Source organism: Melanerpes formicivorus, unplaced genomic scaffold (genome assembly GCF_026170545.1).
Source record: "Melanerpes formicivorus ecotype bairdi unplaced genomic scaffold, bMelFor1.0.p_v2 SCAF_93, whole genome shotgun sequence".
NCBI lineage: Eukaryota > Metazoa > Chordata > Aves > Piciformes > Picidae > Melanerpes > Melanerpes formicivorus.
In genome coordinates this window covers 2,425,777-2,552,598 of record NW_027142445.1, presented here as the reverse complement: position 1 = coordinate 2,552,598, position 126,822 = coordinate 2,425,777, and the positions used below count along the sequence as shown (strand labels likewise).

The following is a 126,822-nucleotide window of genomic DNA, read 5'->3' as shown; positions in this document are numbered from 1 at the left end:
AAACAACTCTGACCACACAACATCCCTGCTGCTGCTGAGCAGAATCAAATCTGTTCCTGGCACTTCCTCTTCTCCTCACCTCTCTAAAGGTTCTCTGAAATTCTTGGCTTGTGTTTCTGCTGTTTTTCTCTCAGTTGTTCTCCTTGATGAATCCCCAAAGAGTTACTGATTGCAAGTGAGGAACAAGCTGCTGATGAGGAAGGCTCAGCTCCTGTCAGGGCTCAGGCCACCACCTCCCAGGGTGACTGCTCATGGTCCCACTAAATAAACAGGGGGGGTCCATTGCCTCCAGAAACATTCCCTGGTTTTCCCAAGGTTATTGACAGGCACTAGGAGAGTGTAAGAAAACTATTCCCATTTCCCTCTGCATTAAGCAAGGAGGATGGAGAAGTCAGCTGAGCGGAGGTTGCACGGGTACAAATGAAGTAGCAACTGCATCGTCCAAGCTTGCCCACGAAGAAATGACCCCCAGGCAGATTGCTTTTGACCCGGGGAGCACTGAAGAGTGTGCTTTTGATAGAGGGTTATTGATGGAGAAGATGTAAGAGCGTCCCAGACCACCCTGAACAGGGTAGGAGGGACCTCTTGTGGTGGTTGCCACAGCCAAACTTCCACAACTGCCAGCAGCAGAGGTAGTTGGTACCCAGCTTTCTCTCCCTTGCCAGAGGAACTCGGCTGATGCAGGAGACATCAGTGCCTAACCCAATCCTGCAACCTGCTTTGTTCATCCTGGGCTCCAGCTCTGCACCCAAGGTGGCTAAAAATATACCCCTCTGTTCTCAGACATCTTGCATTGAAATGCTGGCAGGTGCCACACAGCTGCCCCACCGTGGTGGCACAGAAAGAGCAGCTGGGAACAGCTCACTTGGCTCCAGGCTGAGCCTGCTCCAGTAGGAGTCAAGTCACGGAGTCCCAGCATGCTGCAGGTTGGAAGGGACCTCTGGGCATCATCAGTCCAAGCCCCTGCTCCAGCAGGGCACCCACAGCAGCTTGCCCAGCAGCACAGTGCCCAGGGGGGGGTTGCAAGCTCTCCACACAAGGAGACTCCACAACCTCTCTGGGCAGCCTGCTCCAGGCCTCCAGCACCCTCACACCAAACAACTTTCTCCTCCTCTTCACATGGAACCTCCTGGGCTCCACTTTGTGCCCACTGCCCCTTGTTCAGTCCCTGGGCACCACTGAGCAGAGCCTGGCCCCAGCCTCTTGCTCCCCACAGCTCCTTTGTCTCTTGCTGAGCATTGCTCAGCTGCCCTCTGGGGCTGCTCTTCTGCAGGCTCTCAGCCCCAGGGCTCTCAGCCTTTGCTCCTCACAGAGCTGCTCCAGGCCCCTCAGCAGCTTTGCAGCCTCCCCTGGACTCTCTCCAGCAGTTCCCTGTCTCTCTTGGACTGGGGAGCCCAGACCTGGACACAATAACTTTGTGTCATCAGCAGAGCCCCCTCAGCCCCTGCTGATAGCACCCCTGGGTGCTCTTCCAGAGGTGGTTCTTTCCCACACTAATAGAGTTAGGACAAGCCACGATTCCCACTAATTCTCAACCAGGTCTTTTGAACTGAGGAGCTCCGAAATGGACACAATACTCCAGCTGTGGCCTCACCAGGGCCCCATAATTGCCCCCATCAGTCCAAGACTGGAGTTCTTATGCCAGAAAAGCTCTGTTGAACTTGTGAGCCTGCCTGGTGCTTTGTCTTGTGCTTTGCTCCCACTTTGCAGCCAAAATCAAACTAACAAACATCTCTCCCTTGCACAGGGTCTCCAACTACTTTAAGGTCACCCCCCCTCCCCAGCAATAACCTCTAGACTTTCTGTAGTGAACTCAGCAGCCTGATCTCCTTCTATGCCCAGGTGACTGCCTGGTGGATGTGGGGCAGGCTGTGGATGTGGTCTGCCTGGACTGCAGCAAGGCCTTTGACACCATCCCCCACAGCAAATTGCTGGCCAAGCTGTCAGCCCCTGGCTTGGACAGCAGCTCTCTGAGCTGGGTTAGGAACTGGCTGGAGGCTGAGCCCAGAGAGTGGTGGTGAATGGTGCCACAGCCAGCTGGCAGCCAGGCACCAGTGGTGTGCCCCAGGGATCAGTGCTGGGCCCCATCCTGTTCAATATGTGTATTGATGATCTGGAGGAGGGGATTGAGTCCATCCTCAGTAAGTTTGCAGATGACACCAAGCTGGGGGCAGGAGTTGATGGGTTAGAGGGTTAGGGAGCTCTGCAGAGGGATCTTGCCAGGCTGGGCAGATGGGCAGAGTCCAAGGGCAGGAGATTGAACACATCCAAGTGCCAGGTGCTGCACAGTGGCCACAGCAACCCCAGGCAGTGCTACAGGCTGGGGTCAGAGTGGCTGAGAGCAGCCAGGCAGAGAGGGACCTGGGGGTTGTGGTTGATAGTAAGCTGAACATGAGCCAGCAGTGTGCCCAGGGGGTCAAGAAGGCCAAGGGCATCCTGGCCTGCATCAGGAAGAGTGTGGCCAGCAGGAGCAGAGAGGTCATTGTGCCCTGTGCTCAGCACTGCTGAGGCCACACCTTGAGTCCTGTGTCCAGTTCTGGGCTCCTCAGGTTAGGAAAGATGTTGAGCTGCTGGAAGGTGTCCAGAGAAGGGCAAGAAAGCTGGGGAGGGGTCTGGAGCACAGCCCTGTGAGGAGAGGCTGAGGGAGCTGGGGTTGCTTAGCCTGGAGAAGAGGAGGCTCAGGGGAGACCTTCTTGCTCTCTCCAACTCCCTGAAGGGAGGTTGTAGCCAGGTGGGGGTTGGTCTCTTCTCCCAGGCAGCCAGCAGCAGAACAAGAGGACACAATCTCAAGCTGTGCCAGGGGAGGTTCAGACTGGGTGTTAGGAAGAAATTCTCCACAGAGAGTGATTGCCCATTGGAATGTGCTGCCCAGGGAGGTGGTGGAGTCACCATCACTGGAGGTGTTCAGGAGGAGACTGGATAGGGTGCTTGGTGCCATGGGTTAGTTGATTAGGTGGTTTTGGGTAATAGGTTGGACTTGATGATCTTGAAGGTCTCTTCCAACCTGGTCTATTCCATTCCATTCCATTCCATTCCATTCCATTCCATTCCATTCCATTCCATTCCATTCCATTCCATTCCATTCCATTCCATTCCATTCCAAACACAAAGTGCCAAACACCACGAGAAACACCACAATTGGTTTCTTGGAGACCACAAACTGCTAAACACTCTTAGGAACACCATAGCTTGCAGCTTTGGAGAGCACACAGTGCTAAGCACTAGGAGAAGCACCACAGGTTGGGTCTTTGGAGAGCACAAAGTGCCAAACAGTAGGAGAAATACCACAGGCTGGTTTCTGGGAGACCACAAAGTGCCAAACACAATAAGGAAAACCATAGTTTGGTTACTTGGAGAACACAAAGTGCCAAGCAGTAGGAGAAACACCAGGGTTTGGTTGCTTGGAGAGCACAAGGTGCTAAACACCTGGAGAAGCATCACAGGTTGGGTCTTTGAAGACCACAAGTGCCAAGCATTGGGAGTAACACCACAGTTTGGTTTCCTGGAGAACACAAAGTGCCAAGCACTATGAGAAACACCATAGTTTGGTTGCTTGGAGAGCACAAAGTGCTAACTAAACACTATGAGAAACACTACAGCTTGGGGCTTTGGAGAATACAAAGTGCCAAGCTCCAGGAGAAACACCATGGTTTGGTTTCCTGGAGAGCACAAAGTGCTAAGCACCAGGAGAAACACCACAGGTTGGGTGCTTGGAGAGCACAAAGTGCCAAGCACTGGGAGTATCACCACAACTGTTTTCCTGGAGAACACAAAGTGTTATACACCACGAGGAACACCACAGGTTGGTCTTTGGAGAGCACAAAGTGCTAAACAAACACCTGTGAAGATCTCTGCTTGCCCCAGAAGAACACAACTCTATTTGGAACTCCCTTTTTAACATGAAGAGGGCTTCTAATATCTGCTGAGATCTAGGTCCAACAAACAGAGCCACAGATTCAACTGTCCCTACAAGAGGCACATCTACTTGAACGTTCATTTGAGACTCTACCACTCCCCTCAAAGACCCTCTTCCACCAGGAGCCTGCAACTTAGCTTTCACTTATCCTTAGAGTAAACCCAACACAAATCACCAAAGTGGAAACCCAAGAGCTGTACTCAAAGAGCCTTAGAGGGAACCCAACACAAAGCACCAGAGAGGAAAACCAACCCAAGTGCTGCACTCAAAGAGCCTTAGAAGGAACCCAACAAAAAGCACCAGAGAGGAAAACCAACCCAAGTGCTGCACTCAGCAAAGAGCCTTAGAGGGAACCCAACCCAAAGCACCAGAGAGAAAAACCAACCCAAGTGCTGCACTCAGCAAAGAGCCTTAGAGGGAACCCAACACAAAGCACCAGAGAGGAAAACCAACCCAAGTGCTGCACTCAGCAAAGAGCCTTAGAGGGAACCCAACCCAAAGCATCAGAGAGAAAAACCAACCCAAGTGCTGCACTCAGCAAAGAGCCTTAGAGGGAACCCAACCCAAAGCACCAGAGAGAAAAACCATCCCAAGTGCTGCACTCAGCAAAGAGCCTTAGAGGGAACCCAACCCAAAGCACCAGAGAGAAAAACCAACCCAAGTGCTGCACTCAGCAAAGAGCCTTAGAGGGAACCCAACCCAAAGCATCAGAGAGAAAAACCAACCCAAGTGCTGCACTCAGCAAAGAGCCTTAGAGGGAACCCAACCCAAAGCACCAGAGAGAAAAACCATCCCAAGTGCTGCACTCAGCAAAGAGCCTTAGAGGGAACCCAACCCAAAGCACCAGAGAGAAAAACCAACCCAAGTGCTGCACTCAGCAAAGAGCCTTAGAGGGAACCCAACCCAAAGCATCAGAGAGAAAAACCAACCCAAGTGCTGCACTCAGCAAAGAGCCTTAGAGGGAACCCAACCCAAAGCACCAGAGAGAAAAACCATCACAAGTGCTGCACTCAGCAAAGAGCCTTAGAGGGAACCCAACCCAAAGCACCAGAGAGAAAAACCATCACAAGTGCTGCACTCAGCAAAGAGCCTTAGAGGGAACCCAACCCAAAGCGCCAGAGAGGAAAATCAACCCAAGAGCTGCACTCAGCAAAGAGCCTTAGAGGGAACCCAACCCAAAGCGCCAGAGAGGAAAATGAAGCCAAGTGCTGTACTCACAGGTGTGCTGCTGTCAGAGAAGGTGTTCATGCTGATGGATCTGCTCATCTTGTCTGAGGAGAGGGATGGAGGGGAGGGGCTGCGCTTGTCCAGCTGCTCGGGGGGCGGCAGGTCCTGGCGCTGCAGGTACTCACGCCATGCTCGCTGGATGCTGCACAAACACCAAGGCACACAAAGGCTCTGCACTGGCAGCCCACAAACCAACCACATCCTGGGTTGCAGCAAGAGAAACACAGCCAGCAGGTCGAGGGAAGTGATTCTCCCCCTTTACTCTGCTCTGCTGAGACCACAGCTGCAGCTCTGGGGCCACTTCTGGAGCCTCTGTGCCAGGAAGGCTCTGGAGGGGCTGGAAGGTGTCCAGAGAAGAAGGGCCACGAGGAGGAGCAGAGGGCTGGAGCTGCTCTGCTCTGGAGACAGCCTGAGAGAGTTGGGGATGTGCAGGCTGGAGAAGAGAAGGCTCCCAGGAGACCTTCTGGTGGCCTTCCAGGATCTGCAGGGGGCTCCAAGAAAGCTGGGGAGGGACTTGTGAGGGGTGTCAGGGAGGGATAGGACTGGGGGGGATGGAGCAAAACTAGAAGTGGGGAGATTCAGCCTGGCTGTGAGGAAGAAGCTGTTGGCCATGAGGGTGGTGAGAGCCTGGCACAGGTTGCCCAGGGAGGTGGTGGAAGCCTCCTGCCTGGAGGTGTTTGCAGCCAGGCTGGCTGTGGCTGTGAGCAACCTGCTGTAGTGTGAGGTGTCCCTGCCCATGGCAGGGGGCTTGGAACTGGCTGAACCTTGAGGTCCCTTCCAGCCCTGACAGTTCTGTGATTCTAGCACTCTATGATTTAAAGCTCCCATTCCAGCCTGAGGAGTTGGGGCTTGGGGGCTGTGGCAGTTTGAGGCTGATGCCTAGGAAAATATTCCACAGAGTAAGTGGAAAGTGGGTGGAATAAAAATGAATTCCCATTGGATGGGAAAGGGAAAATAATGACAAGGCCTAACTGCTCCTATTGGTCTGATAACTAACAAAGTTAGTTGGATAAACTGATAAGGTCTAATTAATCCATTGGCCTGATAACTAACATAAATTGAGTTGTATAAACTTATTCTTGTTCTTTTTGCTTTCCTCACTCAAGCTGCTACCAGCTGGTGGCTATTGCTTGGCTCTTCCTGACCTAGGCTGCATTCTTGTGGTGGCTAAGTACTAATAAAAATGATAGGATAGGATAGGATAGGATAGGATAGGATAGGATAGGATAGGATAGGATAGGATAGGATAGGATAGGATAGGATAGGATAGGATAGGATTAACCAGGTTGGAAAGACACCTTTGAGATCACCATGTCCAACCTATCACCCAGCTCCATCTGATCAACTAAACCATGGCACCAAGGGCTCATCCAGGCTCTTCTTAAACACCTCCAGGGATGGTGACTCCACCACCTCCCTGGGCAGCACATCCCAGTGGCCAATTACTCTTTCTGGGAAGAACTTTCTCCTCACCTCCAGCCTAAACCTCCCCTGGCACACCTTGAGACTGTGTCCTCTTGTTCTGCTGCTGGCTGCCTGGGAGAAGAGACCAACCCCCACCTGGCTACAACCTCCCTTCAGGGAGTTGCAGAGAGCAATGAGGTCTCCCCTGAGCCTCCTCTTCTCCAGGCTAAGCAACCCCAGCTCCCTCAGCCTCTCCTCACAGGGCTGTGCTCCAGACCCCTCCCCAGCTTTGTTGCCCTTCTCTGCAATCTACTCTTTGCTCTTCTCTCTCTTTTACCTTGACAGGTGGAAGGGAGCAGGGAGGGGGAAGCTGGTGGTAACCCCCTGGTTTTGTCCAGGGGAGGTTCTTGTGTGGTTTCTGAATGGTAAATACCTGCAAATATTGTATCTTTTGTACACATGCATTCAATTTCAGGCTTCTAGATTGTAGTTTGCTTGTAAATAGAGCTTCATTTGCTTTCCAACTGAGCTGCTCTGGCAATTTTTGGGTTTTGGGCGAGGGGGGGGTAATTTCAATCCACCCCAGTGGCAAGCAGGTTGAGGGAGGTCCTCCTTGACCCCTATGGCACTCTGCTGAAGTCACAAGTCACATCTGGAGTATTGCCTCCAGTTCTGGGCTCTCCAGTCCAAGAGGGACAGGGAACTGCTAGGGAGAGTCCAGGGGAGGCTGCAGAGATGCTGAGGGGCCTGGAGCAGCTCTGGGAGGAGCAAAGGCTGAGAGCCCTGGGGCTGAGAGCCTGCAGAAGAGCAGCCCCAGAGGGGAGCTGAGCAATGCTCAGCAAGAGACAAAGGAGCTGTGGGGAGCAAGAGGCTGGGGCCAGGCTCTGCTCAGTGGTGCCCAGGGACAGGACAAGGGGCAGTGGGCACAAAGTGGAGCCCAGGAGGTTCCATGTGAAGAGGAGGAGAAAGTTGTTTGGTGTGAGGGTGCTGGAGGCCTGGAGCAGGCTGCCCAGAGAGGTTGTGGAGTCTCCTTGTGTGGAGAGCTTCCAACCCCCACCTGGGCACTGTGCTGCTGGGCAAGCTGCTGTGGGTGCCCTGCTGGAGCAGATCATTGTGGACTGCCTGATCTCCAGAGGTACCTTCCAACCTGCATCACGCTGGGGTTCTGGGATATAAATTTGAGGCTGTATACAGCCCATCAAATCTCTCACATCCTGCAGACAAACCCTAACCATGGCACTGTCTGCCTCAAGGCATGAAGAACCTTCAACATCAGGAGCAGCTTTCAGATCAAAAAGCAGACATGCTTGGAAGTTCAGAGCCACCCTTCACGCCCCCTCTCTGTTGGGCAGCTGGGGATTCAAACCTCTTCCAAGGCAACACATGGGGACTGGAGTGGGAACTATGCTTCCCCACTCTGAGCTTTGAGCAGGTGTCCAAAGCCTGAGGTGAACTTCCACACGGGAAACCTCTCTCCTCGGGTGGTTGGCATCCAGCTCTCACCAGGTGGCAGTGCTGGGCCGCTTGTGCCTGCCTGAAGGTTCGCGGAGAGCACCGAGAGATGCTGGGGATGAATTCTGGGTTTCCAGAGGAAGGTAGGTAGCTGTTTGACAGGCTGGGCTGTGCCCTCTGCAGAGCTGTGCAGCTCAGTTCTGCCCCCAAGCTCTGCAGCATTACTCTCTTAGTTTAACCCTTCACCCCTTGTCCTCTCACAAGAGACCCTGCTCAAAAGTCTGTCCCTAGAACAGAATAGAATTAACCAGGTTGGAAAAGATCTTTGAGATCACCAAGTCCAACCTATCACCCAACACCATCCAATCAACTAAACCCTGGCACCAAGGGCCCCATCCAGGCTCTTCCTAAACACCTCCAGGGATGGGGACTCCACCACCTCCCTGGGCAGCACATCCCAATGCCCAATCTCTCTTGCTGGGAAGAACTTTCTCCTCACCTCCAGCCTAAACCTCCCCTGGTACAGCTTGAGACTGTGTCCTCTTGTTATGATGCTGGCTGCCTGGGAGAAGAGACCAACCCCCACCTGGCTACAACCTCCCTTCAGGGAGTTGCAGAGAGCAAGAAGGTCTCCCCTGAGCCTCCTCCTCTCCAGGCTAAGCAACCCCAGCTCCCTCAGCCTCTCCTCACAGGGCTGTGCTCCAGACCCCTCCCCAGCTTTCTTGCCCTTCTCTGGACACCTTCCAGCAGCTCAACATCTTTCCTAACCTGGGGAGCCCAGAACTGGACACAGGACTCAAGGTGTGGCCTAACCAGTGATGGGCACAGGGCACAATGACTTCCCTGCTCCTGCTGGCCACACTCTTCCTGATGCAGGCCAGGATGCCATTGACCTTCTTGGCCCCCTGGGCACACTGCTGGCTCATGTTCAGCTGCTGTCCACCACTACCCCTAGGTCCCTCTCTGCCTGGCTGCTCTCAGCCACTCTGACCCCAGCCTGTAGCTCTGCATGGGGTTGCTGTGGCTGGCCAATTTGCAGCACCTGGCACTTGGATGTGTTCAATCTCCTGCCCTTGGGCTCTGCCCATCTGTCCAGCCTGGCAAGATCCCTCTGCAGAGCTCTCCTATCCTCTAACAGATCAACTCCTGCCCCCAGCTTGGTGTCATCTGCATACTGCTCAGCTCCTTTCAGCACTGAAAAGCCACCAGAAGGTCTCTCTAGAGCCTTCCCTTCTCCAGGCTGAACCAGCCCAACTCTCTCTTCCTGCCCTGATTCTCTGATTTCCCTGGGGTCTCCTTAGAGCTACATCTCCATCCTGATGTAACCCCCAGGTTGCTCCTTGCAGAAGAGTGCCATGGGCTGGGCTGCACTGCTCCAGCTGGGCTTCATGTGAGATGTGAGGAACAGCAGTGAGGAGGCTTCTGCTCACTCTGTGCCTTGCTTCCCAACAAAGCTGAGACTAAATCATCCTTAAGGTCCCTTCTAACCTGGCATTCCATCCTTCTCCACCCTTCAGATCTTGTCAATGCCAATCAGTAGCTAAAGGATGAGGGTTAGAAGGCTGGGACCAAACCCTTTTTGCTGCCCAGTGACAGGATCAGGGATGCAATGGGCCCAGACTGGACCCCAGGAGGTTGCATGTGAAGAGGAGGAGAAAGTTGTTTGGTGTGAGGGTGCTGGAGGCCTGGAGCAGGCTGCCCAGAGAGGTTGTGGAGTCTCCTGGTGTGGAGAGCTTCCAACCCCCCCTGGGCACTGTGCTGCTGGGCAAGCTGCTGTGGGTGCCCTGCTGGAGCAGGGGGGTTGGACTTGGTGACCTCCAGAGGTTCCATCCAAGCCTCACCATGCTGGGGCTCTGTGAGATGTTTTCTGTGTATATGAAAAAAAAAATCTATCAGAGCCTCAATTATTCTTCAGTTGCACAGAGGAAATGACAACATTGGAGCAATCTTGAAGCTGAACATTTGAGGCTTTGTTCAGAGAAGCTGTTCACAGGCTTAGAGGTAGGGAAGAGCTCAGACAGCTTGCTGAATGGAGGCCCTTGTCTACTTAGGGTTACATCAAAACACATGGTGGCTGCAGCCTGTGGTCTGTAGCTCAGGAACTGGGCACTCAGCTGCATTTAAAGGGCCCAAATGACTCCGTGCTGGGTACTTACATCTTCACTTTTGACTCCAAGGGCTGTGAGTTGAGCTGATATTTGTCAATGTTGTTTTCTTCATCCATGGCAAGCTGATGGCTACAAGAAAGAGAAGAAAGTGGAGTTAATAACAGACTCACAGACACATGCAGGTTGGAACAGAGCCTCAGCATCACCAAGTCCAACCCAGAGCCCTACTCTGCAAGGCTCACCCCTAAACCAGAGCCCCAAGCACCACAGCCAAACCACCTTCAAACACAGCCAGGCTTGGGGACTCCACCACCTCCCTGGGCAGCACATTCCAATCCCTCACCACTCTGGATGGGAAAAGATTCTTCCTACTGTCCTGTCTAAAGCTCCCCAGTGGCAGCTTGAGGCCATTGCCTCTTGTTCTGTCACTAATGACCTGTGAGCAGAGACCAGCAGCAGCCTCTCCACAACCTCCTTTCAGGGAGCTGTGGACAGCCAGGAGGTCTCCCCTCAGCCTCCTCTCTTTCACACTAACCATCCCCAGCTCCTTCAATTGCTCTCCATCAGATTTCTTCTCCAGGCCCTTCCCAGCTTCCTTGCCCTGCTCTGCCCTGGCTCCAGCACCTCCACATCTCTCTGCTATTGAGGTGCCCAACACTGGAGCCAGCACTCGAGGTGTGGCCTCCCCAGAGCTGAGTGCCAGGGGACAATCCCCTCCCTGCTGCTGCTGGCCACAGCATTGCTGATCCCAGCCAGGAGGCCTTTGGCTTTCTTGGCCCCCTGGGCACACTGCTGGCCAGCCCCCAACCTGTGGAGTTCTTTTGGAGACCTTTCTGGGCACTTAATTGCACAGCTCCATCATCAGCTCTTTCAAAATCTATCCTCTTTTAACTCAACATCAGAACTCTCTATGGGAGAGATCCATGAGGTTGACTATTTACAGAACCATGGAATCATTTGGATTGGAAGAGCCTTTCAAGATCAAGGCCAACCAGTAACCCAGCACTGCCAGCTCACCACTAAACCACATCCTTAACCCATTTGGCACACTGCTAAGTGAAATCCACAGCCTAGAGCAAAGAGCCTGACCCTCAGAAAGGGCTTCTTGGCTTAAACCCACCCTGGTTTACCCTTCCTCAGGTGTGAGATGCTGCAGCAGTCCCACATTTACCTTTGAAGCAAATCTTTGCCACCGTTGACCTGTTCCAAGGTGTGCTGCAGCCTTCTGAGTTCTTCCTGCAAAGAGAGGAAAATAAACATTTCAGTGTGCTCTGGGTGAACCTGCTCAGGCAGGGGAGGTTGGACTGGATGATCTCCAGAGGTACCTTCAACCCCATGGACTGGATGATCTCCAGAGGTCCCTTCAACCCCAGGTACTGGATGATCTCCAGAGGTCCCTTCCAACCCCAAAGAGACATTTCAGTGTGCTCTAGGTGAACCTGCTCAGTCAGGGGAGGTTGGACTGGATGATCTCCAGAGGTCCCTTCAACCCCAGGTACTGGATGATCTCCAGAGGTCCCTTCCAACCCCAGGTACTGGATGATCTCCAGAGGTCCCTTCCAACCCCAAAGAGACATTTCAATGTGCTCTGGGTGAACCTGCTCTGGCAGGGGGGTTGGACTGGATGATATCTCCAGAGGTCCCTTCCAACCCCCAAACAGACAACCACTCAACAAAACGGTTCCTCAGGGAGCACCTTGGAGATTCTTCCTCAACCTCCAAGTGCTGTGAGCCAACCACTCAACAAAACAGTTCCTCAGATCATGTCTAAGGCACTGATTTCAAGTCCAGATGTCCCAAACACCTGCAGAGAAGCCTAAGATATTTATCAGCATGTTCAGCACAAGCTTGCAAGTAATTATCAGACCTACAAAAGATAGGTAGAGCAGAAAGGAGGAAGGGAAGGGAAGGGAAGGGAAGGGAAGGGAAGGGAAGGGAAGGGAAGGGAAGGGAAGGGAAGGGAAGGGAAGGGAAGGGAAGGGAAGGGAAGGGAAGGGAAGGGAAGGGAAGGGAAGGGAAGGGAAGGGAAGGGAAGGGAAGGGAAGGGAAGGGAAGGGAAGGGAAGGGAAGGGAAGGGAAGGGAAGGGAAGGGAAGGGAAGGGAAGGGAAGGGAAGGGAAGGGAAGGGAAGGGAAGGGAAGGGAAGGGAAGGGAAGGGAAGGGAAGGGAAGGGAAGGGAAGGGAAGGGAAGGGAAGGGAAGGGAAGGGAAGGGAAGGGAAGGGAAGGGAAGGGAAGGGAAGGGAAGGGAAGGGAAGTAACCAGTTTGGAAAAGACCTTCAAGATCATTGAGTCCAACCTATCACCCAACACCATCTTATCAACTAAACCATGGCACCAAGTGTCTCATGCAGGCTCTTCTCAAACACCTCCAGTGATGGTGACTTGTGATGGTTTAAGCCTTAACTGGGATTTAAGAGCTCAGATGGGCTCAGATGGGGGCAAGTCTGACAATCTCTCCCCCACTCCCCCCCTCCTCCCTCCCAACAGAGAGGGAACAAAAAGAAAGGGACGGAGCAAATCCACCAAGCAATAATTTGGAGTCAGCCTGGAAGTAGAGAGGTGAAGGGTTGTCTTTAAACAATATATATATAACAATAACAGGTAAGGTTCACAAGGGCAAGGAGCAAGGATGGATGGGAGGAAGAAGAATACCAAACCAGTCTCTCTCTGAAGAGGCACAGAGGCAGCAGGGAGAAGTATCAGGCCCCACCACATGGCAGAGGAGCAGGAGGGCAGCTGCAGTAGCTCTCATCCAGGAGAGGCAGGAGCCAAAAAGGAGAGCTAATAGCTGCAATGCCCTGCTTTTTATACCCTAGCTGGGCATGGAGGGGGGAGTGGGACAGCCTCAGCTTCTCAGGGGGAAAATGCCCCTGCAGGGAGGGCAAAGCACTCACAAGCCCTCCCCCCCTGCTTTGTTTTTTGTTTTCAGAATGGGCATTAACCCACCACATGACTCCACCACCTCCCCGGGGCCAGTTCTGGGCTCCTCAGGTTAGGAAAGATGTTGAGCTGCTGGAAGGTGTCCAGAGAAGGGCAAGAAAGCTGGGGAGGGGTCTGGAGCACAGCCCTGTGAGGAGAGGCTGAGGGAGCTGGGGGTTGCTTAGCCTGGAGAAGAGGAGGCTCAGGGGAGACCTTCTTGCTCTCTGCAACTCCCTGAAGGGAGGTTGTAGCCAGGGTGGGGGGTTGGTCTCTTCTCCCAGGCAGGCAGCAGCAGAACAAGAGGACACAGTCTCAAGCTGTGCCAGGGGAGGTTTAGGCTGGAGGGTGAGGAGAAAGTTCTTCCCAGAAAGAGTAATTGGCCATTGGAATGTGCTGCCCAGGAGGTGGTGGAGTCCCCATCCCTGGAGGTGTTCAAGAGGGGATTGGATGTGGCACTTGGAGCCATGGTTTAGTTGTCAGGAGGTGTTGGGTGACAGGCTGGACTTGATGATCTCTGAGGTCACTTCCAACCTTATTGATTCTATGATTCTATGCCTTGGTCTTGAGAAGAGCCAAGTGAGGGTCAGGTGTCCCCTTTCAGGGTTTAGTTGTCAGGAGGTCTTGGGTGACAGGTTGCACTTGATGATCATTGAGGTCTTTTCCAACCTTACTGATTGCATGATTCTCTTCTTCTGAAATCAAGCCCCATTCAGTCCTGTAATTGAGAGAGCTGCCAGCTGAGCTTTCCAGCCCAATGATTTACCAGGCTGTTTGCAACAGCTCCTGCTCTGATGGCAGAGATGTCATCAGCTGAAGTGCAGACAAGCTGCTGGGCTTCCCTGCATCCATGCTAATGTCCTGGGGAAAAGGCACAGCACAGACATTTGGCTGAAGAAAAGAAAACCAACTAAACTGCAGCTGACTGCCAGGGATCTACTGCTGAGAAGAGCTGGGGAGCTGGAAGGTGGAGGAGAAGTTGAGAAGTGTGCTCCAGGAGATGCAACTGATGGGCACAGTTCCCATGTCCTCGCAGGGGACAGTCCCACAGAGTGTCATGGCATGCTGGGCTGTGCACATGTGGGGCACACATGTCCCTGTGTCACAGAGTCACAGAATGGTAGGGGCTGGAAGGGACCTCCAAAGCTCAGCCAGTCCAAGCTCCCTGCCAGAGCAGCATCACCCAGAGCAGGGCACACAGGAACACATCCAGGCTGGTCTTGAATATCTCCACAGGGGGGAGACTCCACAACCACCCTGGGCAGCCTGCTCCGGGCCTCTGTCACCCTCACAGGGAAATAATTCTTCCTCCTGTTTCCATGGAACTTCCTCTGCCTCAGCTTCCACCACTGCCCCAGCTTCCACCACTGCCCCTTGTGCTGGCATTGGGCATCCCCCAGCAGAGCCTGGCTCCAGCCCTCTGGGCATCACCCTGCACAGCTTTAGCAGCAGCAAGGAGCTCACCCTCAGGCTCCTCCTCTCCAAGCTCCAGAGCCCTCAGCTCCCTCAGGCTCTCCTCATGAGGAAGATCTTCCACTGCCTGCAGCATCTTTGTGGCTCTGTGCTGGACTCTCTCAAGCAGCTCTCTGTCTTTCTTGACCTGAGGGACCCAGAACTGGAGACAATATTCCAGCTGTGGCCTCAGCAGGGCAGAGTAGAGGGGTAGGGAGAACCTCTCTCAACATACTGACCACAGCCCTTCTGATTCACCCCAGGATGCCCTTGGCCTTCCTGGCCACCAGAGCACTTTGCTGGCTCATGGTCAACCTCCCATCCACCAGGACCCCCAGGTCCTTTTCCCCTTCTCTGCTCTCCAGCAACTCAGTTCCCAACCTGCACTGCTCCATGAGGTTGTTCTTTCCCAGGTGCAGGACTCTCCCCTTGCCCTTGTTGAATTTCATTCCATTTCTCCCTGCCCAGCTCTCAGCCTGTCCAGGTCTGGCTGGATGGCAGCACAGCCCTCCTGTGGCAGCCACTCCTCCCAGCTTGGTGCCATCAGCAAACTTGCTGGCAGTGCCCTCTGGGCCCTGAGAGTGCAGAGTGTCCTTAAAAGCTGGTTTGAGAAGCAAGCACTGACCCCCACCCCAAGTGCATCCCTGTGATGCACAGCAAAGGACATCACCATCCTGAGATGCCTTCAGGTTTGTGCTTGTCCAGCAGCACTGGAGGAGGAGAGAGCTGAGCAAACCACAAAGATGTGAACTCAGGACTTGGTGCCCAGGGACAGGACAAGGGGCAGTGGGCAAAAAGTGGAAGCCAGAGTCAGGACAACCTGGACAGGCTGCAGAGCTGGGGGAGATGAACCTCATGAAGTCCAACAAGGGCAGGTGTTGGGTCCTGCAGCTGAGGAGAACAACCTCCTGCACCAGGACAGGTGAGGGGGGAACTGCTGGAGAGAAGCTCCACAGAGAAGGACCTGGGAGGTCACCATGAGTCAGAAATCTGTCCCTGGGGCCAAGAAGGCCAGTGGTGTCCTGTGGTGCATGGAGTGTGGCCAGCAGGTCGAGAGAGGCATCTCCTCCCACTCTGTGCTGCCCTACTGAAGTTACAGCTGGAGTATTGTATCCAGGTCTGGGCTCCCCAGTCCAGGAGAGACTGGGAACTACTGGGGAGAGTCCAGCAGAGGCTACAGAGCTGCTGAGGGGCCTGGAGCAGCTCTGTGAGGAGCAAAGGCTGAGAGCCCTGGGGCTGAGAGCCTGCAGAAGAGCAGCCCCAGAGGGCATCTGAGCAATGCTCAGCAAGAGACAAAGGAGCTGTGGGGAGCAAGAGGCTGGGGCCAGGCTCTGCTCAGTGGTGCCCCCAGGCACAGGACAAGGGGCAGTGGGCACAAAGTGGACCCCAGGAGGTTCCATGTGAAGAGGAGGAGAAAGTTGTTTGGTGTGAGGGTGCTGGAGGCCTGGAGCAGGCTGCCCAGAGAGGTTGTGGAGTCTGCTGGTGTGGAGAGCTTCCAACCCCCCCTGGGCATTGTGCTGCTGGGCAAGCTGCTGTGGGTGCCCTGCTGGAGCAGGGGGGTTGGACTGGGTGAGCTCCAGAGGTCCCTTCCAGCACCAACCATGCTGGGATTCTGGGATGTCTTTCAGCTCATTAAGTTGGGAAATAGAGAAGCAAAAGCCTCTCAGAGTGAGGTGGGAGCAGAATTGGCTTCACACCTTCCTTGTGTACAGATGCAGGGCTCCCAGGGAACCTGAGAGCATCACAAAGGCCAAGCAGGGATATTTTTGTCTTTGTAATCCTTTGTAAACCTGGGGAGGAGGCAAAGGTTTTTGTTTCCAGAAAGGCTGCTGCAGTCTCAAGGAGCACAGCAGAGCAGCCAGCTCTACCTTCTGCCTTCCCAACATCAAGCTGATTTTGTCAGGCAGGGAATTCTTGCTTGGTGCTGTTTAATCCTCTACAAGATTCTCCTCTGTTGGATGTGAATTGAGGTCACAGTGGGAAGCTGATTTACTCCTAACACAGCTCTCATTTCCTCCCAGCTTTGGAAGGAAAATTTGCATGTGAGGAACAAGTTCTGCACCAGGAGGGTGCTGGAACTCTGCAACTGGTTGCCCAGGGAGGTGGTGGTGGCCCCATGCCTGGAGATATTCCAGGTGAGGCTCAAGAAGAGGAGAGGTTTGGAGGGGAGGGGAGGGGAGGGGGATGAGAGAAGAGAGAGGAGAGGGAGAGGAGAGGAGAGGAGAGGAGAGGAGAGGAGAGGAGAGGAGAGGAGAGGAGAGGAGAGGAGAGGAGGAGGAGAGGAGAGGAGAGGAGAGGAGAGGAGAGGAGAGGAGAGGAGAGGAGAGGAGAGGGAGAGGAGAGGAGAGGAGAGGAGAGGAGAGGAGAGGAGAGGAGAGGAGAGGAGAGGAGAGGAGAGGAAGAGAGAGAGGAGAGGAGAGGAGAGGAGAGGAGAGGAGAGGAGAGGAGAGGAGAGGAGAGGAGAGGAGAGGAGAGGAGAGGAGAGGAGAGGGAGAGGAGAGGAGAGGAGAGGAGAGGAGAGGAGAGGAGGAGAGAGAGGAGAGGAGAGGAGAGGAGGAGAGAGAGAGGAGAGGAGAGGAGAGGAGAGGAGAGGAGAGGAGGAGGAGAGAGAGAGGAGAGGAGAGGAGAGGAGAGGAGAGGAGAGGAGAGGAGAGGAGAGGAGAGGAGGAGAGGAGAGGAGAGGAGAGGAGGAGAGGAGAGGAGGAGAGGAGAGAGGAGAGGAGAGAATTAACCAGGCTGGAAGAAACCTTTGAGGATCACCAAGTCCAACCTATCACCCCACACCATCTAATCAACTCAACCATGGCACCAAGGGCCTCATCCAGGCTCTTCTTAAACACCTCCAGGGATGGGGGACTCCACCACCTCCCTGGGCAGCACATCCCAGTGGCAAATAACTCTTTCTATGGAGAACTTCCTAACATCCAGCCTGGTTCTGGCCTTGGCAGTGTTTGGTTGATGATTGGACTTGATGGCCTGGGAAAGGTCTTTTGCAGCCTAAACACTTCTGTGATTCTATTCTGGATGTGTCTGGCTCTCTGCATGTGTGTAGGTAGCCAGCAGCTGGTGGTGTCTGAGTCCAAGGGAAGGAGGAGAAGGGAAAGGCAGCAGATTTTACAGCATGTTTACACCATAACCACTTTGCTGGAGCAGCATAAATCCATCCTCTGCCCCCAACAGAAGCATGGATCTCTTCCAACTTAATTTCCTGGCCTTCCACTTTGCAGCTTGGGGGTCCCTCCCTGCTGGGAGCTGGGAGCTGCAGCTCCTAAGGCTTTGGGTTGGATGGAGAGGAGCATCCCAGCTCTTCCTGCTGGGGAGCAACCCAATCCCTTACCCTGGGGCTCAGCAGCAGCAGCAGCAGGGCTGGCTTCATCAATTCTGCTGCAAGGAGCACTGATCAATACTCCATGGTTAATGATGCCAAACTGGAATTAGTATGGATTTTATGTCTCCTCCTCTCCCCAATTATGCAAACATGCCTCTGTCCCTTCTGCCTTGCCTCCTGTGCCAGCTTTTCCCAGGCCTGCCCAGTGATCTTTAATTGAAAGAGGGACCAGCCAGCAATGTCACAACCAATTTGGGTTGTTCACTCCTTTTCTCCTTTCTTTTTCATATAGATATGTTCAGGCTTCACCCTGAGGTTAATAGAAAATGATGTCAAACACCAGAGATGATTTATGTAAGTCAGGCAGGGTTGGTCACCCCCCCCTTTCCCTTCCCCCAGCTATATATAAAGTCAATTGCAAGTTGTTTTCCCATTCTAAATGACCAGCCCCTGCCTCTGGGGGATGCTGGAAAAATGGCCACTGCAGCAGTGTGGGAGAGGCAAAGGTGATTGCTGTGCTCAGCTCTGCTTCAGGGCAAACCAGTTTGAGGGTTCCTAGGGTTTAACATGCCAGGATCACACAGCACCACAGCGTGGTGAGGGCTGGATAGGACCTCTGGGTATCCTGGCCTGCATCAGGAAAGAGTGTGGCCAGCAGAGCAGGGAGGTCATTGTGCCCTGTGCTCAGCACTGCTGAGGCCACACCTGGAGTCCTGTGTCCAGTTCTGGGGCTCCCCAGGTTAGGAAAGATGTTGAGCTGCTGGAAGGTGTCCAGAGAAGGGCAAGAAAGCTGGGGAGGGGTCTGGAGCACAGCCCTGTGAGGAGAGGCTGAGGGAGCTGGGGTTGCTTAGCCTGGAGCAGAGGAGGCTCAGGGGAGACCTTCTTGCTCTCTGCAAACTGCCTGAAGGGAGGTTGTAGCCAGGTGGGGGTTGGTCTCTTCTCCCAGGCAGGCAGCAGCAGAACAAGAGGACACAGTCTCAAGCTGTGCCAGGGGAGGTTTAGGCTGGAGGTGAGGAGAAAAGTTCTCCATAGAGAGAGTTGTTAGCCACTAGAATGTGCTGCCCAGGGAGGTGGTGGAGTCCCCATCCCTGGAGGTGTTTTAAGAAGAGCCTGGATGAGTCTCTCGGTGCCATGGTTTAGATGATGGTGCTGGGTGCTAGGTTGGACTGCCAGTGCAGTGGTGGGAGGTGGAAGGGACCTTTGGAGATCATCTAGTACGTGATGATCTGCTAAAGCAGGGCACTCATAGCAGCTTGCCTAGCAGCACAATGGCCAGAGAGGGGCTCTCCAGATGAGGAGACTGTGGAGTTGAAGGTACAGATACCTTTAAGAAGATCACAAAGTCAAAGTCCTCCAAAAAGAGGACAACCTCTCTGGGCAGCCTGCTCCTGACCTCCAGCACCCTCACACCAAACAACTTTCTCCTCCTCTTCACATGCAACCTCCTGGGCTCCACTTTGTGCCCACTGCCCCTTGTGCTGTCCCTGGGCACCACTGAGCAGAGCCTGGCCCCAGCCTCTTGCCCCCTACAGCTCCTTTGTCTCTTGCTGAGCATTGCTCATCTCCCCTCTGGGGCTGCTCTTCTGCAGGCTCTCAGCCCCAGGGCTCTCAGCCTTTGCTCCTCACAGAGCTGCTCCTGTCCAGTTTCCCATTGAACTCTTTCTGTGTCCCTGAAGCATCTTGGGCTTTATTCAGTGTTTCAGTTCTCATTGCCATCTTCACAGAATCCCAGAACCATTCAGTTTGGAACTGAGCCTCAGCATCACCAAGTCCAACCCAGAACCCTACTCGACTTTACTCTGGAGGTCACCCAGCCCAAGCCCCTGCTCCAGCAGGGCAGCCACAGCAGCTTGCCCAGCAGCACAATGCCCAGGGGGGGTTGGAAGCTCTTCAGAGAAGGACATTCCACAAACTCTCTGGGCAGCCTGCTCCAGGCTCAAGACAGTCTTAAGCTGCACCAGGGGAGGTTTAGGCTGGAGGTGTGGAGAAAGTTCATCCCAGAAAGCATCATTGGTCACTGGGATGTGCTGCCCAGGGAGGTGGTGGAGTCCCCATCCCTGAAGGTGTTCAGAAAAGGCTTGGATGTGGCACTTGGAGCCATGGTTTAGTTGTCAGGAGGTGTTGGGTGACAGGTTGGACTTGATGCTCTCTGAGGTCTTTTGCAACCTCATTGATTCTATGACATTCTGGCAAGTCCCCATCCCTGGAGGGGTTTCAAAGCTGTGCAGATGTGGTGCTGAGGGCTGTGGTTTAGTGGTGAGCTGGCAGGGCTGGGTTGGTGGCTGGGCTCAATGCTCCTTTTCCAAGCCAATCTTCATTTCTGTGATTCCATTCTGTGATGCTGTGGCAGAAAAAGGAAGGCAGGGGGAAAATGTGACACGACAGATCCATCTTCTGAACTCCCAGGGGAGTGTTCTTAGCTTTCTTTCCCCCCAGAAGAAGCAAGCAGCTCTTTTGATAGCTCATGGGCCTATTCCTTCTAATGACAACAACAGAGGACTCTCTTAAAACTGAGCAGAAATCTATCCATCCAATTTTCAGCCTGTCAGCACGGGGCACCATCTACTAATTTTCACAGCTGAGTGATGAAGTAGTTTAGGAATCAGAAGGTTGCTCTACCAAACCAGTACATCATCAGACAGCTCTTACATCACCCTGCAGCAGCACATCCCAAATGGTCTCCCCAAGCCATCAACCTCACAGGGATCATCTTTGCCTGGGCAATATAGCCACAGGGTTTAAAGCCAGGATGCTCTGCCATCCAAAACAGCATGCATGGGAATCAGGGATGGGTTGGGATGGAAGGGACCTTCAAGAGCATCCAGTTCCAAGCCTCCTGCCATGGGCAGGGACACCTCACACTACAGCAGGTTGCTCACAGCCACAGCCAGCCTGGCCATCAAAACCTCCAGGCCAGGAGGTTCCTGATGCAGGCCAGGATGCCCTTGGCCTTCTTGGCCCCCTGGGCACACTGCTGGCTTATATTCAGCTGCTGTCCACCACTACCCCTAGGTCCCTTTCTTCCTGGCTGCTCTCAGCCACTCTGACCCCAGCCTGTAGCACTGCCTGGGGTTGCTGTGGCCAATGTGCAGCACCTGGCACTTGGATGTGTTCAATCTCCTGCCCTTGGCCTCTGCCCATCTGCCCAGCCTGTCCAGGTCCCTCTGCAGAGCTCTCCTAACCTCTAACAGATCAACTCCTGCCCCCAGCTTGGTGTCATCTGCAAATCTACTGATGATGGACTCCATCCCCTCCTCCAGATCATCAGTGTATATATTAAGGAGCATGGGGCCCAGCACTGATCCCTGGGGCACACCACTGGTGCCTGGCTGCCAGCTGGCTGTGGCACCATTCACCACCACTCTCTGAGCTCAGCCTCCAGCCAGTTCCTAACCCAGCCCAGAGTGCTGCTGTCCAAGCCAGGGGAAGTGATGCCAGTCACCCTCCCTGCATGACCTTCCTTGCCACCCCCACCATCCCCTGGGCACACAACAGGGTACTTTTTCTAATGCAAGTGGAAAATGTTTTATATTTAGCAGCCAGCAACTGCTCAGCCATGAAGATCATTGCAGCTGTAAACACAGAAATAGTCCTCTCCAAGGGCCAAATCCCAACAGCAGCACAGCACCCTGCATTCAACCAGGATTCCAGGTCAGGTTGTCTGGGGGCTCTGAGCAACCTGTTCTAGTTACAGATGTCCCTGCTGACTGCTGGGAGGGGGCTGGACTAGAAGAGCTTGCAAGAAGCCTTCCAAGCCAAAATATTCTCTGGTTCTATCCTGTGATGTCCCTCATCATCTGCTCCAGATGTTAAACCCAAGAAGCTCAGCAGTGAAAAAATCACTTGCATCTTTCTCTGCAGATCTCAAGTCCATAAAGCTTCCTCAGCACTCTCAAGAAGGAAATCTGCACCAGATTCCACTTCTAGGATGGGCATTAAATATACTGAGGGATACCCACAGGCCAATGAAATCAGTGGGGAGATGGGCAAAAGGGCTCCTTAGGGTACAGCCATGGGCCTCACCTGGATGCCAGCACGGAAAGCATGTTAGGATTGAGATTAGGGCACCCTACCTCCTTACACTGCTGCAAGAAAGTTGGGGAGGGACTTTTTGCCAGGGTTTTGTAGTGCTAGGACAAGAGGGAACGGATTGAAACTGGAAGAGAACAGATTGAGACTGGAAATCAGGAATAAATTCTTTCCAGTAAGGGTGAAGAGACACTGGCACAGGTTGCCCAGGGAGGCTGTGGCTGTCTCCTCCCTGGAGGTGTTCAAGGCCAGGCTGGATGAGGCCTTGAGCAGCCTGGGCTGGTAGGAGGTGTCCCTGCCCATGGCAGGTTGGAACTGGATGATCTCTAAGGTCCCTTCCAACCCAACCCATTAGATGATTCTGTGATTCTCACCATGCCAGTGCTGAGCTGTAACCCTGGGAGCAAAATTCTCCAACTAATAACCTCTCCAAAACCCCCTTCAGTTCAATTTAGCTGGGGTTTTGCTTCCCCTCTCTTCAGCCTCCACCTTTGCTGCATGGGAACTGCATCACAGAATTGTTTGGGTTAGAAAAGCCCTCTGAGCTCATCCAATCCAGCCATCAAGCCAACACCACCATGGCCACCAAACCATGGCCCCAAGGGCCATGGCCACACATTTCTTGAACACCTCCAGAGATGGGGACTCCACCACCTCTCTGGGCAGCCTGTGCCAATCCCTGACCATAATGGCCAAATTCCTCAAGGCCAGGAGCCTGTGTTGGCCACTATGTGCATGAGACTTCGTGCAGACAGAGCATGAAGTGATTTCTAAGTTCATTTTTTTAAGCTCCTCCAAAAAGAGATTGTTTATGCCCTGGAATTCCACCCCAAAGCAACTGTGAGCAACCACAAAGCAATCTGAAGAGTAGGATGGCAGGAGAAATTCCTCCAACTTTTCTAACACTGCTGGGGACTACTCTAAACTGGATGCAGTACTCCAGGTGGGGTCTCACCAGAGTGGAGTAGAGGGGGAGAATCACCTCCCTCTGTACTTCACTCTGCTGAGACCACAGCTGCAGCTCTGGGGCCAGTGCTGGAGCCTCTGTGCCAGGAAGGATCTGGAGGGGCTGGAAGGTGTCCAGAGAAGGGCCCCGAGGAGGAGCAGAGGGCTGGAGCTGCTCTGCTCTGGAGACAGCCTGAGAGAGTTGGGGTTGTGCAGGCTGGAGAGGAGAAGGCTCCCAGGAGACCTTCAGGTGGCCTTCCAGGATCTGCAGGGGGCTGCAAGAAAGCTGGGGAGGGACTTGTGAGGGTGTCAGGGAGGGATAGGACTGGGGGGGATGGAGCAAAACTAGAAGTGGGGAGATTGAGTTTGGCTGTGAGGAAGAAGTTGTTGGCCATGAGGGTGGTGAGAGCCTGGCACAGGTTGCCCAGGGAGGTGGTGGAAGCCTCCTGCCTGGAGGTGTTTGCAGCCAGGCTGGCTGTGGCTGTGAGCAACCTGCTGTGGTGTGAGGTGTCCCTGCCCATGGCAGGGGGCTTGGAACTGGCTGAGCCTTGAGGTCCCTTCCAACCCTGACAGTTCTATGATTCTAAACTGGTACTCAGCCAATTAAAGCCATTGTAAAGATGCTCCCTGGCAATCCCACCAGTGAAATATCCAACCTTCTACACCCAGCCTTCCTACTTAATCTCTTGCTAAGAGTCATTAACACCATTGTGCAATCTACTGTGGTCCCTTAGAAAAGTGCATGTAAATTACAATCCCATTAAAAGGATGGCCACAGATTAGTCTCATAGGTAAAGCAGTAAACTATTCAGTTGTGGGGCTGGTACATTAAGTATATGAATCCTCGAGGAAAACAAAATATGATTCATAGGGGGGAGGGAAAAAAAACCAAAAAACAAACAAAAACAAAACAAAAATCAGAGAGAAAGAAACAAAAAAGAACCAGAGAGCAATAAAGAAACAAGAATCAGAGAGCAAGAAACAATAGAGAGAGAAATAACAAAAGAGAGAGAAAGAAACAAAGAGAAACAATGAGAGAAACAAAAGAGAAAAAGAAATAAAAGGGAGAGGGAGAAACAAAAGAGAGGGGGAAAGAAACAAAAGAGAGGGAGAGAGAAATAAAAGAGAGGGAGAAAGAAACAAAAGAGAGGGAGAAAGAAACAAAAGAGAGGGAGAGAGAAATAAAAGAGAGGGAGAAAGAAACAAAAGAGAGGGAGAAAGAAACAAAAGAGAGGGAGAGAGAAACAAAAGAGAGGGAGAAAGAAACAAAAGAGAGGGAGAGAGAAACAAAAGAGAGGGAGAGAGAAACAAAAGAGAGAGAGAAAGAAACAAAAGAGAGGGAGAGAGAAATAAAAGAGAGGGAGAAAGAAACAAAAGAGAGGGAGAAAGAAACAAAAGAGAGGGAGAGAGAAACAAAAGAGAGGGAGAAAGAAACAAAAGAGGGAGAAACAAAAGATAGAGGGAGAAACAAAAGAGAGAGGAAGAAACAGAAGAGAGAGGAAGAAACAAAAGAAAGGGAAAGAAACAAAAGAGAAAGAGAGAGAGAGAGAGAAACAAAAGAGAGAGAGAAACAAAAGAGAGAGAAACAAAAGAGAGAGAGAAACAAAAGAGAGAGAGAAAAAAGAGAGAAACAAAAGAGAGAGAAACAAAAGAGAGAAAGAAGCCAGAGAAAGAAGCCAAAGAGAGAGAAAAAGCCAAAGAGAGAGAAAGAAGTCAGAGAGAAAGAAGCCAGAGAGAAAGAAGCCAAAGAGAGAGAAAGAAGCCAGAGAGAAAGAAGCCAAAGAGAGAGAAAGAAGCCAAAGAAAGAAGCCAAAGAGAGAAAAAGAAGCCAAAGAGAGAGAAAGAAGCCAAAGAGAGAGAAAGAAACCAAAGAGAAAGAAATAAAAGAGAAAGAAGGAAGAGAGAGAAAGAAGCAAAAGAGAGAAAGAAACAAAGAGAGAGAGAAAACAAAAGAGAGAAAAAGACAAACAAAAAAGAATCAGAAATAACAACAAAAGAATCAGAGAGGAATAAACAAAAAAAGAATTGGAGAAACAAAAAAAAAGACTCAGAGAGAAACAAGCAAAAATAATCAGAGAGAAACAGCAGCAACGAAAAAGAATCAGAGGAACAAAGAAAAAAGAATCAGAGAGAGAAAACCAAAAAAGAATCAGAGAGAGAAACAAAAAAGAATCAGAGATGGAGAAACAAAAAAGAATCAGAGATGGAGAAACAAAAAAGAATCAGGGAGGAAAAAAGAAGAGTCACAGAAGAAATAAATAAATCACATAAAAAATTGAATCACAGAGAAAGTAAATCACAAGGGGGGAAAAATCACAGAAAAAAAGCAAATGGCAGGAAAAAAGGATATCACAGAAAAAAATAAAGCAAGGGGGGCAGGGGCAGAACAAACAGAGGAAAAAAGAAAGTGCAGAAGAAGAAAAGAATAGGGGGAAAACAGAATTGTTTTGGATGGAAGAAATCTTGAAGCTCATTCAGGCCAACCCTTAAGCCAGCACTGCCAACTCACCACTACACCATGGCCCTCAGCACCACATACGCACAGCTTTGAAACCCCTCCAGGGATGGGGACTCCATCACGGTCCTGGGCAGCCAGGGCCAGGCCTTCACAGCCCTTTTAGGGAAGAATTTGCTCCTCATGTCCAACCACAACCTCCCCTGGTGCAATTTGATTATGTTTCCTCAGGTTAGGAAAGATGTTGAGCTGCTGGAAGGTGTCCAGAGAAGGGCAATGAGGCTGGGGAGGGGTCTGGAGCACAGCCCTGTGGAGAGGCTGAGGGAGCTGGGGTTGCTTAGCCTGGAGAAGAGGAGGCTCAGGGGAGACCTTCTTGCTCTCTCCAGCTCCCTGAAGGGAGGTTGTAGCCAGGTGGGGGTTGGTCTCTTCTCCCAGGCAGCCAGCAGCAGAACAAGAGCACACAGTCTCAAGCTGTGCCAGGGATGGTTCAGGCTGGAGGTGAGGAGAAAGTTCTTCCCAGAAAGAGGATTACCCATTGGAATGTGCTGCCCAGGGTGGTGGTGGAGTCACCATCCCTGGAGGTGTTTAAGAAGAGACTGGATGTGGTACTTGGTGCCATGGTTTAATTGATTAGATGGTGTTGGGTGATAGGTTGGACTTGATGATCTCTAAGGTCTTTTCCAACCTGGGTTATTCCCTTCCCTTCCCTGAGGATGGTTTGAATCCCTCTCCCTCCTCAGGGTTGTCTGACATGAACCAGGCATCTTCAACTCCAAAGATTTCTAATGGCAAACACGTGCAGGTGTCACCTCAGCAACCTGGAGAGGAAGAAACTACCTCTGCCAAGCTTCATCTTCCAGCTGAAATGACTGCAAGCACTGATGTGAAGGAGAAGAGATCTATGGCAGCACCTGCTGGGTTCAGAGGTTGCCCTTGGTGGAGCTCCTGAGGAGTTAAATCTAATTTCTCCCAGGCTGCAGATATCTAAGAAGATGTTTTAATTGCAGGCAGTTGCTTAGCAACTGCATCCCCTGTGCTGCAGGGATGCTTTTCACCTGGAGCAGATAAACATCAGGATGGCACTTTACAGATCTGATTAGGGGCAATGAAACAGCCAACTGCAGGGAGCTGCGAGTGCTTCACCACAAGTTGTGCTTCTAACCTGGAGGAAAACCCAAGGAAACTCATCTGAAGGTTAGGAGAGCTGCCTTCTCCTCCTCCTGCCAACAAATGTCTCTTTCTCCTTCTTGCCACATGATCTTATCAGTAGGGAGGCAGCACTGCAAGGATCTTGCTTAAAATCTTTAAGATCCCTTCCACCCAAACCATTCTATGAACCTTTAAGGTCCCTTCCCACCCAAACCATTCTATGAACCTTTAAGGTCCCTTCCCACCCAAACCATTCTATGAACCTTTAAGGTCCATTCCAACCCAAACCATTCTATGAACCTTTAAGGTCCCTTCCAACCCAAACCATTCCATGAATCTGTGAATCTTTAAGGCCCCTTCCCACCCAACCCATTACACCAGTGGAGTCCCCCAGGGATCAGTGCTGGGCCCTGTCCTCTTCAACATCTTCATCGATGATCTGGATGAAGGGGTGGAGTCAGTCATCAGCAAGTTTGCAGATGACACAAAGTTAGGGGCAGATGTTAGTCAGTTAGAGGGTAGAAAGGCTCTGCAGAGGGACCTCGACCGACTGGACAGATGGGCAGAGTCCAATGGGATGGCATTCAACAAGTCCAAGTGCCAAGGGCTGCACTTTGGCTACGGCAATCCCATGCAGAGCTACAGGCTGGGGTCAGAGTGGCTGAGAGCTGCCAAACAGAGAGGGACCTGGGGGTGCTGATCGACAGCCACCTGAATATGAGCCAGCAGTGTGCCCAGGTGGCCAGGAGGGCCAAGGGCATCCTGGCGTGCATTAGGAATAGTGTGGCCAGCAGGAGCAGGGAGGTCATTGTGCCCTGTGCTCAGCACTGCTGAGGCCACACCTTGAGTCCTGTGTCCAGTTCTGGGCTCCTCAGTTTAAGAAGGACATCGAAACACTTGAACGTGTCCAGAGAAGGGCAACAAGGCTGGGGAGAGGCCTTGAACACAAGCCCTATGAGGAGAGGCTGAGGGAGCTGGGATTGTTTAGCCTGGAGAAGAGGAGGCTCAGGGGTGACCTCATTGCCCTCTACAACTACCTGAAGGGAGGTTGTAGCCAGGTGGGGGTTGGCCTCTTCTCCCAGGCAACCAGCACCAGAGCAAGGGGACACAGTCTCAAGCTGCGCCAGGGGAGGTTCAGACTCGAGGTGAGGAGGAAGTTCTTCACCGAGCGAGTCATTCGGCATTGGGATGTGCTGCCCAGGGAGGTGGTGGAGTCCCCATCCCTGGAGGCGTTCAAGAGGGGATTGGACGTGGCACTTGGTGCCATGGTCTAGTCATGGGGTCTGTGTTGATAGGTTGGACTCGATGATCCTCGAGGTCCTTTCCAACCTGAGTTATACTGTGATACTCTGATACTGTGATGATTCCCTTGTTTCCTTGGCTCACTCTCCCCCCAGCTGCCTTCCTGGGTGCCTGAAGCCCTCAGCATTAGCCACAAGCCAGGGTCTGAATGTTCAGCGTTGGGTTGATGGAATCCTGCAGCCCCCAGCAGAGCCTTTTGAATAAAGGGCACCCCATGGAAGAAAAAGGAAATAAACCCCCAACCCAACCCCTGGAATGCAAACAAAACAAACCAACCAACAAACAAAAAGCAAGCAGCATGGGAAGCTGGTGCCCTTCAATCCCTGCAAGCAAGGAGCTGGAGTTCATATGAATAATTCAAACCCAGACAAACGTTCTCAGGTCTGGAAGGAAATGGGGAAAACCTCTGGAGTCTGCAGCTCTTTTTTATTCCAGCCTGGTTTGTGCTGGCTGCTCTTTTCTCTGGGGTTATTGCTGATTCTTTTCTTGCCTTTTCTCTCTCTGTCTGTCTCTCCAAAGGAGCAGTCAGCTCAGATGTTCAGATAACACACACACAGAGCACACCCCAGAGGAGTATTTTCAAACCTCTGAGGCTTTTCTCCTCCTTTCCCCCCCCACCCCCCCCCCCCTTGTAAATTATTCATCCCTACAGATCATGCAACAGGGCTGAGAAAAAAACATACATGGGAAAATTAAAACCTGGCAAAGCAGTGTTCATTTGTTGAGGTTAATTATTTAATGTTCTTCCTTTTGATTAAAACAAAACAAACCAAGTAACCCACACACAGAGGGAGATTAGCCTTGTCCTGATGATCTGTGTTTGCTCCCCTGACAACACACAAAGCAGCATTGCTATGGCCACCCTTGTGCCACATCTATAGAAACAGGTCTCCACTGCCCAGATCTGTTGTTGAGATATCCCAGCCTGGTGGGAGCTGGAAGGGACCTCTGGAGCTCACCCAGTCCAACCCCCTGCTCCAGCAGGGCACCCACAGCAGCTTGCCCAGCAGCACAGTGCCCAGGGGGGGTTGGAAGCTCTCCACACCCGGAGACTCCACAACCTCTCTGGGCAGCCTGCTCCAGGCCTCCAGCACCCTCACACCAAACAACTTTCTCCTCTAGTTCAGAAGGAACCTCATGAGTTGCAGTTTGTGCCCACTGCCCCTTCTCCTGTCCCTGGAGCAGAACCTGGCCCCAGCCTCTTGCCCCCCACAGCTCCTTTGTCTCTTGCTGAGCATTGCTCAGCTGCCCTCTGGGGCTGCTCTTCTGCAGGCTCTCAGCCCCAGGGCTCTCAGCCCCAGGGCTCCTCACAGAGCTGCTCCAGGCCCCTCAGCAGCTTTGCAGCCTCCCCTGGACTCTCTCCAGCAGTTCCCTGTCTCTCTTGAACTGGGCAGCCCAGACCTGGCACCAGTGCTCCAGCTGTGGCCACACTAGGGCAGAGAAGTGTGGGAAGAGAACCTCCCTTGACCTGCTGGTCCCATTCTTCTTAGTGCACTGGATGTCTAAATTGCAGAGATGCCTTTGGATAGTTTTCAACCACACTTCCAAAAACTAGGCTGCAGGGTCTTTATTTACAGATTAAGTCAACCATTGTTCCCCTGACCCTCCCATTAACCTAGCTACAGCTGCTGAGCACCCACAGCCTTCTCCATTGTCACAAGGAAACTCCAGCCAGGGGGAGTTTCCCCTCTTAAACACAGGCACAATCATTCCACTTTGGTGCTTGGTTCCGAAGATGAGGGCCAGCTCCATGTTGACATCCATTGATGGATGTAACTACAGAGGGAAAGGCCTAGGCACCAAGTGCCACCACAGCACACGCTGCAAGAACCTGCTGGATGACCTCCTGTGCTTGTCCTAGGCAATGACCACCAGTGGTCTTGTGCACTCAGAGTCACTTGTCTGTTGTGGCTTGGATCTGTGTGTCCTGAAGTGAAGGCTGTGTCTGCTTTCCACCCAAGAGCAGTGGGACTGATAGCTACAGGTCTGGCTCTGCCTGGGTTCAAGTTCAGGTATCACTGTGACAAGGGGCTTGGGTCACTCTGTCCTCCATCCTCATCCTCACACCACCATGGCTTGGAGATCACTGTGACAAGGGGCTTGGGTCACTCTGTCCTCCATCCTCATCCTCACACCACCATGGCTTGGAGATCACTGTGACAAGGGGCTTGGGTCACTCTGTCCTCCATCCTCATCCTCACACCACCATGGCTTGGAGATCACTGTGACAAGGGGCTTGGGGTCACTCTGTCCTCCATCCTCATCCTCACACCACCATGGTTTGGAGATCACTGTGACAAGGGGCTTGGGTCACTCTGTCCTCCATCCTCATCCTCACACCACCATGGCTTGGAGATCACTGTGACAAGGGGCTTGGGTCACTCTGTCCTCCATCCTCATCCTCACACCACCATGGCTTGGAGATCACTGTGACAAGGGGTTTGGGTCACTCTGTCCTCCATCCTCATCCTCACACCACCATGGTTTGGAGATCACTGTGACAAGGGGCTTGGGGTCACTCTGTCCTCCATCCTCATCCTCACACCACCATGGTTTGGGTATCACTGTGACAAGGGGCTTGGGTCACTCTGTCCTCCATCCTCATCCTCACACCACCATGGCTTGGAGGTCACTGTGACAAGGGGCCTGGGCTGCTTCCTCTCTTCCATCCACATCCCCACTCCACCATGGCTTGGGTTACCCACCATGTCTCCTCAACCCATGGAGCTGCACTTGCCACCAAGCCCAGAACCTGGAGCAAGGAACCCAACATCCTCCCCCCAGTAAATTCCTCCACAAGAAGTCATCTGCTCACGATATTTTCACCCTGTCCTAGGTTGATTGGCTAGACATGAATTAGAGACAGCCCATTCAGTGGGAGCTGAGGTTCATCATGTTCCATCACCACCTCCTCTATTGCTCAGACACTTCCCACCCAGCCCACAGAGCTCTCTTCCCTTGAACCCAGCGGCGGTTGCCAACCCGACCGGCTCTGCTCAGCGCAGGGAGGGAACACGACCAGACAAGGCATCTGCTCCAGAACCCTTTGGGGTCCTCAGGAACTCATCCTTTGTGGTCAGCCTGCAGCTTGGCTACTTCCTACCTGCTGAGTCTTTAACAGTCAAACAGCAAATGCTCCCCTGATCCCATAGAGGCTGACAAGAAGAGAGCTGAAGGGTTAGAGAAGGAATCCAAACCATTCCCACACACATTCCTGGGTAATTTGGATGTGAGAAGTCAGGGCTGCAGTCTCAAGCTGTGTAGGGGGAAGTTTAGGCTGGATCTTAGAAGGAAGTTCTTCAGACAGATTGGCCACTGGAATGTGCTGCCCAGGGAGGTGGTGGACTCCCCATCACTGGAGGTGTTCAAGAAGGGCCTGGATGAGACACCTAGTGCCCTGCTCTAGTTGATTAGATAGGGTTAGGTGATCACTTGGAGTTGATGATCTTGGAGGTCCCTTCCAACCTGGTTGATCCTGTGATTCTGTATGGGATGTGGTTGTGATTCTGTATGGGATATGGTTGAGATCCTGCCCTTGGAGACATCGGAGATCAGATTCCATGAGGCCCTGTGCAGCCTGATGTAGCTGGAGATGTCCCTGCTGACTGCAGGGTGGTTGGACAAGATGCCCTTGGAGGGTCCTTTCCAGCCTGATGCAATCTGTGACCCTGTGTAACTGCTACAGAGGGCTGCAGATCAAGTAATGGGAAAGGGAAAACAGCAGAGACAAGCCCTTAGGTGCTTAGGAAGGCAGTTTCTCTGCTCAGAGATTCCCAGCTCTTTGAAGACAACTTCTTCCAAGGAACTAAGATGAGGACAAAGAGGAGAAAACCCCAAAGCCCAAAAGACAACAGGAAAAGTGATGTCAAAAAGCATTTCTAGCATTTAGTTTGGAGATAACACAGAAGGATGTTGATTAAAAGCATTTCTCTAATCCTTTAGTCCATTATGCCTAGGAACTGCCCCTGGCTCTGTACCAACCTCCCTGGCATCTGCCCCATCTTAACCCAGTTGGATCCTCAAAGTGAACAAGATTGTTCTTGCTTCTCAAAATGGGAGATACAACATCTGCCTTCCTCAGGGATGCATTTGGAGAGATGAAGAGGAGTGAAAACTACCTAAGCCATTGCAAGAGCTTCTGAGAGCTGAAGGTACCTAGGAGCACATAGCTTGCAGCACAGGAGGGAGGGAGAAAAAGAGAGAGAGGGAGGGAAAGGGAAGGAGGGAGGGAAAGGGAAGGAGGGAGGGAAAGGGAAAGAGGGAGGGAAAGGGAAAGAGGGAGGGAAAGGGAAGGAGGGAGGGAAAGGGAAGGAGGGAGGGAAAGGGAAGGAGGGAGGGAAAGGGAAAGAGGGAGGGAAAGGGAAAGAGGGAGGGAAAGGGAAGGAGGGAGGGAAAGGGAAGGAGAGAGGGAAAGAGAGAGGGAAAGAGAGAGGGAAAGAGAGAGGGAAAGAGAGAGAAAGGAAAGGAGGAAAAGAGGGAGAGAGGGAAGGAGAGAGGGAGGGAGGGAAAGCGAATGAGAAAGCAAGAAAGTGAAAGAAAGAGGAAAGGGGAAAAATAATGCAATCCAAGAACATTTATGAGCAGGCCCCTGCCACTGTCTTCAGAGTGGAGCTGAAGATAATTTTTCTTTCCTCTCTCTTTTTTTTTTCCTTCTTCTTTCTTTGTGTTGTTGGTTTTTGTTTGCATCCTAATGAGGAAGGTGAACTTCCCTCTAACTCGAAATATCTTTGCTACAAATTAAGTTTGGGGTTCTAATTTAGCTTTCTCCACCAGGAAGCAGATGCCTTCAGAAGGCAAATGTAATTTATCAACTCCAGCAGCCACCCTTGCAAAGTGCAACAGGAAAATGTATTAAACACCACCCCAGACCCCCCCACCCCCGGATTTAAATAGCTCCAAGCTTCATTTGGGTTGCACATAGCTTGCTTCCAGTCTGGACCTGTGTGAGAAGACTCCAGACCTTAGACCCCAACTCTGATCCTGCCTCCAGTTCTGGTGTCCCCAGCAGAAGGGCATAGAGCTGCTGGAGAGAGGCCAGAGGAGGCTACAAAGATGCTGCAAGGGCTGGAGCAGCTCTGCTGTGAGCACAGGCTGTGGGAGCTGGGGGTGTTCAGCCTGCAGAGGAGAAGGCTCCAGGGGCACCTCAGAGCTGCCTGCCAGGACCTGAAGGCATCCTGCAGGAAGGCTGCAGAGAGACTTTTGCTGAGGGGGTCTGGAGCCAGGCCAAGGGGGAATGGTTTGAAGCTGAGGCAGAGCAGGGTCAGAGTGGAGCTGAGGCAGAAGTTGTTGCTTGTGAGGGTGGTGAGAGTGTGGCCCAGGCTGGCCAGGGAGGCTGTGGCTGCCTCCTTGCTGGGGGTGTTTGCGGCCAGGCTGGCTGAGGCCTTGAGCAGCTGAGTGTAGCTGAGAGGTGTCCCTGGGCATGGTGGGGAGCTTGGAGCAGATGAGCTCTGAGCTCCCTTCCAGCCTGAGCCCTTCTGTGATTCTGTGAATGCAGCAGCTTAACAAAACCTCGTGAGGAAAGGCTGGTTCATGGGGGAGAGTCCCAAATGCACTTCTGACCAGCACTTCACCTGGAGAAGAATGAGTTATCAAGCTCTGTTCTCTTTAGATGCTGTGGCAAAAGTCCTCAGCTTCATTGCTTCGTGGTTCTTGGAGCAGATCTCTGCTAGTATCATTCCTCTCGATTCCAACACCAAGTGGCCTTGTTGATAAGGACATTTGGGCAATGGCAGAAACCCTTCCCATAGGTGGCATAAGTTGCACCCTAGGAGAACAAGCAGCCAAGAGCTTTAGCACCATAATCCTGCAGAAATGGTTCAAATATTTGGGTCCCAAACTCCAATTATTGTATTCAAAGCTTGGAATGAAGCCAGACTTCCTCATCAGTCTAGAATCTGGGTTGCCATGGTGAGTCCTTATGAGGTTGATAAAACAACCCTATGGGATGTCTTCTCCTTCAGACAAGAGTGGTGCACAGGAGGAGTTTATGGGGTTTCATAGGAACTCATCTGTAAAAGGGTGCTGGTTGCCTGGGAAAAGAGACCAACCCCCACCTGGCTACAACCTCCTTTCAGGGAGTTGCAGAGAGCAAGAAGGTCTCCCCTGAGCCTCCTCTTCTCCAGGCTAAGCAACCCCAGCTCCCTCAGCCTCTCCTCACAGGGCTGTGCTCCAGACCCCTCCCCAGCTTTCTTGCTCTTCTCTGGACACCTTCCAGCAGCTCAACATCTTTCCTAACCTGAGGAGCCCAGAACTGGACACAGGACTCAAGGTGTGGCCTCAGCAATGCTGAGCACAGGGCACAATGACTTCCCTGCTCCTGCTGGCCACACTCTTCCTGATGCAGGCCAGGATGCCCTTGGCCTTCTTGGTCCCCTGGGCACACTGCTGGCTCATGTTCAGCTGCTGTCCACCACTGACCCCAGGTCTCTTTCTGCCTGGCTGCACTCAGCCACTCTGTCCCCAGCCTGTAGTGCTGCAACAGTTAAGTTCTGTGGCTGGGGCAGGCACCATCTGAGGTGAGACTGCTTGTCCCATGGCTTGTGACGCTGAAGGACCTCAGCTGGGAGAGTTTGGTTGCCTTTCCTTGCTTTACCTTAAGGCTGCAGTGAAAGTTGTGTCACTGGTGGGAGTTTCCCCAGCACACTGGTGGGAGTTTCCCCAGCACACTGGTGGCAACTCCTATGGTTTGCTCTCTGTCTTTAATGGGAATTTTAATAATTGATCATTTGGATTACCAGCTCTGCCTCCTCTCCACTTCCCTCTTCACAAGTCTTAATGCTGAGCAAACTGACACTGACCAAGTCACCTAAACAATTTCCTTCTTTATATTTACACTCCTAATTGCCAGCAGGGAAAGCTCTTTCTTCTTCTTAGAATGCTCTAGTGAGAGGCTTCTGTTACAGTGCTAACATCACATCCCTTTGGGGCAACAGTCAGCTCCAAGCCCTTCAGTTTGCATATGGAGCAAAAGCTTTCCCCTGCATTGAATCCCAGCACAGAGAGGTTGGAAGAGACTTCTGGAGATACAATAGAATAGAATTAATCAGGTTGGAAGAGACCTTCAAGATCATCAAGTCCAACCTATCACCCAGCACCATCTAATCAACTAATCCATGGCACCAAGCACCCCATCCAGTCTCCTCCTGAACACCTCCAGTGATGGTGACTCCACCACCTCCCTGGGCAGCACATCCCAATGGGCAATCTCTCTTTCTGGGAAGAACTTTCTCCTCACCTCCAGCCTAAACCTCCCCTGGCACAGCTTGAGACTGTGTGCTCTTGTTCTGGTGCTGGGTGCCTGGGAGAAGAGACCAACCCCCACCTGGCTCCAACCTCCCTTCAGGGAGTTGCAGAGAGCAAGAAGGTCTCCCCTGAGCCTCCTCTTCTCCAGGCTAAGCAACCCCAGCTCCCTCAGCCTCTCCTCACAGGGCTGTGCTCCAGACCCCTCCCCAGCTTTCTTGCCCTTCTCTGGACACCTTCCAGCAGCTCAGCATCTTTCCTAACCTGAGGAGCCCAGAACTGGACACAGGACTCCAGGTGTGGCCTCAGCAGTGCTGAGCACAGGGCACAATGACCTCCCTGCTCCTGCTGGCCACACTCTTCCTGATGCAGGCCAGGATGCCTTTGGCCTTCTTGGCCACCTGGGCACACTGCAGGCTCATGTTCAGCCTACCATCAACCACTACCCCCATGTCCCTCTCTGCCTGGCTGCTCTCAGCCACTCTGACCCCAGCCTGTAGCACTGCCTGGGGTTGTTGTGGCCAAAGTGTAGAACCTGACACTTGGATGTGTTCAATCTCCTGCCCTTGGCCTCTGCCCATCTGTCCAGCCTGTCCAGGTCCCTCTGCAGAGCTCTCCTAACCTCTAACAGATCAACTCCTGCCCCCAGCTGGGTGTCATCTGCAAACTTACTGATGATGGACTCCATCCTCTCCTCCAGATCATCAGTGTAGATATTAAGGAGCATGGGGCACACCACTGGTGCCTGGCTGCCAGCTGGCTGTGGCACCATTCACCACCACTCTCTGAGCTCAGCGTCCAGCCAGTTCCTAGCCCAGCACAGAGTGTTGTGGTCCAAGCCAGGGGCTGACAGCTTGGCCAGCAGTTTCCTGTGGGAGCATGGTCATCCCCATGGTGGGAGACAGAAGGACCTCTGGGCATCATCAGTCCAACCCCCTGCTCCAGCAGGGCACCCACAGCAGCTTGCCCAGCAGCACAAACCCCAGGGGGGGTTGGAAGCTCTCCACACAAGGAGACTCCACAACCTGATCTCCTTCTATGCTCAGGTGACTGCCTGGTGGATGTGGGGAGGCCTGTTGACGTAGTCTACCTGGACCTCAGCAAGGCCTTTGACACCGTCCCCCACAGCAAACTGCTGGCCAAGCTGTCAGCCCCTGGCTTGGACAGCAACACTCTGAGCTGGGTTAGGAACTGGCTGGAGGCTGAGCCCAGAGAGTGGTGGTGAATGGTGCCACAGCCAGCTGGCAGCCAGGCACCAGTGGTGTGCCCCAGGGATCAGTGCTGGGCCCTGTGCTCTTTAACATCTTTATTGATGATCTGGATGAGGGGATTGAGTCCATCAGCAGTAAATTTGCTGATGACACCAAGCTGGGGGCAGGAGTTGATCTGCTGGAGGGTGGAGAGGCTCTGCAGAGGGACCTGGACAGATGGGCAGAGTCCAAGGGCAGGAGATTGAACACATCCAAGTGCCAGGTGCTGCACAGTGGCCACAGCAACCCCATGCAGTGCTACAGGCTGGGGGCAGAGTGGCTGAGAGCAGCCAGGCAGAGAGAGACCTGGTGGTGCTGGTTGATGGTAGGCTGAACGTGAGCCTGCAGTGTGCCCAGGGGGCCAAGAGGGCCAAGGGCATCCTGCCCTGCATCAGGAACAGTGTGGCCAGCAGGAGCAGGGAGGTCATTCTGCTGCTGTACACTGCACTGGTTAGGCCACACCTTGAGTCCTGTGTCCAGTTCTGGGCCCCTCAGTTTAGGAAGGAGGTTGACTTGCTGGAAGGTGTCCAGAGAAGGGCAACAAAGTTGGTGAGGGGCTTGGAACACAAGCCCTATGAGGAGAGGCTGAGGGAGCTGGGGCTGCTCAGCCTGGAGAAGAGGAGACTCAGGGGTGACATTATCACTCTCTACAACTACCTGAAGTTGAACTACCTGAAGGGAGGTTGTAGCTAGGTGGGGGTTGGTCTCTTCTCCCAGGCAGCCAGTACCAGAACAAAAGGACACAGTCTCAGGCTGCGCCAGGGGAGGTTCAGGTTGGATGTTAGGAAGAAGTTCTATACAGGAAGAGTGATTGCCCATTGGAATGGGCTGCCCGGGGAGGTGGTGGAGTTGCCGTCATTGAAGGTGTTCAGGAGGAGACTTGATGGGGTGCTTGGTGCCATGGGTTAGCTGTTTGGGTGGGTTGGATTGGTTGATGGGTTGGACATGATGATCTTGAAGGTCTCTTCCAACCTGGTTTGGTTTATTCTAATAAAGGTTTATTCTAACCTCTCTGGGCAGCCTGCTCCAGGCCTCCAGCACCCTCACACCAAACAACTTTCTCCTTCTCTTCACATGGAACCTCCTGGGATTCCACTTTGTGCCCACTGCCCCTTGTCCTGTCCCTAAACACCACTGACAGGCATCAGTCTCCAGCCTCTAGACACCTGCCCTTCATTTATAAAGTGTTCTCAAAGGAGAATTTCATCTACAGAATTAACCAGGTTGGAAAAGACCTTAGAGATCATCCAACCTATCACCCAGCACCATCCAATCAACTAAACCATGGCACCAGGGGCCTCACCCAGGCTCTTTTTAAACACCTCCAGGGATGGGGACTCCACCACCTCCTGGGCAGCACATCCCAGTGGCCAATCTCTCTGTCTGGGAAGAGTTTCTTCCTAACTGGAAAGGTAATTCCTGGTGTCTGGTTCCTTGAGCCACTTGTCACAGCCAAGCACCTTCACTGAGCCCAGTGATGAAGGAGCCTCAGGAAACATCACTGCTCTAAAGTCACCCCTGTTTTCAGCAAGTCCTGGAAGGACCTAAGAATGGCAGATCAAAACAGGTAGCACACCGAGAGGTGATTTGGCAGTAAAGGAATCCTCAAGCAACAGCAACTCAGCGTTCAAAGCCTCTGCCACTGTTTCATCCACAGATGAAACTTCAAAGGGGTAATTAGATGTACTTATTGACCTGCTCTGGGATTAAAAGTCCCTTTCTCAGGACAGGCTTGCAGAGAAATCAGATCCCAGGGAGGCAGCTACATTTGCAATGCCCTGCTTCAAAGGGAAGAGCAACACTCAGTGTGTCACCTGCTGCTGTTTCATCCGCCACCGCTTCTGAAAGGCAGGGTTACAAGGAGCTCATCCTGCTCAAGCTCATCCAGGACTCCAAAGGGAGAAGGGAGCTCTTGCCTTGTGGCTGGAGAGCTGCTAAACACAGAGGTCCTGCATCTGGGTCGAGGCAATCCCAGGCACAAATACAGGCTGGGCAGGGACTGGCTGAAAAGCAGCCCTGAGGAGAGAGACTTGGGGGTGCTGGGGGAGGAGAAGCTCAACAGGAGCTCTCAGTGTGCACTTGCAGCCTGCAAAGCCAATCAGATCCTGGGCTGCATCAGGAGAAGTGTGGCTAGCAGGTCGAGGGAGGTGATCCTCCCCCTCTGCTCAGCTCTGGTGAGACCCCACCTGGAGTACTGTGTCCAGTTCTGGAGCCCCTATTACAAGAGGGATCTGGAGGTGCTGGAAGGTGTCCAGAGCAGGGCCAGGAGGATGAGCAGAGGGCTGGAGCACCTCTCCTGTGAGGACAGACTGAAGGAGTTGGGGCTGTGCAGTCTGCAGAAGAGAAGGCTCCCAGGTGACCTCATTGTGGCCTTCCAGTATCTGAAGGGGGCTCCAGGAAGGCTGGGGAGGGACTGCTCAGGATCTCAGGGAGTGATAGGACTAGGGGGAATGGGATGAAGCTGGAGGTGGGGAGATTCAGGCTGGATGTGAGGAGGAAGTTCTTCCCCATGTGAGTGGTGAAGCCCTGGAATGGGTTGTCCAGGGAGGTGGTTGGGGCCCTGTCCCAGGAGGTGTTTAAGCCCAGGCTGGATGAGGCTCTGGGCAGCCTGATCTAGTGTGGGGTGTCCCTGCCCATGGCAGGGGGGTTGGAACTAGATCACAGTATCACAGTATAACTTAGGTTGGAAAGGACCTCGAGGATTATTGAGACCAACCTATCAACACAGATCCCATGACTAGACCATGGCACCAAGTGCCACGTCCAATCTCCCCTTGAACGCCTCCAGGGTCGATGACTCAACCACCTCCCTGGGCAACCCGTTCCAATGACGAATGACTCGCTCGGTGAAGAACTTCCTCCTCACCTTGAGTCTAAACCTCCCCTGGCACAGCTTGAGACTGTGTCCTCTTGTTCTGCTGCTGGCTGCCTGGGAGAAGAGACCAACCCCTTCCTGGCTACAACCTCCCTTCAGGTAGTTGTAGAGGGCAATGAGGTCACCCCTGAGCCTCCTCTTCTCCAGGCTAAGCAACCCCAGCTCCCTCAGCCTCTCCTCACAGGGCTGTGCTCAAGGCCTCTCCCCAGCCTTGTTGCCCTTCTCTGGACACCTTCAAGTGTTTCGATGTCCTTCTTAAACTGAGGGGCCCAGAACTGGATGATGATCCTTGTGGTCCCTTCCAACCCTGACTTATACTATGATGCTGTGATACAAAGGAACCTGGGGGGTGCTGATGGACAGCTGGCTGAACATGAGCCTGCAGCGTGCCCAGGGGGCCAAGAAGGCCAAGGGCATCCTGGCCTGCATCAGGAAGAGTGTGGCCAGCAGGAGCAGGGAGGTCATTGTGCCCTGTGCTCAGCACTGCTGAGGCCACACCTTGAGTCCTGTGTCCAGTTCTGGGCTCCTCAGGTTAGGAAAGATGTTGAGCTGCTGGAAGGTGTCCAGAGAAGGGCAAGAAAGCTGGGGAGGGGTCTGGAGCACAGCCCTGTGAGGAGAGGCTGAGGGAGCTGGGGTTGCTTAGCCTGGAGAAGAGGAGGCTCAGGGGAGACCTTCTTGCTCTCTCCAACTCCCTGAAGGGAGGTTGCAGCCAGGTGGGGGTTGGTCTCTTCTCCCAGGCAGGCTCTTCTCCCTCATCTCTCTGAGTCCTTCTAGCCCTGCTCCTCAGCCTCTCCTCATCTCTCTGAGTCCTTCTAGCCCTGCTCCCCAGCCTCTCCTCATCTCTCTGAGAAGTCCTTCTAGCCCTGCTCCCCAGCCTCTCCTCATCTCTCTGAGAAGTCCTTCTAGCCCTGCTCCTCAGCCTCTCCTCATCTCTCTGAGTCCTTCTAGCCCTGCTCCCCAGCCTCTCCTCATCTCTCTGAGAAGTCCTTCTAGCCCTGCTCCCCAGCCTCTCCTCATCTCTCTGAGAAGTCCTTCTAGCCCTGCTCCTCAGCTTGCAGCAGCTTTCTCCAGCTGCACCTCACTGCCCCTGAGCTGGCAGAAAATCTTGTTCAACCTCTCAGACAGTTTGGTGTCCCTCCTAATTCCTGTGGCTGCTCCATCCTGAGAAGCTTGCCAAGCTCTTTCTCCTCAGAGCTTTGCTACTCAGCAGACACACAGCTCCCAGCCTCACCACTTATCCTCCTACAATTCTCTATCATGAAACTTGCCTTGGGGTCACCAAGATTTTATATATCTACATATATATATATATATATATATATATATATATATACACACTCATTAAAAATGACAGCAGGAGCAAAAAAAACCCCTCTGATTCCTGGGAGTCCTCATTCTGATGATATTGCACAGAATCCCTGCCTGGTGGAGGTTGGAAGAGATAGGATAGGATAGGATAGGATAGGATAGGATAGGATAGGATAGGATAGGATAGGATAGGATAGGATAGGATAGGATAGAACAGAATAGAACAGTCCTACTCCCTGCTCCAGCAAGGCACCCACAGCAGCTTGCCCAGCAGCACAATGCACAGGGTGGGATTTGGAAGCTCTCCACAGCAGGAGATTCCACAACCTCTCTGGGTAGCCTGCTCCAGGCCTCCAACACCCTCACACCAAACAACTTTCTCCTCCTCTTCACATGGAACCTGCTGGCTTCCAGTTTCTCCCTGTTGCCCCTTGTCCACAACTAAAATCATAGCATCACAGAACTGTCAGGGTTGGAAGGGACCTCAAAGCTCAGCCAGTTCCAAACCCCTGCCATGGGCAGGGACACCTCACACTGCAGCAGGTTGCTCACAGCCACAGCCAGCCTGGCTGCAAACACCTCCAGGCAGGAGGCTTCCACCACCTCCCTGGGCAACCTGTGCCAGGCTCTCACCACCCTCATGGCCAACAACTTCTTCCTCACAGCCAATCTCAATCTCCCCACTTCTAGTTTTGCTCCATCCCCCCCAGTCCTATCACTCCCTGACACCCTCACAAGTCCCTCCCCAGCTTTCTTGGAGCCCCCTGCAGATCCTGGAAGGCCACCAGAAGGTCTCCTGGGAGCCTTCTCCTCTCCAGCCTGCACAAGCCCAACTCTCTCAGGCTGTCTCCAGAGCAGAGCAGCTCCAGCCTTATTTTGCCACATGCTGGGGATGAGCAGGAAGCTACCTAAGGATCATTAGGGAATCAGGCAGGCAGAACACGTAGTCTCTGCTTCCAATAATGAGCCTGTTAATTGGTGCTCCAGGAGAAGAAGTCTGCCTGGTCAATGAGGAGAATGAAGCCTTTGATACACTGTGCAAAGCCAGACAGGCTGGAGGACATCTGTGGGGGCTTGCTTTGAGGCAACCTGTGCAGCTGGGACCATTTGCTGTGCTGGATGCATTGTGGTTGCAGCTTGCACACTGTGCTAAGGGCAATCAGGAGTTTTTGGATGGCTTCAGGAAAAGCCCAAGACAACAAACAAAGCCAAACCAAACCCACACCACTCTTCACTCCCCAAAACACCCCAGGAGCAGCATCACCACCAGTGGGGGCTCTTAGCTGTATTAGAAACCTCTGGCACCATCTTCACCTTGAGCTCCATCTCCACCCTTCCTCCACACCAAACAAAAATGCTGCGAATTATTCTGAGAATCACAGAATGGGCTGGGCTGGAAGGGAGCTCCAAAGCTCATCCAGTCCAACCAGTTCAAGTTGCTCTCTGCAACTCCCTGAAGGGAGGCTGTAGCCAGGTGGGGATTGGTCTCTTCTCCCAGGCAGCCAGCAGCAGAACAAGAGGACACAGTCTCAAGCTGTGCCAGGGGAGGTTTAGACAGGTGGTGAGGAGAAAGTTCTTCATAGAAAGAGAGATTGGCCATGGGAATGTGCTGCCCAGGGAGGTGGTGGAGTCCCCATCCCTGGAGGTGTTCATAAAAGGCTTGGATGTGACATTTGGAGCCATGGTTTAGTTGTCAGGAGGGTGATAGGTAATAGGTTGGACTTGATGATCCCTGAGGTCTTTTCCAACCTGGTTGATTCTGTCATTCTGTGATTCTATATAGGGCCACATGTGAATGTTTTTATTTAATGACCCCTGAAGGGCTGGACTCAATGAGCTTAGAGGTCTGTTCAAACCCAAACATTTCTATCACTCTGTGATGCTCCTCTGGCAAAAGCCTCAAGGAAAGGCTTGGCCTAGCTTCTGGGAGAGGTAATGATGTGCAGAGAAGAAAAGCTAAAACTATGGTGAATTGCTGCTGTGGTCACAGAGGGGATGGGATGGGATGGGATCAACAAGGGTGGAAAAGACCTTTGAGATCACCAAGTCCAACCTATCACCCAGCACCATCCAATCAACTAAACCATGGCACCAAGGGCCTCACCCAGGCTCTTCCTAAACACCTCCAGGGATGGTGACTCCACCACCTCCCCGGGCAGCACATCCCAGTGGCCAATCTCTCTTTCTGTGAAGAACTTTCTCCTCACCACCTGTCTAAACCTCCCCTGGCACAGCTTGAGACTGTGTCCTCTTGTTCTGCTGCTGGCTGCCTGGGAGAAGAGACCAACCCCCAGCTGGCTACAACCTCCCTTCAGGGAGTTGCAGAGAGCAAGAAGGTCTCCCCTGAGCCTCCTCTTCTCCAGGCTAAGCAACCCCAGCTCCAGCTCAGAGAAGGACTTGGATTTGGCCTTTGGGATCTCTCCTTCCCCTCCTGAAGGGGAGGACAGCACAGACACTGAGGATGACCTCTCCTCCACACCAAAGCTGCAGCAGCCTTCCTCCACAGACCCAAACCCTCCTGGGGGGTGGTGGTAAGATAAATCCTTCCCTCTTCTCTCTCCCTCTTCTCCCTATTTCTATTTTATGTGTGTGTCTCTCTCTCTCCCTTCATCTGATCCATCCACTTTATTCTGTTAATCAATAGCCTGGAGGGCTGTTGATATTTTGGCCTCCTTTGTGCCTCTCATTCCATACCACAGCAATGTTCAAAGGAACTGAGGCCCTTTCCCTCTCTGGACTGAGACACTACCCTTGGCAGAACAGGGCAGAAAATGACCCCAAACCACCTCAATTCCTTCAGAAGTTTGAAATCTTGTCATCAAAAAAGAAAAAGGCAATGCAGAGCCCTTGGGTTCACACATGAAAGAACCTGATTACATCTCCCCTTTTCAAGGTGCTTTTATAGCACCTTCAATTTTTAACAGCAGCCCATTACACCCAGGAGCTTTCAACAGCTGAGCCTGGGAGGGAAGCATCACATTCTCTGCCACTTTTAATGCTAGGGAAAAGGTAAGAGAATTCCACTGTCACAACACAGCAGCACTGCTGGGCTCCAGCAAGGCCATGGGGGTGAAGTTTGTTGACTGAGAATCACAGAACTGCCAGGGCTGGAAGGGACCTCAAGGCTCAGCCAGTCCCAAGCCCCTGCCATGGGCAGGGACACCTCACACTGCAGCAGGTTGCTCACAGCCACAGCCAGCCTGGCTGCAAACACCTCCAGGCAGGAGGCTTCCACCACCTCCCTGGGCAACCTGTGCCAGGCTCTCACCATCCTCATGGCCAACAACTTCTTCCTCACAGCCAATCTCAATCTCCCCACTTCTAGTTTTGTTCCATCCCCCCCAGTCCTATCCCTCCCTGACACCCTCAAAAGTCCCTCCCCAGATTTCTTGGAGCCCCCTGCAGATCCTGGAAGGCCACCAGAAGGTCTCCTGGGAGCCTTCTCCTCTCCAGCCTGCACAACCCCAACTCTCTCAGGCTGTCTCCAGAGCAGAGCAGCTCCAGCCCTCTGCTCCTCCTCGGGGCCCTTCTCAGGACACCTTCCAGCCCCTCCAGATCCTTCCTGGCACAGAGGCTCCAGAACTGGCCCCAGAGCTGCAGCTGTGGTCTCAGCAGAGTGGAGCAGAGGGGCAGAATCCCCTCCCTGGCCCTGCTGGCCACACTTCTCTTGCTGCAGCCCAGGCTCTGCTTGGCTCTCTGGGCTGCAAGTGCTCCCTGCTGGCTCCTCTTGAGCTTCTCATCCATCAGCACCCCTAAGTCCCTGTGTTCAGGGCTGCTCTCAGAGCTGAAGGAAAGGTCAAACAGTCAGCAAGAGGCAGAGAGCTGCAGATGCAGGTTGTGTGAGTGCCTGGAGGCTGGGGGGTGAGGGTGGAAGCTGCAGTGAAACGTTATTTAAATGGGAAGTTGAGGATGGTTGACTTCACCCTCGGGGTAGGTCTCTGGGAGGTGCAGCATGAACTGCAGCTCTCTCCCTGGCCAAATCTGTAGATTCAGGGTGAAAAATAGAAATAAACTAAAGGGGGGAAAATAAAATCAAGAAAACTAAAGGCAATGCTGGCAGGGGGAGGTCACCTGCTCCATCCCTCATGGCTTGCTGAAAGCTGTAAAGGTCACCTGGCTGCTTCTACAGAAGACTCTGTACAAGTGGATAAATGTTGGTAGCAGCAGCAGGAAAGGTCAGCTCAATAATGCAAGGGAATCTCTTCAGGGCCAGCCAGAGCTTGCTGGTGGAAAGCTTGCAAGGATCATGCCGTGGCTGGAGCAGTTTGGGGGAGAGAAGCAGCAAGCAGTCAGGAAAAGAAGACCATTCCTTTCCATCTCCTGGACTGGCACATCTGGGATTGTCCTCCCCCCTCTACTCTGACCTGCTGAGACCTCACCTGCAATATTGCATCCAGCTCTGAGCTCCCCAGCTCAGGAGGGACAGGGATCTGCTGGAGAGAGTCCAAGGGAGGGCTCCAAGGATGCTGCAGGGACTGCAGCACTGCCTGGGGAGGAGAGGCTGAGAGCCCTGGGGCTGTTCAGTCTGGAGAGGAGAAGACTGAGAGGGGATTGATCAAGGTCTATCAATAGCTGAGGGCTGGGGGTCAAGGGGGACAGGGACAGGCTCTGCTCAATTGCACCCTGGGACAGGACACGGAGCAATGGATGGCAATGGCAGCACAGGAGGTTCCACCTCACCATGAGGAGGAACTTCTTCCCTGTGAGGGTCCCAGAGGCCTGGAGCAGGCTGCCCAGAGAGGTTGTGGAGTCTCCTTCTCTGGAGCCTTCCCAGCCCTGTCTGGATGTGTTCCTGTGAGACCTGTGCTGGGTTCTCTGCTCCTGCTCTGGCAGGGGGGGTGGAACTGGATGATCTCTGGAGGTCCTTTCCAACCTTTGACATCCTGTGTGTGTGAGACCTTAGAGCAGCATTTCAATATCTGAAGAGGACCTGAAGTGGTAGTGTAAAACCTGGTGCAGGCCTGCAATCCCAGCATGGTGGAGGTTGGGAGGGACCTCTGGAGCTCACCCAGTCCAAGCCCCTGCTCCAGCAGGGCACCCACAGCAGCTTGCCCAGCAGCACAGTGCCCAGGGGAGTTTGGAAGCTCTCCACACAAGGAGACTCCACAACCTCTCTGGGCAGCCTGCTCCAGGCCTCCAGCACCCTCACACCAAACAACTTTCTCCTCCTGCTCACATGGAGCCTCCTGGGGTCCACTTTGTGCCCACTGCTCCTTGTGCTGTCCCTGGGCACCACTGAGCAGAGCTTGGCCCCAGCCTCTTGCCCCCCACAGCTCCTTTGTCTCTTGCTGAGCATTGCTCAGCTGCCCTCTGGGGCTGCTCTTCTGCAGGCTCTCAGCCCCAGGGCTCTCAGCCTTTGCTCCTCCCAGAGCTGCTCCAGGCCCCTCAGCAGCTTTGCAGCCTCCCCTGGACTCTCTCCAGCAGTTCCCTGTCTCATTTCAGCTGGGGAGCCCCGGACTGGACCCAGTACCCCAGCTGTGGCCACCCTAGGGCAGGGTAGAGGGAGAAGAGAACCTCCTGCTGGCCAAACTCTTCATGCACCACAGGACACCATTGGCTTTCTCAGCCCTGAGGGCACCTTGCTGGCTGATGGTGAACTTCTTGCTCCCCCAGCACTCCCAGGTCCTTCCCTGTGGAGCTGCTTCCCAGCAGCTCTCCCCTCACCTATCCTGCTGCAGGAGGCTGTTCCTGCCCTACACCTGCCCTTGCTGAGCTTCAGCTGGCTCCCCTACACTCACCAACTGTTTCAGTCCCAGTGAATTAAAGGGGCTGTTCCAGAAGAGCAGCTTCACCACTGGCCTGTAGCAGGTGAATCAATATCCCTCCAGCAGCTTGGGTTTATCCCATCCCCTCTCCCTGTTCCCAGTGCCGTGCTGGCCCCTGCCCTGCCCTGCCAGCTTCCTGGCTGCAGAACTTCCCCCAGATGGCAGACTCGGTGCAGATGCTCATTTGCATCATTCCAATCTGCTTCCCAGCAGAAATTCTCCCCCAGCACGCAGTGAGCTCTTCTCTGCTGCTCCCACCCAGGTGCCAGCAGAGTCCCTGGTGGATCAGCGGAGCCAGGGAGAGCTCAGCACTGGGCAGCTCACAGCCAGCAGAGCTGAATCAGAAGGAGGTTTCTCCAGGGCCATAATTCACACCTGAAGCAGCAGGGTTACTGGAGGGAAGTAAACTCCATCAGCAGGCTCAGCTGGACATCTACTCTGGAGTCAGAAGGTCAAGGGAAGCTTCTGGTCATATGTTTGGGGTATCTAAGAGCCACAGAATCACAGAGCAGTAGGGGCTGGAAGGGACCTCCAAAGCTCAGCCAGTCCTTCCCCCCTGCCAGAGCAGGAGCACCTGCACCAGATCACACAGGAACTCACCCAGGCTGGTCTTGAATCTCTCCAGAGAAGGAGACTCCACAACCCCCTGGGCAGCCTGCTCCAGGCCTCTGTCACCCTCACAGGGAAATAATTCCTCCTCCTGTTTCCATGGCACTTCCTCTGCCTCAGCTTCCACCACTGCCCCTGGTGCTGGCATTGGGCATCCCCCAGCAGAGCCTGGCTCCAGCCTCTGGGCATCACCCTGCACAGCTTTAGCAGCAGCAAGGAGCTCACCCTCAGGCTCCTCCTCTCCAAGCTCCAGAGCCCTCAGCTCCCTCAGGCTCTCCTCATGAGGAAGATCTTCCACTGCCTTCAGCAGCTTGGTGGCTCTGTGCTGGACTCTCTCAAGCAGTTCCCTGAGGTCCTTCTTGACCTGAGGGACCCAGAACTGGACACAATATTCCAGATGTGGCCTCAGCATGGCAGAATAGAGGGGGAGGAGAACCTCTCTCAACCTACTTACCACAGCCCCTCTAATCCATCCCAGGATGCCCTTGGCCTCCTTGGCCACCAGAGCACTTTGCTGGCCCGTGGCCAACCTCCCATCCACCAGAACCCCCAGGTCCTTTCCCCCTTCCCTGCTCTCCAGCAGCTCAGTCCCCAACCTCTGCTGCTCCATGGAGTTGCTCTTTCCCAGGTGCAAGACTCTCCCCTTGCCCTTGTTGAGCTTCATTCAGTTTCTCCTATTTTCTTGCATGAGGACATGCAAAAGAGGTTGTAGAGAGAGCACAAGGCTGAAATGTGCTGCCCATGATCTTCTTCCTAGAGTTCCTGGCTGTGGGGGAGTTCCTGGCTGTGGGGGAGATCCTGGCTGTGGTAGAACACTGCAACAGGTTGCCCATGCAGGCAGCAGAGGCCCCAACCTTGGAGACATTCCAGGTCAGGCTTGGTGGGGCTCTGAGCAACCTGATCTAGCTGGGGATCATGGAATCAGCTGGTGGGACAAGACCTTAAGATCACTGAGTCCACCCATGGCCCAGCATCTCCCTGTACACAACTGTTAGAGCAGGTGTCCCTGTTGACAGCAGCATGGTTGGACCAGATGAGCTCTAAAGGTCCTTCCCAGGCCAAGCCATTCTCTGATTCCATAGCTCTTCTTCCTTACCACACTCAAAGTACACAAATCATAGAGCTGGTGAGCTTGGAAAGGGTCTCTAAGATCATCCAGTCCAACTGTCAAGCTAAAACCACCATGGCCACTAAACCATGTCCCAAGTTGCCACGGCCACGTAGTCCTTGAAGACCTCCAGGCATGGGGACTCCACCACCTCCCTGGGCAGCCTGTGCCAGTGCCTGACCACTCTTGCAGCCTGGCACCTGCCACTGGATCTGCATCAGTGGGATTGGCACTGTCACCATAAAATCCCTGCCGGTGTCATCACACAGGGCTGCAGGGTTATTTCTCTTCCCCCCCAAAGGAGGAAGGGTCTGATAAGAAACAGCCTGGGACTATCTGATGCTTGGATTTGATGTCCTACCCCAACACTCACCTCATCTGAGCTCTACCCTGCCTGTAGCCATACTGCACACACACTGACTGATAGCAGCTGGGAAAAACCTCTGAGATCATCCACTGCAACCAGCAACCCAACCCCACCATGGCCACTGAGCCATGGCCCACACTGCCATGGCCACAGGTTTCTTGGACACCTCCAGGGATGGGGACTCCACCACCTCCCTGGGCAGCCTCTGCCAATCTCTGACCACTCTTGCAGTGAAGGCATTGCTCCTGATGTCCAACCTAAAGCTCTCCTGGGGCAATTCCAGGCTGCTTCCTCTCATTCTGTCACCTGATGCTGTGAAAAAGAGACCAACCTCCCCCTGGATCCAACCTCCCTTCAGGGAGCTGTAGACAGCAGTGAGGTCTGCCCTCAGCCTCCTCTTCTCCAGGCTGAACACCCCCAGCTCCCTCAGCTTTTCCTCCACAGCCCTGTTCTCCAGACCCTTCCCCAGCTTTGTTGCCCTTCCCTGGACCTGCTCCAGCTCCTCAATGTCCTTGGCCCCAAAACCCCAACACTGGAGATGTGTTGCCTCACCAGTGCTGCCTTATAGGGACATAATCACTTCCCTGGTCCTGCTGGCCACCAACCCACCTCCCTCCAAACATTTTGTCTTTGAAACCTCTTGGTGTCACGTTTTGGTTAGTGGATTGGTCTCTGCTGGGCAAGTTATGGAATCATGGAATCTTCCCAGTTGGAAAAGACCTCCAGGATCATGGAGTCCAAATGTTATGGGTGCAGCTCAGAACAAACACTAAGAGGTATCTCAGGGTCTTCAGATGGAGTTGGAAGGAGGGGATGGGGGGGATCTCTACCAAGACCGTAGATGTGGATATGAAATGAGCAGCAGATAACTGCAGAGAAGGGCAAGAAAGCTGGGGAGGGGTCTGGAGCACAGCCCTGTGAGGAGAGGCTGAGGGAGATGGGGTTGCTTAGCCTGGAGAAGAGGAGGCTCAGGGGAGACCTTCTTGCTCTCTCCAGCTCCCTGAAGGGAGGTTGTAGCCAGGTGGGGGTTGGTCTCTTCTCTCAGGCACCCAGCAGCAGAACAAGAGGACACAGTCTCAAGCTGTGCCAGGGGAGGTTCAGGCTGGAGATGAGGAAGAAATTCTTCCCAGTAAGAGAGATTGGCCATTGGGATGTGCTGCCCAGGGAGGTGGTGGAGTCCCCATCCCTGGAGGTGTTCAAGAAGGGCTTGCATGTGGCACTTGGAGCCATGGTTTAGTTGTCAGGAGGTGTTGGGTGACAGCTTGGACTTGATGATCTCTGAGGTCTGTTCCATTCTAAATCAAGCTGAGGGGAAAAACCCAGGAGGCTTCCTTTGCTTTGCAGAATAAATAAGCCCAGGGCTGTGGGGGTTATTTTGCTGACCAAGAAAGAGGAGCAGCTCCAGAAAGCTCAGCTGCTGACTCCTGAACAATCAAAACTGTGGACAAAGGCAAAGGAACGATTCCCACCGAGCCCCAGACGAGCGGAAAGGCCGTGCCAAGCACAGCAGCAAAGGCTTGCAGGAGGAGCCACTGCAGCTGCACAAAGGTGAGGCTAAAGCAGAGCACAGCAAAATGGTTATGATCCCAGGTGGGGCTGCCCTCCTAAACCCACGGCCAGGCAGGAGTGGGAAACGTTTTTCAGGAGCAGAGGCAAGCTCTCTTCACTGAAACATTCAGGCTGGGGTCAGAGTGGCTGGAGAGCTGCCAAAGAGAAAGGGACCTGGGGGTGCTGATGGACAGCCCCCTAAACATGAGCCAGCAGTGTGCCCAGGTGGCCAAGAAGGCCAAGGCCATCCTGGCCTGCATCAGGAAGAGTGTGGCCAGCAGGAGCAGGGAAGTCCTTGTGCCCTGTGCTCAGCACTGCTGAGGCCACACCTTGAGTCCTGTGTCCAGTTCTGGGCTCCTCAGGTTAGGAAAGATGTTGAGCTGCTGGAAGGTGTCCAGAGAAGGGCAAGAAAGCTGGGGAGGGGTCTGGAGCACAGCCCTGTGAGGAGAGGCTGAGGGAGCTGGGGTTGCTTAGCCTGGAGAAGAGGAGGCTCAGGGGAGACCTTCTTGCTCTCTGCAACTGCCTGAAGGGAGGTTGTAGCCAGGTGGGGGTTGGTCTCTTCTCCCAGGCAAGCAGCATCAGAACAAGAGGACACAGTCTCAAGCTGTGCCAGGGGAGGTTTAGGCTGGAGGTGAGGAGAAAGTTCTTCATAGAAAGAGAGATTGGCCACTGGGATGTGCTGCCCAGGGAGGTGGTGGAGTCCCCATCCCTGGAGGTGTTCAAGAGGGGATTGGATGTGGCACTTGGTGCCGTGGTCTAGTCATGGGGTCTGTGGTGACAGGTTGGACTCGATGATCTTTGAGGTCTCTTCCAACCTTGGTGATACTGTGACACATGAAAATCATCCTCTCACAGAATGGGCTGGGTGGGAAGGGACCTTTGAAAGTCACCCAGCCCAACCCCCCTGCAGCCAGCAGGGACATCCCCAACCAGAGCAGGTTGCTCAGAGCTCCAAACAGCCTGACCTGGGGTGGTTCCAAGCATGGGGCTTCTACCACCACTCTGGGCAACCAGGGTGAAAATCACTTCCTTGTCTCCATTCTGCATCTCCCTCTTTTAGTGCAAACCATCACCCCTTGTCCTGTCTACAAAACTCTGTCCCCAGCTTTCTGCTCAGCTCCTTTCAGCACTGCAAGGCCACCAGAAGGTCTCCCTGGAGCCTTCTCCTCTCCAGGCTGCACAACCCCAACTCTCTCAGTCAGATATCCACTTTTCTACTGCTTCTTCAAGGGAAGACTCCAGTGTCATACACCAGTCCCTGCAAACATTCTGCAAGTAAAAAACTCTCAGCACTGCACACTGAGAGAGAGACACTGAGAGCACACAGCTGAAAGAGCAACGGCAGAAAGCTCACCTGACCACCTTGGCCCAGTGACCCATGCCAACAAGGAGCCTGGAGTAGATTGGGACTAGCTGAGCTATCACTCTAGAGCCTGCCTGCCTGCAACGTTGGGGGAAACAAAGAGGTCTTAGACCTTAGAATCAGAGCACCAAACGTGTTCTCAAGTGAGCACTCAGCATTTCCTAGAATCACAGAACTGTCAGGGATGGAAGGGACCTCAAGGCACAGCCAGTTCCAACCCCTGCCATGGGCAGGGACACCTCACACTCAGGAGGCTTCCACCACCTCCCTGGGCAACCTGTGCCAGGCTCTCACCACCCTCATGGCCAGCAACTTCTTCCTCACAGCCAATCTCAATCTCCCCACTTCTAGTTTTGCTCCATCCCCCCCAGTCCTATCACTCCCTGACACCCTCACAAGTCCCTCCCCAGCTTGCTTGGAGCCCCCTGCAGATCCTGGAAGGCCACCAGAAGGTCTCCTGGGAGCCTTCTCCTCTCCAGCCTGCACAACCCCAACTCTCTCAGGCTGTCTCCAGAGCAGAGCAGCTCCAGCCCTCTGCTCCTCCTCGTGGCCCTTCTCTGGACACCTTCCAGCCCCTCCAGATCCTTCCTGGCACAGAGGCTCCAGCACTGGCCCCAGAGCTGCAGCTGTGGTCTCAGCAGAGTGGAGCGGAGGGGCAGAATCCCCTCCCTGGCCCTGCTGGCAGTGCTTTGTTCGATGCAGCCCAGTTGCTGGAATCAAATGCCAGTAACCACAGAATCACTGAATTGGTTTGGTTGGAAAAGACCTTCAGGATCAAGTCCAGCCATCAACCTAACACCAACCTGGCCATTAAACCATGGCCTGAAGCTCATCCACTCCAACCATTCTCTGACTTTACCAAGGCTAGGGCTAAACCATGTCCCTCAGCACCACATCTCTGCCCCTTTGAAACACCCCCAGGGAGTGACACAGCCTAACCCAAACACTCAGCCCCCTCACAGATCCCTGGGGTTTTTTTTCCACCTCCACAAGCCAGCTCTACCCTACCTCCTCCCTTTTCCAGGGGATGGAGCCCACCAAAGAGAATACTCCACAAAAAGCTGGCTTATTCTATAAATAATATTCTATTCTCCACAGCCTGCTCCTTCCTCTTTGTCTGCTGTGGGAAGCAACATCTTTGCACCTACATTTCAAACCCTGCTCTGAAGCTCTGGTTTCCTTTCTGATCTCTCCTCTGTGCTCCTCACAATGCCATCAGGGCATTTCATTATCCAGCCTGGGGAAGGAATGGAAGCAATTTCCACATCACAGAGTGAATCAGAGGTGCCGAAGGAGCAAGAGCAAAGCTTTCCCTTCCTTTTGGGTACACAGGCTGGGATGGGAGAACTGGAGAATACTTGGATGTAGTTCCAGATTGCACAGAATCACAGAAACCTTCAGGTTGGAAAAGCCCTTCAGGATCACCAAGTCCAACCCAGAACCCTGCTCTGTAAGGCTCACCCCTAAACCAGAGCCCCAAGCACCACAGCCAAACCACCCTGAAACACAGCCAGGCCTGGGGACTCCACCACCTCCCTGGGCAGCACATTCCAATCCCTCACCACTCTGCAAGGGAACAGATTCTTCCTACTGTCCTGTCTGAACCTCCCCAGGGGCAGCTTGAGGCCATTGCCTCTTGTTCTGTCACTAATTAGCTGTGAGCAGAGACCAGCAGCAGCCTCTCCACAACCTCCTTTCAGGTAGCTGTGGACAGCCAGGAGGTCTCCCCTCAGCCTCCTCTCTTTCACACTAACCATCCCCAGCTCCTTCAGTTGCTCTCCATCAGATTTCTTCTCCAGGCCCTTCCCAACTTCCTTGCCCTGCTCTGCCCTGGCTCCAGCACCTCCACATCTCTCTGCTATTGAGGTGCCCAACACTGGACCCAGCACTCAAATTATGGAATCATGGAATTCCCTCTCCCTCGCTGATGCTAGGGAGAAGAGCCCAACCCCCACCCCACTGCAACCCCCTTTCAGGGCCTGGTAGAGAGCAGTGAAGCCTCCCTTCAGCCTCCTCTTCTCCTGCTGCCAACCATGAAGTCATTCCCCCTTCTAAAGAGCTCCAGTTTATACCAAACATGAGTTTGTGGCCCAAAATACACCCAGCAGCAAGCGGCACACGAAATGTGCTGGCAAACACACCATGCAAATGCCTGCCTCGCCCAGAGAGCCCTGCTCTGTGCTGAGCAGAAGGCTGCCTCCCCAAAATAATCCCCAGCTCCAACACCCAGACCACACAGGTTTTCCCCACATCTTTGCCTTGTGCTTCCAGCCCTCCAGCAGCACAAGGGGGTGGTTTCCACGGGCGAGAGAAGCGCCGGAGCACGGCGAGCCAAGTCTGAGCAGCCTCCTTTTGTTAGCTTGGCAGAGGAGAAAGACACAATAGAAGAGAGCCCTGCAGTTTTGCAGCCATCTGTGATACCAAAAACAGCAATAAACTTGCAAAGTGCTGTTGGAACACAAGTTAGCACTCCCAGCAAGCCAATGTCTTCAAACATTCCTGCCTCTTACATCCAAATGAAGGTCTCTTCAGCTCTGGATGAGGAATGTGCTTTAGAGGCTTTGGAGAGGCTGAGGGGACAAACATCAGAGAATTGTCAGGGCTGGAAGGGACCTCAAGGAGCAGCCAGTTCCAAGCCCCCTGCCATGGGCAGGGACACCTCACACTGCAGCAGGTTGCTCACAGCCACAGCCAGCCTGGCTGCAAACACCTCCAGGCAGGAGGCTTCCACCACCTCCCTGGGCAACCTGTGCCAGGCTCTCACCTCCCTCATGGCCAACAACTTCTTCCTCACAGCCAATCTCAATCTCCCCACTTCTAGTTTTGCTCCATCCCCCCCAGTCCTATCCCTCCCTGACACCCTCACAAGTCCCTCCCCAGCTTTCTTGGAGCCCCCTGCAGATCCTGGAAGGCCACAAGAAGGTCATCAGCTGCCTAAAATGTTCTGGGCCAGTTCTGAGCTGCCCAGTTCCAGAGAGTCAGGGAACTGCTGGAGAGAGTCCAGAGGAGGCTGCAAAGCTGCTGAGGGGCCTGGAGCAGCTCTGGGAGGAGCAAAGGCTGAGAGCCCTGGGGCTGAGAGCCTGCAGAAGAGCAGCCCCAGAGGGCAGCTGAGCAATGCTCAGCAAGAGACAAAGGAGCTGTGGGGGGCAAGAGGCTGGGGCCAGGCTCTGCTCAGTGGTGCCCAGGGACAGGCCAAGGAGCAGTGGGCACAAAGTGGACCCCAGGAGGTTTCATGTGAGCAGGAGGAGAAAGTTGTTTGGTGTGAGGGTGCTGGAGGCCTGGAGCAGGCTGCCCAGAGAGGTTGTGGAGTCTCCTGGTGTGGAGAGCTTCCAACCCCCCTGGGCACTGTGCTGCTGGGCAAGCTGCTGTGGGTGCCCTGCTGGAGCAGGGGCTTGGACTGGGTGATCTCCAGAGGTCCCTTCCAGCCCTCCCCACACTGGGGTTCTGTGTCAGCTCTCTCCCCATCCTGTGACCATCAATCCTGCCTGCTGCTTCCAGCTCCCCGAGTACAACCCAATTTCCCCTGTCAGGGAGCAGCGGCTAAGTCATCCCAGTTCTCAGTGCAAGATGCTAAATGACTTCATGCTGTTATTTTTAGGCTCATGACAGGCACAAAGCAGTGCTGAGTGCCTGAGACCACTTCATCTTGGCGGGGAGAGGAGCGTCTCCCCGTCCGCTGGGGCTCATCCATCACCCCCGCCCTGGCTGGGCTCCTGCAGCCCACACCAAGCTTCCCAGCAGACAATTAAAGCAATATTTTCAATGAACATTTGCATTAGGAATATTCATGGGGCTGCTGGTAGTGACAGGTCTCTGTGTAATTGCTTTCCCCCCCCTCCCCCCCTCTCCAGCAATATGTTTGCTGTCCTGGTGATGAATCTCTCCTCTACCTCCATCTGTATCTATGGCACAGGCTGCTCTGCATGTGAGCACCAAGGGGTCACATCCATCAGTTGCAGACCTCTACTTTCCTTTTAATTACAACACTTCACTGGGGAGCCTTACTCCAAATCATAAAGCTAAGGAGAAAGTAGCTTTTAATTGGCAGAGCAGCCATTGAATTCCCTGTGCTGGGGATGGCAATCTGCTGGCACGCTGGGGAAGGGCTGTGGGGACCGTGCCAAGGGAGAGCTGAGGGTGCCTGAAGTGAGGGAGAGCTGATAGTAACCAAGCTGGGGGCAGGAGTTGATCTGTTAGAGGGTAGGAGAGCTCTTCAGAGGGACCTGGACAGGCTGGACAGATGGGCAGAGTCCAAGCGCAGGAGATTGAACACATCCAAGTGCCAGGTTCTACACTTTGGCCACAACAACCCCAGGCAGTGCTACAGGCTGGGGTCAGAGTGGCTGAGAGCAGCCAGGCAGAGAGGGACCTGGGGGTAGTGGTTGATAGTAGACTGAACACGAGCCAGCAGTGTGCCCAGGGGGCCAAGAAGGCCAAGAGCATCCTGGACTGAATGAGGAAGAGTGTGGCCAGCAGGAGCAGGGAGGCCATTGTGCCCTGTGCTCAGCACTGCTGAGGCCACACCTGGAGTCCTGTGTCCAGTTCTGGGCTCCTCAGGTTAGGAAAGATGTTGAGCTGCTGGAAGGTGTCCAGAGAAGGGCAAGAAAGCTGGGGAGGGGTCTGGAGCACAGCCCTGTGAGGAGAGGCTGAGGGAGCTGGGGTTGCTTAGCCTGGAGAAGAGGAGGCTCAGGGGAGACCTTCTTGCTCTCTGCAACTCCCTGAAGGGAGGTTGGAGCCAGGTGGGGCTTGGTCTCTTCTCCCAGGCAGCCAGCAGCAGAACAAGAGGACACAGTCTCAGGCTATGCCAGGGAAGGTTTGGAAGAAATTCTTCCCAGACAGAGAGATTGGCCATTGGGATGTGCTGCCCAGGGAGGTGGTGGAGTCCCCATCCCTGGAGGTGTTCAAGAGGGGATTGGATGTGGCACTTGGAGCCATGGTATAGTTGATTGGATGGTGTTGGATGATGGGTTGGACTCAATCTCGAAGGTCTTTTCCAACCTGATCTATTCTGTTCTATTCTAAATGCAGTAAGGGAGAGCTGACAGTAAAGGTATTAAGGGAGAGCTCATGGTGCCTGTAGTAAGGGAGAGCTGATGTTAACCTCCTGACAACCAGCAGGAAAAATGTGCCCCTAATGAGCACCACTTAAAAATTGAGTCATGTTTTTTGGCCACATGCCTCCTGGAATGCTGCATTTCTAGACCCAGAGAATTGTGCCAGTTGGAAAAGCCCTTTGAAGATCATCCAGTCCAGCCACCCACCCAAGCTCCATCTTGCTCACCAAACCACACCCCCAAATGCCACAGCCACATGCTTCTGGAACAGCTCCAGGGATGGGGATTCCACCACCTCCCTGGGCAGCCTGATGAGCATAGAAGAAGAGAGCACAGAAGAAGAGAGCATAGAAGAAACCTTTCAGATCATGGTGTCCAACCCAGCACCATCTAATCAACTAAACTATGGCACCAAGCACTCCATCCAGTCTCTTCCTAAACACGCCCAGGGATGGGGACTCCACCACCTCCCTGGGCAGCACATCCCAGTGGCCAATCACTCTCTCTGGGAAGAACTTTCTCCTCACCTCCAGCCTAAACCTCCCCTGGCACAGCTTGAGACTGTGTCCTCTTGTTCTGCTGCTGGCTGCCTGGGAGAAGAGACCAACCCCCACCTGGCTACAACCTCCTTGCAGGGAGTTGTCTGTTTAACCCAACTCTGCCCTGAGAAACGTTTCCACTTAGCAGAAATGCTTTAAAATGGGGAATTTCAGATCAGACCTTTGGCCTGGGGCAGAGATTTTGGGTTCACCAGTCCAGCTTAGCTTTGCCAACTTTGAGTCTCTATTTTCCTGAGCAAAGAGATTCCAGTTTTGTGAGGTGGTCACCAGGATGAGGGTAGACACAAACACCCCCTCAGTTTTCAATTGAGCCTAAAAGCCACCAGGGCTGCAGCCAGTTCCTCCCTCTCTTCCTTTGTGAGTGCACATTTTCCATCAGGATGTTGATGAAACCACAGAATCACAGAGTGCCAGGGGCTGGAAGGGACCTCCAAAACTCATCCAGTCCAACCCTCCTGCCAGAGCAGGAGCACCTACACCAGGTCACACAGGAACAGATCCAGGCAGGTTTTGGATCTCTCCAGAGAAGGAGACTCCACAACCCCCTGAGCAGCCTGCTCCACTGTACTGTTGCCCTCACACAGATCATGATGCTGCCGCCCAGATCTGAGATCAGTAGCCACCACTAGAGTACCGCTGTTCCATGGAAAACACCCCTACAGCTGCTGCTGCCTTCAGCATCCTGCCTCCTGAGTTTGCCATAGAGATGTCTCTTAGTGGTCTTCTCTAACCAAACCAATTCTGGGGTTATAGAATCACAGAACTGTCAGGGTTGGAAGGGACCTCAAGGCTCAGCCAGTTCCAAGCCCCCTGCCATGGGCAGGGACACCTCACACCACAGCAGGTTGCTCACAGCCACAGCCAGCCTGGCTGCAAACACCTCCAGGCAGGAGGCTTCCACCACCTCCCTGGGCAACCTGTGCCAGGCTCTCACCACCCTCATGGCCAACAACTTCTTCCTCACAGCCAATCTCCATCTCCCCACTTCTAGTTTTGCTCCATCCCCCCCAGTCCTATCCCTCCCTGACACCCTCACAAGTCCCTCCCCAGCTTTCTTGGAGCCCCCTGCAGATCCTGGAAGGCTACCAGAAGGTTTTCTGGGAGCCTTCTCCTCTCCAGCCTGCACAACCCCAACTCTCTCAGGCTGTCTCCAGAGCAGAGCAGCTCCAGCCCTCTGCTCCTCCTTGTGGCCCTTCTCTGGACACCTTCCAGCCCCTCCAGATCCTTCCTGGCACAGAGGCTCCAGAACTGGCCCCAGAGCTCCAGTTGGGGTCTCAGCAGAGCAGGGCAGAGAGGAGGAATCCCCTACAGCTGGTGACAGAGGCACAGCCACTGTGACCTGCTCCTGTTGGCAACTAATCCATGATGGGAACTGCCCACCAAGAATGTCCTCGGCTGCCCTTCAGTGGTTCAGAGCCTCAGAGCCTGCTCTTCTCCAGACTGAACAGCCCCAGATTCCTAGACTCCTAGAGTGGTTTGGGTGGGAAGGGACCTTCAGGATCACCCACTTCCAACCCCCCTGCTGTGGGTAAGGACACTTCCCACCAGCCCAGCTTGCTCAAGGTCTCATCCAGCCTGGCCTCGAGCACCTCCAGGGAGGGGACAGCCACAACCTGCTCCTCTTTACCTACAAACTTTATCACCAACCTCAGGAATACTGTGGAGCTGTGGGGAGCTCTTTCCCAGCTGTGAGTTTTGCTCATTTCATTCCTGAGTGCTGCACATCCCCCAGGGTTCAAGCAGGGAATGCATTTGCATGCTACACTCAGCTTGGATCCCCCTCACCAGGGCCTTTTTGTCCCTCTTTTGGAATATTATTTCCATGCATTAAGAACCAGCTGAACAATATTTGTCTAACTTGGTTTCTTACAAAAAAACCCACAACAAACAAAGCCAGGGGAAACCAGCTTCACTTCAGGTTCCTCTTAGTTCTTTAAACAGCTTCAATTAACCTCTTTTTAAAGTGTTTCAAGTGTCTTGCACGCTCTTGACTGAATAAAGAAGCAGCTCTTTAAGGAAGCTTTTGTTGAAGGCCATCTCTGCAGCTTGTGCATCTCCTCTGGAGACACAGTTGCAGGTAGAGAGTGTGGAGAAAAGGCCTTGGGGGTGCTGGGGGAGGAGAAGCTCCACAGAAGCCAGCAGGGAACACTTGCAGCCCAGAGAGCCAAGCAGAGCCTGGGCTGCAGCAAGAGAAGTGTGGCCAGCAGGGCCAGGGAGGGGATTCTGCCCCTCTGCTCCACTCTGCTGAGACCACAGCTGCAGCTCTGGGGCCAGTTCTGGAGCCTCTGTGCCAGGAAGGATCTGGAGGGGCTGGAAGGTGTCCAGAGAAGGGCCACGAGGAGGAGCAGAGGGCTGGAGCTGCTCTGCTCTGGAGACAGCCTGAGAGAGTTGGGGTTGTGCAGGCTGGAGAGGAGAAGGCTCCCAGGAGACCTTCTGGTGGCCTTCCAGGATCTGCAGGGGGCTCCACGAAAGCTGGGGAGGGACTTGTGAGGGCGTCAGGGAGTGACAGGACTGGGGGGGAATGAATCCAAGCTAGAGGAGAGGATTCAGCTTGGCTGTGAGGAAGAAGTTGTTGGCCATGAGGGTGGTGAGAGCCTGGCACAGGTTGCCCAGGGAGGTGCCCAGGTGGAAGCCTCATTCCTGGAGGTGTTTATGGCCAGGCTGGCTGTGAGCAACCTGCTGTAGTGTGAAGTGTCCCTGCCCATGGCAGGGGCTTGGAACTGGCTGAGCCTTGAGGTCCCTTCCACCCCTGACAATTCTGTGATTCTTGGTTGTAGGTCCATGGTAAACAGTCCTGATTCTGCTACAAGGTACCTGGAGTTTAGGTGGATCTTAAAACATTTCTTTTCCTTGAGCCAAAGCTCCTGGCACAAAGGTATCTTGGTGCCAGCAGTGCTCCTAGGTGGGCAGCTTCTGATTTACATGTAAACAAAAGTGGCAGAGTGGTGCTGTTTCCATCCTTGGGAAGCCTCTCCCCTGCTGCTCTCTTGTCCTCCTGAACTCAGGCTACTCCTGCTGGCTCTCACTGCATCAACTGGATTGCATCAAGCTGGCCTCACGGTGTCCGCCTCTGAATGTCAATGTTTGACTTCCCAGAGCTGATGCAGGGGTTTGCTTCCTCTGGTTGGAAGAGACATCTAACACCACCAGGTCCAACCACTCACCCAGCACTGCCATGGCGGCCACCAAACCACATCCCTCAGCACCATGTCTACATGATTTTGAAGCACCTCCAGGGATGGGGACTCCACTACTGCCCTGGGCAGCCTGGGCCAGGCCTTGACAACCCTTTTGGGGAAGAAATTGTTTCTCATGTCCAACCTAAACCTCCCCTAGGGCAACTGGAAGCCATCTCCTCTTGTCCGGTCACTCGCCCCTTGGGAGAAGAGACCAACCCCCACCTGGCTACAACCTCCTTTCAGGGAGCTGTAGAGAGCCAGAAGGTCTCCCCTCAGCCTCCTTTTCTCCAGGCTGAACAACCCTGGCTTCCTCAGCTGCTGCTCATAAAACCTTCTCAGCAGACTCTCACTCACAGCTGTGCAGGGAGAAAGGCCAAAAGGATGTAAAGGTCACCAGAGAAGGCTGTAAGCCCAGCTAAGCCCCTGAACTGCAAAGAGGCTCAGTGCACTAAGACAATGTCAAACAGAGGATAACTAAAGGAAAACAAGCACAGAAAGATCATTGCTCCTCCTTGAGACAGCACAAGGCCAGTATGCCAAGGGTCAGGGCTGGGTAGCAGCTGAGTGCCAGAGGCTCTGCAGGAACCCCTCTGCCTTCCCTAAGGGAAGAGAAAGGGAAGAAGGGAGAGAGGCTGATGGGCTGGGGAAGAAACTATCCCAGCTGGGATGGGAAGAAGAACAATGCCATGGGATAGAGACACAGAGACACAAAGCAAGATGGAAGCCAAGCCCTGAGGGCAAGGATGGCACCACTGGCACCACTGCTGCTGGGGGCAGGCCCTGGGCAAGTCCCAGCCTGGGCTCAGCAGCAGATGGGAAGTGGATTCAGGAGCTGGATTCTGGAGCTGGAGTGAGGAAGACAGGGATGGGGATGGAAGGCAGAAGGGAGAGAGTCCTGCTGGGACAGCAGCCAGGGAAGAAGAGGCTTGAGCCTGGGCAGCCCTCAGCTTGCTGCTGAAGATGCCATCCATGGGCTGCAATGCCTTGAGGGGCACTTGAGGCTCCCCTGTGCTGTCTGCTCCTGCCCACAGCTGCCCCCTCTGCCTTCCTGCCCCCCAAGGTGGGGCAGAGCTGTGGCAGTGCCCTTGGTGTGCAGAGCAGCAAGCCTGAGGCAGAGGCTCTGTGCCCCCCAGGCCTTGGCAGGAGCTCTGCCCCTCAGCTTCTCCCTGCCAGCAGCAGCCCCTGGCTGTGCCAAGCTGCCCTGAGCTTCAGCAAGTGCCTGAGTGAGCAGAGCCTGAGCTCAACAGCCAATTTTAGATGGCAACACAGAAATGGCCCCAAAGAAGCCTCCATCTATTGCCTTGTACACAACAGGGAAGAGTCAAGGCAGATAAAAAGTGAAGAGAAAGATAAAAACAGAGAAAAACAAACACCAGAGAGGTTTCCATTTTGCTTTCCATTTCCTCTTTCCTCACACAATTTCCATGCAATTTAGGAGAGGAGAAGAGATCTCTCAAAACAGGATTCCTAAAAGTATAATTTGACCTCTGCCTTTAAACTGAGGAAGAGTTTTTCACAGGGTGCTTGACAGCATTTCTGACTAAGCCAACCCACCCCACAGCCCCCCCAAAAGTCATAATAAAATCACAGAATCAGCCACGTTGGAAAAGACCTCAGAGATCATCAAGTCCAACCTATTACCTACTCCCTAACATCTCCTGACAGCTAAACCATGGCTCCAAGTGCCACATCCAATCCCCTCTTGAACACCTCCAGGGATGGGGACTCCACCACCTCCCTGGGCAGCACATCCCAGTGGCCAATCTCTCTGTCTGGGAAGAACTTTCTCCTCACCTCCAGCCTAAACCTCCCCTGGCACAGCTTGAGACTGTGTCCTCTTGTTCTGCTGTTGGGTGCCTGGGAGAAGAGACCAACCCCCACCTGGCTACAACCTCCCTTCAGGGAGTTGCAGAGAGCAAGAAGGTCTCCCCTGAGCCTCCTCTTCTCCAGGCTAAGCAATGTGTGGCCATGGTGGTGCTGGGTTGCTGGTTGGACTGGATGATCTCAGGGGCCTTTTCCAGCTGAAACAACTCTGATTCCATGGATTGGAAGCAGGAGTTCACCCTCCCACTAACTCCTTCAGCATTATCTGCTGTCCAGACCTTCTCAGTGCAATACCAAAGGCATGCAGAGCAGAGCAGGGATTTTGTGGAGGAAAGGTCACTTCTCTGCAGCCATTACTCAGCCACATGTAATTGTGCTGGAGGAAGTGGGGGAAGTAAAACACATCCTCCCCCCCAGGAGCCTTTGGAGTGACTTTGCTCTTGCACAGAGCTGTGCTCTCTGCCTTCCTGCAGAGCTCAGGTATGTCATTTGTCAGCAGAGGAAGGCCCATTTGGGCAATTAGCTTAAGTGATGCTATTTTCTTCCTAGGATAACAGCACTGACTTGCACCACCTGACATCTGGTGACCTTTGCTGCTGCATCCTGGAGAGAGGGATGTGGGGGTGGGGGGAAAGGAAGGAGAATCACAGAATCACAGAATTGTCAGGGTTGGAAGGAACCTCAAGGCTCAGCCAGTTCCAACCCCCTGCCATGGGCAGGGACACCTCACACTACAGCAGGTTGCTCACAGCCACAGCCAGCCTGGCTGCAAACACCTCCAGGCAGGAGGCTTCCACCACCTCCCTGGGCAACCTGTGCCAGGCTCTCACCACCCTCATGGACAACAACTTCTTCCTCACAGCCAATCTCAATCTCCCCACTTCTAGTTTTGCTCCATCCCCCCCAGTCCTATCCCTCCCTGACACCCTCACAAGTCCCTCCCCAGCTTTCTTGGAGCCCCCTGCAGATCCTGGAAGGCCACCAGAAGGTCTCCTGGGAGCCTTCTCCTCTCCAGCCTGCACAACCCCAACTCTCTCAGGCTGTCTCCAGAGCAGAGCAGCTCCAGCCCTCTGCTCCTCCTCGTGGCCCTTCTCTGGACACCTTCCAGCCCCTCCAGATCCTTCCTGGCACAGAGGCTCCAGAGCTGGACCCAGAGCTCCAGATGGGATCTCAGCAGAGTAGAGAGGAGGAATCCCCTACAGCTGGTGACAGAGGCACAGCCACTGTGACCTGCTCCTGTTGGCAACAAATCCATGATGGGAACTGCCCACCAAGAATGTCCTTGGCTGCCCTTCAGTGGTTTAGAGGGTTGTGGTGCCCCTGCTAATCTCCTCATCCCTTGGGCTTGCATTTGAGATATTTTTATCCTCCTGCTTTTATAAGAGTCATTTGTTTCCTGCTTTGAGATCTGAAAGCCTGCAATGTCTTCAATTAGGCAGGGTGGGCTGCTGGCAGAGCTGGCCACATCACACCAGGTCAGCTGGGCAAGCAGAAAAGGCTGTCAGCCCTTCAGCTCCTCATGAGGAGCAGCTGAGGGAACTGGGGTTGCTCAGCTTGGAGAGGAGGAGCCTGAGGGGAGACCTTCTGGCTCTCTACAAGTCTCTGAAAGGAGGTTGGAGCCAGGTGAGGGTTGGTTTCTTCTCCCAGGGAATAATTCACAGGACAAGAGAAAATGGCCTCAAGTTGCAGCAGGAAAGATTAGGTTGGACTTTAGGAGACATCTCTTCACTGAAAGGGCTCTCAAAGACTGGCACAGGCTGCCCAGGGAAGGTGGCTGAATCCTCAGCCTTGTGGGGCTTGAAAAGACACAGAGATGTGGTGCTGAAGGACATGGGTTAGCACCAGCCTTGGTAGAGCTGGAGAACAGCAGGGCTGGGGGACCTTACAGGGCTTTTCCAACCAAAAGGTTTCCTCCTGCAGCACCAGCATCTGCCTGGCACTCAAGCACACATGTGGTTGCTTATTCTCTTAGGAGGAGAGGCTGAGAGCCCTGGGGCTGTTCAGTCTGCAGAGGAGAAGACTGAGAGGGATCTGATCAATGCCTATCGATAGCTGAGGGCTGGGAGTCAAGAGGGAGGGGACAGGGACAGGCTCTGCTCAGCTGCACCCTGGGATAGGACAAGGAGCAATGGATGAAACTGCAGCACAGGAGGTTCCAGCTGAACATGAGGAGGAACTTCTTCCCTGTGAGGGTCCCAGAGGCCTGGAGCAGGCTGCCCAGAGAGGTTGTGGAATCTCCTTCTCTGGAGCCTTTCCAGCCCTGTCTGGATGTGTTCCTGTGTGACCTGTGCTGGATTCTCTGCTCCTGCTCTGGCAGGGGGAGGCTGGACTCGATGATCTCTTTGGGTGCCTTCCAACCCCTAGCATCCTGTGAGCACCAATCCCCCAAGAGACCAGAGCATTCAGAAGGGTCTAAGCACAAGAGCTGGTGGGTTTGCTTTGCCCTCAGGACTACCCTGTTTCCAGCCAAGCCCAAAGGCATCTCCTTAGGCCTTCTGCTGAAGTTGTGAGCACCATCCCTGCTGCACCCTGGTGCTGGCTGCCTTGGCAGGCAGCTGTCCTCAGCACCAGCCCTTGCTGCTGAATGGTTTCCAAGCCTCATGTTTCTGGGATGGTGTCCAGCACAGCAGCAGAAAGATCAAGCTCAGCTGCCTCTGGTGCTGCAGAAATTGATGGGAGGCTGTGGGCCAAGAGGCAGGGCTGCAGGAGATGTTAACATGCCCCTAATTTGTTTCCTGCTTATCAAGAAGCAGCAAAACGCACTCAGTTAACAGCACAGGGCCTGGACTCAGGAGCAGGGCTCAAGGTGGAACTCGTGACAGGGAGGTGGGGGATGGGGGGGAAACAAGAAAGTGAGTCACTCCAAAAGGATTTGCCTCATTTCTGAGCATTTTGCAGAGTGAGCAAAATCCTAAGGTGAAAGAAAGTGCATCTCCCTGGTGCCCAGCCCAGGGGCAGGAACAGCCTCCTGCACCAGGCCAGGAGAGGGGAGACCTGCTGGGAAGGACCTGGGAGTGCTGGGGGACAACAAGGGCACCATCAGCCAGCAAGGTGCCCTGAGGGCAAGAAGGCCAATGGGGTGTCCTGGGGTGCATGAAGAGTGTGGGCAGTAGGGCAAGGGAGGTTCTCCTCCCACTCTATGCTGCCCTAGTGAGGCCACAGCTGGAGTATTGTGGCCAGTTTTGAGCTCCCCAGCTCAAGAGAGAAAAGAAACTACTGCAGAGTCCAGGGGAGGATGCAGAGATGCTGAGGGGCCTGGAGCAGCTCTGGGAGGAGCAAAGGCTGAGAGCCCTGGGGCTGAGAGCCTGCAGAAGAGCAGCCCCAGAGGGCAGCTGAGCAATGCTCAGCAAGAGACAAAGGAGCTGTGGGGGGCAAGAGGCTGGGGCCAGGCTCTGCTCAGTGGTGCCCAGGGACAGGACAAGGGACAGTGGGCACAAAGTGGAGCCCAGGAGGTTGCATGTGAAGAGGAGGAGAAAGTGGTTTGGTGTGAGGGTGCTGGAGGCCTGGAGCAGGCTGCCCAGAGAGGTTGTGGAGTCTCCTAGTGTGGAGAGCTTCCAACCCCCGCTGGGCACTGTGCTGCTGGGCAAGCTGCTGTGGGTGCCCTGCTGGAGCAGGGGGGGTGGACTGGGTGAGCTCCAGAGGTCCCTTTCCAACTCCCACCATGTTGGGGTGCTGGGATTCTAGCACTGTATAAAGATGATAATGGCAGAGCAATGCCTACAAAGCAGGACTCCTTAGGAAGAGGGAAAACCCTAAGAAGGTATCCTTCACCTTTTTGCAAGTTGATTTACCTGGTCCCTAGGAGTTCAAGGGCAGGAGATTGAACACATCCAAGTGCCAGGTTCTGCACATTGACCACAACAACCCCAGGCAGTGCTACAGGCTGGGGTCAGAGTGGCTGAGAGCAGCCAGGCAGAGAGGGACTTGGGGGTACTGGTTGATGGTAGGCTGAACATGAGCCAGCAGTGTGCCCAGATGGCCAAGAAGTCCAATGGCATCCTGGCCTGCATCAGGAAGAGTGTGGCCAGCAGGAGCAGGGAAGTCCTTGTGCCCTGTGCTCAGCACTGCTGAGGCCACACCTGGAGTCCTGTGTCCAGTTCTGGGCTCCTCAGGTTAGGAAAGATGTTGAGCTGCTGGAAGGTGTCCAGAGAAGGGCAAGAAAGCTGGGGAGGGGTCTGGAGCACAGCCCTGTGAGGAGAGGCTGAGGGAGCTGGGGTTGCTTAGCCTGGAGAAGAGGAGGCTCAGGGGAGACCTTCTTGCTCTCTGCAACTCCCTGAAGGGAGGTTGTAGCCAGGTGGGGGTTGGTCTCTTCTGCCAGGCACCCAGCAGCAGAACAAGAGGACACAGTCTCAAGCTGTGCCAGGGAAGGTTCAGGCTGGAGGTGAGGAGAAAGTTCTTCCCAGAAAGAGGATTGCCCATTGGAATGTGCTGCCCAGGGAGGTGGTGGAGTCACCATCCCTGGAGGTGTTTAGGAAGAGCCTGGATGGGGTGCTTGGTGCCATGGTTTGGTGGATTATATGGTGCTGGGTGCTAGGTTGGAGTCTTTTCCAACCTGATTAATTCTATTCTATTCTATTCTCAAAGCTGTCCTCTTGGGGTGTTTTCTGGAATCAAAAGCCTGTGTTGTGAGCAGTTGAAACCAGACCCAGCTCTGGAGAGGAGACAGAGAGTCCCTGCCCTGTCCCTTTGAACAAGCAGGAGCTGACTGGGAGCCCCTGGCAAGGGTTATTTGCTGTTTTTTTCCAGCAGGAAAGCTGGAACTTGGGAGGGTAGGGACACAGGAGAGTCCTCCAAAGGGCAGGCAAGGATTATTAAAAGCAAATATCAGGCTTCAGAGTGCCAGAGCATATCACATCTCACCCCAAAGGTGCTGTGAGAGGGCTTGCAAACAGTGCTCCTGCAGTTGTAATTAGAGTGGCTGCAGGTTCCTCCCATGAGACCCCTCCCTGAGGTGCAGAGAATTTATTTCCAGCCCAGGAAATGAAAAACTCTTTTGCCCTGAAGCTGCACAGAGAACAACATTCTCCCCTTTCACCTTCCCAGCAGACTGCTTGGTTTGGTTTTCCTTCCTGTGGAAGGGAGCAGCTTTGTGGGCTGAGCTCAGCTCCTGCCTTCCACCAGCTGCTGCTGCTGGAAACAGCAGCCAGGCTCCTGGCCTCGGAGCTGAGGCAGCCAAGAATCACAGAATCACCAAGGTTGGAAGAGACCTCGAGGACCATCGAGTCCAACCTGTCACCACAGACCCCAGGACTAAACCATAGCACCAAGGCACAAGAGGAGAGACCCTCCTGATGCACAAACCAAGGTGGCCATGGCCTGGAGCAGAACCCTGGGAGATGTTATAAGGAGGACATGAAGGGCACAATAATGCTGTCACCACCTGAGACCCTCTGCAGCAGGGTCTGGTGTGACCAAACCCACCCCACAGGCAGCTGGCACCACCATGGACTCCCCAGCCCCTGCCCTGCTGAGGAGCTAAGCTGTGTTAGGGTCATAGGTGATGGTTCACACCTGAACCTCATCTCATCCAGCCCTAACACACCACCACCCTTCTGGCTTCTCCCATGGTTCAGAGACAGCAGTGCCATGGATCCTGCACTCTAACAGCACCAAGCAGGTATCACAGCCCCTCCAGGGACCAAAATACCACATAGCTCCTGGACAAAGAGCTGGCAGCTTCTCACTCCTTCCCTTGCTGAAGCCCTGCTCCTCTCCAGAGCTCACAGCCCACCTCTGGTGGCTCTTAGTCCACCAGGGACTGTGAAGGAACCTTTTTTGATCCTTTTCAGAGCTCGTAGCACACCTCTGGTGGCTCTTACTCCATCAGGGACTGTGATGGGACCTTCCTTGGTCCTTTCTGAAGCTAAAGCCCTGCTCCTCTCCAGAGATCACATCCCACCTCTGGTGGCTCTTAGTCCATCAGGGACTTTGGTGGGACCTTCCTTGTTCCTTTCCAGAGCTCACAGCCCACCTCTGGTGGCTCTTAGTCCATCAGAGACTGTGGGGGAACCTTCCTTGCTCCTTTCCAGAGCTCACAGCCCACCTCTGGTGGCTCTTAGTGCATCAGGGACTGTGGTGGGACCTTCCTTGGTCCTTTCCAGAGCTCACAGCCCACCTCAGGTGGCTCTTACTCCATCAGGGACTGTGGAGGAACCTTCCTTGGTCTTTTCCAGAGCTCACAGCCCACCTCAGGTGGCTCTTACTCCATCAGGGACTGTGGAGGAACCTTCCTTGGTCTTTTCCAGAGCTCACAGCCCACCTCTGGTGGCTCTTACTCCATCAGGGACTGTGGTGGGACCTTCCTTGGTCCCATCTAGACCCGGGCAGCACCCATTTGTGATGGAGAGCATGGAGCAGAGCAGGCCTCCACACAGACAGAATGATGTTCTCCAGGGAGACACCACTACCACGTGGGCAACACCAAGGTGCTGTCCATTCCCTGGTGCAAAAACCTGATCAGCCAGCAAGGCTGGAAGCAGCAGCACAACCAAGGCCAGGTCAGGTCCATCCTACTGACACCTACTGAAGGACACAGACTTGCTTTAGGTCACTGCATCCAGCACAGGGAGTCAAAGCAGCTTTGCACTGGCAGCCAGGCTGCAGCCTACTTGCTGAGCACAGCAGGTTCTGCCCAAGAGCATCTCAAGAGACTTTTGCCATTCCTACCTCCACACAGCCTGGGCACTAATCCTGCTCACCACAGAGCCCCAGGCCCTCCAGCATCTCTGTAAGTGCCACTCTCCAGCAAGTTCCCCCCTTACTGGGCTCTCTCCAGTAAGTTCCCTACCTCTCTTGAACTGGGGAGCCCAGGGCTGGACACAGTTCCCCAGCTGTGGCCTCACTAGGGCAGAGTAGAAGGTGAAGAGAACCTCCCTTGACCTGCTGGCCACACTCCATGCACTCCAGGACACCACTGGCTTTCTGGGCCCCAAGGACACATTGCTGGCTGATGCTGAACTTGCCCCCCCCCAGCACTCCCAGGCCCTTCTCTGTGGAGTTTCTCTCTAGCAGGTCTCCCCTCACCTCTCCTGGTGCAGGAGGCTGCTCCTCTTCAACTCCAGAACCAAACACCTTCCCCTGTTGGACTTCATGAGGTTCCTCTCCCCCAGCTCTGCAGCCTGTCCAGATCTCAGTGAAGGACAGCACAGCCTGAGGGGTGTCAGCCACCCTTCCAACTGGCTGAGGGTCCTCTCTGTCCCTTCACCCAGGTCATTGAGGAAGATGAGGCTCTGGCCAGCCTGATCTAGTGTGGGGTGTCCCTGCCCATGGCAGGGGGGTTGGAACTGGATGATCCTTGTGGTCCCTTCCAACCCTGACTGATACTATGAATGATACTATGATGCTGAAAGCTCAGCAAACTCTCTTGCTGGTGGGAGTGGTGCATTCATGCTGCTGCTGCTGCAAGTGGTCCTGAGGCCCCCAAAGTGACTTGAGAAGGAATTTTTTGGGTGTAATTCCATCAAGCAAATGACAGCCATGCTGCCACCCCTCTGAGAGGCCAGGGGCTCAGGAGCACTTCCCTACAACTGCCTTTGCTTTTAAGTAGCTTAACCATTTTCATCTGTGTCAGTTAAAATTGGGCATGGTGCCTTGATTGCCTCAATCTCCGCATCCAGTTGGCTTACACTGAACATCAGACACTAGATTCTCAGGCCTAGGCAAGAATTTTACTCTGCCCCCCTGCTTTTCTTGTCCTAGTTTCATAGAGTCCTATAACAGCAGGGGTTGGAAAGGGCCTCCAGGGATCCAGCCCAAGCCCCCTGCTAAAGGAGGATCACCCAGGGCAGCTCACAGGGGAATGTGTCCAGATGGCTCTCAAAAGTCTCCACACCAGGAGACTCCACAACCTGTGGCAAGAGAAGTGTGGCCAGCAGGGCCAGGGAGGGGATTCTGCCCCTCTGCTCCACTCTGCTGAGACCACAGCTGCAGCTCTGGGGCCACTTCTGGAGCCTCTGTGCCAGGAAGGATCTGGAGGTGCTGGAAGGTATCCAGAGAAGGGCCACGAGGAGGAGCAGAGGGCTGGAGCTGCTTTGCTCTGGAGACAGCCTGAGAGAGTTGGGGTTGTGCAGGCTGGAGAGGAGAAGGCTCCCAGGAGACCTTCTGGTGGCCTTCCAGGATCTGCAGGGGGCTCCAAGCAAGCTGGGGAGGGACTTGTGAGGGTGTCAGGGAGTGATAGGACTGGGGGGGATGGAGCAAAACTAGAAGTGGGGAGATTGAGATTGGCTGTGAGGAAGAAGTTGTTGGCCATGAGGGTGGTGAGAGCCTGGCACAGGTTGCCCAGGGAGGTGGTGGAAGCCTCCTGCCTGGAGGTGTTTGCAGCCAGGCTGGCTGTGGCTGTGAGCAACCTGCTGTAGTGTGAGGTGTCCCTGCCCATGGCAGGGGGCTTGGAACTGGATGATCCCTGAGGTCCCTTCCAACCCTGACAGTTCTGTGCTTCTGGGGAGGAGGAGGAGGCTGAGCAGGTTGGTATTGATGTCTGTGACAGGGCAGGGAGGATGTGGCTCTTCGTTCCAGCGTGGGTGGATGGAAATAAGCAAATATTGGATTACCATTTCTACCCAGCTGAAATTAATCTGAGCCTTTCTGTTTTCCAGGATGACTTGTCAGACAATGTAAACTAATTTGCTAAATTGCAGAGGGGAAGGAAAATATTAAAAACAAACAAACAGCCAAACAAGTATCAGCAATATCTAATTTACCCTGAGCTGAATGGAGTTGGATTCCCTTTATTGCCTGCTTGGAGTTTTGCAGCTTTCCAGTGTCACAGAATCATAGAACTGTTTAAGCTTGGAAGGGACCTCAAGGATCATCCAGTTGTTGAGCTTTTCCTCCACCAGCACCCCCAAGGTCTCCTGGGAGCCTTCCCTTCTCCAGCCTGCACAACCCCAACTCTCTCAGGCTGTCTCCAGAGCAGAGCAGCTCCAGCCCTCTGCTCCTCCTCGGGGCCCTTCTCTGGACACCTTCCAGCCCCTCCAGATCCTTCCTGGCACAGAGGCTCCAGAACTGGCCCCAGAGCTGCAGCTGTGGTCTCAGCAGAGTGGAGCAGAGGGGCAGAATCCCCTCCCTGGCCCTGCTGGCCACACTTCTCTTGCTGCAGCCCAGGCTCTGTTTGGCTCTCTGGGCTGCAAGTGTTCCCTGCTGGCTCCTGTGGAGCTTCTCCTCCCCCAGCACCCCCAAGGCCTTTTCTTGAGGGCTGCTCTCCTGCCAGTCCCTGCCCAGCCTATAGCAGTGCCTGGGATTGCCCTGCCCCAGCTGCAAGTCTTGCACTTGGCTTTGCTGAACCTCATGAGGTTGTCATGTGCTCAGCTCTGCAGCCTGTCCAGGTCCCTCTGGATGGATCCTTCCCTCCAGCTGTCTGCTGCACCACACAGCTTGGTGTCATCATCATCTCCCACTGAATTAAGAGGAGTAGGGAGGAACTGCCTGGCCAGAGAGGTTGTGGAGTCTCTTTCTCTAGATACTTTCAAAACCCACCAACTTAGGTTCCTGGGCAACCTGATCCAGGTGAGACCCTGATCTATGGGGGGAGGGGGTTTGGATGATCTCCAGAGGTCCCTTCCAACCCCTAGGGAAAGAGAAGACATAGAGAAAGAGAAGACTTAGAGGGGATTTAATCAATGTTTATGAATATCTGAGGGCTGGGGGCCAGGAGGGAGGGGACAGGCTCCCTGGGATAGGACAAGAAGCAATGAATAGAAACTCCAGCTCAGGAGGTTCCACCTCAACACAAGGAGGAACTTCTTGACTGTAAGTGTCACAGAGCCCTGGAGCAGGTTGCCCATGGAGTTTGTGGAGTCTCCTTCTCTGGAGCCTTTCCAGCTTTGCCTGGCTGTGTTCCTGTGTGACCTGAGCTAGATTGGATGGTCCTGCTTTGGCAGGGGGTGTGTATGCAATGATCTCTTTGTGTCCCTTCCAACCCCTGACATCCTGTGATCCCTACCCACCTGTGAATCTGTGAATCACAGCTCACAGGATGTTAGGGGTCAGAAGGGAGCTCTGGAGATCATCAAGTCGAAGCAAAAGGCCTAATGAGCTGCCTTTGGGCTTGGCTGGAAACAGGGTAGTCCTGAGGGCAAAGCAAACTCACCAGCTCTTGTGCTTAGATCCTTCTGAGTGCTCTGGTCCCTTGGGGGATTGGTGCTCACAGGATCCCAGGCTCACAGGATGTTAGGGGTTGGAAGGGACCCAAAGAGATCCTCGAGTCCAAGGCCCCTGCCAGAGCAGGGCCAGAGAACCCAGCACAGGTCACACAGGAACACATCCAGACAGGGCTGGGAAGGCTCCAGAGAAGGAGACTCCACAACCTCTCTGGGCAGCCTGCTCCAGGCCTCTGGGACCCTCACAGGGAAGAAGTTCCTCCTCATGGTGAGGTGGAACCTCCTGGGCTGGAATTTCCCCCCACTGCCCCTTGTCCTATCCCAGGGTGCAGCTGAGCAGAGCCTGTCCCCTCTCTCTTGACTCCACAACCTCCCTGGGGAGACTGTTCCAGTCCTCACCTGCTGCTTCAGCAGCCTCCCCGTGCGACACCCGAGCTCCCACTCACCATCAGCTCTAACTCCCGGGAGCATCTGACTCTCCAGAGCTAACAGCAGCCAGGCTGATTTTTCACACACACACACACACCCTGGGGTCATTTCCAGACGTTGCCCTCCGAGGGATGGCTTCCCAAGGATGCCATCCCACACTTGAGCAGCCCTGTCTGTCAGCGGGAGGAAACAAGGAGGCCTCGTGGCTTGCTGCTGCCCTGCACGGTGATGAGGCACAGCTCAGCATCAGGTGCACAGATGAGAGATGCTGTGGAAGCTGCTCTGGAGGGGAGCACTGCCGAGGGAAGGCAAGGCTCAAATCATTCCCGAGGAAGCTTTGCTGCTAAATCCATCCAGGCAGCCCCTTGCCACCCAAAGCTCTGCCTGTTGCAACTACTATGTTAGGAATGCCAAAAGAGGAATAAGGCAGCCTGAGATTAACTGCTTCATCCCTGTGACCGTTGCCTGAGCCAGGATTGGTCCCTGGAGCGTTTCCTGGATGATTTCATAGGAATCCTGCAGCGCACCCGACCGGAGCCCTGGGGGGTGTTGCACGCTGACAAACAGCTGAACTCTGGGCTACACCAGCCCCTGCTTGCTCCTGCTTCCCATTCAAGGGCTTGGATTTAGGAGGAGCTGAAATTCCTCCCGAATCCCCCTAGCGCTGAAAAGCTTCCCTGGTGGGGGTCACCCTGTGAGCCATAGCCACTGGGGAGGAGGGGAGGGGGTGAGGGAACCGGGGGGGAGGGGGAGGGGGTGTGTTTGGTTTAGCTTATCCCCCCACCCCAAAAAATTGCAAAGCAACAAGAAAAGGGCAGCTGAAGCTTGGGAAATTCGGGCGCAGCAGCACAACCGCTGCTCAGCAGAACCCTCCTCATCCTCAGGCACCTTCCGCCGGCAGCTCTCGGCACACCGCGGCGACTCCTTTCCGAGCCTGCATCACCGCACAGCCTCGGCACGCCTGCTTCCCTGAGAAACTTAACAGCAGCTAAGGAGCCCCAGGAAGAAACACATCAGCTCCTCTCTCTCTCTCTTCCCCTCCAGCTATTTCCTCCTCCAGCCTCCTTATCTAAAGGGAAAACCCGGGGCGGGGGGTGTGGGGAATAAATAAAGAGGTGCTGCTTGATTTAAGATCCCGTGAGGCAATCCGGCTGGCGACTAAACCAAACAGCATCCAGGTCCCGGGAGGCAGCCACCACCTCTCCCCGTGTCGTCCACCCCCCGCCTCCAACTTCAACATCTCCTCTTGTAATGAGCTCTGAGCGAGCTGATCTACACACCCCCCCAAAAAAAGGGGAAAGATTCGGCTGTTTAGCTCGTAAAAGAAAATGCCTTACCAGCAGCATGGTGAAGTTTCTGAGTCACCTGCAGGGAAAGGCGGCAGAAATCCGACGACTCCTCCTGACAGGAAGCCGGAGCCCAAGCAGGCTCCCAGAGAACAGCAGGGCGAGAGCTGAGCTGCAAAGCTTGGAGTTGAGCTCAATCTGTAGGCATCAGAGAAACCTCAAAGGGGGGGGAGAAAAAAGAGAGAGAGAGAAGAAAAAAGAAAAAGGAAGGGAAGGGAGGGGGGAAGAGAGAGAGAGGGAGAGAGAGAGGGAGGGAGGGAGAGAGGGAGGGGGGGAAGAGAGAGAGGGAGGGAGAGGGAGAGAGAGAGCAGCCCACAGACAACGAGATGAGAAACTTCTGGCAAGTCTCCAGCTCAGGAATGAATTTGCTGTCATTCAAGAGACGAATAGGGATGGAAATGAAGGGAAACTTGGCTTTAGAGGCGGCGGCAGCGGCAGCGGCGGCGGCGGCTCGGAGCAGAGCGGAGCGCTGCTGGAATCGTGCTGCATAGGCTGGGCAGGGTGCTGCTCGGGCTCAGGCTGCACGGCTCGCACAGCAAGGATGCTGGACCCAAACTGAGAGAGCCAGAGGAGTGTTACGTGTGTGTGATGTGAGGATTCCTATGTTCATAGAGTGCTTGAGGTTAGAAGGGACCTTGAACAGATGATCTCTGTTTCTAGCCCCCCTGGCACGGGCAGGGACAGCTTCTGCTGGGATCAGACCTTGGAGGTCTTTTCAGATTGAAACAGGTCTGTGGTTCTATAGCAGTGAGAGCACAGCTGGAGCAGAATCACAGAACTGTCAGGGCTGGAAGGGACCTCAAGGCTCAGCCAGTTCCAAGCCCCCTGCCATGGGCAGGGACACCTCACACTACAGCAGGTTGCTCACAGCCACAGCCAGCCTGGCTGCAAACACCTCCAGGCAGGAGGCTTCCACCACCTCCCTGGGCAACCTGTGCCAGGCTCTCACCACCCTCATGGCCAACAACTTCTTCCTCACAGCCAAGCTGAATCTCCCCACTTCTCGTTTTGCTCCATCCCCCCCAGTCCTATCCCTCCCTGACACCCTCAAAAGTCCCTCCCCAGCTTTTCTGTAGACTCCATAAGATACTGGAAGGCCACAAGAAAGTTTCCTTGGAGTACTGAGTCCAGTGCTGGGCTTCCCAGTTCAAGAAGGACAGATAGCAGAGAGAGAGGCTAGGAGGGTCATTAAGGGACTGGAGGATCTCTCTTACGAGGCAGGGTTGGTAGACCTGGGGCTGTTTAGGCTGGAGAAGAGAAGACTGAGAGGGGATCTTATTATTGGTTACAAATATCTGAGGGGTGGGTGTCAGGAAGAAGGTGCCAGGCTCTCTTCTATAGTGTCCCATGATAGGGCAAGGGGCAATGGATACAAACCAGACCCCAGGAGGTTCCACCTCAGCATGAGGAGAAACTTGTTCGGTGTGAGGGTGCTGGAGGCCTGGAGCAGGCTGCCCGGAGAGTTCATGGAGTCTCCTTCTCTGAAGGCTTTCAAGACCTGGCTGGATGTGTTCCTGTGTGACCTGCCCTGGCCTTGAACACCTCAAGGGAGGGGGCATCCACAGCCCCCACTGGGCAACCTGTCCGAGTGTCTCCTCACCCTTGCAGCTGGGCCTGCAAAAGGAATGTCAACAGAGGAGAACAAACCCAGCAGCACAGGAAGGTCTCGGTGTGAAAAGGGAGAAGAGGCTCCATGCAGGGTGGGTTTAAACAGCATCACTGCATTCAGCTGCTTTCATTCCCTGCCCTGATAGAACACTCATTTCAAAGCTGGCTACAAGTTCAGGCAGTGGCTTGGTAAACAGAGCTCCCAAGTAATTACAGCTCTCCAAATTGGAAGTGAGGTTCCTGTGGGTTTGGGTTGCTCTTAATTGATCATCACAACCCCTCCCCCCGCCCCCCCGCCAGAAAAAATAGAGAATAAAGAATAAAAAGGAGTCAAGCTAAGCTAAATAACTGGAGGGATTCTTTATTGCTTCTTTCCTCCCTATTAATAAATCAGGCCTCTGTGGGAAGAAAATCAAACAGGAACAAACAAACTGGAATTCATTAGTGGCACAGGAGGCGATGCTGAGGAAGGCAGAAGAGCTCCCTGACAGAGAGCAGAATATTTGCTGCCTACTTGGGGGACAGAAAGAAGCAGAAACATCCTCAGTGTCAGTGATGCAACAACATTTCCTTCATCTCTAGTTTGCAGTTCCAGCCTCTCATGTCATGGAGATCAAGTCCAACCTCCCCTTGCCAGAGCAGGAGCAGAGAATCCAGCACAGGTCACACAGGAACACATCCAGACAGGGCTGCAAAGGCTCCAGAGAAGAAGACTCCACAACCTCTCTGGGCAGCCTGCTCCAGGCCTCTGGGACCCTCACAGGGAAGAAGTTCCTCCTCATGTTGAGGTGGAACCTCCTGTGCTGCAGTTTCCATCCACTGGTCCTTGTCCTATCCCAGAGCACAGCTGAGCAGAGCCTGTCCCTGTCCCTTCCTTCCTGACCCCCAGCCCTCAGCTATTGATAGACATTGATCAGATCCCTCTCAGCCTTCTCCTCTCCAGACTAAACAGCCCCAGGGCTCTCAGCCTCTCCTCCCCAGGCAGTGCTGCAGTCCCTTCAGCATCCTTGGAGCCCTCCCTTGGACTCTCTCCAGCAGATCCCTGTCCCTCCTGAACTGGGGAGCCCAGAGCTGGATGCAATATTGCAGGTGAGGTCTCAGCAGGGCAGAGCAGAGGGGGAGGAGATCTCCCTGGCTCTGCTGGACACACTCCTCTGAATGCACCCCAGGAGCTCACGAAGTTCAACATCAACCTGACTCTGCCATGTTCACCACTAAGCCAAATCCCAAGCACCACATCCACACAGCTTTTAACCACATCCAGCAGCCAAGGGACCCCACCAGCTGTGCCCTCCTGTGTCCATGGAAAGTTCAGCAAAGCACTGAATGACTGTTGGAGTCCAGGCTGGCCCAACCACCCCAGAGCTGAGAGCGTGGCTGGCCTTGGGAATGATCAGCCACATCCATATGCCTGCCAGCTGAGCACAAAGGTGTTTCATGTGGAGTCTCCTTGTGTGGAGAGCTTCCAACCCCCCCTGGCTATTGTGCTGCTGGGCAAGCTGCTGTGGGTGTCCTACTTTAGCAGGGGGGGTTGGGGTGGGTGATCTCCAGAGGTCCCTTCCAATTCCACCATGCTGGGATTCTGTGGAAGCTCAGACCAAATATCCATAGTCCTTTCAAGGATCAAGACTGAGCAGAAAGCAGCACTGTGGGAAAACCTCCTGGGTGTGGTGCAGGAGTCCATCCATCTTAGCACATCCCCCAACAGGGCAGCTCCACACCTTGGGGAAGCTGGGTTAAAAAGCTGTCCCCGTGCAAACAGCTCTGGATTTTGCACAGCTAGCTCAGGAGGCTACTTCCTTGTACCCCACACCTTTTTGAGACATCCCAGAGCCAGCTATGCCAAACCAACATCACCTTATGTTGAACATAAGTCACTAGATGGAAAGTGCCCTCTCCTCAGTGACATTTATGACAAACCCAGGCTCCCAGTGTGGTGGGGGCTGGAAGGGACATCTGGAGATCACCCAGTCCAAACAAGGCAGCTTGCCCAGCAGCACAATGCCCAGGGGGGGTTGGAAGCTCTCCACACCAGGAGACTCCACAACCTCTCTGGGCAGCCTGCTCCAGGCCTCCAGCACCCTCACACCAAACAACTTTCTCCTCCTCTTCACATGGAACCTCCTGGGGTCCAGTCTGTACCCCTTGCCCCTTGTCCTGTCCCTGGGCACCACTGAGCAGAGCCTGGCCCCAGCCTCTTGCCCCCCACAGCTCCTTTGTCTCTTGCTGAGCATTGCTCAGCTCCCCTCTGGGGCTGCTCTTCTCCAGGCTCAACAGCCCCAGGGCTCTCAGCCTTTGCTCCTCCCAGAGCTGCTCCAGGCCCCTCAGCAGCTTTGCAGCCTCCCCTGGACTCTCTCCAGCAGTTCCCTCTCTCTTTTGAACTGGGGAGCACAGACTTGGACGCAGGACTCCAGGCATAGCCTCACTAGGGCAGAGTAGAGGGGCAGGAGATACCTCTCTTGACCTGCTGGCCATGCTCTCCTGAATGCACTCTAGGACACCATTGGCCTCCTTGGCCCCAGGGGCACCTTGCTGGCTGATGGTGAACTTCTTGTCCCCCAGCACTCCTAGCTCCTTCTTTGTGGAGCTCCTTCCCAGCAAGTCTCCCTTCACCTGTCCTGGTGCAGGGGGTTAATGCTCCCCAGGTGCAGCACTCCAGCCTTGCTACCTTGCTGCATTTAGCAGACCCCTTCCTGCCAGGTATTTTGGCAGATGAGAAGAAAGAGGCAGTGTGCTGGCTGGGAAGAGGCTAAAGCTGTCAGAGCCTGCTGGGAGTACCTGGTGCCAAAGGGCTGGGCAGAAGAGAGAGCTGGAGCAGAGCAGGCAGGGTGTGAACATCAGCTGCAGGGGGGATTTTCCCAGCTGGATTCTGTCTAAATTCCACATTGCACTGAAAGGCTGAAATGTAGAACGTGCTCAGCAGGGGCTTTTTTTGTTTCATTTGTCCTCTGTCTGCCTGCCTGTGCCTGAAGAGAGAGGCAATGAAAGCTGCCGAGCTGATGAAGCATGTTCTGCTCAGAGCCAGCGGCGGCTGGGGCTGGAGGGGGGGTGGTGCTGGGGCTCAGGCTGCTGGCTGACAGCTGGCTCTGCACAGCACTTCTCCTGGTCCCTGAGCCCCACCAACCACACCACAGAATCACAGAACTGTCAGGGTTGGAAGGGACCTCAAGGCTCAGCCAGTTCCAAACCCCTGCCATGGGCAGGGACACCTCACACTACAGCAGGTTGCTCACAGCCACAGCCAGCCTGGCTGCAAACACCTCCAGGCAGGAGGCTTCCACCACCTCCCTGGGCAACCTGTGCCAGGCTCTCACCACCCTCATGGCCAACAACTTCTTCCTCACAGCCAAGCTGAATCTCCCCACTTCTAGTTTTGCTCCATCCCCCCCAGTCCTATCCCTCCCTGACACCCTCACAAGTCCCTCCCCAGCTTTCCTGCAGCCCCCTGCAGATCCTGGAAGGCCACCAGAAGGTCTCCTGGGAGCCTTCTCCTCTCCAGCCTGCACAACCCCAACTCTCTCAGGCTGTCCCCAGAGCAGAGCAGCTCCAGCCCTCTGCTCCCTCCTTGTGGCCCTTCTCTGGACACCTTCCAGCACATCTGGAACTTCCAGCTCTCCTTCATTCAGCTTGGCATGGAGTCACAGAACTGTTTGGGTTGGAAGAGACCCCCAAGAGCTGCAAGTCTGCACCCAGGTCACTACTAAACCATGTCCCTCAGCAACACATCTCCATGGCTTTGAGATCCCTGTAGGGAAGAGGACTCCACCACTGCCGTGGGCAGCCTGATCCAGGGCTTGTTAACTCTTTTTGGGAAGAAATTGTTCCTCATATCCAACCTAAACCTCTCTTGGTGCAACCTGAAGCCACATCCTTCTCCCATCATGTCTCACTTGGGACATCAGTTGATTTTCTCACAGCAAAGCCAGAACTCCAAACACCTTGGCCTGGAACAGCTTTTAGATGCCTGCTACACGTCCTTCATGCACACCCAAGGTTTCCTTCTCAGAGTACTGCATCCCTGCCTTTGGACACATCACAAAGATCCCTTCAGCTTAGAACAGCAGGGGACTGACTGAAAAATTCTCTCCCCCTTCTTTGAGCAGCTTTGCAGAGACCAATGCCATTGAAATCAGTTTGTATCAAATGGGAGAGTCCCAGCATCCCAGCGTGGTGGAGGGTGGCAAGGACCTCTGGGGATCATCCAGTCCAACCCCCTGCTAAAGCTCAGGGCTTCTGAAAAGGGATCACAGAGCGATGAAGGTTGGAAGGGACCTCTGGAGATCCTCTGGCTGGGGGTCAGGAGGGAGGGGACAGGGACAGGCTCTGCTCAGTTGTGCTCTGGGATAGGACAAGGACCAGTGGATGGAAACTGCAGCACAGGAGGTTCCACCTCAACATGAGGAGGAACTTCTTCCCTGTGGGGATCCCAGAGGCCTGGAGCAGGCTGCCCAGAGAGGTTGTGGAGTCTCCTTCTCTGGAGCCTTCCCAGCCCTGTCTGGATGTGTTCCTGTGTGACCTGTGCTGGATTCTCTGCTCCTGCTCTGGCAGGGGGCTCGGACTGGATGATCTCTGGAGGTCCTTTCCAATCCCTAACATCCTGTGTGTGTGAGACCTTAGAGCAGCATTTCAATGTCTGAAGAGGACCTGAAGTGGTAGTGTAAAACCTGGTGTAGGCCTGCAATCCCAGCATGGTGGAGGTTGGAAGGGACCTCTGGGGATCATCCAGTCCAAGCCCCTGCTAAATTTACTGATGATGGACTCAATCCCCTCCTCTAGATCATCAATGAAGATATTGAACAGGCCTCTCCCCAGCCTTGTTGCCCTTCTCTGGATGCCTTCAAGTCTCTCAATGTCCTTCTTAAACTGAGGAGCCCAGAACTGGACACAGGACTCAAGGTGTGGCCTCAGCAGTGCTGAGCACAGGGCACAAAGACTTCCCTGCTCCTGCTGGCCACACTCTTCCTGATGCAGGCCAGGATGCCCTTGGCCTTCTTGGCCCCCTGGGCACACTGCTGGCTCATGTTCAGGCAGCTGTCAATCAGCACCCCCAGGTCCCTCTCTGTTTGGGAGCTCTCCAGCCACTCTGACCCCAGCCTGTTGGCCTCTGCCCATCTGTCCAGTCAGTCGAGGTCCCTCTGCAGAGCCCTTCTGTCCTCTAACTGACCAACATCTGCTCCCAGCTTGCTGTCAGCTGCAAATGTGCTGATGCCTGACTCAATCCCCTCCTCCAGATCATCAATGAAGATGTTAAAGAGGATGGGGCCCAGCACTGATCCCTGGGGCACACGACTGGTGCCTGGCTGCCAGCTGGCAGTGGCACCATTCACCACACCACGTTGTGTAGCTCCTCTCTGGCTAGCTGGGTGAGAAGGATGCTCCTCTTGGCTCCAGTGATGCAATTGCTGGGTTTGAGGCTGGAGCAGAGGGCTCACAGGCATCTCTGGGTGCTGAATGCAGGAGCCCCTGGGTTTTGGCTGCCTGGGTGTCTAGCTGGGCAGAGAGCCCTCGTTATTTAAAGAAGCAAAGAGGAATGAAGCAGATGGGATACAAGCAACTTTCAGAGCCCCTCACTGTCACAGCTAGAGCTCTTTGTGTCCTTCCTGCTCTACCAGGCATTGAGCAGGAACCAGCTCTTCCTTTCCATCTGCTCTCCCAACACCATCCATTATGGTCATGCTGCTGAGCCAGCAGCTCTTGGCAGTAAGGGGAAGGACAACCTCAGCTCCCAGGCAGAGCAGAGAGGGTTTTCATGTATGGAGTGGTGAGGCATAGGGGCAGAAGTACAGGAGACGTGATCTAGTTGAAGGTGTCCCTGCTCAACGCAGGGAGGTTGGACAAGTATCTGCAGGAGGCTCCAAGAAAGCTGGGGAGGGACTTTTGAGGGTGTCAGGGAGGGATAAGACTGGGGGGGGTGGAGCAAAACTAGAAGTGGGGAGATTCAGCTTGGATGTGAGGAAGGAGTTGTTGGCCATGAGGGTGGTGAGAGCCTGGCACAGGTTGCCCAGGGAGGTGGTGGAAGCCTCCTGCCTGGAGGTGTTTGCAGCCAGGCTGGCTGTGGCTGTGAGCAACCTGCTGTGGTGTGAGGTGTCCCTGCCCATGGCAGGGGGCTTGGAACTGGCTGAGCCTTGAGGTCCCTTCCAGCCCTGACAGTTCTGTGATGCTAAGATGACCTTTGAAGATCTCTCCCAGCCCCCTGCAATCTGGGAGTCCAAATAGCTTTGTGGAGACCTGGGGCTTGGAGGTGTGAAGGAGCAACAAGGGTTGGGTTTTCTCCCTGTGGCAGTGAGCTGAGGAATGTGCTGCCCAATGCCTGAGCTGCCAACCCTGCCAGCTTGAGTTTTTGGGGCTCAGAAGTCAGGGTTTCTGGCTGGGAGCAGACGCTTGGGTAGCTCTCATGTGGCGTGGTGGGAGGTGAACGTGGAGCCTGCTGAGGAGTTCCATGGTGCCTTGCTGTGCCTCCTGATGAAAGGCCTAGGGATGTAATATTGGAGCTGGATTTTCTCCTCCTTTCATTTCTGAGGCTATACTGTGGCAAGCTGAATTCTTCCAGAGGAACATCTGCAGCACCTGGACAATGTCTTACCCCTGTGCTGGCTGCAGGGGGAAGAAAAACCCATCAAGTCCTGAGGAATTTCTCCTTTTAAAGAGACTGGGTGCTAAGAAATCATCCCCTTCAGGGAGGGCAACCAGGCTTCTGTTACAGAAACTGAGTTGTTAATTGATAGAGCTGATTATGACATGGGTTAATGCCCATGGGGGCCTTGGCTTGATGATCTCAGAGGTCTTTTCCAACCAAAACAATTCTATGATTCTGTGCATTCAGGATGTTCTGCCAATCCAGGTTGTGTTGTGGATGGGAAGGAGGTGCTCACCTTGCCTGTGAGGGTGCAAAAGAGCCTTGGAGGTGTTGGGTGCTGAGCAGCTCCCCAGGAGCCAGCAGTATCCTCCTGCAGCCCAGCAGGCAGCTGGGTGCTGGGCTGCAGCCAGAGCAGTGTGGGCAGCAGGGCAGGAGAGGGGATTCTGCCCCTGGACTGTGCTCTGCTCAGACCTCACCTCCAATCCTGCCTCCAGGTCTGGTGTCCCCAGCAGCAGAAGGACAGAGCTGCTGGAGAGAGGCCAGAGGAGGCCACAGAGATGATCCAAGGGCTGGAGCAGCTCTGCTGTGAGCACAGGCTGAGGGAGCTGGGGGTGTTCAGCCTGCAGAGGAGAAGGCTCCAGGGGCACCTCAGAGCTGCCTGCCAGGACCTGAAGGCATCTGCAGGAAGGCTGCAGAGAGACTTTTGCTGAGGGGGTCTGGAGCCAGGCCAAGGGGGAATGGTTTGAAGCTGAGGCAGAGCAGGGTTAGACTGGTGCTGAGGAAGAAGTTCTTGATAATTTGGACTTGATGATCTCTGAGGTCTTTTCCAACCTGGTCTATTCTATTCTATTCCATTCCATTCCATTCCATCCCATCCCATCCCATCCCATCCCATCCTATTCTTCATTGTGAGGGTGGTGAGAGTGTGGCCCAGGCTGGCCAGGGAGGCTGTGGCTGCCTCCTTGCTGGGGGTGTTTGAGGCCAGGCTGGCTGAGGCCTTGAGCAGCTGAGTGTAGCTGAGAGGTGTCCCTGGGCATGGTGGGGAGCTTGGAGCAGATGAGCTCTGAGCTCCCTTCCAACCTGAGCACTGCTGTGTTTTTGATGAGAGCTCCAGGTAGGGCACGGGGAGGGCAGGCCCTGGGCTCTGTGTCTGCTGGAGCTGACGTGTTCCCAGCAAAGAGATCCTCCTTGGCTGAGCCTATAATTATCTGCCTTGGAGCTCTATTAAACTGCAGTTAATTTTAATTTCTGATCAAAATTGGATAATAAAAATGGGATCTCTTTCTAATGGCACATTATTATCTCCCAGATGGAGTAATTCAGCTTCTTCATTATTGCAAGGCACCCAGGGCTTGCTTGCTTTCAGAAGGAGAAGAAGGAAATCCACCTTTGTTTTTTCTTCATCATTTTGCCCAAGATAAGACGTTGGCAGAAGTTGTCACCCTAGGTCTTGTGTAACAGTAGTAGGTTGCTTCAAAGCCTGCTTTGGGATGCCCCTCGTGGAGGAGAGCAGCAGCTTCACGGCCAGGGGCTGTGCAGGGGCTGCCAGGGGGATGCGGGAGCTCTGATGTGGTCACAACAGCCCACCACAGGAACCCAGCCAGTGCACCCAGCTCAGGTCCTGTGTCTGAAGGAAGAAGCTGCAAACATCATCAGCTACCTGAAATGTTCTGGCTCCAGGTCTGGGCTCCTCAGCTCAAGAGAGGGGAGGCTGCAAAGCTGCTGAGGGGCCTGGAGCAGCTCTGGGAGGAGCAAAGGCTGAGAGCCCTGGGGCTGAGAGCCTGCAGAAGCACAGCCCCAGAGGGCAGCTGAGCAATGCTCAGCAAGAGACAGAGGAGCTGTGGGGGGCAAGAGGCTGGGGCCAGGCTCTTGACAGTGACAGTGGCAGGGACTGGCAGGGATGTACTGCTGAGAAGAGCTGGGAGCTGGAAGGTGGAGATGAAGCTGAGAAGTGTGCTCCAGGAGATGCAATTGATGGGCTCAGTTCCCATGTCCTTGCAGGACACAGTCCCACAGAGTGTCCTGGCATGCTGGGCTGTGCACATGTGGAGCACACATATCCTGTGTCCTTAAAAGCTGGTTTGAGAAGCAAGCACTGATCCCCACCCCAGAGTGCATCCCTGTGATGCACAGCAAAGGACATCACCATCCTGAGATGCCTTCAGGTTTGTGCTTGTCCAGCAGCACTGGAGGAGGAGAGAGCTGAGCAAATCACAAAGATGTGAACTCAGGACTTGGTGCCCAGGGACAGGACAAGGGGCAGTGGGCACAAAGTGGACACCAGGAGGCTCCATGTGAGCAGGAGGAGAAAGTTGTTTGGTGTGAGGGTGCTGGAGGCCTGGAGCAGGCTGCCCAGAGAGGTTGTGGATTCTCCTGGTGTGCAGGGATTCCAATCCCCCCTGGGCACTGTGCTGCTGGGCAAGCTGCTGTGGGTGCCCTGCTGGAGCAGGGGGGTTGGACTGGGTGGTCTCCAGAGGTCCCTTCCAGCCCTCTGCATGCTGAAGGAAAGGCAGCACTGAGTTTAAATAGAAACTGCTCTCAATTCCTGCTGCTCTCCCTGGGCAGGATGAGCTTTGCAGCAGGGAACTCTAAGGTCTCCCCTGAGCCTCCTCTTCTCCAGGCTAAGCAACCCCAGCTCCCTCAGCCTCTCCTCACAGGGCTGTGCTCCAGACCCCTCCCCAGCTTTCTTGCCCTTCTCTGGACACCTTCCAGCAGCTCAACATCTTTCCTAACCTGAGGAGCCCAGAACTGGACACAGGACTTCTGGTGTGGCCTAAGCAGTACTGAGCACAGGGCACAATGACTTCCCTGCTCCTGCTGGCCACACTCTTCCTGATGCAGGCCAGGATGCCCTTGGCCTTCTTGGCCCCCTGGGCACACTGCTGGCTCTTGTTCAGCTGCTGTTGGTAGTTGTAGACAGCAGTGAGGGTTTTGAGCAGTGCTGGCCCTAGCCAGCAGCTTTTCCACTGTAATCTGGGTTTGAAAGCCTTGAAAGGCTGCATGAAACATGCCTGTGCTGCACCCCAGCCCTGCTATCCCATAAAGAGCCAATTAATCATTGATGGCAATCAGCTATGGCTTCGGATTCTAAGCCCTACGCTCCCTGACTGCCAATGGCTGAGGAGAGCAGAGCTTGGCTCCCTCTGCCTGAATCTCATTCCTCTGGGGAGCTAATTAGTGTGGAATGGCTTGCTTGGAAATTTTCAGCTATCCCTTCATACTGCCTCCAGCTGGGATTTCACCTCTTCTCATCCTGCAGCCAGACAAAAGCCCCTGGCCAGCTCCAGCAGCCTTCACCCAGCTTCCAGGAGGTAAAAATTAAGAGACTGAAAGAAGGCACTCCTGGAACTAATTCAACTGTGGTACTCCACAGAGGGTGTCTCACCCCACCAGCACTCAGCTGCCTCCAACAGGAAGCCAGCCCTGGATGCACCTTGCTGTGGGGGGCAGCACAGGGGAGATCACCTACCAGCCTCTGACTCCTTTCACAGCAGCCAGGTACAGTCTGAGCCTGGAAAATGTCCTTGCTTGCACCCATGAGGAGCTTGGTGTCACATCCCATTGTGCCAGGGAAGGGGAATGAGGGGCCAAACTGGCATGTACCAAAGCAGCAGCCATGGCTGAGAGAAACAAGGGCCAGGGCTGGGCTGGCCACCAGACCAGTGCCAGAGGCTCTGCAGGATCCCCTCTGCCTTCCCTAAGGGAAGAAGGGAGAGAGGCTGATGGGCTGGGGAAGAAACTAACCCAGCTGGGATGGGATAGAGACACAGAGACACAAACCAAGGTGGAAGCCAAGCCCTGAGGGCAAGGATGGCACCACTGGCACCACTGATGCTGGGGGCAGGCCCTGGGCAAGTCCCAGCCTGGGCTAGCAGCAGATGGGAAGCGGATTCAGGAGCTGGATTCTGGAGCTGGAGTGAGGAAGACAGGGATGGGGATGGAAGGCAGAAGGGAGAGAGTCCTGCTGGGACAGCAGCCAGGGAAGAAGAGGCTTGAGCCTGGGCAGCCCTCAGCTTGCTGCTGAAGATGCCATCCATGGGCTGCAATCCCTTGGGGGGCACTTGAGGCTCCCCTCTGCTGTCTGCTCCTGCCCACAGCTGCCCCCTCTGCCTTCCTGCCCCCCAAGGTAGGGCAGAGCTGTGGCAGTGCCCTTGGTGTGCAGAGCAGCAAGCCTGAGGCAGAGGCTTTGTGCTCACAGCCTCCAGCCTCCTCCAAGACTCAGCTTTCAGGCCTCTCATTTGACTCCAGATTTCCTTGTCTGGCTGAACACAGAGCTCACCTATTACCTGTTTCATGCAAGAGACAGAAGCATTTCTGTATTTCAGTAAGATTATGATCAAATAATTGTCTGAGAATAGACCCATTCCACACAAACATCTGGCAAATACTAGCTGTAGGCCTGAAAGCAGCTGGAAATAGAATCACAGAATGGTTTCGCTTGGAACAGATCTTTAGAGATGGGGGTCCAACCACCCAGCCAACACCATCATGCTCATTAAACCATGTCCCCACAGTGCCACAGCTCCACATGTCTTGAACACCAACAGGGGTGGTGAATCTACCAACCTCCCTGGCAACCTGTTCCAGGGAGAGGAGAGGGAGAGGGGAGAAGGGAGAGGGAGAGGGAGAGGGAGAGGGGAGAGGGAGAGGGGGAGAGGGAGAGGGGAGAGGGAGAGGGAGGAGGGAGAGGGAGAGGGAGAGGGAGAGAAGAGAAGAGAAGAGAAGAGAAGAGGAAGAGAAGAGAAGAGAAGAGAAAAAAGAGGAAGAGAAGAGAAGAGAAGAGAAGAGAAGAGAAGAGAAGAGAAGAGAAGAGAAGAGAAGAGACAGAGGAAGAGAAGAGAAGAGAAGAGAAGAGAAGAGAAGAGAAGAGAAGAGAAGAGAAGAGAAGAGAAGAGAAGAGAAGAGAAGAGAGAGAAGAGAAGAGATTGGAAGAGATTTTCAAGGTCATCACGTCCAACCCATCACCCAACACCACCTAATCAACTAACCCATGGCACCCAGCAGCCTATCAAGTCTCCTCCTGAACACCTCCAGTGATGGTGACTCCACCACCTTCCCCAGGCAGCACATTCCAATGGGCAATCACTCTCTCTGTGTAGAATTTCTTCCTAAACTTCAGCCTAAACCTCCCCTGGCACAGCTTGAGACTGTGTCCTCCTGTTCTGCTGCTGCCTGCCTGGGAGAAGAGACCAACCCCCACCTGGCTACAACCTCCCTTCAGGGAGTTGCAGAGAGCAAGAAGGTCTCCCCCTGGCCTTCTCTTCTCCAGGCTAAGCAACCCCCCAGCTCCCTCAGCCTCTCCTCACAGGGGCTGCGCTTCCAGACCCCTCCCCAGCTTTTCTTGCCCTTCTCTGGACACCTTCCAGCAGGCTCAACAATCTTTCCTAACCTGAGGAGCCTAGAGCTGGACACAGGACTCAAGGTGTGGCCTAACCAGTGCAGTGTCCTCTAATATCCAACCTGAACCTCCCCTGGTGCAACTTCAGGCCATTTCCTCTTGTACTGTCACTCATTCCTTGGGAGAAGAGACCAAGCCTACGCCTGGCTCCAGCCTCCTTTCAGAGAGCTGTAGCAAGCCAGAAGGTCTCCCCTCAGCCTCCTGTTCCCCAGAATCATAGAATCAATGAGGTTGGAAAAGACCTCAAAGATCATCAAGTCCAGAAGAGACTTTGCATGTCCTATCTCCACCAGGAGGTCACTTCAGGTGCTGCCTTTTTGGTGGTGTGAAATTTTCCCTATCGCTCCCACCTGGTAGATAGATAAACCCAAATGTTCAGAGCAATCCTAAGCACTGATATAGGCTGGGCAAGGACTGGCAGGAGAGCAGGCCCTCAAGGAAAAGGCCTTCGGGGGGTGCTGGGGAGAGGGAGAAGCTGCACAGGAGCCAGCAGTGAGCACTTGCAGCCCAGAGAGCCAAGCAGAGCCTGGGCTGCAGCAAGAGAAAGTGTGGCCAGCAGGGCCAGGGAGGGGATTCTGCCCCTCTGCTCCACTCTGCTGAGACCACAGCTGCAGCTCTGGGGCCACTTCTGGAGCCTCTGTGCCAGGAAGGATCTGGAGGGGCTGGAAGGTGTCCAGAGCAGGGCCAGGAGGAGGAGCAGAGGGCTGGAGCTGCTCTGCTCTGGAGACAGCCTGAGAGAGTTGGGGGTTGTGCAGGCTGGAGAGGAGAAGGCTCCCAGGAGACCTTCTGGTGGCCTTCCAGGATCTGCAGGGGGGCTCCAAGAAAGCTGGGGGAGGGACTTGTGAGGGTGTCAGGGAGGGATAGGACTGGGGGGAATGGAGCAAAACTAGAAGTGGGGAGATTGAGATTGGCTGTGAGGAAGAAGTTGTTGGCCATGAGGGTGGTGAGAGCCTGGCACAGGTTGCCCAGGGAGGTGGTGGAAGCCTCCTGCCTGGAGGTGTTTGCAGCCAGGCTGGCTGTGGCTGTGAGCAACCTGCTGTGGTGTGAGGTGTCCCTGCCCATGGCAGGGGGGCTTGGAACTGGCTGAGCCTTGAGGTCCCTTCCAGCTCTGACAGTTCTGTGATGCTAAGATGACCTTTGAAGATCTCTCCCAGCCCCCTGCAATCTGGGAGTCCAAATAGCTTCGTGGAGACCTGGGGCTTGGAGGTGTGAAGGAGCAACAAGGGTTGGGTTTTCTCCCTGTGGCAGTGAGCTGAGGAATGTGCTGCCCAATGCCTGAGCTGCCAACCCTGCCAGCTTTGAGCTGCCGTGGCTGATCTGGGAACTGGTTTCTCATTCTCAGAGGCAGAGAGCAGGAGCTGGCTGGGTAAGACCAGAGGAGCTTTGGCCAGCCTCTGCTGCTCCCCAGGCCGGCAGCTCAGCCTGCTTGAGGCCTGTGGAACGATTTACAGCGTGGAGGGAAGGAGCAGTGATTAAAAGCTGGCTCCGCAGCGGTTCAGGACCTTAATGAGTTGTTGGGGGGGTTGGGGGGGTGGGGGAATTAATTTCCAGCTTTAATGTATGCAGAGAGCAGGAGGAAATCACAGCATTAAAAAAGAGGAAAAAAGAAGAGAGTTATTGGGTCTGACTCTAAGTAAATACTCCTTAATTATTCTTCATACACCACAGCTCATTTAGGAGTCATTTCCCCCCCAATGCTGGTCCTGCTTCAGCCCTGCTCTGCATGGATTGATCCAGCCACAGACTCCACCAGGCCAACACCAGTGCCATTTGGGGCAGGGATGCCCCATTCTCACCATCTCTGCTCTAAGTCAAGCAACATTTGCGGATGTTTTAACACCACAAATCACAAGCCCAGAGCCGGAGCTCCCTGCTGCAAAGCTCAGCCTGCCCACGGAGAGCAGCAGGAACTGAGAGCAGTTTCTATTGAAACTCAGTGCTGCCTTGCCCTCAGCATGGAGGGGGCTGGAAGGGACCTCTGGAGACCACCCAGTCCAACCCCCCTGCTCCAGCAGGGCACTCACAGCAGCTTGCCCAGCAGCACAATGCCCAGGGGGGCTTGGAAGCTCTCCACACCAGGAGACTCCACAACCTCTCTGGGCAGCCTGCTCCAGGCCTCCAGCACCCTCACACCAAACAACTTTCTCCTCCTCTTCACATGGAGCCTTCTGGGGTCCACTTTGTGCCCACTGCCCCTTGGCCTGTCCCTGGGCACCACTCAGCAGAGCCTGGCCCCAGCCTCTTGCCCCCCACAGCTCCTTTGTCCTCTTGCTGAGCATTGCTCAGCTCCCCTCTGGGGCTGCTCTTCTGCAGGCTCTCAGCCCCAGGGCTCTCAGCCTTTGCTCCTCCCAGAGCTGCTCCAGGCCCCTCAGCAGCTCTGCAGCCTCCCCTGTACTCTCCCCAGCAGATCTCTGTCTCTTGAGCTGAGGAGCTCAGACCTGGAGCCAGAACATTTCAGGTAGCTGATGATGTTTGCAGCTTCTTTCCTTCAGACACAGGACCTGAGCTGGGTGCATTGGCTGGGGCCAGTGGGGCTGCTGGGTCCTCTCTCTCCCCATGGTGGGCTGTTGTGACCCCATCAGAACTCCCACATCCCCCTGGCAGCCCCTGCACATCCCCTGGCCATGAAGCTGCTGCTCCCCTCCACGAGAGGTCCCCTTCAGCATCTCTGCAGCCTCCCCTGGACTCTCTCCAGCAGTTCCCTGCCTCTCTTGGACTGGGGAGCCCAGAACTGGGCCCAGGACTTCAGCTGTGGCCTCCCCTAGGGCAGAGCAGAAGGGAAGAAGAACCTCTCTCAACCTACTGGCCACACTCTTCTGGCAAGGAGTCAATAAAGGAGGTTGGTTTTATGACCTCCATCTCAGGCCAGCCCTTAGGGTGGCAGTGAAGGGGGAGATGCTCCTCCCCAGCTGGGAGCTGCCTATCTGCTGCCTGATGGTTTTGCTCCAGTTAATTATGGATTTTAATTAGTCACCACTGGTGCCCAGGGGATAAGCTAAAGCAGTCTCTTCTGATTTAGAACATTACAGAGAGTGCCTCAGTCTAAAAGTCAAACCCATGGATTGTCCCTAATTGCACCTCTGCCCAGCTGGTGTGGCTGGCAGCCAGCAACAAGGAACCTCCTCTAAAAGGCAGGAAATGGAGCTCCACTGCCAGCATGGCAATGAGGACACAAAAGAAACCCCCAAAATAAGGGGTGAGGGAGCCCTCCCTGGCTTCACCATGGGAGAGAGCTTCTGCACTGCAGACAGTACACAAAGACTCATGGAATGGATTGGGTTGGAAGGGGCCTTAGAGATCATCCAGTTCCAGCCCCGTGCCATGGGCAGGGACACCTCCCACCAGCCCAGGATGCTCAAGGCCTCATCCAACCTGGCCTTGAACACCTTCAGGGAGGAGGCAGCCACAGCCTCCTTGGGCAACCTGTGCCAGTGTCTCCCCACCCTCACTGTCAGAGTTTCTTCCTCATCTCCAGTCTCAACCTGCCCTTCCCAAGCTTCAATCCATTCCCTCTCATCCTATCACTCCCAGCCCTTGTATTGCAACCTTTCATGATAAATAAAGCAACTCCCTCACCTGTCACTACAAGACCATCCTCAGCTTTCTTGTAGCCCCATGCAGCTACTGGAAGGCTGCTCTAAGGTCCCCCCAGAGGCTCCTCTTCTCCAGGCTGAGCAACCCCAACTCTCTCAGCCTGCTCTATAGGGAAGGTGCTGCAAGCCCTCTGATGGTGAAGATCTCACCAAGCAGGTAGCAGCTTAGCAAACAATTGTCCTGGTGGCAAGCAGTAACTAAACCATAATGGCTTTAATCCATGACCTGGAGGTTGTCACAGGAGCCATAGAATCACAGAACTGTCAGGGTTGGAAGGGACCTCAAGGCTCGGACCTCAAGGCTCAGCCAGTTCCAACCCCCTGCCATGGACAGGGACACCTCACACCACAGCAGGTTGCTCACAGCCACAGCCAGCCTGGCTGCAAACACCTCCAGGCAGGAGGCTTCCACCACCTCCCTGGGCAACCTGTGCCAGGCTCTCACCACCCTCATGGCCAACAACTTCTTCCTAACCTCCAATCTCAATCTCCCCACTTCTAGTTTTGCTCCATCCCCCCCAGTCCTATCCCTTCCTGACACCCCTCACAAGTCCCTCCCCAGATTGCTTGGAGCCCCCTGCAGATCCTGGAAGGCCACCAGAAGGTCTCCTGGGAGCCTTCTCCTCTCCAGCCTGCACAACCCCAACTCTCTCAGGCTGTCTCCAGAGCAGAGCAGCTCCAGCCCTCTGCTCCTCCCTGTGGCCCTTCTCTGGACACCTTCCAGCCCCTCCAGAGCCTTCCTGGCACAGAGGCTCCAGAACTGGCCCCAGAGCTGCAGCTGTGGTCTCAGCAGAGTGCAGCAGAGGGGCAGAATCCCCTCCCTGGCCCTGCTGGCCACACTTCTCTTGCTGCAGCCCAGGCTCTGCTTGGCTCTCTGGGCTGCAAGTGCTGACTGCTGGCTCCTGTGGAGCTTCTCCTCCCCCAGCACCCCCAAGGCCTTTTCTCCAGGGCTGCTCTCCAGCCAGTCCCTGCCCAGCCTATAGCAGTGCCTGGCATTGCCCTGCCCCAGCTGCAGGACCTTGCCCTTGGCCTTGCTGAACCTCATGAGGTTGGCTTGGGCCCAGCTCTGCCATGCAGTTGGCTGACCCTTGAGGCCCCTTCCAACCCTGACAGTTCTGTGATTCTGTTCTGTGATCCAACCTCACTTCCAGCAGCTGCAGGTGTGTCTGGAGGCAGCAGCCCTGGGATTTCCCAGGGCTGTGTCATAGGATGCAAACATGAAACCATTTTCCCTTGCAAAGCCTTCTCCCTGAGCACAAGCAGCAGCCTGGAATTCCTTGAGGTTTGGAGATTAACCTGGTTGGAAGGAAGATTCTTCTCCCTTTTTGGTTGTTGCTTTAAACAAGCTCCTCAGAGACAGGACCCCCAGCCACTGCAGAAATAGAAACACCCCATTTCCAAAGGCTGCCTTTCAGCTCACAGCCAGTGCTGAGGCAACTGAGGGAACCCCAGGGAGAGGCAGGGAAGAGAATGCCCCTGCTTGCCAGATAATAGCTGTCTGCCATCAGAAGAAGAGCCACTGCTGGCACTTTAGCATGCAGGAGGACTAACAGGGCTATTAAAAGCAGGAGGGGTGGTGGGGAATAAAAGAGTGAGCCCTGGGTCTCTCATCAGGGACTCATTTCAATGTGATTTGCTTCAATTAGCTGCTGGAAGGAGCCAGTGGAGGGAGGCTTAGCTCTGAAGCCAGAAATAAAAAGAGTCTTTCTGTGGTAACAGAGATGGCTGTGAAAGGACTCTGGGGGGTAAGAAGGCATTAAGAGGTAAACAGCTTCTCTCATCCACTAGATCCTAACAGCAGCCCAGAATTCAGCACCTCCCCTTGGTGTCTGCTGAACTGAGCTTCCACAGAAGAACCCCAAGAGCAGCATCTCCACCTGAGCCTTGAAAGGAAAGAGACTGGGGGTTGTCAGGGGGTGAGACTCCAAAAGGGGATTTAAAAGGCAAGAACAGGTAGGGAAATGGGGTAGAAAGCAGGGAATCACAGAATCAACCAGGCTGGAAAAGACCTCAGAGGTCATCAAGTCCAACCTATGAGCTAATCCCTAACACCTCCTGGCAACTAAACCATGGCTCCAAGTGCCACATCCAAGCCTTTTGTGAACACCTCCAGGGATGGGGACTCCACCACCTCCCTGGGCAGCACATCCCAGTGGCCAATCTCTCTTTCTGGAAAGAATTTCTTCCTTACCTCCAGTCTAAACTTCCCCTGGCACAGCTTGAGACTGTGTCCTCCTGTTCTGCTGCTGGGTGCCTGGCAGAAGAGACCAACCCCCACCTGGCTCCAACCTCCCTTCAGGGAGTTGCAGAGAGCAAGGAGGGCTCCCCTGAGCCTCCTCTTCTCCAGGCTAAGCAACCCCAGCTCCCTCAGCCTCTCCTCACAGGGCTGTGCTCCAGACCCCTCCCCAGCCTCCTTGCCCTTCTCTGGACACCTTCCAGCACATCCCCTTCTGTCAGGGCCCAGAAAGTATGGGCCCCAGAACCTGTGCTCTCAGGATGTTTTCATGGCCAAGTGCATCCAGATTCATAGCATCACAGAACTGTCAGGGCTGGAAGGGACCTCAAGGCTCAGCCAGTTCCAACCCCCTGCCATGGGCAGGGACACCTCACACCACAGCAGGTTGCTCACAGCCACAGCCAGCCTGGCTGCAAACACCTCCAGGCAGGAGGCTTCCACCACCTCCCTGGGCAACCTGTGCCAGGCTCTCACCACCCTCATGGCCAACAACTTCTTCCTCACAGCCAAGCTCAATCTCCCCACTTCTAGTTTTGCTCCATCCCCCCCAGTCCTATCCCTCCCTGACACCCTCACAAGTCCCTCCCCAGCTTTCTTGGAGCCCCCTGCAGATCCTGGAAGGCCACCAGAAGGTCTCCTGGGAGCCTTCTCCTCTCCAGCCTGCACAACCCCAACTCTCTCAGGCTGCTCTTCCCTGTAATTTCTGACCCAGGCCTCTCAGAACAGTTCCTGACTGCTCTGCCCTGCAGTTGGATTTGGAATAGATTGGAGTTCTCCCTTCAGAGAGCATTTCCTCTACTGCTACCAAAAGACTGCCCTCATTACCTTCTGGCATGTAAAGATGACAAGCAAGGTTTGTTTCAAAGCACTGGGCAGTGACCAAGGATAATCAGACAGGATCACATTTTCAACATCATTAGCCAGTGACAGGTCAACAAAGCCCCCTAGCCCAGATGGCTTCTTAACTGAGCTTTCAAACCACTGGGTAATTAGAGGAACCCCCCCTGGAGAGGCTCAGCTTCTTTGGAAGGAGGGTGCATAACCCCAGGTTGTGCCAGAAGGTCCATGGTGAGCTTGAGCAGCCTGCAGTGCCAGTTTCTGGAGGTCCTTTTGTCCCCTGCAAGGAGTTCTGACATCAGCTAAGGCCAAAATCAATACCTGAATCCATAGAGCTGGATGAACAGGAGAGGCAGCTTGCACATCACCAGGCAGCCAGCTGCTCCTCCAGACTAGCTCTTACTGCTCACTCTGTGATGGGCTGAGCAAAACCCAGCACTCCAGCAGACTGAGAAGAGGGGGCATGGATTCACATACAAACCTCTGTCCTGCTCTGAGCTGGCCCAGCAGCAGCTCTGCTCAGGCTGGGAGTGCTCAGCTCAGGCTCTGCTCACTCAGGCACTTGCTGAAGCTCAGGGCAGCTTGGCACAGCCAGGGGCTGCTGCTAGCAGGGAGAAGCTGAGGGGCAGAGCTCCTGCCAAGGCCTGGGGGGCACAGAGCCTCTGCCTCAGGCTTGCTGCTCTGCACACCAAGGGCACTGCCACAGCTCTGCCCCACCTTGGGGGCCAGGAAGGCAGAGGGGGCAGCTGTGGGCAGGAGCAGACAGCAGAGGGGAGCCTCAAGTGCCCCCCAAGGGATTGCAGCCCATGGGTGGCATCTTCAGCAGCAAGCTGAGGGCTGCCCAGGCTCAAGCCTCTTCTTCCCTGGCTGCTGTCCCAGCAGGACTCTCTCCCTTCTGCCTTCCATCCCCAGCCCTGTCTTCCTCACTCCAGCTCCAGAATCCAGCTCCTGAATCCGCTTCCCATCTGCTGCTGAGCCCAGGCTGGGACTTGCCCAGGGCCTGCCCCCAGCAGCAGTGGTGCCAGTGGTGCCATCCTTGCCCTCAGGGCTTGGCTTCCATCTTGCTTTGTGTCTCTGTGTCTCTATGCCATGGCATTGTTCTTCTTCCCATCCCAGCTGGGTTAGTTTCTTCCCCAGCCCATCAGCCTCTCTCCCTCCTTCCCTTTCTCTTCCTTTTGGGGAGGCAGAGGGGATCCTGCAGAGCCTCTGGCACTCAGCTGCTGCCCAGCCCAGCCTTGACCATTGACAAGCTGTAGAACCACAGCAGCTCCCCGCAGGGGTTCAGCCTTTTAGCTGTGAACATCTCCTTTGGAATTCCCTTGCCCAGCAAACGCTCCTGCCCCAGGCAGGGCTGCAGCTCCACGTGGAGCCAGCGGCTCCCTGAGCGCTCCTGAGGCTGTTGGCACTACAAAGGCAAGGAGTTCATTAGCCTCAGCAGAGCAAAGCCTTCCTCTGCACCTCGTTCTATGGACTGACAGCTGAGTAAACATGCATTTAGGATTCCTTATGTCAATTAAAAGGCACCTGGGGAAAACAAATCCTGCCGTTTCTGCTCTCATTGAGAGCACCCCTGGGGAGCCCTTTCCTGGGAGGTGCTAACCTCGTTTCTCATTCCAGCCTTGCTCCATGGTCAACAGCATCTAATCATCTCACATTAGGACAGCCCCTGGAGCCCCTTTTCATTCCCTGAACTGAAACCCAGTTCTCAAGTTGGAACCTGCTGCTAAGTGGCTTCACCAAGCAGAGCAGTGGGCTGCAAAACACATGGTCAGGTGCTGTGCTGCTGGAGCCCACCTTGGTGAGGATCATCACATCCCCTGCTGCTGGAGCCCACCTTGGTGAGGATCATCACACCCCCTGCTGCTGGAGCCCACCTTGGTGAATATCACAGAATCACAGAGGCCAGGGGCTGGAAGGGACCTTGAAAGCTCTTCCAGTCCAACCCTCCTGCCAGAGCAGGATCACTCAGAGCAGGTCACACAGGAACTCATCCAGGCTGGTCTTGAATCTCTCCAGAGAGGAAGACTCCACAACCCCCCTGGGCAGCCTGCTCCAGGGCTCTGTCACCCTCACAGGGAAATAATTCTTCCTTCTGTTTCCATGGAACTTCCTCTGCCTCACCTTCACATCCCCTGTGCTGGAACCTTCACACTGTCAGAGTACATTAGAGGTTGGAAGGGACCTCCAGAGATCATCCAGTCCAACCCCCTGCCAGAGCAGGGTCATTCAGTGGAGGCTGCACAGGAATGATTCCAGGTGGGGTTTGAATGGCTCCAGAGCAGACTCCACAACCTCTCTGGGCAGCCTGCTCCAGGGCTCTGTCACCCTCACACCAAAGAGGTTTCTCCTCCTGTGGAGCTGAAACCTTCTCTGTTCAAATTTGTCTCCATTGCTCTTTGGCTTATCACTGTGCACCACCCACAAGAGCTTGGCCCCCTCCACCTGACCCCCAGCCCTCACCTATTGATAGACATTGATCAGATCCCTCTCAGCCTTCTCCTCTCCACACTAAACAGCCCCAGGGCTCTCAGTCTCTCTTCACAGGGGAGATGCTCAAGTCCCCTAAGCATCCTCCTGGCTCTCCCTTGGACTCTCCCCAGCAGGTCTCTGTCTCTCTTGAACTGGGGAGCCCAGAGCTGGCCACAGGATTGCAGCTGTGGTCTGAGCAGGGCAGAGCAGAGGGGGAGCAGAACCTCCCCAGCCCTGCTGGCCACACTTTGCTTGCTGCACACTTTCCTTGCTGCACCCCACCTTGTTTAATCACAACACCTGCTGCTGGAACCCACTTTGTTCTGTGACAATCCAAGTCCAGCCTAAATCTGCCCAACTCACTGCCCCTCATCCTATCCCCACCACCAGTGGCCGTGCCAAGGCTCCCTCATGCTGAGCCACAGAAGCATAGAATTGTTTCAGTTGCAAGAGACCTCTAAGCTCACTGAGTCCAACCAGCAACCCAGCACCACCATGGCCACTAAACCATGCTCCACAGTGCCTTGGCTACACCTGTCTTCAACACTTCCAGGGATGGGGACTCCACCAGCTCCCTGGGCAGCCTCTGCCAAGCCCTGACCACTCTTGCAGCACAGAAATTGTTCCTCATCTCCAATCTAAACCTCCCCTGGGGCAACTTGAGGCTGTTTCTTCTCACTCTTTCACCTGACACCAGGCAGAAGAGACCACCTCCACCTGGCTCCAGCCTCCTGTCTCCTTGTAGAGAGCCAGAAGGTCTCCCCCTCAGCCTCCTTCTCTCCAGACTGAACACCCCCAGCTCCCTCAGCTGCTCCTCCCCAGCCCTGTTCTGCAGACCCTTCCCCAGCTTCATTGCCCTTCTCTGGACCTGCTTCCCCCACTCAATGCCCTTCTTGGAGTGAGGGGCCCAAAACTGAACCTAACTGAACCTAACACTCAAGGTGTGGCCTTAGCAGTGCCCAGTCCAGGGGCACAATCCCTGCCCTGCTCCTGCTGATCCAAGCTGGAATGCTGGTGGCCTTCTTGGCCCCCTGGGCACACTCCAGCTCACCTTCAGCTGCTGGTGCCCAAGCCTCACAACACTTGTTGGTGAGCAATGAAGACTCACAGGCAAAGCTAGGGGTCTCTTAGGAAGAACTAGGAGGCATTGTGGTTGGGAGAGCAAGTCTGGGGCTGAGTGATGGCATTTAGACTGCTGGATGTCCAAGGGAGCTTTCCCAGCAGCCAAGCAGCAGAGCTGTCCTGCCAGCACGCAGCTCCAGTCAGCTGAGCTGGAACCACATTTGTCTGCATTCAAATGATTCACAAGCCAGCAGGGAAGATCAAAAGAGGCTCATGTTCCTACTACTTCATCCTGTCACATCATTTATTAACTCCTTCCTCTGAGCAGAGACAACCTGTCCCCAGCCTCCTCCTTGCTTGGCATCCCCCTGCCGCTGAGCTGCCTTCCAGAGAGCACAGCATGCCAACCTGGCTGGGGTCACTGGGGCTTCTCAGCATGCCAACCTGGCTGGGGTCACTGGGGCTTCTCAGCATGCCAACCTGGCTGGGGTGACTGGGGCTTCTCAGCATGCCAACCTGGCTGGGGTCACTGGGGCTTCTCAGCATGCCAACCTGGCTGGGGTCACTGGGGCTTCTCGGCATGCAAACCTGGCTGGGGTCACTGGGGCTTCTCAGCATGCCAACCTGGCTGGGGTCACTGGGGCTTCTCAGCATGCCAACCTGGCTGGGGTCACTGGGGCTTCTCAGCATGCCAACCTGGCTGGGGTCACTGGGGCTTCTCATGGACTCACAGGTTGTTTGGGCTTGGAAGGGACACTCAAAGGTCATCTTGGCATCCTGGCCTGCATCAGGAAGAGTGTGGCCAGCAGGAGCAGAGAGGTCATTGTGCCCTGTGCTCAACACTGCTCAGGCCACACCTTGAGTCCTGTGTCCAGTTCTGGGCTCCTCAGTTTAGGAAGGACATTGAGAGACTTGAAGGCATCCAGAGAAGAGCAACAAAGCTGGGGAGGGGTCTGGAGCACAGGCCTGAGAGGAGGAGGCTCAGGGGAGACCTTCTTGCTCTCTCCAACTCCCTGCAGGGAGGTTGTAGCCAGGTGGGGGTTGGTCTCTTCTCCCAGGCACCCAGCACCAGAACAAGAGGACACAGTCTCAGGCTTGGATCTCTCGCCTCCCAGGGGGCTTTGAAGCCTCTGTCAGCCAAAATGTGTTTGCTCTGATAGCCTTCTTTCTCATTTCCCCTCCCAGCTGAAGAGCATTCAGTCTTCCCTTCTGGAGCAAGGAGCTCCTGGCTGCAAAGCCTGCGTTCCCTGCACCCCCCGCAGGCCTGAAGCCTTCTTAGCTGATGGCTTTGACAGGAGGCAAAACCATCCCCACCCCCTCCCCCAGGGCAGCTGGGGAGCTGCTGACAAGGTGATGAGGCAGGAGGCTCAGAAGTGTGCATTTTCAGTGCACATTAAAGCCTTTGCTGCCCTACAGAGTCTCCAAAGGCAGCTTAGGTCCCTGCTAGAGGAGGAGAGGATCATAGAATCCCTTGTATTGGAAGGGGCCCCAAAGGCCATCCAGCTCCACTCCCCTGCCATGGGCAGGGACACCTCCTACTAGAGCAGGCTGCTCAAGGCCCCATCCAGCCTATCTTTGGACACTTCCAGCCTTGGAGCCTCCACAACTTCCCTGGGCAACCTGTGCCAGTGCCTCAGCACCCTCGTGGTAAATGACACAATCCTGAAGTCCAACCTGAGTCCACCCTGCCCTAACAAATCTACCACTGCCCCTCCTCCTAGCACCACAGGCCCCTGCCAGCAATCTTGCAGCCACCTTCAGGTACTGGAAGGTTGCTCTAAAGTATCCCTGGAGCCTTCCCTTCTCAAGGCTGGACAGACCCAAATCCTTCAGCCTGCCCTCCCAGGAGGTGTCACAGACAGTGTCTGCACGAAGGAAAACCTCCTAAAACTGATCCCAAACTACACACAAGGTTCTTCCTAAGAGCAGCATCTCAACCATCAGTGGTGCCCAGCAACAGGGCAAGAGGCAACAAACTGGAACCCAGGAGGTCCAGGGTCACCTACCCTGCTCCAGCAGGGCACCCACAGCAGCTTGCCCAGCAGCACAGTGCCCAGGGGGGGTTGGAAGCTCTCCACACCAGGAGACTCCACAACCTCTCTGGGCAGCCTGCTCCAGGCCTCCAGCACCCTCACACCAAACAACTTTCTCCTCCTCTTCACATGGAACCTCCTGGGCTCCACTTTGTGCCCACTGCCCCTTGGCCTGTCCCTGGGCACCACTGAGCAGAGCCTGGCCCCAGCCTCCCTCCCCCCACAGCTCCTTTGTCTCTTGCTGAGCATTGCTCAGATGCCCTCTGGGGCTGCCCTCCAGACCTCCAGCTCCATAGGTAACTCCTCACATGCACCTTAACCCTGGCTCAGGAAATGGGTTTCAGTCACTTTCCTGAAGTTTCCAAAAGCCTCAAGAACCTTCCTGTTGAAACCAGTCCTGTGTCCAGCCCTGGGCTCCTCAGTTTAAGAAGGACATTGAGACACTTGAATGTGTCCAGAGAAGGGCAGCAAGGCCCTTCTGGACTCGATCCAAGGTCTGGAGCACAACCACTCCAGCCTCTCAATGCCCTTCTCAGAGTGAGGAGCCCAAAACCAATCCCAGGATGTGAGGTCTGGCCTCAGCAGTGCCCAGGGCAGAGGTCAAACCCCAGCATCCTAGAACCACTGAATCATGTTGGTTAGAAAGGGACCTCTGAGCTCCTCCAGACAACCATTCTCTACCTCTATCAAGTCTGATGCTAACCTATGTCCCTCTGCACCACACCTCTGCCTCTTTTAAACCTGTCCAGGGATGGGCTTTCACCTACCTCCCTGGGAGCCTGCTGGAAGGTGTCCAGAGAAGGGCAAGAAAGCTGGGGAGGGGTCTGGAGCACAGCCCTGTGAGGAGAGGCTGAGGGAGCTGGGGTTGCTTAGCCTGGAGAAGAGGAGGCTCAGGGGAGACCTTCTTGCTCTTTCCAACTGCCTGAAGGGAGGTTGTAGCCAGGTGGGGGTTGGTCTCTTCTGCCAGGCAGCCAGCAGCAGAACAAGAGGACACAGTCTCAAGCTGTGCCAGGGGAGGTTTAGGCTGGAGGTGAGGAGAAAGTTCTTCCCAGAAAGAGTAATTGGCCACTGGGATGTGCTGCCCAGGGAGGTGGTGGAGTCCCCATCCCTGGAGGTGTTCAAGAAAGGCCTGGATGAGGCTCTTGGAGCCATGGTTTAGTTGCCAGGAGGTGTTAGGGATTAGGTCACAGGTTGGGCTTGATGATCTCTTTTCCAGCCTGGCTGATTCTGTGATTCTGTGAGGTGTGAGGAGGATCCTTCCCCAGGCACCAGGTCACGGAGTGGAAGCCCCACATACTGTGCAGAAAGCTTAGATTTTCCCTTGTGCAAGTCCTAAGCTGAGCTGCAGGGAATTGCTTTCTGCTGCAAGCCCTCCTCCTGCAGTCCCCCAGCAACCCCACAGCTGCACCCTCAAGCAGGTCCTCTCCCCCAGCCACTCACCTACCACAGCCACAGAGCTCCTGAGGAGGAGATGCAGTGCAGGTAAGGTTGTGGTTGCAGTTCTCCTTGGCATGGGAACATCTCCTGCTCCTCAGAGCTTCACATCATCAAGTTAATTAAATGCTTCCAAAGCCTTGCAGGGCAAATAACACAGGGACTGAAGGAAGATGGAGCAGGCAGCTGTCATCAGAGGTGGCTCAGCAGTACCACCACGTTGATTTTGGTGTCAGCCTTCAGTCACAGTTCCCTTCATGCAGCCTTGAAAAAGGAGAGCCACATCAGTCATGGCACATTTAATAGCCAGGGGGATTTATTCTGGAACAAAGCCAGAGGCACTCTCAGATGTAAGGGAGCAGGGTTTGAATTGTTTAAGAGCCAGGCACTCAGCTCAGCTTTGGCTTTAGGCTGACAATACAACCCCAGGAGATTCTGCAGCACCCCAGCATAGTGAGGCTGGAAGGGACCTCTGGGCATCATCAGTCCAAGCCCCTGCTCCAGCAGGGCACCCACAGCAGCTTGCCCAGCAGCACAGTGCCCAGGGGGGGTTGGAAGCTCTCCACACCAGGAGACTCCACAACCTCTCTGGGCAGCCTGCTCCAGGCCTCCAGCACCCTCACACCAAACAACTTTCTCCTCCTCTTCACATGCAACCTCCTGGGCTCCACTTTGTGCCCACTGCCCCTTGGCCTGTCCCTGGGCACCACTGAGCAGAGCCTGGCCCCAGCCTCTTGCCCCCCACAGCTCCTTTGTCTCTTGCTGAGCATTGCTCAGCTCCCCTCTGGGGCTGCTCTTCTACAGCCCCACGGCTTTCCGTCAGGTACCTCAGCATCTTCATAGCCTCCCCTGGGCTCTCTCCAGCAGTTCCCTGTCTCTCTTGAAATTGGGTAGCCAAGAATTAGACACAATACTCCAGCTGTGGCCTCACCAGGGTAGTGTAAAGTGGGAGGAGAACGTCCCTCAACCTGCTGGCCACTCTCTTCTTCATGCAGCCCAGGAGACCCTTTGCCTCCTTGGCCAAGTTGAAATTAGCCTACATTCACTGTATGTCCCTGAAGCTACTCAGGTGGGCTCAGCTGAGTTGAATTTCAGCACCCACATGGAAGGAAGCCAACATTTCCCTTCTCTCCCATGGTTTGTAGCATTTCCTCCAGAATTTTAGCTTCTGTGACAATTGTCTGGGGGGGGGTAGGTTTTAGTTGGGGTTGAGTTGGTTTGGTTGGAAGCCACAGTCCACAGGATGTTAGGGGTTGGGAGGGACCTCTGGAGATCAAGTCCAAATCCCCCCTGCCAGAGCAGGAGCAGAGAATCCAGCACAGGTCACACAGGAACACATCCAGACAGGGCTGGGAAGGCTCCAGAGAAGGAGACTCCACAACCTCTCTGGGCAGCCTGCTCCAGGCCTCTGGGACCCTCACAGGGAAGAAGTTCCTCCTCATGGTGAGGTGGAACCTCCTGTGCTGGAGTTTATATCCATTGCCTCTTGTCCTGTCCCAGGGCACAACTGAGCAGAGCCTGTCCCTGTCCCCTCCCTCTTGACCCCCAGCCCTCAGCTATTGATAGACATTGATCAGTTCCCTCTCAGTCTTCTCTTCTCCAGACTGAACAGCCCCAGGGCTCTCAGCCTCTCCTCCCCAGGCAGTGTTCCAGTCTCTTCAGGGCATCCTTGCTGCCCTCTGTCCTCTATCCTCTCCACACACTGCTTTGGTGGACACAACAGGAGTGTGCAAAGACATCCCAGGCTGGGGTGGGGTATTTTTAATGTGCTGCCTCCTTCCTTTCATTTCCAGCAGGTTTATCTTGCTGAACAAAGTGAACTACAAGTACCTGAGAGCCAGGAGAGACAGCAACTTATCCCCAGACTGATGAGCTTCCCAGGCATGCTTTGGGTTCCCTGGGATAAAGGATGAGATGTGGTCAGGAGCTCAGCCCCACACAGACAGAGCTCAGGCTGCAACCCCTTTGTGCCATTTCCACCATCCAGCAAATGATGGCTCTGCTCTCTTCCAGCAAAGTCCCAGCCAGCTGAAACCTCTGACACCTGCAGTCTTACAGCTGATGCTACTCTTCTCCCTCTTGATTTACATCCCTTTCAGCCAGTGGCCTGCATCACAGAACCACAGAACCATCCAGGTTGGAACAGAGCCTCGGGATCACCAAGTCCAACCCAGAGCCCTACTCTGCAAGGCTCACCCCTAAACCAGAGCCCCAAGCACCACAGCCAAACCACCCTGAAACACAGCCAGGCTTGGGGACTCCACCACCTCCCTGGGCAGCACATTCCAATCCCTCACCACTCTGCATGGGAAAACCCATTTCCTGCTGCCCAGTCTAAAGCTCCCCAGTGGCAGCTTGAGGCCATTGCCTCTTGTTCTGTCACTAATGACCTGTGAGCAGAGACCAGCAGCAGCCTCTCCACAACCTCCTTTCAGGTAGCTGTGGACAGCCAGGAAGTCTCACAGTATCACCAAGGTTGGAAGAGACCTCAAAGATCATCAAGTCCAACCTGCCACCACAGACCTCATGACTAAGCCATGGCACCAAGTGCCACATCCAATCCCCTCTTGAACACATAAATGAACATTGTAGAGTGTAGTTCTTGCTTGTAAATACAGCTTCATTTGCTTCTGAGTTAGTCTGGCAAAGTTGATGCTGGGGGGAAAACTTCAACCCACCACAGCACTGCAGTATCACAGTATCACAGCATAACTAAGGTTGGAAAGGACCTCGAGGATCATCGAGCCCAACCTATCAACACAGACCTTATGACTAGACCATGGCACCAAGTGCCACGTCCAATCCCCTCTTGAACACCTCCAGGGATGGGGACTCCACCACCTCCCTGGGCAGCACACTCCAATGACAAACGACTCACTCGGTGAAGAACTTCTTCCTCACCTCCAGCCCAAACCTCCCCTGGCACAGCTTGAGGCTGTGTCCCCTTGTTCCGGTGATGGTTGCCTGGGAGAAGAGACCAACCCCTTCCCAGCTACAACCACCTTTCAGGTAGTTGTAGAGGGCAATGAGGTCACCCCTGAGCCTCCTCTTCTCCAGGCTAAGCAACCCCAGCTCCCTCAGCCTCTCCTCACAGGGCTGTGTTCAAGGCCTCTCACCAGCCTTGTTGCCCTTCTCCCCTCAGCCTCCTCTGTTTCACACTAACCATCCCCAGCTCCTTCAGCTGCTCTCCATCAGATTTCTTCTCCAGGACCTTCACAGCTTCCTTGGTCTGCTCTGCACAGAGCTGCTCTGGCTGGAGGAGACCTTTAACAGCATCCAGTCCAACACTTAGCCCAGCACTGCCAGCTCAGCACCAAACCAGGGCCCTCAGCATCACATCTCCACAGCTTTGAAACCTCTCCAGGCATGGGGACAACACATGGCTGGGCATCCTGGGCCAGCATTTGAGAACTTCCTGTGAAGAAATTGTTCCTCATATCCAACCTAAACCTCCCCTGATACAACTTGAGGTCATTTCCTCTTGTCCTATCTTCTGTTACTAGCAAGAAGAGACTGAGCCCCACCTGGCTCCAGCCTCCTTTCAGGGAGCTGGAGTAAGCCAGAAGGTCTCCCCTCAGCCTCCTCTTCTCCAGGCTGAACACCCCCAGCTCCCTCAGCTCTCCTCCCCAGCCCTCTTCTCCAGACCCTTCCCCAGCTTCATTGCCCTTTTCTGGACCCACTGTCCAGTACCAAACTATTTCAAGCCAAACCACAAGCTCCTTGCACAGCTATTTGCTCTGAGAGGAGCTTCACCTGCCCCTGAAAGGACTGAAAAACTCTCCCCCTGTACTCCCCATCCTGAAAGCAATCACCCCAGAGCTCTGAAGTCCTTCTGAATTGCTTTTGCACTTCTGTACTCAGCTTCATCCCTTCCCCCTGTATGACCAGTGATGGACAGCACTCAGAAGGCCCTACCACCCCAGGCAGTTTCCTAGAGCATCTCTGACCCAGGCCCCAGGGATGCAGCAGAGTTCCCTGTGGCATGGATCCAGTCAGCCTGTGGGGCCCTGTGCAGAGTCCAAGGGCAGGAGACTGAACACATCCAAGTGCCAGGTTCTACACATTGGCCACAGCAACCCCAGGCAGTGCTAGAGGCTGGGGAAAGAGTGGCTGAGAGCAGCCAGGCAGAGAGGGACCTGGGGGTAGTGGTTGATGGTAGGCTGAACATGAGCCTGCAGTGTGCCCAGGCAGCCAGGAGGGCCAAGGGCATCCTGGCCTGCATCAGGCCAGCAGGAGCAGGGAGGTCATTCTGCCCCTGTGCTCAGCACTGGTTAGGCCACACCTTGAGTCCTGTGTCCAGTTCTGGGCTCCTCAGGTTAGGAAAGATGTTGAGCTGCTGGAAGGTGTCCAGAGAAGGGCAAGAAAGCTGGGGAGGGGTCTGGAGCACAGCCCTGTGAGGAGAGGCTGAGGGAGCTGGGGTTGCTTAGCCTGGAGAAGAGGAGGCTCAGGGGAGACCTTCTTGCTCTCTGCAACTCCCTGAAGGGAGGTTGTAGCCAGGTGGGGGTTGGTCTCTTCTCCCAGGCACCCAGCAGCAGAACAAGAGGACACAGTCTCAAGCTGTGCCAGGGGAGGTTTAGGCTGATGTTAGGAAGAAATTCTTCCCAGACAGAGAGATTGGCCACTGGGATATGCTGCCCAGGGAGGTGGTGGAGTCACCATCCCTGGAGGTGTTTAAGAGCCTGGATGAGGCCCTTGGTGCCATGGTTTAGTTGATCAGATGGTGTTGGGTGACAGGTTGGACTTGGTGATTTCTAAGGTCATTTCCAACCTGGTTAATTCTATTCTATTCAACTTCATCCTCTGGCTCCAGAGCCCAGACCCGTTGGGTAAGGGCAGCTGGGAAGGGAAGGGAGGCCAAGGGAGTAGCCATGGTAAGAGCTCTGCTGTAGGTTACTGTGGTGGGTGCTGTGGTGCCCCCAGCGCTGCCCCTGTGCCAACCCCACAAAATGCCCCAGTGCTGCTGCTGCTGCTGCCCCTGTGCTGACCCTGTTGGCCGCTGCCACTGCGTCCCTCCTTCCTCCCTCCCTCCCTCCCTCCTTCCTCCCTCTTCCCTCCTTCCTCCCTCTTCGCTCCCTCCTTCCTCCCTCTTCACTCCCTCCTTCCTCCCTCCTTCTTTCCTTCCTCCCTCCCTCCTGCCTCCCTTCCTTCTTCCTTCTTCTCCCCCTCCTTCCTTCCCCCCTCCTTCCTTCCCCCCCTCCCTCCCTCCTTTCTTCCCCCCTCCTTCCTTCCCCCCTCCTTCCTTCCCCCCCTCCTTCCTTCCCCCCTCCTTCCTTCCCCCCTCCTTCCTTCCCCCCTCCCCCCCCCCCCTTCCCCCCCCCCCTTCCTTCCCCCCTCCCTCCCAGCTGGCTCACCGCAGCCCCTCCCGTCCGGCCCCGCTGGGTGCGCAGGTCCCGCAGCTGCCTGCGCTCCTGCGGCGTTTCAGCAGCCCGCGGAGGCTGCGCCCACACCTCACCCACGGGCATGGTGCAGAAGGCTTTCCCCACTCCCCATCTGTGTGCCAGCTTCGGGGGAGCCCTGACCCCTAACAGCTAAACCCTTGAGCCTTTGGCTACGAGGAGGAGCAAAGGGCTGGAGCTGCTCTGCTCTGGAGACAGACTGAGGGAGCTGGGGCTGTTCAGTCTGGAGAGGAGAAGGCTCCCAGGAGACCTTCTGGTGGCCTTCCAGGATCTGCAGGGGGCTCCAAGAAAGCTGGGGAGGGACTTGTGAGGGTGTTAGGGAGTGACAGGACTGGGGGGGGATGGAGCAAAACTAGAAGTGGGGAGATTCAGCTTGGAGGTTAGGAAGAAGTTGCCCAGGGAGGTGGTGGAAGCCTCCTGCCTGGAGGTGTTTGCAGCCAGGCTGGCTGTGGCTGTGAGCAACCTGCTGTGGTGTGAGGTGTCCCTGCCCATGGCAGGGGGTTGGGACTGGCTGATCCTTGAGGTCCCTTCCAGCCCTGACAATCCTGTGATTCTATGGTCCAATGCCCCCTGTAGGGGAATGGATTACTTTGTGATCCCTGAAGCAGAGGGGTCCCTGGTTTAAGGCTTCTCCTCGAGCCTGGCCTGTTTTCTTCAGCACCTGAAGGGACTGTTGGAATTGTTCTCAAGTGTTTTCTCCAGGAGCTTCATGGCAGGTGGGCAGAGAGAGACTCTGTCAGAAATGAGTTTGAATTCCCCAAGTGCTTTAGGACATGGCAGGGGGGTTGGACTGGATGATCTCTTGAGATCACCCCCAGCCCCTAACATTCTGTGAGTCTGTGATTGTCTGATGGTTATTCCCTTGCCCAATACTCACACCACCTCTCATGCTAAGGCAGTGCCTCAGAGGTGTAGCCTTTGAGAGAGGACACTTAGCCAGCCAGACCCCTTCCCACCCAGGGAGATGGGACACATGTCCAGGGAAGGCCTTTCTGTTGTGGGTTTGGGATGGTTTGGCTCTGGTTTGCTCATTGGAGACCCACATGGTAGATCTGCTGCCCCATGGTGTGCCCACAGGAAGGCTCAGAGAGAAACAATTTCTCCCTGTTGCAAGCTGACAGTAGAACTGGGGCACTGGCCCACTCCTGAAGATCAGCCAAGCCATTCCCATCACCAGGGCTGCCCTCAAGGCTTGGGAGGTTTTCATTCCTTCTCCACAATGCTGGAAATGTTTGGCCAGATGCTGGCTGAGCAAAGGAGAAGAAAGAAGACTCCAAAGCTCATTGCTGCCCTTGTCCTGGGGACGTGAAAGGCTCTGACACGCACTCAAAACCCCAGGGGGTATTCATTGGTTTGTTTCTGCAGAAGTAAGCACCAATGGCTGGATGCAAAAGAGCCTTGGGGGGGTTGGGTGCTGAGCAGCTCCCCACCAGCTCCCTCCACCTTCAGGGAGGGCAACCAGGCTTCTGTTACAGAAACTGAGTTGTTAATTGATAGAGCTGATTATGACATGGGTTAATGCCCATGGGGGCCTTGGCTTGATGATCTCAGAGGTCTTTTCCAACCAAAACAATTCTATGATTCTGTGCATTCAGGATGTTCTGCCAATCCAGGTTGTGTTGTGGATGGGAAGGAGGTGCTCACCTTGCCTGTGAGGGTGCAAAAGAGCCTTGGAGGTGTTGGGTGCTGAGCAGCTCCCCAGGAGCCAGCAGTGTCCTCCTGCAGCCCAGCTGCCTGCTGGGTGCTGGGCTGCAGCCAGAGCAGTGTGGGCAGCAGGGCAGGAGAGGGGATTCTGCCCCTGGGCTCTGCCCTGCTCAGACCTCACCTCCAATCCTGCCTCCAGGTCTGGGGTCCCCAGCAGCAGAAGGACACAGAGCTGCTGGAGAGAGTCCAGAGGAGGCCACAAAGATGCCCCAAGGGCTGGAGCAGCTCTGCTGGGAGCACAGGCTGAGGGAGCTGGGGGTGTTCAGCCTGCAGAGGAGAAGGCTCCAGGGGCACCTCAGAGCTGCCTGCCAGGACCTGAAGGCATCCTGCAGGAAGGCTGCAGAGAGACTTTTGCTGAGGGGGTCTGGAGCCAGGCCAAGGGGGAATGGTTTGAAGCTGAGGCAGAGCAGGGTGAGAGTGGAGCTGAGGCAGAAGTTGTTGCTTGTGAGGGTGGTGAGAGTGTAGCCCAGGCTGCCCAGGGAGGCTGTGGCTGCCTCCTTGCTGGAGGTGTTTGAGGCCAGGCTGGCTGAGGCCTTGAGCAGCTGAGTGGAGCTGAGAGGTGTCCCTGGGCATGGTGGGGAGCTTGGAGCAGATGAGCTCTGAGCTCCCTTCCAACCTGAGCCATTGTGTGATTCACTGAAAGCCAGGCCAGCTCAGCTCAGCTCAGCTCAGCTCAGCTCAGCTCACACAGCAACAGTGGCTTTGCTTAAATGTCATTTTTAATGTTTAATCACCCTGGATGGCCTCAATATTTACAGCAGAAGCCATTTCATTGGGAAGTTAAATATACAGCCCAGCTATTTAAGGCAGCTGATTCAGAGGCACAGCAATGGAACTGCACTTAGGGTGACCTGGGAATGAGATCACATCCCATCCTCTCTCCCTTTTTCTTTGCTTTCTTTCTATTTTTTTCTTCTGTTCCTCCCCCTGCAGGATGTTTCAATCCCATTTTGAATACACCATGCAAAAGGAAAACTCTTGGGTTTTTTCCTGTGTGTGGTTGCCTGGGTGGGTTCCTCTCCACGCTGCCTTCTCGGAGTGATCCGAACCACCCTGAGGAGAGGAATGAGTTAAAGCTCTGTGTTTATACTTGCCTGGAGTGTGGAGCTTTGGGGGAAGTGAGGCCTGGTTTTGCTGCATCAACCAGTTAGAAATCATAGAGTCACTGAATGGTTTCACTTGGGGAAGACCTCTAAGGTCAGCCAGCCCAACTGCCAACCCAACCCCACCACGGCCACTAAACCATGTCCCACAGAGCCATGGCCATAGGTCCCTTCAACACCTCCAGGGGTGGGGACTCCACCACCTCCCTGGGCAGCCTCTGCCAATCCCTGACCACTCTTGCAGCAAAGAAATTGTTCCTAAAGTCCAACCTAAGCCTCCCCTAATTTAGCCTGGAGAAGAGGAGGCTCAGGGGAGACCTTCTTGCTGTCTAGAGCTCCCTAAAGGGAGGCTGTAGCCAGGTGGGGGTTGGTCTCTTCTCCCAGGCACCCAGCAGCAGAACAAGAGGACACAGTCTCAAGCTGTGCCAGGGCAGATTTAGGCTGGAGGTGAGGAGAAAGTTCTTCCCTGAGAGAGTTGTTAGCCATTGGGATGTGCTGCCCAGGGAGGTGGTGGAGTCCCCATCCCTGGAGGTGTTCAGGAGGGGATTGGATGTGGCACTTGGAGCCATGGTTTAGTAGTCATGAGGTGTTGGGTGACAGGTTGGACTTGATGATCTTTGAGGTCTCTTCCAACCTTATCAATTCTATGATTCCATGCTTCTAAGGCCAGGTTGAGTGAGGCCTTGAGCAACCTGGGCTGGTGGAAGGTGTCCCCATGTCAGGGCAGTTGTAACTAGATGATTTTTAAGGTCCCTGGCAAGCCAAACCATTCTCTGATTTAGGAAGGGAGCAGAGCCCACAGCATGCAGGCAGCCCTCGGGGGTCACTCGTGGTGATGAATCAAGATAAGAGCAGGGAGAGCAAGGGGGGAGCCCTTTCCAGGGCATGACAAATGAAAACAGAGGCACATTTCTTCTTTCAAGCTGACAAGCCAATAATGCAGCAACACCACCACAAATCATCCCACCAAAGAGAGATTTCTGGCCCCTGCCACAGCTCTGCTGTGCCTGTGGAAGCTGTGTGTGTGACACCTCTCAGCACACACCCCAGAGAGGCATTCTGTAGCAGGTCAAAACCAGGAGCACCATCATGGGTTTGAAACTGGAGCAGGTCAGATTTAGGTTGGACACCAGGAGGAAGTTCTGCAGCATGAGGGTGGTGAAATACTGGCACAGGCTGCCCAGGGATGTGGTTGAGGCCACAAGGGCACATTGCTGGCTGGTGGTGACCTTGTCCCCCAGCACTCTAAGCTCCTTCTCCACAGAGCTGCTCTCCAGCAGGTCACCCCTCACCTGTGCTGGTGCAGGTGGTTGTTCCTCATCATGTGCAGGACTCTGCTCTTGCCCTTGTTGAACTTCATGATGTTCCCTTCCAGCTTGCCCAGGTCTGGCAGAACAACAACACAGCCTGGTGGGGTGAGTTTGGCACCTGAGGCTGAGGGTTCTCTCTGTCCCTTCATCCAGGTTGTTGATGAAGATGAGTGGATGCAGTACTGACCTCTGAGGAGCATCACTACCCTCAATCTCACTTTCCCCTCCTGGATGATGTTGGGTGATCTCTTCCAGCCAGGGTAAAAGAACCTTGTAACTGGAGATTAAAACCATCTTGTTTGGCTTTGTCTTTGGTGGAATGGAATGGAATGGAATGGAATGGAATGGAATGGAATGGAATGGAATGGAATGGAATGGAATGGAATAGAATAGAATAGAATAGAATAGAATAGAATAGAATAGAATAGAATAGAATAGAATAGAATAGAATAGAATAGAATAGAATAGAATAGAATTAACCAGGCTGGAAGAGACCTTTGAGCAACCTATCACCCAGCACCATCTGATCAACTAAACCATGGCACCAAGGGCCTCATCCAGGCTCTTCCTAAACACCTCCAGGGATGGGGACTCCACCACCTCCCTGGGCAGCACATCCCAGTGGCCAATCTCTCTGTCTGGGAAGAACTTCTTCCTCACCTCCAGCCTATACCTCCCCTGGCACAGCTTGAGACTGTGTCCTCTTGTTCTGCTGCTGGGTGCCTGGGAGAAGAGACCAACCCCCACCTGGCTACAACCTCCCTTCAGGGAGTTGCAGAGAGCAAGAAGGTCTCCCCTGAGCCTCCTCTTCTCCAGGCTAAGCAAGCCCAGCTCCCTCAGCCTCTCCTCACAGGGCTGTGCTCCAGACCCCTCCCCAGCCTTGTTGCCCTTCTCTGGACACCTTCCAGCAGCTCAACATCTTTCCTAACCTGAGGAGCCCAGAACTGGACACAGGACTCAAGGTGTGGCCTAACCATTGCTGAGCACAGGGCAGAATGACCTCCCTGCTCCTGCTGGCCACACTGTTCCTCATTCAGTCCAGGATGCCCTTGGCCTTCTTGGCCACCTGGGCACACTGCTGGCTCATGTTCACCCGGCTGTCAATCAGTACCCCCTGGGCAACCTGTCCCAGTGCCTCACCACCCTCATGGTCTTCAAGGTTCCATGACCTTTAAGTTTCCATCCAACCCAAACCAGTCTATGATTCTATGAATCACAGACATAGAATCAGAGAATTGTTTTGATTGGAAGAGACCTCTGAGATCATCCAGTCCAACCAGCAACCCAGCACCACCACAGCCACTGAACCATGGCCCACACTGCCATGGGCACAGGTTTCTTGAACACCTCCAGGGATGGGGACTCCACCACCTCCCTGGGCAGCCTGTGCCAGTGTCAGATGACCAGCATGGTGCTACCAGAGGATCACAGAATTGTTTTGGTTGCCAAAGAGCTCTAAGATCATCAAGTCACATGGTGACTTCCTTAGCAGACTGAGAGAGCTGGGGCTGCTCCGTCTGGAGAAGAGAAGGCTCCCAGGAGACCTTCTGGTGGCCTTCCAGGATCTGAAGGGGGCTCCAAGAAAGCTGGGGAGGGACTTGTGAGGGTGTCAGGGAGTGATAGGCCTGGGGGGGATGGAGCAAAACTAGAAGTGGGGAGATTCAGCTTGGAGGTTAGGAAGCAGTTGTTCCCCATGAGGGTGGTGAGAGCCTGGCACAGGTTGCCCAGGGAGGTGGTGGAAGCCTCCTGCCTGGAGGTGTTTGCAGCCAGGCTGGCTGTGGCTGTGAGCAACCTGCTGTGGTGTGAGGTGTCCCTGCCCATGGCAGGGGGCTTGGAACTGGCTGCTCCTTGAGGTCCCTTCCAGCCCTGACAATTCTGTGATGCTATGATTCTATAACCCTACCCCTGGCACATCAGGCCCTGTGGCATTTCTCTTCGGGTGTGAATTGTTTCCAGAGTGTCAGATGGAGACCTTTTTACCACAGATGTCATTTTTCCTCCTCTTTGCATAGGAGGATTTTTGTCTTTCTCCTTTTCCTCCTGCATTTCCACCCCTACCCCCCCCCCCCCCCCCCCCCCCGAGCCCAGGCTGCCTCTCCAAAGGCTTTATTCATGAGCTTAACCTAATTACTGCCTTCAGAAGCAAAGTCTGTTTCGACAGGGAACATCCTTTTGCTATCCATCATCTGAATCTTGCCTAATAAAGTTAGCAAATGGCCTCCAAATGAACCAAAATGCTGCCCAGGCTCATCTAGCAAGGCACATCTTCGGCCCTCACCACTGCTGACAGAAGGCTTCCATATTCTCCAGGCATTTCTCTGCCCCTGGATTAACATCCATTTAGTTTGTTCTGTTTGATTTTGTTTGATTTTGTTTTGTGTTATGTTATGTTATGTTATGTTATGTTATGTTATGTTGTTATGTTATGTTATGTTATGTTATGTTATGTTATGTTATGTTATGTTATTTCCCCCCCCTCCTGTCTTGAGATGGAAAACAGCCTCTGGATTTCATGCAACACTCTAAGGCCCAGCTGATGGGACTGAGGTTATTTAATCTGGAGGACAGGAGGCTGAGGGAAGGCCTTGCTCACTGCAGCTCCCTGAAAGAAGGTTGGGGCCAGGTGGGGGTCGGTCTCCTCTCCCAAGCAGCAAGAGGAAATGGCCTCAAGTTGTGCCAGGGGAGGTTTAGATTGGATAGTGGGAACAAATGATTTGCTGAAAGAGTGGCCAAGCACTGGAACAGGCTTCCCAGGGGAGTGGTGCTGGTACTGTGTGTAGTGGTTTGAGCCTTAACTGGGATTTAAGAGCTCAGATGGGGGCAAGTCTGACAATCTCTCCCCCACTCCCCCCTCCTCCCTCTCAGCAGAGAGGGGGAAAAAAAGAAAGGGAAGGAGCAAATCCACCAAGCAATAATTTGGAGTCAGCCTGGAAGTAGAGAGGTGAAGGGTTGTCTTTAAACAATATATATATAACAATAACAGGTAAGGTTCACAAGGGCAAGGAACAAGGATGGATGGGAGGAAGGAGAATACCAAACCAGTCTCTCTCTGAAGAGGCACAGAGGCAGCAGGGAGAAGTATCAGGCCCCACCACATGGCAGAGGAGCAGGAGGGCAGCTGCAGTAGCTCTCATCCAGGAGAGGCAGGAGCCAAAAAGGAGAGCTAATGACTCCAATGCCTTCCCTTTTATACCCCAGCTGGGCAGGGAAGGGGGAGTGGGACAGACTCAGTTTCCCAGGGGGGAAAACACCTTGCAGGGAGGGCAAAGCACTCCCAAGCCCTCCACCCTGGTGTTTTTTCAGGAGGGGCGTTAACCCACCACACTCTGCCTGCAGGGACTGGAAAGATGTTGTAGATGTGGTGCTGAAGGACATCCTGAACCTGTCAGTGCTGGGTGGACAGCTGGACTCCGTGATCTTGAAGGTCTTTTCCAACCAAAACGACTCTGTGTTAGGACACTGCTGCTCTGAGTCTCTGCTCAAGCGGTTTTATCCACAGGCTGGACACCACACCCAGAGACTGCTTGGAAAGCTCACCTGGAGTGGCTCCACCATGTGTAATCAGTAAGTGAAATGGATTCCTGGAGCTGCAGGAATTGGAAGTGTCTTCACAGACTCACACAAACATCCAGGTTGGAACAGAGCCTCGGCATCGCCAAGTCCAACCCAGAGCCCTACTCTGCAAGGCTCACCCCTAAACCAGAGCCCCAAGCACCACAGCCAAACCACTTTCAAACACAGCCAAGCTTGGGGACTCCACCACCTCCCTGGGCAGCACATTCCAATCCCTCACCACTCTTGGTGGGAAAACCTATTTCCTGCTGCCCAGTCTAAAGCTCCCCAGTGGCAGCTGGAGGCCATTGCCTCTTGTTCTGTCACTAATGACCTGTGAGGAGAGACCAGCAGCAGCCTCTCCACAACCTCCTTTCAGGTACCTGTGGACAGCCAGGAGGTCATCAGTTCTGGAAGGACCTCAGGGAACTGCTTGAAAGAATCCAGCAGAAATGTGCAGGGTGAGTGCCCAGAGGCTGGAGCCAGGCACAAGGGGCAGTGGTGGAAGCTGAGGCAGAGGAAGTGCCATGGAAACAGGAGGAAAGTTTTTTCTCATTGTGAGGGTGACAGAGGCCTGGAGCAGGCTGCCCAGGGGGGTTGTGGAGTCTCCCTCTCTAGAGATATTCAAAGCCCACCTGGATGTGCTCCTGCGTGACCTGGTGTGGGTGATCCTGCTCTGGCAGGGGGGTTGGACTGGATGATCTCTTGAGGTCCCTTCCAGCCCCTGGCACTCTGTGATTCTTTGGAGGTGTTTTTCTAATAGCAGATCTCATCCTACCTCCAGCAGTGCTCAAATAAAAGCAAAAGGCCATGGGTCCTGTAGAATGATATTGCTGAAGATTGAAGGCTGTGCTTATCTGCAAGAGCTGCTTTGGGCTGCCTCATTTGTTGGCACGAGGGAAGGGCTTTGCTTTGCTTCCTTTTGTGTTTGCTTTTTTTCTTATTTCCTGCTCAGGCAGCAAAATGGTGCAATAAAAATGGGCTGATTGATGTTTATCATCAGATTAAATGCTTTAGCTGTGGGGATGAGAGTTATAAATGACAGCCCTCCCCACGCTGGGATTGGCCACCTGAGATCTTGCCAAGTGCCAGCAGGATTTAATGAGCTCCTTCATGTTCAGGCCCCTAACAGCATCAACTTTGATAGTTTAGTGGAGCTGTGCTTAAAATAACAGCCTAGGGGGTGGGGGCAGGAATGGTGGATTGTCATTGCTTGGTCAAGCAGAGGATCACAGAATGGCTGGAAGGCACCTGAAGGATCATCCAGTTCCAACCCCCCTGCCATGGGCAGGGACACCTCCTACCAGACCAGCTTGCTCAAGGCCACATCCAACCTGGCTTTGAACATCTCCTAGCTTGGAGCCTCCACTACTTCTCTGGGCAACCTGTTCCAGTACCTCACCACCCTCATGGGGAATCATAGAGTCACAGAATCATAGAATCAATAAGGTTGGAAGAGACCTCAAAGATCATCAAGTCCAACCTGTCACCCAAGACTTCATGACTGCTAAACCATGGCACCAAGTGCCACATCCAATCCCCTCTTGAACACCTCCAGGGATGGGGACTCCACCACCTCCCTGGGCAGCACATTCCAACAGGCTGAGGGAGCTGGGGTTGCTTAGCCTGGAGAAGAGGAGGCTCAGGGGAGACCTTCTTGCTCTCTGCAACTCCCTGAAGGGAGGTTGTAGCCAGGTGGGGGTTGGTCTCTTCTCCCAGGCACCCAACACCAGAACATGAGGACACAGTCTCAAGCTGTGCCAGGGGAGGTTTAGGCTGGAGGTTAGGAAGAAGTTCTTCCCAGTAAGAGAGATTGGCCACTGGGATGTGCTGCCCAGGGAGGTGGTGGAGTCACCATCCCTGGAGGTGTTTAGAAAGAGCCTGGATGAGGCCCTTGGTGCCATGGTTTAGTTGATTGGATGGTGCTGGGTGATAGGTTGGACCTGATGATCTCAAAGGTCCTTTTCAACCTGCTTAATTTCTGTGGTTGTGTGCTGATTCCGTTAGCAGCAGCAGGAGCTGCTGGCTGGGAGCCTTGGAGAAGGAAGCCTTCTGCATCAGAGGGCAATAAAGCTCCCAAATGATCCTAATAAATTATCCTAATTGTGCCTGGCAGCACGTGGTAATTTAGAAGAGATTAATCTAACCAGCCTGCAATATGAATAAATAATAAACAGCTTCATGCAGTGGGGAAGCTGCTGCTGCTCTGCTGCTGCTCTGCTGCCCTGCTGCTGCCCTGCTGCTGCCCTGCTGCCCTGCTGCTGCTCTGCTGCTGCCCTGCTGCTGCCCTGCTGCCCTGCTGCTGCCCTGCTGCTGCTCTGCTGCTGCTCAGCTGCCCTGCTGCTGCTCTGCTGCTGCCTTGCTGCCCTGCTGCTGCTCTGCTGCTGCTCTGCTGCCCTGCTGCTGCCCTGCTGCTGCTGTGCTGCCGCTCTGCAGCTGCCCTGCTGCTGCTCTGCTGCCCTGCTGCTGCTCTGCTGCTGCTGCTCTGCTGCTGCTGCTCTGCTGCCCTGCTGCTGCCCTGCTGCCCTGCTGCCCTGCTGCTGCCCTGCTGCTGCTCTGCTGCTGCTCAGCTGCCCTGCTGCTGCTCTGCTGCTGTGCTGCTGCTCTGCTGCTGCCCTGCTGCCCTGCTGCTGCCCTGCTGCTGCTGTGCTGCCGCTCTGCAGCTGCCCTGCTGCTGCTCTGCTGCCCTGCTGCTGCCCTGCTGCCCTGCTGCTGCCCTGCTGCTGCTCTGCTTCTCTGCTGCTGCCCTGCTGCTCTGCTGCTGCTCTGCTGCTGCTGCCCTGCTGCCCTGCTGCTGCCCTGCTGCTCTGCTGCTGCCCTGCTGCTGCTCTGCTGCTGCTGCTCTGCTGCTGCTGCTCTGCTGCTGTCCTCCTGCTCTGCTGCTCTGCTGCTGCTGCCCTGCTGCTGCCCTGCTGCTGCTCTGCTGCTGCTCTGCTGCTGCCCTGCTGCTGCCCTGCTGCTGCCCTGCTGCTGCTGCTCTGCTGCTGCTGCTCTGCTGCTGTCCTCCTGCTCTGCTGCTCTGCTGCTGCTGCCCTGCTGCTGCCCTGCTGCTGCCCTGCTGCTGCCCTGCTGCTGCCCTGCTGCCGCTCTGCAGCTGCCCTGCTGCTGCTCTGCTGCCCTGCTGCTGCTCTGCTGCCGCCCTGCTGCTGTTGTGCTGTTGTGCTGCTGCTCTGCTGCTGCTCTGCTGCCCTGCTGCTGCTATGCTGCCGCTCTGCAGCTGCCCTGCTACTGCTCTGCTGCTGCTCTGCTGCTGCCCTGCTGCTGCTCTGGTGCTGCTCTGCTGCTGCCCTGCTGCTGCCCTGCTGCTCTGCTGCTGCCCTGCTGCTGCTCTGCTGCCCTGCTGCTGCTCTGCTGCTCTGCTGCTGCTCTGCTGCTGCTCTGCTGCTGCTCTGCTGCTCTGCTGCTGCTCTGCTGCTCTGCTGCTGCTCTGCTGCTGCTCTGCTGCTGCCCTGCTGCTGCCCTGCTGCTCTGCTGCTGCTCTGCTGCTGCCCTGCTGCTGTTCTGTTGCTAGAGCCTTGGTGAATGTGAATTCCCCCCTCATGAAGCCCAATGCAGGAAGATCGATCCATGTGGAGAAGGCACAAGGTTTTAAAGCCAACCAGGTTGGACAGCACCCAGAGGAATGACCTCCTCATCATCCATTAAAGCCACCTTACCCTCTGTCACCAGCTACCTGCTGAGGAGAAGCAGGCTGGAGGTCCAGCTTGGTGCTCTGGGGGTTCTAGGGGATGGGGAAGCAGCTTTCCTCCAGGCTTTTCTGGAAATACCTTCAATCTGAGTGTTCTCATCAAAGAAAGTTAAACATGATGACTGATTGCTGTCCTCCCTGCAATGGCTCAAACTGCACTGGGGTAGATTAGAGCCTAGAAGGAGTGGAACATCTTCCTCATGAGGAGAGCCTGAGGCAGCTGAGGGCTCTGCAGCTTGGAGGAGCCTGAGGGTGAGCTCCTTGCTGTTGCTAAAGCTGTGCAGGGTGATGCCCAGAGGCTGGAGCCAGGCTCTGCTGGGGGATGCCCAATGCCAGCACAAGGGGCAGTGGTGGAAGCTGAGGCAGAGGAAGTGCCATGGAAACAGGAGGAAGAATTATTTCCCTGTGAGGGTGACAGAGGCCTAGAGCAGGCTGCTCAGGGGGTTTGTGGAGTCTCCCTCTCTGGAGATATTCAAAGCCCACCTGGATGTGCTCCTCTGTGACCTGGTGTAGGTGATCCTGCTCTGGCAGGGGGCTTGGACTGGCTGAGCTTTGGAGGTCCCTTCCAGCCCCTACCATTCTGTGATTGGGAAGAAGGTCTTCACAGTGAGAATGGAACACTGGAACAGGTTGCCCAGGGATGTGATGAGGCTCCATCCCTGCAGACATTCTGGATCAGCCTTGCTGTGTCCCTGGGCAGCCTGCTCCAGTTGGAGGTGTCCCTGCTGCCTGCAGAGGGGCTGGACATGACCTTGGAGGGTCCCTTCCAACCTGATGGCAATCTGTGGTTCTATTTGTGCAGTGCAAGGACACAGCTTGATGCCATGGGGGGCAGGAATCGCTCGTGGGCATTGCTTCCACCCCATGCATGGTGCTGGGAGAGCTGAGAAGCACATCCTGCAGCAGGTGAACCTGGTATTTACAGGTCACCCTCCTAAAAGCTCTGTGGAAGCTGTGCTGTGGTACCAAGAAGACTTTAAGTAGCAGCAATCTGGTCTGGCCAGGGAGCTTTAAAAGCTTTTCTTTATAGAGATCCATTACCAAGGACTTCAAAGAGATTGTGCTTTGGTCTTTGCTGCTACAGGAACAAAGTGCTATGGGTTTGACCTGCCTGGAGAGGCTGTTCCTTTGCCTGGCTGCTTGGCAAGATTGAAATGCTGCTGCTGGACTGCATTGATCCCCAGTAATTGCTTTAATAGCAGCCCTGGTGTAAGCAGGGAGTAGGTTTTTCTCCCTCACACAAGGAGGTGACACCTGCTTTTTCTTGGGAAGGAATCCATCTGGCAGCTCCCTCCTTGTCTCCCCAGGCTGGGGAAGCTCCTTGCTCTGAGCCCAGGCCCACATCTCCTAGGGGAGAGGAATCTGGGGGAGGGCAGAGGTGTGGGGAGATCAATTCTCCCAGGTATCAGAGCATTTACTTCTGTTAGGCAAGAAAATAGCAGCTTGCTGCTGTGATTCCAACAACATGGCTCAAAGTTGCTCTTTCCCTGAGCTCTCCTGGTAACACCCCCTCTGATTGCTCCTCTGGAGCTGCTCTCCAGCTTCAGGTGATGCTCTTCAGTTGATCAGATGTAAATAAGATGGGGGTCAATCACAGAATGTCAGTGTCTTCCTCTTCCCTCCTCATCCCAGTCTGCTTTGGGACCAAACACAGCCCCCTCCTTGCTGCTCCCAGGACAATCTTATCTTTGGCGACACTGGAGCAACAACAGAGTTCAGAGGGTTGTGGGCAGCAGTGCAGAGTCCAGGTGGGGGCCTGTGGCACTGGCTCCAAGTTTGTTCAATACCTTCTTCAGTGCCCTGGCTGAGGGGATGGAGTGGACCCTCAGCAAGTCTGCTGGTGATAGAAGCCTGGGGGTGGAGGGGGTGCAGCTGGTATCTTCTCCAACCAAAGCAGTTACAGAATCACAGAATCACAGAATCAATAAGGTTGGAAAAGACCTCAGAGATCATCCAGTCCAAACTATCACCCAACACCTCCTGACAACTAACCCATGGCTCCAAGTGCCACATCCAATCCCCTCTTGAACTCCTCCAGGGATGGGGACTCCACCACCTCCCTGGGCAGCACATCCCAGTGGCAAATCAATCACTCTGTCTGGGAAGAACTTTCTCCTCATCTCTAACCTAAACCTTCCCTGGCACAGCTTGAGACTCTGTCCTCTTGTTCTGGTGCTGGTTGTCTGGGAGAAGAGACCAACCCCCACCTGGCTCCAACCTCCCTTCAGGGAGTTGGAGAGAGCAAGAAGGTCTCCCCTGAGCCTCCTCTTCTCCAGGCTAAGCAACCCCAGCTCCCTCAGCCTCTCCTCACAGGGCTGTGCTCCAGACCCCTCCCCAGCTTTCTTGCCCTTCTCTGGACACCTTCCAGCAGCTCAACATCTTTCCTAACCTGAGGAGCCCAGAACTGGACACAGGACTCCAGGTGTGGCCTCAGCAGTGCTGAGCACAGGGCACAATGACCTCCCTGCTCCTGCTGGCCACACTCTTCCTGATGCAGGCCAGGATGCCCTTGGCCTTCTTGGCCACCTGGGCACACTGCAGGCTCATGTTCAGCTGCTGTCCACCACTACCCCCAGGTCCCTTTCTTCCTGGCTGCTCTCAGCCACTCTGACCCCAGCCTGTAGCACTGCCTGGGGTTGTTGTGGCTAAAGTGTAGAACCTGGCACTTGGACTTGTTGAATGCCATCCTGTTGGCCTCTGCCCATCTGTCCAGCCTGGCAAGGTCCCTCTGCAGAGCTCTTCTGCCCTCTAACAGATCAACTCCTGCCCCCAGCTTGCAAACTTACTAATGGTGGACTCAATGCCCTCATCTAGTTCTCAGATCCTATGACAATATGGAAGTTTGGACCATAAATTCTTGGTCATCTGGAGCTGTAAACAGTTAGCAACCCCCACCACATCCCCACCAAGTGTGGAGAGCCTCCTTGAAGCTCATCTCTGCCTTCCCCACAGCACTCTGGCTTCGTGGGCTTCCCTCCCCTGCCCGCAGGCAATCTGCATCTTAGTGCCCTGCTGGTGCCAGGCCTCTCCTGTTGGGGCTGAGGAAGTGGAGCAGCAACCCTTGGCAACCCTTTTGATTAGGAGCACAGCTGGAAGCAATCATTTTGGAGCCCCCAGCTGCAGGTTAGCAGCCAGCAGCCCCCTCGTTAGTGTAATGTGCTTGACCTTCACGCTCAGCAGGGTGAGCTCTGATAGTCTCTTGGAGGGCTAATTGCCTTTTGATTATTCTTCTCCAAGCCTGCTATTGTTTAATGGGCAGATTAGTGTCTTGCTCCTGAGCTTTGGTTCCAAAGGGTGGCTCTACTAAACATCCTGCTAGCTTGTCCTGGCTGCAATCACCATAGTAACATCTCGGGGAGAAGAAGCCTGCTTTGTATTTTTATCCCCTGCTGAAATCTCAGGGCTGGGTAATGTGCTTCCTCCTTTGGTCCTCCTCTCAGCTTTCACACTTGTGTGGAGGCTGGAGGCAGCTCTGTCTTTGCTTCAAGATGATTGTGGCATCTCCTGTGGATGTGCCCGGGCCAGGCACCGCACCACGATGAAGAACTGAGAGCAGCCCAGCAGAAAAGGATTTGGGGTGCTGGGGGGGGAGAAGCTGGAGAGGAGCCAGCAATGGGCACTGGCAGCTCAGAAGGCCAATGGCAGCCTGGGCTGCATCCAAAGCAGCGTGGCCAGAGATGGAGAGAGGGGATCCTGCTCCTCTGCTCTGGGGAGACCTCACCTGCTGTGCTGTGTCCAGCTCTGGGGCCCCTGGCACAAGAGAGTCAAGCACCTGATGGAGAGGATCCAGAGGAGGCCATGAAGATGATCAGAAGGCTGAACCTCTACTGTGGGGACAGGCTGGGAAAGTTGAGGTTGTTCTTCTCTGCCTTGGTGAAGCCACAGCTGGAGTATTGGATCTGCTTCTGAGCTCCCCACTTCCAGAGAGGAAAGAAACTACTGCAGAGTCCAGGGGAGGCTGCAAAGCTGCTGAGGGGCCTGGAGCAGCTCTGTCAATAGCAAAGGCTGAGAGCCCTGGGGCTGAGAGCCTGCAGAAGAGCAGCCCCAGAGGGGAGCTGAGCAATGCTCAGCAAGAGCTAAGGGAGCTGTGGGGGAGCAAGAGGCTGGGGCCAGGCTCTGCTCAGTGGTGCCCAGGGACAGGACAAGGGGCAGTGGGCACAGACTGGAACCCAGGAGGCTCTCTCTGAGCAGGAGGAGAAAGTTGTTTGGTGTGAGGGTGCTGGAGGCCTGGAGCAGGCTGCCCAGAGAGGTTGTGGAGTCTCCTGGTGTGGAGAGCTTCCAACCCCCCCCCGGGTACTGTGCTGCTGGGCAAGCTGCTGTGGGCAAGCAGAGGGCTGGACTGGGTGATCCCCAGAGGTCCCTTCCAGCCTCACTATGCCGGGACTCTGAACACTGTGAAGGTGTTGTAAGACCTGATTTTGACCATCACATCCAAGCTGATTTGTTCCCACTGCTACCTTATAAAGTAACCCCCAAACAGATCTCTCTATTATCTAGAGAATCATATCCATAGACTCACAGAATCACCTGGTTGGGAAAGAGCTGAAGATCACTGAGTCCCTAACCTAACACTTCCCTGTAGACAGCTCTTGGACCAACACATCAAATCCATCATGACCAGCTGCAGGCATTCTCTGGCTCTGTCAAGAAAGCAGAATTACAAAGAAAATGCTCAAGCTGTGAGGCTGAAGCAGCTTACCCAACTCCCCAGCAGCCTTTCAGTGCCACCTGAGAGGTTTCCATCCATTTGCAGAGCCATCAGTGAGCCATTTCACTCCAGCTGCTCCCCAGCTCTCACCTCACTTACCTTCATTCCAAGTGGCCAGTTGTGGTCCATCCTCATCTGAGCTGCCAGGAGCCATGCAGGGTGCCAGCTCCACCCTTCTGGAACAGCTGCTGTGTGGCTGCAGACAGAGCTTGGGAGCACACCAACGGGTCAGGTCATTAAGATAGAAGAGGAGCAGAGGATTTTAATCATTGGAGGAACAGCCTGAGGTTTGGAGATCCATGGATGGAATCACCAGGGAGTGCACCGTGCTTCTTTCCTTGGAACAGGAATTATTCCCTGCCTTCTCCTGTCTGGAAGATCCCCCTTGAGATTTCAGCCCTAAAGCCATGGATAACCTGTGGCAGGTTTTCCTCCAAGGGTCAGGATCCAGATGAAACCTCTCCAGTGGCAGCTTTTCAGAGGGATCAGACAATGCAGCTCCCCAGCACACAGCCCTGACCCACAGAGTCATGGAAACCTTCAGCCTGGAAAAGACTTCTAAGGTCATCAAACCCAACTGTTAACACTACCAAGTCTGCTACTAAACCATGGCCCTCAGCACCACATCTCCACAGCTTTGAAACCCCTCCAGGGATGGGGACTCCACCACTGCCCTGGGCAGCCTGGGCCAGGCCTTGACAACCATTTGGGGGAAGAAACCGTTCCTCATGTCCAACCTAAACTTCCCCTGGGGCAACGTGAGGATATGGCATCTCATCCTGTCACTTGCTGCATGGGGGAAGGGACCAGCCCCAACCTGGCTCCAAACTTTCAGCATCTGTAGAGAGCCAGAAGGTCTCCCCTCAGCCTCCTTTTCCCCAGGCTGAACAACCCCAGGTCCCTCAGCTGCTCCTCACAAGACCAAAGGCAGCTGTAGCAGCAACCCAGGGCAACCTTTGACAGGCAGCATGGATGGGACAGAGTCCCTCAAGCAGAAATAGAAGGTCAGGTCTTATGTGGAGCAACTGAGGGACCTGGGGTTGCTCAGCCTGGAGAAAAGGAGGCTGAGGGGAGACCTTCTGGCTCTCTACAGCTCCCTGAATGGAGGCTGCAGACAGATGGGGGTTAGTGTCTTCTCCCTGCTATCAGGCAGCAGACTAGGAGAAAATGGTCTGAAGCTGTGCCAGGGGAGGGTTAGGTTGGAGATTAGGAAAAACTTCTTTGCTGCAAGAGTGGTCAGGGCCTGGCAGAGGCTGCCCAGGGCAGTGGTGGAGTCCCCATCCCTGGAGGTGTTCAAGAAAGGTGTGGCCACAGCACTGGGGCCATGGTTTGGTGGCCATGGTGGGGTTACTTTAGCAGCTGGACTCGATGATCTCGGAAGTCTCTCCCAGCTGACACAATTCCAAGAGTCTATGATCTCCACAGGTCCCTTCCAACCTCAAGCATTCTGGCAGTCAGCTGTGAACAGAGCTAAGCTGGGTCACTTTCTCACCCTCCTCTATGTTATTCACATGAGAAGGAGCAAGAGGGAGCGCCTCCTGCTGAAGACTGAACGTTTCTCTTTGGCAACCAGCCTCCAAAGGGTTGGAGACAAGGGCCAGCAAGGAACGGCAGCAGCCACAGCCTTGAGAGAAGGCTTTTTGTCCTGTCACCCAAGAGATTTCTTGGGTATCTGCGTTGCAGTGCTGACCTCTAGTGACAGACAGCCCAGCAAGCAGAACCAGAGAGATGGGTTGGAGAAGCCCTTAGAGGGCCTTTCATAGTCACCAAAACACCAAACCCTCTTCCCAAGTGCCACTTCCACACATTCGTTGAATTCCTGCAGGGATGGGGACTCCACCACCTCCCTGGGCAGCCTGTGCCAAGCCCTGACCAATCCAATACAGACCCTGCCCATGGAAGCTGCCTTCTCCCAGACAGACTTCCCCCTGGAAGCCTTCTTCTCCCAGACAGACTTCACAGTATCACAGTATTACTAAGGTTGGAAGAGACCTCAAAGATCATGCAGTCCAACCTGTCACCCAACACCTCATGACTAGACCATGGCACCAAGTGCCAAGTCCAATCCCCTCTTGAACACCTCCAGGGATGGGGACTCCACCACCTCCCTGGGCAGCACATCCCAATGACGAACGACTCTCTCTCAGTGAAGAACTTTCTCCTCACCTCCACCCTATACCTCCCCTGGCACAGCTTGAGACTGTGTCCTCTTGTTCTGCTGCTGGGTGCCTGCCTGGGAGAAGAGACCAACCCCCATCTGGCTACAACCTCCCTTCAGGGAGTTGCAGAGAGCAAGAAGGTCTCCCCTGAGCCTCCTCTTCTCCAGGCTAAGTAACCCCAGCTCCCTCAGCCTCTCCTCACAGGGCTGTGCTCACGGCCTCTCCCCAGCTTCATTGCCCTTCTCTGGACACCTTCAAGTCTCTCAATGTCCTTCTTAAACTGAGGAGCCCAGAACTGGACACAGGACTCAAGGTGTGGCCTAACCAGTGCAGAGTACAGGGGCACAATGACCTCCCTGCTCCTGCTGGCCACACTCTTCCTGATGCAGGCCAGGATGCCCTTGGCCTTCTTGGCCCCCTGGGCACACTGCTGGCTCGTGTTCAGGCAGCTGTCAATCAGCACCTCCAGGTCCCACTCTGTTTGGCAGCTCTCTGCCACTCTGACCCCAGCCTGTAGCTCTGCATGGGGTTGCTGTGGCCAAAGTGCAGCCCCTGGCACTTGGACTTGTTGAATGCCATCCTGTTGGCCTCTGCCCATCTGTCCAGTCGGTCGAGGTCCCTCTGCAGAGCCCTTCTGCCCTCTCACTGACCAACATCTGCTCCCAGCTTGCTGTCATCTGCAAATGTGCTGATGCCTGACTCAATCCCCTCCTCCAGATCATCAATGAAGATGTTAAAGAGGATGGGGCCCAGCACTGATCCCTGGGGCACACCACTGGTGCCTGGCTGCCAGCTGGCTGTGGCACCATTCACCATCACTCTCTGGGCTCAGCCTCCAGCCAGTTCCTAACCCAGCTCAGAGTGCTGCTGTCCAAGCCAGGGGCTGACAGCTTGGCCAGCAGTTTGCTGTGGGGGATGGTGTCAAAGGCCTTGCTGAAGCCCAGGCAGACCACATCCACAGCCTGCCCCACATCCACCAGGCAGTCACCTGGGCATAGAAGGAGATCAGGTTGGAGAGGCAGGACCTGCCCCTCCTAAATCCATGCTGGCTGGACCTGAGCCCTTGGCCATCCTTCAGGTGCACAGTTATTGCCCCCAGGATAATCTGCTCCATCACTTTCCCTGGCACTGAGCTCAGGCTGCCAGGCCTGGAGTTTCCAGGTTCCTCCATCCGACCTTTCTTGTGGATGGGGACCACACTGGCAGCTTCCAGTCACCTGGGACCTCTCCAGTGAGCCAGGACCGGAGGAAAATGATGAAGAGCAGCTTGGCAGCTCATCTGCCAGCTCTCTCAGCACCTTAGGATGGATCCCATCTGGCCCCATGGACTTGTGAGTGTCCAAGTGGCTCAGCAAACCAATTCCTCAAGGATTGCCAGGGCACTACACTGCTCCCTGACCCCATAGCCCAGCTCAGGAGGCCACTCGTCCTGAACTCCTCCTGCCTTGCTGTTAAACATTGAGGCAAAGAAGGTGTTCAGGACCTCAGCCTTTGCCTCCTCTTCAGTCACAGTGTTCCCCTCCAGGTCCCATAAGGAGTGCAGGTTCTTCTTGCCCTCTTTTTAGCATTCATGTATTTATACAAATGCTTTTTGTTCTCCTTCACAGCAGAGTTCAGCTTGAGTTACAGCTGGGCCTTTGCCTCTCTCATTTGTCTCCTGCACGTTCCAACAACATCCTTAAATGTATCTCCAGTTGCCTCCCCCCTTCCCAAAGGGGATACAGCCTCTTGTTTCCCTTCATGCCTTCAGGACCTGCTTGCCCATCCAGGCCCAGAGCCTTCCCCTCGGCTCATCTTTCAGCCCATGGGAACTGCCAGTTCCTGTGCCTTCAGGAGCTCCTGTTTGAAGTAGGGCCAACCAGCCTGGACCCCTTGGCTCTTGAGGGCTGCTGCCCAGGGAACTTTCTGAGTCAGCTGCTTGAACAAGCTGCAGTTTGCCCTCCGGCAGGCCAGAGTGAGGCTTCTGCTCCTGCTCCTCCCTATCTCCCTGCACACTGAAACCTTCCCTCTCTCATGATCACTGCACCCTAGGCAGCCTCCCACCATCACATCTCACACCAGCCCTTCTCTGTTGGAGACCAGCAGGTCAAGCAGAGCCTGACCCCTGCTAGGCTCACTTAACAGCTGCAGCAGGAAGCTGTCCTCCATGCGCTCCAGGAACCTTCTGCACTGCCTCCTCTCTGCTGAGTTAAGTTCCCAGCAGATAGCTGGCAGGTTAAAGGCACCCACAAGGACAAGATCTGATGATCTTGAGACAGCCTCCAGTTGCTTAGAGAGTATTTCATCAGCCTCCTCATCCTGCTTGGGTGGTCTGTAACAGACTCCAACCAGGATGTCAGATTTGTTAGGCC

At 54.6% G+C, this 126,822-nt stretch overlaps 1 protein-coding gene across 1 annotated transcript; it reads right to left on the bottom strand.

Moving 5' to 3' along the window:
• Window positions 1–5,134: 5,134 nt before the first annotated feature.
• On the bottom strand, window positions 5,135–73,836 carry IQCJ (IQ motif containing J; the record flags this gene model as incomplete). Its single annotated transcript, XM_068165858.1, has 4 exons — window positions 73,596–73,836; window positions 11,279–11,343; window positions 10,156–10,236; window positions 5,135–5,285 (listed from the first exon to the last, which is right to left on the bottom strand). Coding segments are annotated over exons 1-4 (306 nt in total), but the record flags the coding sequence as incomplete, so codon positions are not given.
• Window positions 73,837–126,822: the final 52,986 nt, after the last annotated feature.